This window comes from Pteropus medius, unplaced genomic scaffold, assembly GCF_902729225.1.
Source record: "Pteropus medius unplaced genomic scaffold, Ma_sr-lr_union100, whole genome shotgun sequence".
NCBI classification, from domain to species: Eukaryota; Metazoa; Chordata; class Mammalia; order Chiroptera; family Pteropodidae; genus Pteropus; species Pteropus medius.
In genome coordinates this window covers 5,441,906-5,546,660 of record NW_024349801.1, presented here as the reverse complement: position 1 = coordinate 5,546,660, position 104,755 = coordinate 5,441,906, and the positions used below count along the sequence as shown (strand labels likewise).

Below are 104,755 nucleotides of genomic sequence, written 5' to 3'. Positions count from 1 at the left end.
CATGTGCAGGATCATTCCCTCCACCGGGGTCGGGGCGGGAATGGGGGGGGGGGTCACAAGTCCTTTCTATCTTAGTCTTCCCCAGTTTGCAGCTAATTCCGTTTCAGTTTTCTCGATCACTTCAAGTCTTCTCAAGTTTCATCTTCATTTTCATAGAGACGATATTGCTTTTTATCCTCATGTTCCTACAATTTCTATACTAGTTAATTAAATCAATTAAAGAAAATAAAAAGCACAACTGCCATCCAGTTTGAGCGTAAACAACTGATAGAGGAAGAAGTATACAGGTGAGAGTTCAACAGAAGAAATGGGACAAATCTGTTAATCTAATGAGTCAATTCAGTGGAAGTTGGTCAAGAGAGCATCTTAAAAAATAAGTGTTTAAAAATGAAAATTAGACACTAGAAGTTAAAGGTGTTTTTTGCATTAGCTCATTTTGTTCAGTCATTCATTTATTCTTTAATTCAATAAATATTCCTTCTGTGTCCTCACAATAGTATAGTGCTTCCTGCAGTTGATTGGCAGGGTCAGTATTATTATTCCCATTTTATTGATGCGGGTGACTGAAGCCTGGGCATTTGACCATTGTCATACACACAGAAAGTAAAAATGCCGAGCCCTAAACCTAGGTCTCCTAATGGTAGATCCTCAGGTGCTTTTTACTATGTAATTCTGTGAGTTCAGATTTATCTTTCCCTTAGACTAGAAGTTCAAGTTCTCCACATTGATAGTATAAGGAGAAAGCAGACGACTCTAGAAGCCATTTTGGAAAAATGACAGATAAGTAGATGAAAAGGAAAATTCTCCCACTGTAAGGAGCCAGAGCGCTGTGAGCAAACAGAAGGCACATCAAATGGAATTAAGAAGATCATTTAAATAAGGGATTATTTAGAGAATTGAGTTAGAAGAACCAGCAAGGCCTATGAGGCACCCAAGGGCTAGCAGGAATGGAGCTGTCACCACCCTAGGCCTGAAGAGGCAGAGGCAGGAAAGAGCATTATTGTAGCTTGCGGGGCTGGAACTGGGAGTTGAGGGGGATGCAAACACTCCTCCTTAACCAAGCTTTAGTCAGGCTCCTCTGAGCCCTCTTTTCCTCAAGGCCTCAACTGTGGCCCCATCCTGTCTTTGGTCTGCTGAACCCAGTTTTAGCAAAGAATCATGCTAAGTCAGTTTAGAGAGAATCCCTCTACCCTTGATATCCTTGGCCTGTTTTTAGCAAGAATCCTAATCCAGTTTAGCAACATCCTCCCCACTCTTACTATCTCCTTTTAGTAATTTCCCGTCTACTGACCCAGCTGTTTCTGCTATACTCAGAGATGAGCTCAGATTCTCTCCTCTATTGCAACAGTCTTGAATAAAGTCTTTCTTGCATCTTTAGCAAGTGTCAGAATAATTTCTCTTTAACAGGATCTCCTGGCAGGTGCTATGCCCATGGAAGGAAGCAGCCATTAACAGAATCTCAGCTCAAAGCAGGGAGTGTGCAGGGTAAGAAATGCCCCCCAGCCTCTCTCCTCTCACCTTTCAATCTCTTGCTAGTGCCTTCCATTGGCTGAACCCAACAGGCCGTTATAGGGGAGGGAGCCCAGGTAATGCCATTTATCAAGGTCAGACTTCCAGGACACAGAGAAGGTAGAGAATGAATCTAGGGAGTAAACAAAGAGGGAGTGGCTACACTGCTTGCCAATAGGTGATATAATTGATAGGGTCAGAATCTCTTGACTCTCAGAAGGTGACACCTAGACCAGAAAAGGGACTTTGCAAGAAATTGAAGTATAACAAGGCAAACAAGTAGTGTGGCAGAGGTGACTCTCCAGTTATCCTGATTCAAGAAAGTCCCAGTAAGGGTGAACTGTGGTCTTCAATTTGTCAGTTGAGAAATGATCACTTGGTGAAGTGCATGCCCTTCAGATCCTCTCTCCCCACCTCTTACTCTTGTTGCTGCAGGCCTTGGTAGTCTTGTGCAAAATAAAATCATGGGGACCTCCAACCAGGACCATCCGCATCTCGCCTTTAGCCCCCTGGACTTCTCAGACACGATGCATGCAGTACCACAGAGGCTTCTAGGGACTAATATATGCACAACCCAAAAGGTGTCCATGGGTTAACTCTCATGGGTCACTCTTGACCAGTGGGAACCAATCAATAAACAAATGTCCGCTTTCATCTCCTGGGTGGACAGTTCTGATATGTATTGCATGGGCTCTCCAGAAGGTCCCACAGGATGGACCACACAGTCACCCCAGCATTGAACAACTTGATATATATCCCTGGCTCGGCAACCTCTGATTCCCTATTCCACATCCCTATCCTGCATTCCGACTTCCCGGAATTACATGTATTATGTAACTTTGAAAAGAAAAATATGAAGCTTTCCAGTTAACCTCAGCCTTCCAGGAACCAACAGCATGGGAAAGGCCTGGCCTTGAGTACTCGGACTCATAGTTCAAGATTCTCCGTCGACAAACGTGTCTTCACCCCTGAAATGCTGCCACTTCTGAAACAGATGAGTTAAAATATGAATAGATTCTGCATTAGTTAGGACTCACTTGTTGCAAATGAGAGAAAAAGAAATCACACCAGCTTAAGCAATAGCTTGGGTGATAAAAGATGGAGAATTTACTGGCGCATGTAACCACCCATAGAAAATAGAGGTACATTGGAACCGGGGTTCAATATCATCATCATCCTCTCTCTCCCTTAATCTCTCTCATCTTTCAGTTCTGTTTGTTTGCATATTGGCCACATTCATTTCTATTGCAGATGAATTACTTCCATGCAGAGAACTTTGAGCTTACATTCTGCCCAGTTAGTAAAAAAGAGAGAACTTCTTTCTCCCAGCAACTGTATAAAAATCCCAGGAAATGATTCTGATTGGCCCTGCTTGGATGACACATCATCCCTTGAGCCAATCACTATAGCCAAGGAATTGACTACTATGATTGACTAGACATGAGTCATATGCCCACACTAGTGGGTGGGGCTGTGTGGGCTTCTCAGATTGGCAGCTTTGACAGAAGCTTTTGGAAAGGATTTGAGGAAGAATAGTTCCCTAAAGGAAGGTGCAGTGGATACTGGATGTTGGTGTTCCATCCATGTTCCTCAGGCCTTACTTCTTCAGCTGCCAGTATCTGCAGCTCTGGGACTGAGGGCTTTGCTCCTAGTTCATGGAAGATATTTTGCCCATTCATCTAATAGGTGGGAAGTGTGAGCTGATTAACCCTGTGAAGAGCTGTCAGCCAGAAATGATGTGTTTGTACCCCATCTGCCCTACCCCTTGGGTGGGAAGACTCTAAGGACTGTATTTTCCACTATTTCCCAGAGTTCCCTTTATATAAAACTCCAGCCACCCTCAGAAGTGGCTGGCATCATCTGTGCTGTTAAGACTCCTTCCCTATGCAGTCTGTTTCCTGCACTTTCCAAATTAACTTCTTGAACTTGAATCCTAGCCTCAGGGTTTGCTTCTGGAGGAACACAGATTCAGGGGGAAAAGATTGATAGAGGAAGGGGTTACTGTTTTATAAGAAGGACAAAAACAAGTGTTGTCACCCACAGCCCTGCCCCTTCATTTACTTGTTCATCTGTGGCGTTTTAAGTCAGGCGTCCAAGAAGCAGCCCCTGAGACCTGGATTCTTGGGTTTATTGAAGAGAGCTCTCAGGAGAAATCTATAAGGAGCTGAGGAAACAGGACAGGGCAGGAGAAAGCCCCGCTATGTGTGAGCTCAGCTTAATCCCAGAAGGAGCTCTGGAGCATGAATAGAACCATTAAATTGTTTCCTCTACCTTGAGACAACGGGACCAGACCTTGATACCTTGATACCTTGATATTGGTCAGCCCTTGGCTACAGGCTGCCCTCAGCCAGAGTGGGCTGAAATCTTTCTGGCATTCCAGGGTAAGAGGTTCTGATATTTACAGAGGGTGGGATCTGGCCAGGGCGTGGGCAGCTTATCGATTGCAGGTTATAGGAAAAAGGAGCCTCAAACCTGCTGAAACTTTTGACACAAACAACAAATACTGTATACATTGGGTATGACAGAATTAGAACGAATGAGCTTCGCCGTCCCAAAATTCATGGTGCACTTGTGGAATTAAAAATAAAGCTACCCTGTACCAGACACCCAGCTCAGGGCTGAAGAGTTTCTGCCCTCACAGAGTCCACAGTCTCCCTCGTCAACCCCATTCCCCACTGTTCCCCGCAAGCACCCGTGTTCCAGCCTGCGCTCTTCCTGGACTTAGTCTGCTGCTCTGCCCCTCCGGGCCTTTGCATTCTCTGTTCCCTGTGCCTAGAATCTTCTTTCCTATCTCATCTGCCTGCTGATCTCCCACTTACCCTTTCAAACACAGCTCAAGCACTCCCCCAATAGTTATATGTCATGAGCAGATAAGTTTTATCACAAAGGTGCCAAGAAAGTTTATCGTTTACAAAATATTGTAGTTCATGGGATACCATGCTGACAAAGTAAAAGAGAAAAATCTCTGGGAATCCAAAGATGTGAGTGGGTATGCAACTGACAGCAGCAGTGAGCCAATATCAGGCACTTGTGACAGCAGCTCGGGCACCATGCTAAGCTCTCTCTCTGCAATAACTCACTAAATCCTCCCTGAGACGCTTGACCCTCATGGATAAACTCTGTCGTAAACCACATTTCACAGAGGAGGAAAGCAAGGCACAGAGAGGCTTGGTAATTTGCCCAAGATCACACAGCTAGTAAGTGGCAGAAGCAAGAATTAAACCCTTTACACCACGTGTCATTACTGCACACTGTACTGAATGAATGATTGAATGAATGTGAGCAGCAAAACCAAAATGAAGCAAGATCCGGAGAGAGGACAGCCTTGCTGAGTCAGGTCAGGCCATCCAGGTCAGTCTCTGCAGTGGGGAAGAGAAGGGACTACGGCAGTCAGTGCAAAGGGTCTGGCTGCTGATGGTGGAGAAGACAGTCCAGGATGGGCAACCCCTCCATGAAGCAGACTCCCAAGGACCCAGTGTTCCTTCCTCCCCTGGTTCCTCATAACCAAAGACCAGCCTCCACCCTCCCCCCTTATCTCACCATATTGCAATTGCACGTTCACGTGATTCTCTCTCCCACTTTGGATGCGGGGTCAGGTTTCACTCCACCCTCTTTGGCCAAGACTTGTTGCCCAGCCTTGAAACAATCCATTTTTCTTGAATAAAAGAGAGGGACAGGATTTGAGACCCGAGGAGCCCTAGCGAGAACACGGCCAAACCCCACTCCAGGAGGCATCGAAGCAAGAAGCCAGTTACTGGCGCAAGTCAGAGCAGGACCAGCTGCTCAGCTAAGGTACTGACTTGCTCTTTCCCCTAAACTGGGGCAGAGCTGAGCCTGGAGTCTGAGCTTCCACAGGACCAAGGGATCCCAGCATTCAGGATTGGGGGAGCCAAGCAGCTCATAGGGGAACTTAGAGGTAATGGAGAGGGGTGATTGTGAATTCTGAGGGAGCTTGCTGCCTATGCTCTGTTCCTAGACTCCCATAGGTACTTCTGAGCTCAGGGGGAAAGTATGCTGTGATCAATTAGCAATGTCTATCATAGGTACAAGGTGGGAAGAGGAGACATGCATATTATGTGTTTATCATCCCAGGCAGCTTCTCTCATCCCATGGTAGAAGGGAGTTGGGCAGATTACTAGTAATAATAGCAGCTAACATCTATTAAGCACTCAGAATGTTCCAAGCACCATGTTGAATGCTTTTCCTGCTCTATTTCATTTTATCTTTAGACTTAACTCTAGGAGATAAGTGCTGTTTTTGCCCCTCCTTTAGAAGGTCAGTTGGATGGGGGCCTTGATTTTATTTATCTGCGTGGTTTGGTGCCATATCCCTAGCACCTAAAGGAGTACTTGGCACATGGCAGGCACTCAATTATTTGCTGTTGAGTAGATTAACTCCCATTTTGCAAATGAGGAAACTGAGGCACAGAGAAGTAACTTGCTCAAAGTCACACTGCTAGTAGGTGCTACTCTAAGACAGCGTCTCCTCTAGAGTTTTCTGTGATGATGGAAATGTTTTATAACTTCTGCTGTCTAATATGGCAGCTACTAGAACATATAGCTCAGGTGACGGAAAAACTGAATTTTTAATTTTATGTAATCTCAACTAATTGAAATCGAAATGGCCACATTGCTAGTTGTGACCATTTGGCACAACACAGTTCTAAGAGCCTGAAGGCTCGACTGCCCTGGGCTGACACCAAATGCCAGATTCAGAGAACATGCAGCCCAGGTTCTCCATAGATGCACACGAATACCATAGACGTTTTCAGTTACGATCCCCTTAGGGAGGGCAGGTGTAACCAATGTGTGATTCTATAAGCAATTGCGTTAATGCTCTTCCAGCCGCAACTCTGGTAAGGCTTTTATCCATATTGTCTAGGTTGACACATGAGAAAGTGAAAGATTCCAGAGGAGGACATGGCTCCTCAGGGTTACCTGCTGGCCTTGGACCCAACTGAGGTTTGCAACCCTGAAACCCCAAGCACTTCATTTTAATGGCTGACAAAAGGAGAAGCATGTGGTCAGCCTGGCAGGCCTTGGAGGAGTCAGGCTGTGGTCGATACTAGCTTAGTTAGGGACCTTAGCAGTCAGGGACAAGCAGTTCTGACCCGACAGGCCCCAAGATAGAGTCAGCGCCACGTCAAACTGTGACATACAGGGAACCTCTGTACAACCTAGACCTGGTACCTGCTTCCCCTTCCTCCTTCTCTGTGCCTCTGTCAGGGGACACTAGCCCCCTGATACTAATCTTCCAGAAGCTGATGAACACTGAGCTGTAAATGACTGATAGAAAAGTGTCCATTTCCAAATTATTTCTATTTTAACAGGAAATGAAGGCTTAAGCCAAAAGTCAGCTCTCTAATTGGAACAGTATCAAGCAGTATCAGTGAAAGCTCATATTTGTGGCGCTTTATGTAGCGGGCACTGTCGAAGTGGTTGTCATGTAAATAACTAAGTCATTTAACTCTCTGTGAACACCATGGGAGAGGAACAAGTGCTACACCATTTGAAGATGGAGAAACTGAGGCATGATGAAGCTAAGTAGCTGATCCGGTTCACACAGTTGGGGAGTAGCAGGCCAAGGGCTCAAATCCAGGGGGAGCTGGGGAGAATAATATTGGAGAGAAGAAGGAAGGAGGAAGCAGCAAATGCCAACTGAGGGAGGTGTTTTTTCTTTCACCTAAGATTAGGAACCCAAGGACTGGGTCCAGTTCACACTGTGGCTCTGCCCATTGGCTTGTCTGATACTCCTGAGGCATTTTTGCTTCTTGTCCCCTGCTCTAAACAGTTACGAACCTACAAAGAGTGAGCAGGCCAAGAATTCCACTTGCGGACGTGATACGGGTTGACCCCTAGGCCTGCTCGGTTTTTGCCAGGCTGCGATTTTTTGAGATTACTCAGCCTTTGAGAGGGAAGCTGGGCCAAGGACAACGTTTGATGAGAACAGAGTGTTTAGAGAACAGTCCCCACCTCCTCCTCCCTCCTTTCTCCCCTGAAGACTCAGGATCCAAGAAACTCCCTGGAGGGAGAAGGAAGGGTGCAGCTGCAAGTAGCAGTTATGGTCCTGACCCTGCCAGGCCCTGCTGGTCATGGGAAGCCTAGCTGGCAGTTCGCTGACATCTCTGCCTGCCTCCCCTTAGCACCAGCTGCCACCTCCTGGACATCAGGTCAGAGCCAACTTGGTGGTCTGAAAGAAAAGCAGCATGCGGCCCTTCTAGTGAACCTTCCAGCATACTGGTTAACTGGTTACCTGTTTGGGCATATAATGGCCTGGGTTCCTCATATTGGTTACTACACTTACAAGCTGCGTGGTATTTGATACACAATCCAATCATTCAAAATCTCAGTTTCCTCATCTGTAAAATGGGGATAACAATAGCATGGACCCATAACATTATGGTGAAGATTCCACAGGTGACTGAGAGAGAGTTTGCATAGGGCCTGTGCATTACCCAAGATTAACCTAGGCCTCGCTTGCCTAGGACCCCTCTCCCTCTCTTTTTGGCCATTCTGTGTTTCTGTGTGTCCAGATGACATGCTTCTTTACAAGGGTGTGATATTTGTTTTTGAACTGAGGTATTGAGAATGGATATTTGGTACAGTTCCAATTGCTCATCTAGGGCCGGCAGTTGCACAGGGCCACACACTCAGAAAGACCCCACACCTAGAGTTTAATGCTCTGCGACTGTTGATTTGAAATTCTTAATGATTCTATCTTTTGTATTTGCATTGTGTAGGTGAATGGGACAACAGAGCATGTGCTGGGGGCTTGGAGCATGGGTTCCAACGGGGTTCCCACCTCTCCTCACCCCCTGCGTCCCCAGGATGGTTCTTGGCCACTTGCACCCTCATCCCTGTCCAGTGACACTGTCGCCTAGAGGGGACCTGAACAAAGGTGAGGAAGGCTGGGGGCTGGGCCTCTGGGCCTGCTTGACACAACACAGGGTGGGACTCTAGGTGTCTGTGAGGGTCTGCATGTGTCCCACGGGAGCACGGCATGAAACAGCAAATAAAAAGCACCACGACAGGCTGAGAGTGACTGCAGAAGAAAGAAAAAAGGCTTTTTTCCTGCTTTATGAACAAGGAGCCCTCCATCTGCATTTCTTACTAGACCCTGCAAATTTTGTAGCTGGCCCTGGTTCCATCTGATGGTGCCTGAATCTCAGAAGGCACAGGGTGCTAAGCCACTGTCAGGAGGCACCTACTAGTACAGAGCCTTACAAATATGCATTCCTCTGACCCAGCAACTCTACTTCAACCATCAGACATGAGTGCAAAGGCATGTGTGTAAGAATATTCTCCTGGTGTTATTTCTAATACGAAACCAGCCGGATGCCCAACAATGAGGGTGGGTGAATTCATGACCCAAATCCAGGGATCAGATGAGCCATTAATATGTAGAAGAGAACTTATTGACATTAGAAAAATTCATAATATTTGCAAAAGGGGGTAAAGGGCAGTTACCAAAAGGCCTGTATTGCATGACCTCATCATCATAGATGAGTGGAGCATATATGCACAGAGAAAACAGTGGACCAATTTACACTTAAATACTGATGGCTGTTTTCCTCGGGTGGGTGATTTCTTCCCTTTTGTACGGGTCTGTGTTTTCCAAGTTCTCTGCACGGCGCATGCACCCCTTTTATCATTTCGCAGAGGCATGACGGTGCAGAGGGCAAGCTTAGGCCTGTAGACAGTAAAGCCAATGACCTCGGTTCAAAGGCCAGGACTGCTCTTTACAAGCTCCGTGACCTCAGACAAGTGATTTAATTTCTCTGGACCTCAGTTTCCCCATCTGTAAACAGGGAAAGTAATACTACCTGCTTCAAAGGGTCGAGGAGGTTAAACAAGTTAATATATGTAGGGACCTTAGAGCCATCTAGCACCTAGTAAGCTGTATCTAAGTATTGCTATTACTGTAAAGAAATTATATAAGGGAAAATATGAAGAGAAAACAATATTGACAATATTATTTTTAAATGGTACAGAAGTGAGTGGTTTATTTTTCCTTTTGGACTTTTCTGTATTTCCCAAGTCAAGCATGAATTACTTTATAATTTGAGAGAAAAATGTTAATTAAAGAAAAAAAGTGAAAGGATGGGTCACTAAGTGGCGTGGGGAAAACGGCATGAAGTCAGGTTAGTTAAATCTACACGTTTTTTAGGTCGGGGATTTCTGAGCTTGTCTCAGGCCCTTATAACAGGCCTCCCCCTCAGGTTGTGCATCTTCTCATTCATAAAAAGTCCAACACCTGGGAGGCTCTTAAAATATCTATAGCTAAATCTAGATAGATAGATATAGATATACTGACATTTACATCCATCTATCTGTCTTTATCCATATCCTTAGCTAGCTGGCTAGAGAGAGAATCTTTAACTATAGCTATTAAAAAGAATACGTCCCACCCACAGCACTCTGAATATAACCCTAACACAGGACTGATCATGATACAGTAATTGCTCACTTACAGTAATTGCTCATTCGCCTCTCTCCCTAAGATCCCTGAAAGTGTCTTCTTTTTATCCCTGGCACCTACCACGGTACCTGGCACATGGCAGGAATTCCCTAAAAGTCTGTTGAATGAACTAACGAATAAAAAAGTGCATGAATTGATATAATACTAGAGATCCGAGTGTCAAGATACAGATGTAGAGCAAGACGTGGAGTTTAGCTTTGTTTGGGGTGGAGAGGGGTCAAGGAAGGGTCGAAGATGGGCAAGTAAGGCTTCAGAGTACAGACGATGCCTGAGTAAAGTACTGAAGGGTGAACCTGTATTTGTGCCACAGAAAAGAGGAGAGAGATGGGGGATAATAATCCAGGCAGGTAGTGACAACATCATTTAAAGAATCCCCTAGGTGGTTCTAGGGCTGGTTTTACCCTCGCTCCCTTGAATTAAAAGTTCCATAAATGCAGCACTTTTCAGAGAGATGCAAGATGGGAATGGACAGTGGACTGAACTAGGAATGGGAAGGCCAGGGAGATCAGGGCACGCTGGCTCTCTCTTATTGATTCCATTCACAGATGAGAACGCTGAGGCTCAGAGGCAAAGCTCACACTTGGAAGAAAGCAATGGCACTTACCCTGTGTCGATATGCCCACATACCATAACATTCACCCTTTTAAATTGTAGAATTTAATGGCTTTCAGTATATTTACTGAGTCCTGGGATCCATACTATCTAACTTCATTCAGAACGTTTTCATCTCTCCAAAAAGAAATTTCTTATCCTTTAACAGCCACACACACACACCCGTTTTCCCCCTTATCCCAGCCCTTGGCAACCACTCATCTACTGGATTTGCCTGTTCTGGACAGAAATGTCCATATATATATATATAGAAGCATACAATCAATACGTGTCCTTTTATACCTGGCTTCTTTCACTTACAATAATGTTTTCAAGGCTCTTCAATACTGTAGCATGAGATAAGTTTGCCAATTGATAGATTGACCCGTGATGGTTAAATTCATTCATTCCACAAATATTTACTGAACGCCTACTGTGTGCCAGTAGTGGGGGCGTAGCCAGGGATAAAAGATGACAATAAACCCTGCCCTGAAGAGTTTCTACTAGGGGGAGAGACAATAAGCCAATGAATAAGAAAATGATGTAGAATATAAGATAGCAGGAGCTAAAGTGAGGTGTAAAGCTGAAGTAGCCTAAAGAGAGGATGTGACTTTAAATAGAGGGGACGGCGAAGACCTCACCCTAGGGTGAACGCAGGGGACATTCGAGCTAAGACTAAAAGGAGGTGAAGGAGCAAAGATGCCTTCACAGCGCCCCATCCAGCACTCAACTTCGGGACACCTATCAGTTCCCCAGGGCCCGAACCTCGCCTGTCCCGTCCGCGCCGTATCTCCGCTCCTGGCACAGTGGGTGACACCCAGCGGGCATTTCGCGTGGCGTGACTGCGGCGGCCCCCCGCCCGCGGGCCGAGGGGTGTGGGCCTCGCAGCCCCGCGCGCGCCGCCCGCCCCGGGCGCAGGCCCCGCCTCGGCGCCGCCTGAGCCCACCTCCTCCCGGCCGCCGCCATTGGCCGCGCGCGCCTCCGCCCTCGGCCTCGCACTTCCTGGCGGAGCCATGGCTGCGCACCCGGCCCGCCCCGGGGCTTCGGCGCCCGCGCCCCGCCGCCCCGCCCGGCCGGCCCCGCCGCCGGGGATCCCCGCGCCGCGGCCGTAGCGCGCCCGCCAGGTGGGCCGCCGCGCGCCCGCCTCCGTCCCGGACCGCCCGGGCGCCGCGCGCCGTCGGGGGGCTGGAGGCGGGCCTGCCTGCGGAGGGCCCCCCGGCCTGGCGAGCGCGACCCCCGCCCGGTCCACCCGCGGCTTCCCTTTGTGCTGGGGGTGGTGGCGCAGCGGCGCGGGGGAGGGGCGCCGCCGCCCCCGGAGGGGGCACAGGTGCGGCCTGTGCGGCGGCTCGCGCGGCCCAGGTGAGTGAGTGTCCCGGCGTCCCGCCGCGGGCGCCGGCCCCGGTCGCGTCCCCACTCCGCCTCCGCCTCTGCCGCCGCCGCCGCCGCCGCCTTCGCCTCCGCGCAGCTGGCTCGAGCCTGCCCGAGCGGCCGTTGTGCCGGCGGTTCCGCCAGGGGGTGCCGGGTCCGAACGAGCGACAGCGGCGTCCCGGGAGACCCTGCCGGCGAGACCCGGCGCGGGTGAGTGCTGGCGAGTAGCCGTGTCCGTCTCCACAACGTTGTGTTTCCCCGAGCGCCGAGATCGGGCACGTTCAGGGTCGAAACCCGAAGAAGGAGCTTGAAGAGGAGGCTCCCTGGGGGCCCGCCTGTCCGGACGTGGCCTCTGTTCCCATGTTTAGGAAAAGACCTTTTATGCGTAGCTGGGATCGTCACTACTCATGTGGATGGCCTTGACCCTCTCGTCTGCTTTCAGAAAGCACGGAGGCAGCCAACACCCAGCACTCGTGTAGAAATCAGCTCCAAACCACTTGCCCGGAGACAAAAGGGAACCTACACAAGGGGAAACTCTCTCTAGAAATCTTGGCCTAGAAAAGAAAGCTTTTAGCACTCAGAGCAGACGGAGCTCTGGCTTCATGCCTAGAGTGGTGTCGGGAGGGACCTGATGCTTTCTGTGGAGTGACCTTGGGTGGGCCTCTCCACCACTCAGCCTAGATGTCAGGAATGATGATGGCACCTGCTTCAAAGGGTGAAGGTGAAACCAGGAAGTCACTGGTGTGCGGTTGGCACTGCATGAATGTGGTTTCCTCCACTTCCCTCTCTGAGCCCCCCAGCAGCTGAGGGTCCGTGAAAAAGGACAGGAGTGGGTATAGCTGGTCATTGTCATGAAGTTGCTAATTTGTCAGAAGTCTAGTTGTCCTTTCCTTCCAGGAGGGAGCTGTACAGGATGGACAGCTGGAGCCCCCTTTGTGTATACCTGATTATCTTGAAACAGTGCTGACTTTTTGTTACATTGTTTATGATTAGCAAAGGTGGTTTATTCAATAGGTAACAAATTGACTCTTCTCAGAGGTGGATAGAAGGGAAAAAAATTCCTCCTTAAGGACCCTCAGTCCCAGTATGTGACTTGTGCCCATATTGCTGGCTTAGTTCTTCTTCTGTGTTTCCCCATCCCCTGAGAGCCCCCAGAGCCTGGTTCTGTGCTGTCAGTGAGTTACTTGACATTTCAAACCTAGAAGAAACCTTAATATCACCTGATATACCAGCCCATTTCATAGATGCTACCATGAGGTCTGGAGAGGTTAGCATGCTTGTTCAAGTTTATCCTGGGTGTCCTAGGCAGAGCTTAAGCCCCAGAAAAAGGTTTCCTACCTGTGAGCTTTTTAAATTTAATTTAATTTAATTTTTATGGTGGACTAGCCTAGCCGTTAAGTGCATGGAAACCACCGTGGGTTGGAATCTCAACTCTGCTGGCTTCTTCCTAACTATGTGAATCTGTCAAATTACTTCCCCTTGCTGCTATCAGTTTCCTCCTCCATAAACAGAATAATAATAGTGGTGGCCTCATGGGGTTGTTGTGGAGATTAAATCAGGAAAGCTCTTAAACCAGTACCCGTGTCTAGAGCATACTTTATGTGTAGTAGTCATCACTGCACCACATCCTTAACTTCATGATATTTTAGAAGTACGATACTCTCAAAGACTGTGTGACATTCAGCAGAGCATCACGATGAAGGGCCCAGGTTTGGTTCCCAGCCATTTACTAGCTTTGTGACCTTGAACCCAATATCTCATCTGTAAAATGGGATAAGGGACATCGGCCTGGCCAAGTAGTTGTGGGGTTATATGAGACAGCGTATGTAAATCCCATAGCTTGGTTCCAGGGTCATTGGGCTCTGAAATGGTACCATGTCATTATAACCTTGATCTAGCCAAAAGGCCCAGTTGAGACCAAGCATCAAAAGAAAGGTACTTATAGGAAGTGGGTTAAAAGACATGGTGTTGTCAGATTTCAGATGACAAAGGAACAGTTGTTAAATGTTCTCTCTGATTCTAACAATCCGATTTTTTCAACTCGCAGTGTAAGAGTTCTTCGTAGAACATTGCTTTCTCTTCCTCTGCCCTCCATGTGACTGCTTTCACCCTCATTGCCATTGATATCATCCAGCAGAGCCTTTAATTAACAAATGACCTAGAGCTATTACTATTACTACGTGCTCAGAAATCCTGTTCTTGTTGTAGGTGAGCGACTTCTTTCGTGATGGAGGGAAGCCGGCAGACCCGAGTGTCTCGGCCCTACAAGATCAGCGAATCTTCAAAGGTCTGTGAAAATTGCCTAAGAAGTGTGATGTTTTTCTAATGAGCTCATTCTCAGTGTACACACTGGTTTTCTGTTCTTGGTGGTCGTGGTAATCTTCTTACTGATGAGCAGAGGTAGCCTGGGCTAGGTGTGGAAGAAACATAAAATAGATCTGGCAGTGCAAGGGTCATTAGAGACACAGCTCAACTCATTTATTCTGCACCTCAACCCTAAGAGCTGGGTGGGACAGGATAAAAGTCATGGGACTGCTGTCCCCACTTGGGGGCTCAAAAACTCCAAGGACAAGTCCATTGAGAAGCCAGCATCCAACTTTATGGTGGGGGCAGCACATTGCATTCCTGGTTGTTAAGGGCCCAGGGTCCTCCCCCATCATGACTTTCTGGGACCCTAGGAATGAGTGAGGTTGGTTTCCCAGGGCTGGGCTACCAACCTGTGTCACACTAGCTGCATCAGAATCACCCTGGGAGAAAGTCAGGGGAAGGGTGTCCCATTAGAAATGCATATGCCTGGCCTCGCCCCCAGACCTGCTCAGTTAAAATCTGAGCACAGGACCGGGGCATCTACACCTTCGGAAAACTTCTCTGGGAACTCGGAGCAGCCCCTGTCCCCTCAGCTGCTATAGATAAGAATTGGGGTCCCAACTTGCTGGACTATCCCCACTTTTACCTATCTTTTTATATATATCAGTAACACCCCCTTTAAAAGTGATCCTTTTTGGATATTTAATTTTATGGTTACCCTAGATCAGCATTCTCAGTGAGGCAAATATTACCCCCACAAGGGTAAAATTGGTTCTTGGAGTGTGTGGAAAGAATTTTTACTCTCTTTATGATTACAGCACCACTATACATATAGTACATGCACAGATAAATAGAATATATGTGATATTAACATTTTGTGGACGCTGTTAGAAAAAATACCTTAAAGAACATTGAAAAAAGGTTAAGAAAGTCCATGTCAGCTAAAGGGAGTTGTGAGCAGCCTAGAGATTTGAGGGAAAAAGAAGGAGATTCTGCACATGTGCATCAAAGAAAAACGGGCGTGATTTTCAGGATAGGTTGGTTCTGAGAAACAGTCTCCTATTTCCATTTGCGTTTACTGAGAAGACTCTTGCCAAGCCTGGCTTTATCTGCTGTGAAAACCCAGAAAGGTCTCGCTGCTGACTCAAAGGGGCTTTGTTTCAGAGCTTGGCTACGGAGACAGTATGGCTTTCTAAGTTTCATAGCACTAGAAATCTTTGTCCCTTAAAGCCTGATTCTGAGTTTCTTTCTTTCTTCATTGATGCTTTTAGGAATAGGGTTCTCAATCCGTTGGTTGATTGTATTTATGTTCCTAACTTTTTGTATTTAAAAAGTGCCCAAATTATAACTGATTTTTCTAGACATTAACACACCCCTGTAGCCTGCACCGAGATTAAAAAAAATTACCAAACCCCTGTAGTCCCTACATTGCCACTCTCCCAACTTCCAATGCTGCGATTTTGCCTGCCCTTGAACTCTATGTAAGCGTGCCTGGCTCCTTGCACTCAGGATGGTGCATCCGAGGTTCTCCGCAGTGGCTGCTTATCGTAGTAGGTTGTTCCTTCTCGGTGCGATGGAGTCTTCCACTGAGTGACTACCACTGTTCATTTATCTACTCTAAAATGCGTTCATCTATTTTGATGCTGAGTTCTTTTTTAATATGAAATACCCCATATCTGCTGTATCCATCCAGTATTAGCTCCTGAGTACCCGTGTTTCTTCACCCACTTTGCCTTTTTTCTGATAAAGGCACTAGCATAGGACATGAAGGGAAGAACAGGGTCGATACTATCGGAGAACGTTGGGGGCCAGGGCTTTGAAGTTGTACGAAGTGCTAAGACTCTGTTCCTATTGTTCCTTTAAAATTGGGAAGTCACATTTGTCTGTTGTTTGAAGTTCTCGTCTCCGCAGCTACACTAAAATAATGAGAAACGGGCTGTCGTCAAGAACCAGGTACAGAATTAAAGGCGCCTACTTATCTCGGAGACCCAGTTTTAGAAGCAGCGCTGCCCTTTTCCCTGCTCTGGCTCATGGAGCAGATGGTTCCCTTTGGCAGCTGTCGTCTGGGGCTTTCCCAAGTCCCCACCCCTCGGGGTTGTCCCTTTTTTATCAAGCAGCCTGGGGTCATGTGTACCCCCATTTAAGTGTGGCGCCTCCACATCCCCACCAGCTTGGAGACAACCAGGGGCCCCGGTTGGGCGGACAGCACACCCGATGCCCCTCACTTGCTTCTCTCAGGACACTGAGCCGTTACTATTACGAGATATCCTGCTGCTATAGTGCTTTTTAATTTCCTTCGATCTGCATTTGAGAGGGGCCCCAAGCCAGCATGTGTTGGAGTCGAGACCATTTCTGCTTAATTAGAAGCCAAAACCAGGCCAGCCAGGCTCTCTCTCTGCAAGTAACCAGAATAAATGGAGCTATCTGTGTTTGGGACCTATGAGAAACCATCCTGTAATGTAAGAGCAGTAGAACCTGACTCTCTAGACTTGGATAGGAAGGAAGCTTAAGGCAGTATCTGTTTGGTGTCCTCATCAGAATGTGAGGTGGCTGCCCATACCCATAATATAGACAGCGATCGATGTTGGAACTAGATAAGGAAGGACCAGAGGGAAAAGAAGTCTCTCAATTACAAATCCGTCAGAGGCAGTAAAGAGCAGATTTGGAGGGGAAGAAAGAAATGAAACTCACTACTCTAGGAAGTAACCTACAAGAATTAGGGGACCTGTCAGCCAATCACATAGCAGCTCACACCTACCAATCCCTCAGTCCATCTTCCTTTCTACCACCATTTCCCTTTTTGAGGCTTAGTGCCCAGCCAGCCTCTTCTCAATCACCCTCAAATAGATCAGCTACCTAGTTGATATTCCCGAATGGCCTGTTTTCCCCTATATTGAATTTTCTTGTTGTTTTCATAGTGAATAAATAAGTGTGCGATATCTCGAAAGCCTCGAGCATAATTAGTCCTCCAAGGATTTGAAACTCTTGACAAGGTCTGACATATCTTCATAGCCTCAAAAGCACATGGCAGGCATGTAGCACTCAATAACCGGCTACCAACATAAATTTATGGAATTCATAGTCATTATTCATATTAATTCATTTGTTAATTCTAGCACAGCATGGTGACTTCAGGTTTGGGCTCTGGAATCAAACAGGTTCAAATCTCAGCCCTGCCGTGCAGTCATTGTGGGGCTTTGGGCAGGCTTCTTCTTAGTCTCTGCAAAGTAGAGATTATAGTAGATATATCCTTTGGAGAGTTTTCAAGATGTTTAAATGAGAGATTGCATGTCAGGTACACAGCACAATGCAGGTACATATAAGCCCCCGGGAAAAGACAATGTATCTGAATTTTACGTATATGTCTCTTTTAACCCTGGCATTGGCTAGTGAAGCCATATTTCCAGAAGTAGGATTCCCAGAGCACCTCAGTCTGGAGACATCACTCAGCCTTTGGGACCCACCACATCCCTGCACAGATCAGTAGAAATAGGAGTCTCTATAGCAAGCCCCTGTGCCTTTCTGAGAGGGCAAAAGCTGTCTTCCTCAGCACAGAGCGCTGGTGGGGATGACAATCACAGCAGCTTCCCTCAGGCGGCCTCTTTGCCGTAATCTGTCTCATTAAATGCCCCCTACCCCAGCCCGAGCAGTGAATACCCTCATCTTCACTTTTGAGACAAGGAAATGGAGTCTCAGAGTCTCCTTGTGACTCACCCTAGATCACACAGCTGATAAGTGGCAGAGCTGGAGTCAAACCCCGATTCTGTCTGACTTTTGAGGCTACACTCTGAGCTACTTCTTCATCCTGACAGGACAGCATTTTTCAAACCTGTTTGCTCATGACCCACAGTAAGGAAGGGGGGAAGGAGACAAGGAAGAAAAAAAAACTTTTAGAAATCCTATTTATAAAGAAGGAAAAGAGGGAAGGAAGGAAGGCTGATTTTAGTAGTTTAATTTATAAAGAAGGAGAAAATGGAAGGAAGGATATATACAACACACACACACACACACACACACTCACACACTCCACTCACACTCACCCACTCACCCACTCACACTCACCCACTCACCCCCTCACCCTTGTTCCTGCGATGCACTCTGGTATTCTATTTCCCATTCTCCTTCATTCCACTGTATTTAAAATGCTAGTTGTGTTGCACTAGATTGACTCCAGGCCCCTGCATCTGGGGGAGTGGGGAGGAGGCAGGTTGGTTCACTTCCCCTCCCTGGACCTGGCTGCAAGTAGAGCCCTGACAGGTGATCTCCCATAGGTGTACCGCTGGGCCGAGCACTCGACCACAGTGCTGCAGCGGCTGAATGAGCAGCGTCTCCGTGGCCTCTTCTGCGACATCGTCCTAGTAGCCGACGAGCAGCGCCTGCCGGCCCACCGCAACCTGCTGGCCGTGTGCAGCGACTACTTCAACTCCATGTTCACCCTGGGCATGCGTGAGGCCTTCCAGAAGGAGGTGGAGTTGATTGGTGCCTCCTACATCGGCCTCAAGGCTGTGGTGGACTTCCTGTACGGTGGGGAGCTGGCGCTGGACGGTGGCAACATCGACTACATCCTGGAGACAGCCCACCTGCTGCAGATCTGGACAGTGGTGGACTTCTGCTGTGAGTACCTAGAGCAGGAGGTGAGCGAGGACAACTACCTGTACCTGCAGGAGCTGGCCTCCATCTACAGCCTCAAGCGGTTGGATGCCTTCATCGACGGCTTCATCCTGAGCCACTTTGGCACACTGTCCTTCACGCCTGACTTCCTGCAGAACATCTCCATGCAGAAGCTGTGCGTGTACCTGAGCAGCAGCGAGGTGCAGCGGGAGTGCGAGCATGACCTGCTGCAGGCCGCCCTGCAGTGGCTGACGCAGCAGCCAGAGCGTGAGGCCCACGCCTACCAGGTGCTGGAGCACATCCACTTCCCCCTCATCCCCAAGAACGACCTGCTGCATCGCGTCAAGCCCGCCGTGTGCTCGCTGCTTCCCAGGGAGGCCAACTGCGAGGGCTTCATCGAGGAGGCCGTGCGCTACCACAACAGCCTGGCGGCCCAGCCGGTCATGCAGACCAAGCGCACGGCACTGCGCACCAACGAGGAGCGCCTGCTGTTCGTGGGCGGTGAGGTCTCTGAGCGGTGTCTGGAGCTCAGTGATGACACCTGCTACCTGGACGCCAAGAGCGAGCAGTGGGTCAAGGAGACACCCCTGCCAGCCCGGCGGAGCCACCACTGTGTTGCCGTGTTGGGGGGTTTCATCTTCATCGCCGGCGGCAGCTTCTCGAGGGACAATGGAGGGGATGCAGCGTCCAGTCTTCTTTATAGGTATGACCCCCGCTGTAAACAGTGGATCAAGGTGAGATTAAAGCCAGATTCTTTCTTTACTCTTGAGGACTTTTGATCTCTTTAACCTAGCCTGACTGCCCCTCCCATCTCTTGGGCCTTGACCAGCGTCCTGCTTCTGAACGAGGTGTGATGATAAAGTGATGAGCCACCTAGTTCCCACCCTCCCCTATGCCCGCACCCTGGTTGCGGGGAGTGAGGGCTGACCGGCCTCCTTCTGCAGGGTCAGTCATTTTCCAGGGCAGCGATGTCCAATAGAACTTTCCGTGCCGATAGAAACATTTCACATCTGTGCTGTCCGATATAGTAGCCACCAGCCACGTGTGGCGATCAAGCACTTGAAATTGTGGCCAATGTGACTGGAGGACTGAATTTTCAATTTGATTTAAATGTGTGTAAATGACCACACAAGGCTACTATCTACCATATTGGATAGCGCCAGTCTCAAGATTTGGCCCATAGCTTGAACACTCTTCCCCATGGCTCGGAGTCTTAGCCGAGCTCCTCTTTTGGAAAGTTTTGGAGCTGGTTTAAGGAGGCCACGAAGGCTCGTCTGATAGGACCTGTGGCCACTAATTCTGGGAAGAGCATGGGTCTTGGCATCAGACCTGAGTTTACATCCCAACTTGGCTAAATTATAGCTGGGGATTTCAGACTGGTTTCTTGTCCTCTCCAAATTTCAGCTTCTCCCTCTGGAAATGAGTGGGGGAGACATTGACTTTCCAGGGTCGGAGTTTGTAACCAATGTTGACTGGCAAGTGCCTGGCAGAGGGAAGGTTTTCTTTTCTCCCATGAATGCCTGCCTCCCCAGACTACCATCCACAAAAGTCGGTCTCAGTCTTTATACTCACACCTCTGTGTTTTTACTTAACTTGGTGTTTTTCTGAGCTCAAAACTCAGAATGGACTCTGATGACCTTTTGATTTTATTCTTAAAAATCTAAAACCACCCACCAAGGTATAAGTCTTGCCACTAGAAAGAGGCTCCCAGCTTTGAGCCCATCTTCAAAAGCTTCATAGCGGTGGCAGCCTGAATGGATCGCCCCCTGCAGGACTGTGTTTACTTGTATGTTCTGCTTAGATTTTTTTTTTAAGTTAGGTCTTCTGCTTTTTAATTTCCTGTTGACTGCCGCTTTCTGCCTTTTAAATTAATGGCAATCATTAATTTGAAAAAAAAAAAACTATCTGATGGGGGTAGCAAGAGGAAAGATTAATTTTTATTTCAGGAAACCACTAAATCAGCAATTATGAACTGTGTATCCTACAGAATGCAAGTGCACGAGGCTGGCCACATAGCCAAACAAGTTTGGGGAGCCATGTTCTTCATTTCCCTCTTGGGGATCCCCAATGTCTCAAGGGTCTTTGGGGACTCTGAGCAGCCCCTCCTAAAGAACGCTCCTTTCTTCAAATTTGACTCCCTTCCCCCAAACTCACTTGGTCACTGCCTCACCTTCCCAGGCTGTCTGTTCCATTGAACACCTTTGGGAACTACTGCTAGATATTGCATTGACACTGTCCAGGGTTTGGGGAAGGGAAGGTACAGGTGTCTCGCCTCCACAGGTGGCCTCCATGAACCAGCGCCGTGTGGATTTCTACCTTGCCTCCATTGAAGACATGCTGGTGGCTGTTGGTGGCCGGAATGAGAATGGAGCACTCTCTTCAGTCGAGACGTACAGTCCCAAGACTGACTCCTGGTCCTACGTGGCCGGTTTGCCAAGGTGATTGGGGGTTTCGTGGCAGACTCTTCAGGCATAACAACTTTTAGGTTACAGTTCAGTCCACCTCACTTACTGGATGTTTTGGCCTCCAGAAAAATCTGGCTTGTACATAACAGACCATGAGGGCGGAGGGTGTGGTGGTTGACGAGTCAGGGCTCCTGTTCTTGGCCATCCGAGTGCAAGTGTCAGCTCGATTACTAAGATAAACATTCCTCAGTTTCCGAGTCTGTTCACTTCCTGCATTTCAAGGAGTGAGCGTTGAGTTCGGACAGTGATGGATTTACCTAAAAATCTCTGAGTTTGGGCAAGGAGAGTTCAAATTGCTGGGGGGATATCTGTACCAGATCCGCGACACGAGCAGGTACCGCCGCCCTCTTCGTTTCCTCATCTGTAAAGTGGGCATGATTATAATGCCCTGTAGCATTGTCATAAGAACGAGATTGTCTTAAGATGCTCCTTGGGAGTCTCACACACAGCACACAGCACACGGACAATGCTCCAAGGCTCAGAGCAGTTATTCTCCCTGAATAAAGGTGTGCATTTATTATCGTCATGGGTTTGGCAGAAGGCTCATGCCACTTATTTTACCAATTCCCTGTAGTCTGACCTGCAGGTACACTTCCTGAAGCAGTCTTGCTGTGGAACGCCTCCATGTGTCTTGGGGACTTTGTCCTTGAGAGTTAGAAGGATGCATTGTGTAAGCGTCTGGGTGTGAACCCCATCTCTTCCAGTCCTTAGTTATTACCAGCTTCTTGTAGAGTTCCAAGAAGGCAATAGAGTAACACCTGGACAGCTGTTAACTAAGGCGATTGGACAGTTGTGGTATTAGTGACTGATCGCCCTATGCCAAATTTAGCCAAGTGCTTTCTGTGATAAGTCCTTTGCTGTTCACAATAACCTGGTGGGGTGGAGATAGGCGCCCATACAATTTATCATCCAAACCAGGATGGCAGTGAATGAGGCAGGTCAGCAGTAAATAATGACCCCGCAATAAGCAAAGCAAGACCTCTGGTCTCTTGGTTTAGTTACCTTATCATCCCATTTTACAGATGGAGAAATGAGACTTGATAATAGCGATAAGAACATCTGCTGCTGTCGCTCTCTGGGCCAGCCGGTGTGATTTATATACCCTAAATGCTACAATAACCCTATAATTATTTTTTCTTTCTAAATGGACCGTAGATGTACAATAATCCATGATGCTGTCATCATTATTGCATGCATGCCCCACATTGATGTCATTTATTTACTCATATCTGTTTTTATTTACTGACATGTGATGGGACCTCCATGAACCCACAGCCCAATCCCAGAGCCAAGATGTGGAACAGTAACTGCCGTCTGCCCACAACAATATTGTCCCCTATACTTTTCTCTCCCATCCACCTGCCTCCCACTGTATAACCACTGTTCCGAATTTCATAACATCGTTCCCTTTTGTTTCACCGTTGTTTGTACTTTTTTTTTTTTTTTGTCTTTATATAGACTTCATTTTTTAGAGCAGGAAACTAGGTTTACAGAAATTTAAGCAGACAAGAGAGTTCTCATACGCCTCTCCCTACATTTTTAATATCTCACAAGTGTGTGTTACGTCTGTTCCAATGGATGTACCAATATGGATACATTATCATTAACTAAGGTCCACAGTTTATATTAAGGTTCGCTCTTGGCATGGTACATTCTGTGGGCTTTGACAAATGTATAATGGCAGGTATCCATCATTATAGAACCATACCGAGTAGTTTTTCTGCCCCAAGATCCTGTGTGCCCTACTCCTTCATCCCTGCCCCTTCCAATGAACGAACCGCTGTCAACCGCTGCTGTTTTACTGGCCCTGTAGCCTGGACTTTTGCAGAATGTCATATAGTTAGAATTATACTCTTCCCCATTTCATATGTAATTTGATCGGGTATACATGTGTGCCTCGATAGCATGTTGTTGCTGTTTTCAGCCTTTATGAGAAGGAATCCAGTCTTGTGATTATGCCGACTTCTCAGGGTGGGACATGGAGAGAGGGGCGGAGCTGGGATCCTTGCCCAGGCCGTCTGACTGCCTAGCGGCCCATTTACTCACTCTGTCTTCCACTTTCTGTCCAGTGACAGCTGCCGTCTGTAAAGTGTTCACAAGGTGCCTGCTCCCTGCATCATCCCCTCAAATCCTTACGACCCCCGGAGAGGGCACGTTGTCCCCATTTGCCGAGAAGACAGGCCCCAGCACGTAGACCCCAGGCCAGGGCAGCATGGAGCTCCCTCCTTGTCTCTTTATCCACCTGTCCCTCTCTCCACAGGTTCACGTATGGCCACGCAGGCACCATCTACAAAGACTTCGTGTATATCTCGGGGGGCCATGACTACCAGATCGGCCCCTACCGCAAGAACCTGCTGTGCTACGACCACCGGACGGACGTGTGGGAGGAGCGGCGGCCCATGACCACGGCACGGGGCTGGCACAGCATGTGCAGCCTGGAGGACCGCATCTACTCCATCGGGGGCAGCGACGACAGCGTGGAGTCCATGGAGCGCTTCGACGTGCTGAGCGTCGAGGCCTACAGCCCGCAGTGCAACCAGTGGACCCGCGTGGCCCCGCTGCTGCACGCCAACAGTGAGTCGGGCGTGGCCGTGTGGGAGGGTCGCATCTACATCCTGGGTGGCTACAGCTGGGAGAACACGGCCTTCTCCAAGACAGTCCAGGTGTACGACCTCGAGAAGGACAAGTGGAGCAAAGGCACCGACCTGCCCAAGGCCATCGCCGGCGTGTCCGCCTGCGTCTGCGCCCTGAAGCCGAGGCTGGAGGACAAGAAGAAGAAGGGCAAGGCCAAGAGGCACCAGGACCGGGATCAGTGACCCTGCCCTCGCCTACTGGGACCCCGTCCCCATCGCCACCTCCCAGAGTGTCTGTAGACCAGCAACAACTTCGTAGAACCCTGGAACCATTATGTACCACTTAGCAGCTTTTTTTACTTTTATGACTCTTGGTATTTCTATATCACAGTAAACAATTAAATATTCTATGTAACTTTACTTATTATCTTGCTCGAATAATTAAACCTGGGCCCAGGCAGGAAATATGCCCTTATGTCTGCGCAGAGCTTCTCTCCACAGTACAAATCCTTGGGGGTGCCCCTTAACCATATCCATCAGAGTATCTAGGGCAGGGGTTATGCAAAAATTTTTGTAGTGAAAAAACTAGAGGCTTCAGTGCAACACTTCAGATCATCTAGTCCATGCCTTTCCAAACCTGGCTGAGCTTTAAAAAAAAAAATAGACACCTGGGCCCCATCTCAGAATAATCGAATCTAAAACTACCAGGAATGGGGGTGGGAGTGGCTAGAAACTGTATTTAACCTGTTCCTGGAATGACTAAGCATCAGCTATGTTTGGGAATCACTGGCAAGGTCAAGCGCATTTGTTTCCATAGATGGGGTTGCAGACCCCAAGAGGATGAGTGAGTGACCAAAGGTCACCAACTGGCTGGACAGTCAGGTGAGACCCAAGACTTCTCATCAGGGAAGTGTTCCCACTGGGATTTTCTTATCAGGTGACGATTGTTTCTGAATAATCCCATTTTTCCTGGTTGATAATCTTCCTAAATTCTAAAAGTACATAGGTAACCAAGGAAGAAAGAAAAAAAAAAGCACAAAGCTCCTCATAAACACTATTTTGTAATTTATGCTTTTAAAAAACGTTTTCTTTTTTCTGGAACCCACTTTCTTATATTACGGATGTACTGAGGCGCCCCCCCCGCCCCGCCCCATCTACATTTATTTCTCAGGAAAGAAAAAGGGAGCACCGTAGAATTTGCCATTGTTCTCTGTGACTCCAGCTCTGAGAAGCCTCTGAAAGCTTTTACACGAGTGAGCACATGTCGATTCCTAGAAAGGTGGTCGAGTGTCTCCCCCAAGTCTAGCGACAGACCCCAGCCCACCCAACCGCTGCTAAGTAGTTTTGTGCTGCTGGGCGAATTCTTTAACAAGTCTGGAGCTGTTTCCTCATTCATTAAGCAACGGGGTTAGATGAAATAACCACCAGGCTCCTCCCAGGGGTTAAGCTTTTTCAGTTTATATAAGCTATGAAAACATATTCAGCACCTCCTTTTGAGATGTGCAACCGCCCTGCACTGATTCCTGCAGTTAATAGAACATCAAGAGTGTGCGCCCTTTAAGGAGAGTTTGAGACTATCAGCCAAGTCACTGTGAAACACAAAGTATGGTTGGAGGACGGGAGTGTGATCTGTTTTAATCATGAGCCAAGAGAGGCATTAATGATCTATAACTTGACAAAGATCTGTTTGCAGAGATGAGAAAACTTCACGATATACTGTTAACATTTAGAGTAATAATCTCAGTTAACTTTTATTTTATTTTTGTCTCTTTATTGCACTTTCTTTCTTTCAAGGTTTACCATGATTTTGATTGGTCCTGTTTCTATAGTGATCAGGAGAGCTGAGAGTGACTTGGGCATTTAAAGCTTCAGAACTCAGATCATCGCCCTCTATTGCTAGTTGGGCTGCAGTCTGCATATTGAGCTAGTTCTTTGCATATGGGAGTTGCCAGGGGCTTACAAACTGTTGAGAAGTTCTGTAAGACATACAAACAAACCAAAAAACTACACTCTTGTTGCTTCACAACCCTTCTGTATATATTAAAGGCTCTGAGAAGTCTGCATGAACTATTAACCTTCCATCAACCCAGCATCTCCAAATTTTGTTGAGCCCGAAACCCTTTTTTATCTCATACCTAGTCCCAGCCCTCAACGAAATATATTTAGCAGAACAACTTCTACCAACTTTGGGTTAACTTAGCCCCTTCCTATTCCAGAAAAGGGTTCGTTACTTGACGACCCTTGACAAAGCACGGAACCTGTGGTCTGTTCTCCCCGGCTCAGCCCAGTTTATGAAGAGGTGATCATTCAACCAGAATCCAGGGGCAAGTGAGGAAGAGCTCTGGGGAGCCAGATGGCTTTGACCTTGGGGAGAGGAGCCATCAGTTTTTAGCCTAAGCCAGCTGTTTTGTTTTTGACTACCAGGACGTGTTCCAGGATGCAGGCCCTTCGCCTCTGTTCTGACTTCTTGTGCCTGTGGGTTACTTGCAATGTACTGGTCCCTAACATTTTGTCATGTCTCACCTACCACTATGCATACAGTTTGTAACTTACATGGCTTAGGATCTAAGATTATTGAGGTTGGGGGAGCATTCGCTTAAAGGTCGGCTTGATAAGTAAATTTCCTCTTGTGAACCAACTTCAAATAATTGGTGGTGCCTCCACTTAGACTAAGAAAGTTTCTCAAGCTCATTAAGGTCAAAGGAAAATAACATCATGACCAATGAGCAGTGTCTACCTGGACGTGGGAGAAGAGTGGTGGGACCTGCGGCAGGTTTTTGCTGTTCATGTTTTAAGATGGAAATCACTAAGATTAGAAGGAAAGGTTTTTTAACTCAGATGGGCAGAGCTTGGGGATGTGCTTAGGCAAGTGGCTATTTGAACTGCAAAATCATGATGGTATAGTTTCAAACCAAAGGCCCAGAGTTTTGCAGGCTGCCTTCTTGAGATGAAAACAGCAATATTTGGCATTATGTCATCAAATTGTCAGTGCTCTGAGCCGAACTTTGAGACAATCTGGATCATTTTTTTGATCTTTCAAAATAAGCATTGTGGGCTCTTTATTCAGGTTTTGTTTTTCGCACTTTCAAAGAACTAGAGTTTTAACTTCATATTAGTTGTGGATTTTGAGTTTGATCCTCATCCAAGTCAGAGCCTTGTTTGCTTAAGATATAAATTTAATAATGGAAGGAGATAGAAAAGCTGGAGAAACCTTTGGTTCCTTAGGGTGGTCTTTCTGCTCGTATGGATGGCTCAATCAGCATTTTTAACATTCTCTCATTTTAGATGGACTACTGGGAAGGACTTGTAGATCTTGATCTGAGCAGAAAACTTCGTGTGTGTATTCTGAATGTCCCTCCCCTCCACCCTGACTAATAAAGCGACCTCATGGTGACTTAATAGAAATCTCAGAAGCCAACCCTAAGAGGTGTTTGATTTTGGGTGGGAACCCAAATGCCAAAGGAGGGGTGGAGTCCATCCCCTAAGGTTCAGGGTCCCAATCTTTGAGTTCAGATGAGTTCACCTGTGGTTCAAAGTACTTGGCCCCAAGGCCAAGAGTGACCTTTTGATGATTTGAGCAATGTGGGAAGTGAGAGGACCTCCGCCTATACCCCCTTGTAGAGTTACCAGCCGTCATCTCTACCCTGGTCCTCCATGGCATATGGCTTGACCAGTTCCAGCCTGAGCAGCACCTCACAGGCCTTTTAGCTCTCAGAGCTTTCGGCTAGAATGTCAGACCACTGGTCCCAAACCTGGAGGGGCAGTTTCAGCCATGACCTGGACATTCTCACTGTCTCTGCCAATTCTGAGTGTCTTCAGAGGGGAGGGGCAATGGTCTGGCCTCCAGGACAAACCTTCTGGAGCATAGGGCAGTTCTGCAGATACTTGGGAATCCTGCCTTATGCATCTGCCAAGCCTGGCAGTTTTTAAAGTTTTTTGAAATGTTTTGATACTTTTTGATACCATTTGCTAATAACCATTTTGTAGGTTTCCTGCTGGGGGTTTTCCATCTCACCACCCCCCACCCGCCCCCCCTCCCCCTTTGAGATTGCACTAGATAGCAAATGTCTTGTGGTCAGTGCCAGGATCTCGCCTGCCTCGTGTAGCTTTGTCTTGGATCTTGCTCTCTGTGGCTGTGATCTGATATAACTCTTGAATTGTATAAGATCACACGGGCCCATGAGTATGACCGTCTTAGGCTCCCCTACTGAGCAAGAGGGCACTGATTTGCCAAGAAGACCCTCTCACTTCCCTAAGATGTTCTATATTTCTTCCGAAGCTCCTACCTCAGCAATGTGCAGAGTTGAAAAGATACCTGAGGACTGATCCACAGATCACCTTTCTCATACGGGTCATTTCTCAACCCAGGGCATGGCTAGGGTTCTGATCCACTCCCGTCCACCCCTTCTTTTAAAGAAATTTTAACATGAAATCCACAAAATCTGTTAACAGTGAACCATCTGCACTTTATAGAATTATTGCCCTTAGCATTGGAGGGTGTTAATTTCTTTGTGGGTTGTTTTTTTTTTTTAACATGGATATATTTTGTGACTTCTGAGGATGTTTTGGAGTCTCAAGAAATTGTCTTTTGGTTGCCTTAGTTAAAAGAATTGAAGGAATGTACAAATTGGGGGAGGGGGGCAGAGGGGATAAACCTTTCCATGTCAGTTTTCTTTGAGAAAAGGAACTCCACCCTTTCAAAGTTACTTGAAGCCGTCTTTCCAGGTTTCCTTGCAATTGAAGGGAAAAATAAAGTTTTTTGGATCAATTGAAGTTAATTACAACCGGCTTTCTATCAAAATTAGTGAAATATTTAACGATTAAGTAATTCATTGGGTATGTTCTAGCTATTAATGTTACCGAAATCTGTAATCGCATGTGTTTGTTTTTTAATTTGTTGCTTTTGTATTTGTAACTTTATGACACTCGGAGCTTTTCTGTGTTGTACTTCTTTTTAATTAATTTTCTGCATGTTGATTTTTTTCTTTGTTTTTAATTCCATACAGAGTATTCTATTCTTGAAACACATTAAAATGATTTGCCTGCTAGGGTATGGCTTATTTTATAATTACATTCCTAGTCTTGTGTGGTTATCGTAATGCTCTTCAGTCCTATTTTCTCTGCCTGAATGAAAAAAGAACCCCTTGCATGTTGAGCCCAAATATGATTTGGAAATTAACCAGACTGCCTTTTGGGTTTATGCGATGCTGGGACATTTCAATTGTGCTTTCATTGTGCCTCTAATTACTCTATTTTGCCAGGAATTTCATTCAGATCCTTGATTGCAGTACTAAGTCCTGTGACCTGAAATGAAACTATTTGCTTAAATTTGCATCCGTTGGGGTATTTTCATTAGAAAAGAAAATTAGAAAGCAATTTGTTATCTTTATCAGAAAGAAACAATAATATTTCTATAAGAACAGCTTCTACTTTATTTCCATTAGAGCCCAAAAAGAGAAGGATGGGGCCTCTGCTCTCTTGGGGTTTTACAAGGTCACCAGCAGACAAGCCCAGTCACAGAGGGCACCTTTAGCAACTAAGCATCGGGAGGATGGTTCAAGGTACCTACTGTGCCCATTACACCTAGAAACTGCATTAGAATTTGCTTCCGAGCCAATAAGCTGCCCCAAATGGGACACTGGCTTCCAGATGCTGAATTCACCATTAATCTTTCATTTCAACCTCGGAAGAATCTTAGGTTCAAAATGGTACTCTCTCCATTTTCAGAATGAAGAATCCAAGGCTTGCATTAATCTTACCCGAGTCGAATGAGCTTACCTATCCAACGGGTCAGTGCTGGTCTTGGTTTGGATCCTCTTGAATGCAGAATCTTAGACAAGGACTTGAAGACAGGTGGTTTCTTTGCGGAGGTGGTCCCCAGGAAGCCAGAGTGAGACAAGGAAGGAGGCAAAGCTGATAGGAAGATGCTTTATCTAATGCTGAGTTATAAGACCCTCCAAACGGAGGCTTAGAACCATAATTATTTTTGCTGACAAATCTGAGGGTTGACTGGGTAAGCAGCTCTCACCTGGATCTCACATAGAGTCAGGTGGTGACTCCTGGACACTCACTGCAAGGTGGGGCCTGAGTGGGGACTGAAACAGCTGGGGTTCCTCAGCAGCCCCATCTCTCTCCCTCACTCTCAATCCGTCTTCCTCTGTCTCTCCCTTCCACTTCCTTCCTCTCCTCCTCTAGCCCCTTTGTTCTCTCTCTTCAGTCTTTCCATATGGTAGCCTTACCCAAACTTCTTACAAGACAGCCAAAGGCTCCCAGAGTGAGTGTCTCAAGTGTACTTAACAGTGGCCACATGGCTTTTTCTAACCCCTGATTCTTACCTGACCCAGTCAACCCTCAGATTTGTCAGCAAAAATAATTGATTATGGTTCTAAGCCTCTGTTTGGAGGTCTTGTAACTCAGCATTAGTTAAAGCATCTAGAAAGTTATGGAGAGTCCCTTCTGCATTTCACTCCTTGAGGTCATCACAAAGCCCCTCCTCCCCCCCCACCAAGTTTAGGGTGGGAGAGAGAGAGATGGCATCTCAACACATTGGGGCAGCAGGTATGTTCCTGGGTTATCCGCCTGGAGGAAGGAGAGTGAGAGCATCTACTAGCCTCTGCCCGCCTGGGTCAAGGCTGCTCCCAGAAGCCTGACTGCCGTCCACTCCTGGGCTGCTCTGTGAACAGCTGGCTGTTCTGTGTCTGAGAGGCCTTGGGGAAGAAAGAAACACGGTGTGTGAGAGGGGATGCTGTCAGCCTACTCTCAATGGCCACTGTGGCTGTGGCTAGAATCAGAAGAGGACAGTGGGCCTGTGTCAGACACCAGAGGCACCGGCATGGGGCTGGATTTTAACTCAAGTCTGCCAGCTCAGACTCTTCTCTGTCAACTATTCGAAAACGACCACCATTTAAAGGCCCCATGTAGGGTATATTGCGTCCCCAGAAGCCCCCACCCCCACCCCCACGTTGCAAATATATCCTGACGATTTAGCCAGGGGAGTCCTTGGCTTTCACTCAACCATCAGCCAAGATCGCTGTCCCCTAACTCAGACAGCAGAGAGGCAACAGGTACGAGGCATGTGAGATTGCAGGAAGCTGGGTACGGGACATAGCAAGGACACAAGGCTGTCTCTTCAGAGCCCCACAGAGACAAGGTCCTCAACACATGTCAGCTGAGGCCAGGGCTGATGCACAAGGACCTGCCCACATCCTTGAATTAAGACCGGCTCATATATCACCTTGTCTGTGGAGCTGGACAACTTTGTGTTCATGAAGATGACATATATTTCCTAGGCGTCTGCTCTCTGCCAGGAAGGCACTGCTGTAGATGCTGGGGATCCAGTGGTGAACAAGATGTCTGCCCTGCTGGTCGATATCCTAGTGAGGAGAAACAGACCCGCAAACACAGGGCGGGCAGGGAAAGGTGATACGAGCGTACTGGAACACATCGAACTGTACACTTAAGATGAATACATTTTATATATGTGAATTGTATCTCAACAAAGCTTAAAAAAAAATCTGTGGGAGAAGTTTGCATGGCTTGTGAGAGGAACAAAAGGCATTGGGCAAAAGAGAAAGTGGTGAGAAATGAGAGCTGGGGACAAATCACAGAGGGTTTTGAGCAGAGGAGGGAAGGGACCTGATTCCTATCTGCTGCATAGAGGTGGAGGTGAGGGAAAAGGTAGAAGGAGGGAGACCCTCTTGTCAGGAGGCATACAGAAGTTTCTGCGGTCATCCGTGCCTGGAGGATGCTGGCCAGGGGCAGAGACTTCCCTGATAAATTCCTCTAGGGAACGCACTACAGCTGCACCAGTTACAAACCACACCTAAACTTGGTGTCTTAAAACAACAACGGTTTAATTATATAGATGGGGCCTGGCTAGGAGATTCTACAGCTTTAGCCAGGGTCTCTCGGTGGTATGGCTTCACTCACAAGTCTGCTTTGGTCGTGGGGGCGGGAGGGGGGCAGGAGGGGCGGGGTTGAGAGTGTAGGGTAGAAGGTTGGCCTCAGTAGGGACCATCGACTAGAAACCTGGCCTGGTGGTCTCAGAGAAGTCTGAGGATTTCTCACCTGGTAGCTCAGGGCAACCCAAGAGAATGTTCCAAGAGACAGAGGAGCAGAAGCTGCCTATGTCCTTTTTTTAAAAAATTAACACACAATAAAATGTACTCTGTGTGCGTATAGTTCTATGAATTTTAACATAGCCAATTCATTATTTACTGCATAAATAAAAGCCCAGCAAAGGGCAGAAAGGCAGGCAGCGAGAGAATAAGGAAAGTGGATAGGGAGGCTATGCAAGGAATCGGCAGGTAGCACTACCTGGAGATAGAATGTTTTATATAATATCAGTGTCCTCCAAATGAAAGCATAAATTTGACGATGCAAGATGAAAAAAATAAATTGAAAAAAATAAAAGCCCAACAATGGGTGAATGGATGAAGAAAATGTGGTTCAACCATGCAATAAAATATTACTAAGCCATAAACAGAAACAGAGCACTGACACATGCTACAACATGGAAGAACCTTGAAGACATTACGCTAAGTCAAAGAAGCCAGACAAAAAAGACCACATGTTGTATGATTCCATTTATATGCAACGGCCAGAACAGGCAAATTTATAGAGACACAAAGTAGATTAGTGGTTGTTTAGGGCTGTGGTGGAATGACAGGGGGTGGGGAGCAATAGCTAAAGAGTATGGGGTTTCTCTTTGTGGTGAGGAAAATTTCCTAAACTTGACTGTGGTTATGGTTGCACATATCTGTGACTAAACAAAAAAATCACAGAATTATATACTCTAAATGGGTGAATTGTATGCTATGTGAATTATATCTCAGTAAAGCTGTTTAAAATATTACATAATTCACCCCATTCTCTGAGTTCTGTGTTTTGGTCTCCCAGATAGCAACAGGCTGAAAGCCAGGATCTGCCTAAATTAGGGACAAGATGGTGAGAACAGAGGTAGCCTTCGTTTGGGTCCAGCTAGGAAAACAATTCTGCATGGGCAGACCTCAGGGCATCCTTCAGAGGGTGCTCTAGATAAGTGGTTCTCAAAAGGTGGTCCCTGGACCGGCAGCATCACAGGGAATTTGGTAGACATGCCAGTTCTCAGGCCCCACCCCAGATCTGTCAAATCTGCTGAATCATTCCCAAGCAATGTGTGTTTTCACAAGCCCTCCTGGTGAGTCTAAGGCGTGCTGTGCTCGATTGAGAACCATTGCTCTCTAGAGAGTTCTGTCTCCTTCCTCCATCTACAGGCTTTCCTGGGCTATGAGTCCGCCAAACTGCCAACAGCTATGCCCAGTTCGTGCTGGCCAAAACCGGAACCACAGGGCTTTTCTCCAGCTAAGAACAACCCAGCCTAGGGGGAGATGAATCTTCCAGACTGAAACGGCTAGAAAAGGTCCTGGAGCAAATCTCTGCAGAGACCAAACACCTGCTGCATCCCAGAGACAGTGAACCGTGTCTGTGGACTTCCTGTTGACAGAGCAGGAAACCCTGGGGCGTGGCCCAACCCTTTGACTGGTCTCCAGCTCCGCTGGCTGGGCAACTTCATGCTCCGCTCAATGGAACTATTGCACCAGGCATGCCACAATAGTGATTCATCCTCCGCGGGAGTCAAGGCCCCACCCCTTCAGCCGTTTAAAGGTGCTAAAAAAATATAACTCCTATATGCAGTTCCGAATTTCTAAATATGCTGCTGCTGTGGGCCTTTTTGGTTCCAGGCTGAGATTCAACAGACCTGGATTCCAACTCAATGTTCATAACTAATTAGCCTTGAGCAAGGCTTTGTTCAGTGTCTCCTGTTTTCAGAACTGGGACTAGATCACATGTGGTAATGTGGACAGAGCCTGGACTGTGAGTCAGAAACATGGATTTTGGCTTGGGCTTTGCCACATGCCACCTGAGCCAGGCACCTCATCTCTTAAATCTCAGTTTCTTATGCTGTGGAATGAGATGGTTAGAGATGATTTGGTGTCCCTCAGGGTGTGACCTACAGAACCCTTGTCTTCTAAGCAGCTACCTAAAGAAGTTTGGGAAAAGTTTGGGGAAATCTGGAGGCAACGCTTCTCCTCCTGGAAAAGTGCATGAGGGTACACATTTGTACATTCCAGTCTCTGAAAGTCTCATCAAAGACACCTATCTAACTTTGCTTAAACCTGTGTTGCCCAAGCTTGTTTGGCCCTGGCCCCTCCCCCTTTTCCCTCTATTAATAACTACAGAGAATGTGTGTTGGCACAACACCATTTGACAAATGAGAAACTGAAAGATTTCTGTGTCCCATCAACTCTGACAGTCAAAGATTCAGCGATCGTCCCATCACCCATAGGGAAAGATGCCAAGAAGATATCAAAGAAGATGGTCAGCTGACTTCTTAAGATATATTTCCCATGAAGACAGTGACTTGATGTGGTTACTATGTTTTAAGGACTTGTTTCCAATTTTGCAGGTCAAGAATCTTAATTTGGTTAATGCATCTGTAGTGGTTAATTTTATGTGTCAATTTGGCTGGACCATAGTGCCCAGACATTCAGTCGAACATTCCCCTGGGTGTTGCTGTGAAAGTGCTTTTAACATTTAGATTGGTGGATGTTGAGTAAAGAAGGTTGCCCTCCATCAGGTGGTCGGGCCTCATGTCATCAGGCGAAGGCCTTACTAGAACAAAGACTCAACTTCCCTGAGCAGGAGGGGATTCTCCAGCAGGCGGCCTTCAGACTTAAAGCACAACATTGGCTCTTCCCGGGGTTTCTGGACTTCCCTGCAAACTTTGGACTTGCCAGCCTCCATAATAGGAATTCCTTAAAATCAATCTCTCTCTCTCTCTTTCTTGCTCGCTCTCGCTCTCGCTCTCGTCCTCTCTCTTTTTCTCCTTCCCTCCCTCTCTTCCTCCTGCTCTCTCTCTCTCTCTCTCCCTCCTCCAAACACACACACATGCACACACCCTACTGGTTCTGTTTCTCTAGACAACCCTGAAAAATAGAGTATCCACAAGAGAATAGACGGAGAACTCACTCCATGAGTCATATTCTGAAAGGCAGCAGTGAGGGGAACTCCTCCCAAGAGGTGGACTTTGGCTGATACAGCTGGTCATCCACTTTACGAAGAAGGAGAAGTAGGCTGACATAAGAATATATATGAATTCATGGGCAGTTGGCAACTGGCTTGACTGATTTGTCAGAGACTTGGAAGAAAAAGGTGACCGGAAACAAAGGAGACTAGAGAGATGTACATGGGTGGGTGTGCACAAGTGGGACACGGAGTGTGTAGGTCTTTGTATCACTCATACCATTCGTTAGGGAGCATTCACCATGCAGGAAGCGTCAAGCAACTAAGTAAGCAGAATGACTTTCTAGTAGATGTCAGCCAGCCTGTCTCTGGCCACCCCAGTGCTGGCACATGGGTGCGTGAACAGACTAGTCACAGTGGGAGGAACACACACTGTTCATGGGCTCCATTCACCAAAGCTCATCTAGCTGCTGCCACTGCCAGTGACATGGACCAACGCTGAGCTCCCAATATGGCACCATCCCTCAAAGAGACCCACCTACTCTTTGGTGGCCAGTGGTTACATTGAACTCCTTCTACCCTGGAAGGCTCAGCAATTCACCTTGATGGGAATCAGCAATATTCCAGGTGTAAGTTTGCCTTTTCCTTCCACAGGGTCAGAATATATCTTCGCCATACTGGTCTTATGCTCTTGGACTAGAACTTACATCACAGGCACTCCTAGTTCACAGGCCTTCAGACTTGGCCTGGAACTATGCCATCAGCTTTCCTGAGTCTCTAGCTTGCAGAAGGCAGACAGCAGGACTTATCAGCCACCATAATCACATGAGCCAATTTCTTATAATAGATCATGATATGTTTATATCTATCTATCTCCTATTGGTTCTGTTTATCTGGAGAACCCTGACTAATACAATGAGATGACACGTAGAGAAGACCTAAAGATGTTCATTAATATTCATAATAGTAAACAATTAAAAACAATTTATATAAATGAAACATGCACAGGACAGAATATTGAACAATCACTTAAATAATGTTTATGAGTTATTTTCTTTTTAATAAAGTGGAAAAATACTTGGGTTATTGTCATGGGAAAAGCCAGAATACAAAAACCAGATATCCAGTAATAATAATAATAATAACACTCCCGTTTACTGAGCAGTAACTAAGTGCCAGGCACTGTCTTGAACATTTTATATGCATCATTGAACTAAATGAAATTCTCACTATTATATTAAAAATATGTATATTTTTTAAAGTCTCGGAGATTATATACCAAAAAGCCAGCAGTGTTTGTCTTAGAAGACAAATTAGTTTTTCCTTCTTTCTTCTTTGCTTTACCACAATGAGCTTGTATTGCCTTTATGATTAGAAAGAATGAAAAAAAACTGGATTTTTAAAAGGAGGATGGAGCCTCAGTCTCCTGCATCTGGCTCTTCATCCAATTTGAGATCATGATACTCATGGGGTAGCCCAGGACAGGTAGTGGGGTGCCCCCCTCCCTATCCTGGAAGGCTACCATCCCCAGAATCTGCCGATGATGTTAAATTAAAAAATATCATATAACTAATGTATCAATAGTGCTAACAGCAGCAACATCATCTTATATGCAAATCACTTTTATTTAATTGTAGAGCACACACAGCATAGTAATTACCTATCAAATGGTAATTATGCTTTTATTAATTTTTAAACTTTCATTAAAAGAAAGCGTCTTAAATTGGAAAGAAACAATCCATGTCACAGCCAGTTAGCCCCAGAAATGTTTGTCTGCTTGACAGTCTCAAAATAATTACCATCGCAATCAGTCACCCCTTATGAAACACTTACCATGCACCGGGCATTGTGCAAAGCAAGCTCTTTGCATTGGATGTCTCAATATGTATTCCTCATCGCCACGCTGGAGATTAGTCTTGTCATCACAAGATTACAGATGAAGAAATAGAGACTGAGAAAAATTAAATTTCATGTTGAGTGAGCAAAGCTAGAATTCAAGCCTAGAAGTGTTTAACTCAGAAGTGAGGGGATCTAAGCCACCATGCTGCGTTGCTGGTAGAGGTGTGTTCTTAGCCTCTGCTGTGGCGTTCACAAAGGTGTGTCGATGGAAACAAAGAAAAAGACAATACTGAGCCCTGTCATTGCTTTGGCTTGTGTTTCTTGCTCTCATGTTTAGAACAACCAGAGAGGGTCTATGTGTAGATGGACACCTTCTCTTTCACTGTCCCATCTACCCAATCCAACAAATCAGAAACATGGCATTAAGATAACATTGCCTCTCTCACATCTTTCACATCAGGTGACAAATTCCATTACCTCAAAATCTTTCAGTTCTTTCCCCTGCTGACCAGCTTCTCTGCAGCATCCTATTCAAGATGGCTTGACTGGGGCGGGGGGAGGGTCTATGAATTTTTTCTGGTTTCAGGAGTGGTTGTATCCAGCAGTTCACGAACTGTCTCCAGCCTGGAATTCAATTACAGGCTCTTAACTAGTGACAAGTCCTCCTGTCTCTCTGAGCTCCTCCAGTCTCACCACCTTCCCACCTCCATGCCCACATGCCAATGCATGTAATTATCCCGAACTGGGGACACTGAATGGCCTTCCATGTCATACCAGACTACTACAGCATTACCCTCAAGTGTTCCTGAGGGCCATCTGACTCTCAAAGGCACCAGGAGCCCCTGAGGGGGTGTTATGAGGAAACCAAGGCTTTTGGCACTGGACTTGCCCAGATTCACCTGCTGCTGAGTCGGGGAGCTGGGAGCTGATATCCACTGTGTAGATTCCGACCGCATCCGCGTTAACAACAAGCTTACTGGGAAAAATTCAAACGATCATTATGTTTGTGCCAGAGTGTTGGAGTCATAGATTATTTTTTTCTTTAAAGTCTCTTGATTTTTATTATAATAATCCATTTAAAGTAGAAAAGATACTCATTTCTGTAGGCTAAAGGAGATTGAAAGATGCTTATTTCCCCTGAGCTGTCTGGTGAAAAATAAAAACCTATGTTAGGTAAAAATCAATGAAAAATAAGAAATTCTTGGATGAATGGGGAAAGGAAGGGTTTGTAGGGTGACTGGATCAAGAAAAATGAAAGAGCATTAAATAGTGATGTCGCTACTTAAACTCATTAATGATGTTAATGCATTGCAGTTAATGGATCATTTTACGTGTTTTAAACTGCTGTCACATTCATCATTCCAGTTAGTTTCAGTATCAGCCCTATGAGGCAGGTGGGACACATTGGGTTCTCCTCATTATATAGAAACCAAGTGACAGAAAATCAGTTAATCCTCCAAGGTCTTAGAGTGACTTGGAGTCAGAATTAAGAATGCAATCAAGACCAATGGTACTTCTCAAATCGCCAGTTATAAAAACAGACACAGGATGTAAAGTACAGCATAGGGAATATAGTCAATAATATTGCGATAACTATGTATGGTGTCAGATGGGTACTAGACTTATCAAAGTGATCACTTTGTGAGGTATGTAAATGTCAAATCTCTCTGTTGTATACCTGAAACTAATATAATATTGAATGCCAACTGCAATTGAAAAATAAAATTAAAAAAAATTTTTTTTAAAAGACCAATGGTACTTCTTAGACTTTCTTTACTCCCTTTCTTTAGCAATTTTTCCCCTGGCCAAGATCTGTTAGGATAGCAGTGTCTACATGCTGGTGTATTGTCTGGGGACAGTGCCAGACCCTGGGGAGGGCATAGACAAGGAAATAAGTACAACGTATAAGTGAGGAACTGAGTTATACAGATATTTTACTTAAGAAGAGACTTCAACTATATGAGTTCTGCCACCAAAAATAAAAGAGCAAGCAAGAGAACAAGAAGAAATGAAAGGGTGAGCAAATCCACTCGACATGCCATTCAGCGAGTGGATGGATCTCAGTGAGTGTGAGGGATGGATCTCAGTGAGTCCCTCTGTCAGCTTTCTTCCATCCTAGGGCAGATTGCTGGGCCGAGTTTGATACTGATGTTCATCAAATTTCAGATAACATGCCTACAGAGCGAGCCATAACTTAGGGGCTCGGTGGACAACCTGAGACTTGATTCAGCTCTAGATGAAAAATTCTCTGTGTTGTTATTACTATGTGACACAGAGACAGAGCCACACAGAGAAGAAGTCCATGTGACAATGGAAGCAGAAATCAGAACGATGAAGGTATATGCTGAGAAATGCCTTGGATTGCTAGTGAAACCAGAAGCTGGAGAGAGGCATGGAATAGGTTCTCCCTCAGAGCTTCTGGGGAAGGCGGAGAGTGGCACCTTGATATCAGACCTCTGTCCTCCAGAGCTGTGAGATAATAAATGTCTGTTATTTTAAGCCTCTCAATTTGTGGTCGTTTGTTACAGCAGCCACAAGACACTCATACAGCTATAGGCAGGATCTTTCCTGAGAGATATGGAACTTCTCTGATGGGCAAATTTGGCTCAAGGACATGCTGAAACTTCTAATGACTGCGTTGTAGCTGAAGACTCTTCCTACCCAGCCCCACTTCCTTTCCCTTCATTTCCACAGGGGATAGCCCTACACCCCAGTCTGATGGCTCTCCCGCCTCCATCAGCTCCTTCCCAATCTCCCTTCCAAGCAGTTGGTTACCTCTTGCTTCTCAGAGGACCTGAGCTGACACTCCCATATCTCAGATTCGATGATTATCAAGATCTTGCTACATTTGCTTCATCTTTTCCTTTCCCTTCCTGTTTTTTTTTCCTCAAATATTTTAAAGTAAAAAAAATTGAGGAAAAAATACATACAGCATGTCATTTCACCTCTCTATATTTCAGCATCTCATAAAACAAAAGGCAGTATTTTCTAGAACAACCACAATGCTGCACCTAATGCATTCAAAGGTAAATAATTCCTTGGTATCCTCCAGGCTTGACCTACACTCCCAGATTGTCTCCAAAAAAATGTCTTTTTATGGTACTTGGTTTGACTCAATTTCCAAGATCCCAACTCTGCATTTGGCAAACCTATTTTTAAAATCCCAATCTGCCTTACTTACAAGAAGTGCAATTTTAGGCAAGTCGCGATTTTAGGAGAGCTTCCTTCAGTTTCTCCAGCCCTAAAATGGGGAAACTAACAGTCTCCACCTTACTGGAGTTGTGGGAATTCAATCGGTCATTCATTCATTCAGTCAGTCATTCAACAAATATTTACTGAGCAGCTGCCAAATGTCTGGAACTGTCATAAGTGCTGGAAAAACATCAGTGAATAAAACCAAGGAGCTTGGAATCTGGTAGAGCAGACAGGCAACGCATACATAAAATAACATCATAGACTCAGCTAGTGATATGTGCTTTAGAGAAAAATAAAGCAGGATAACAGGAGGGAATGTGCTGAGTGGTCATTATGGACAGAGTGGTCAGCGAAGTCCATCCAAAGGAAGTGGATATCAGAGACCTAAGTAGGAGAAGGAATAGAAAGTTCCAGGTGGATGGAAGGGCACCTGCAGAATGAGGTGGGAGCCTGCCTGGTGCCTAATAGCTCTCGCTCTCAAACTATTTGGTCTCAGGTCTCTTAACATTCTTCAAAATTATTACTGACTCTCCAAGCTTATGTTTTTGTGAGGTATCTATAGCTATCTACCATTTAGAAAGGAAAACTGAGACATTTAAAATATGTATGACAATTTATTAATCATAAACTCATTGTACGCCAACACATAAAAACATTTTAAAGAAAGATAATTATTTTCCCAAACAAAAAAATGTGGTGAGAAGAGTGGCTTTATTTATTTATTTATGGTAAAGAACTTGAATGTCTGACTTAATAGAAAAACAGCTGATTTCTCCTATCTGCTACTGAATTTGGTCTGTTGCAATGTGTTGTTTTGATTGAAATAAGTGAAGAAAATCCCGTCTCACACAGATAACGTAGTTGGGAAAGGGATAAATTAGTATTTTCCTAGAAAGTGCATTGCTCAAGAGTAATGGCCTTTTTAGATAATTCTGGACATTTTTCTTTGTTGCTCTGCCAAAAGAAGACAAATTTCTTAAAGGAAAATTGCATAGTGGAATGTGAAATCATATCAATGAACTTTTACTACCCTGTTTGATCAAAATCCATTGGTCTATCTTGTACTTTGAACAAATCTTTTACCTATTTATGATTTTATAGCATCCCACATGGGTCATTTGGAAAATATTGATTCGTTGAGTTATGTAGATCTTCCAAATGTTGAAACATTGCGTTATTCATTATTACTTTTTAAATCTCATTTGTTACTATCACCACCAATCTCTCCAGAAAAGTCTTTAAGTGTTGGGAAGCTGCCCAGATCACAATGGTGGAGAAGAGCTTCCTAAAATTCTAATTTTTCTTGCAAGCTTGAATTTTATCATGGGCAATAAATCCTGCCAAATGCCCTGAGTCCTTCCTGTGCAAATATTACCTTTCTTCCCTAAGAGTCTGGGAATATTACTGAGCTCTTGCTGTATGCTGGACATCTTGCTAGGTGATTTGCATATGTTATTTTGCTGTCATATTTATTTACACTACATTTTTGCCAGTTATTATTTCTCTCATTTTACAAATGAGGAAACTGAGGTCTGGAGAGGTAGTGCCTTTTCTAGCTTCTGGAGGCTGCTTGCATTTCTTGGCTCATGGCCCCTCCCTCCATCTTCAAAGCCAGCAGCACAGCATGTTCACATCTCTCTTCCTCTCTCTTCCATCCAATTCTGTTTCCATATCTTCTTATCTGATTGTTTGACTCTCCTGCCACCCTCTTTTTTTTGAGACAAAGTGATTTTTTAAAATTTCTTTTTCTTTTTTTTTGTCATTCATTTATTTCTAATTTTCATTTTTTAATTAGATTTGACATTAATATTATTTTATATTAGTTTCAGCATAGAGGTTACATTTATATAATTTACGAAATGATCCCCCTGATTAGTCTAGTACTCATCTGACACCATACATAGTTGCTACAATATTATTGACTATATTCCTTGTGCTGTACTTCACATCCCCATGACTATTTTGTAACTACCAATTTGTACTTCTTAATCCCTTCACCTTTTTCATTCAGCCCCCCAAACCCACTCCCATCTGGCAATCATCAGTTTGTTCTCTATATCTAAGAGACTGTTTCTGATTTGTTTGTTCATTTATTTTGTTCCTTAGGTTCCACATATGAGATCATATGGTATTTGTCTTTCTCTGTCTGACTTACTTCACTTAGTATGATACCCTATAGATCCATCCATGTTGTCAGAAATGGTATGATTTCGTTTTTTTAACTAATTAATTTATTTTATGGCTGAGTAATATTCCATTGTATAAATGTACCACCTCTTCTTTATCTAATTGTCTATCGATGGACACTTAGCTTGCTTCCACATCTTGGCCACTGTATACAGTGCTGCAGTGAACACAAGGGTGCATATCTATCTTTTCAAACTAGTGTTTTGGTTTTCTTTGGATAAATATCCACAAGTGGAATTGCTGGGTCATAAGGTACTTTTATGCATAATTTTTTGAGGAATCTCCAAACTGTTTTCCATAGTGGCTGCACCAATTTGCAATCCCACCAACAATGCATGAGGTTCCCTTTTCTCTACATCCTCACCAGCACTTGTTGTTTATGATTTATTGATGATAGCCATTCTGACAGATGTGAGGTGATATCTCATTGTGCTTTTAATTTGCATTTCTCTGATGATTAATGACATCAAGCATCTTTTTAAACGTCTATTGGCCATCTATATGTCCTCTTTGGAGAAGTACCTACTCAGGTCCTTTGGCTATTTTTTAATTAGATTGTTTTTTGTTTGTTTGTTTGTTTTGGTATTGAGTTATATGAGTTCTTTATAAGTTTTGGATATTAATCCCTTATCAGATGTATCATTGGTGAATATCTTCTCCCATTTAGTAGGTTGTCTTTTCATTTTCTTGATGGTTTCCTTTGCTATGCAAAAACTTTTTAGTTTGATGTAGTCCCATTTGTTTATTTTTTCTTTTGTTTCCTTTGCCCAAGAAGATGTATCAGAAAAAAATATTACTAAGAGCAGTGTCAGAGTTTACTGCCTATGTTTTCCTCTAGCAGTTTTATGGTTTTGGGTCTTACATTTAAGTCTTTAATCCATTTTGAGTTTATTCTTGTATGTGGTATAAGAAGGTGGTCCAGTTTCATTTTTTACATGTATCTATCCAGTTTTCCCAACACCATTTATTGAAGAAACTGTCTTTACCCCCATTATATATTCTTGCCTTCTTTGTCATAGATTAAATGACCATCCAAGCATGGATTTATTTCTGGGCTGTCTATTCTGTTCCATCGATCTATGCGTCTGTTTTTATGTCAGTACTATGCTGCTTTGATTATTAGAGACTTGTAGGGTAGTTTGATATCAGGTAGCATGATACTTCCAACTTTGTTCTTCTCAAGATTGCCATGGCAATTTGGAATCTTCTATGGTTCCTGCCTCCCTCTTATAAGAACCTCATGCTTACATGGGCCTCTCCCAGATAAATCAAGATAATATCCCCATTTCCAGATCCTTAATTTAATCACACCTTCACAGTCCTTTTTGCCATGTCAGATAACATAACATTTTCACATGTTCCAGGAATTAGGATGTGGACATCTTTAGGATTGGGGGTGGTACCATTATTCTGCTTAGCATACCTCCTTTTATAGAAGATTCGCAGGAAGATTAAATAACCTGCTGAAGTTCAAGTTCATGCAGCCAGTGAGTGGCGGAGTCAGGATTTTGATTCAGGCCTCTACTGACTCTGGGTTCTACCACTACCCCTAGATCCTCTGCAAGTACCAGGGCCTGCGAGGCACTGCAGGACCCACAGTCCCTGTTCATATCTTTCTTTTAACATTTATCTCTTTGTATTAAAATCATGCATTAATATTTCTGTGTTTTGTAAATTAGGAGTCTTATTATAATTATTTTTTGTTCAAGCACCATTATGATAAAAATCAGATATCAAGCACCATAAGTCACCAATGGGTTTTCATGCCCCTCCAGTTTTTTTCTGCAGTTGTAACCATAGCATGGATACAATATTACATTCTGTTCCCCTAGCTTGTTATAAAAATTTCAAACATACAGAAAAGTTACAGTACCACTTAGATCCAACAATTGTTAATATTTTGCATTATTTGCTTTCTCTCTATGCATATTTGTGTTTATATGATTTTAATTTTTGTTGAACTATTAAAAAAATAAATTGTAGGCATTATAACATTCATCTCTAGATTCTACAGATGCATAGCCTGACGATAAGAACATTCTCTTACACGAGCACAATATCATTATTATACTATGAAAATTACCAATAATTCACTAAAATCATCCATATCCCAGCCATATTCAAATTTCTACAATAGTCAAAAAATATTTACTAGCTTAAAAAAAGAACACCGGGATCCATTCAAGATTAATACATTGTATTTGATTATGCCTTTTTAGATAATTTATTTTAGCACAATCCCTCACCCCACTTAAATTTTAATAGCGTCTCATATTTGAAAAGACCAGGGCAGATAGATGTCTATGGAATGTAGGAATATATCTTTCTGTTGGTCTCTGTTGTACAGGATCTGGCAAGAGTAGGCTCTCTGTACATGTTTGTTGATAATAGTTATGAATAATAATTGCAGTAGCTAATTTTCACTGAGGGCTGGTTTTCTTGGCCTGTATGCTCACATTTATCTAATTTGATCCTCACAGAAATATTATCAGACATTTCATTAGCCTCATTTATAGGCGAGGAAACCAAAGGCGTAGGAAAGTGAAATAGCTTGCCTGAGATCACTCAGCTAGAACGGGGACCAAACCAGATGGGAAAACTGCATGGTCAGGTAGGGGGCTCACTGTTTCTTGAACCAATTACCCAAAAGCTGGTCTGTCTGGATACATGCAATATGTTAATAGGAAACACTCATTAAACGTGCTTACTCTTTGCCAGGCCCCAATGTTAAGCGTTTTACAAGTGCATTGGATTGTTTTTAAATATTCTCCAGTGCCTAGCAAAAGGCGCGGCACATATGCTCAATGTTTGTGGAATGAATGAAGAGTGAATAAGTGAATGAATGGATGGAAATGTGATCTCTATAAACCAGGGGACTCCTGCGGATCTTCTGTGCTCACTACCGAGACCCTAGACTTAGGGAGACCCTGCTCCGATCTCAGGCCGCAGTTCTCGTTCTCCGGACGTCCCAAGTCTGCCCAGCTCCTAAGTGGCTTCCCTGCAGGTGAGAGGCCGAGGCCTGCGGGGCGCTTTGGCGTTATCATCTCCGTCCTTTGCCCTTTTCCCTTCCGACATCTCAGCTGGGGGCCAAGAACTCCTCGTCCTCGCCCCGCGGACCCGCATCCGCCGGCAGGGAACGGGTTCAGAGTCCACCCCAGACCGGCTCCCGCCACGCACGCCCACCTGTCGGCCGCGCATGCGCAGCGCGGGCCCGGCGCGTCTGGCCTCCCCGCGCCCCGCGGCGCGCGACCAGTGCGCAGGCGCGGCGGCCGATGCGAGTGTGTATGTGCGGGCGAGAAGATGGCGGCGGCGGGGGTAGCAGCGTGAGGAGTCAGACTAGCGCCGAGGCTCATTGAAACGGGCCGCCATGGCCCTCCGCGGCCCACAGGTAGCCGCCGGCCTGTGCCCTCGGCAGGAAGGGGCCCAGAGCCGCGGGCGGGCGGGCGCCGGGGAGGGCGGCGGGCGAGCGCCCGCACCCTGGCCCGGAGCGAGCGTGTGGGAGTGGGGGAGGGCGCCGGGACATGCTGCCCGGGACTAGGCCCCGAGCCTCTTACGGCCTCCGCGCCTTGGCCGCTCGCAGCCTTGGTTCGACTCGCGCCACAGCCCGCCAGGCCCTTGCCTCGAGGGAGCAGTAGAGAGGGGGCGCCTGGGCCCGCTCGGAGAGGGCGTGGGGGACGCGAAGGGGTTAACCTCCTGGCTGGACCGTGCCGACTGTGGAAATGGGGCCCTTGTCGCCCCGAGAGGTAGCCAGCGTGCTTCGGAGGTTCTCAGGGCGTTAGAGCCATCCACGCACTCCGGTCGTCTCTCTGCTCGGAGCTAGCCATCAAGATTTGGGGGTGCCCCATTTCCCCCACGCCTCCAAAGCTTGCTTTCTCAGCATGCTTGACCACGGGGGACTTGCTGGTTTTCTGTTTTTTGAGAGTCAACTCACTGAGGAGCAGCCTTATGTTACTGTTGCAAAGAAAACTCGAAAGAAGTCGGCAGGACCGTACTTTTACTTGCATTTGAGTGACATCTTTTGCACGAATCGGTCTTAGCCTGGCTGACACTAACGCACCCTGTCACCACAGTGTTTAAAGCTTAGAGGCCTTTTATAATTATCTCATAGTGGAAAGAAAGTAAAACGCATCCTTCGCTTTCAGGGAGATGTATGTGTAGAGTTGAGCTCGTATCTCCCCCACGCCCATTACAATCACTCTGGATAAAAATCGGCATGTAGTAGTATTTGTCAAGCTTGCTGTAGACCGCTGATTTGTTGACATATAATCCTAGAAATTATTGCATATTTTTATACTATCTCAGTATGTTTTGCATTAAATATGGGAAAATGAAACAAAGTAGCTATTCGGAAAACTGGTGGCCGGTAAATCCTAACCCTGTATAAGCTGTTGGTTTTTGTTGCACTTTTGGAAATGAAGGTTTTAATAACAATTGTAATTAATGCGTGTTGTGGAATTTAAAACGCAAAACCCTGTTTTTGAAAAATTAGATCTTAAAGGAAGCTGTAATTTAAATTTTTGATATTTTAGTTTGCTAGAAGTTTCCCTCTTTAACTTGTTCACATGTACATCTACTTTTTAGTATTTAGTATAGTTCTTCTTGAAAAAAGGGACTTAGTTGTTGAATAATCTTTACAAATATGTAATTAAAAGATTTTAAGAGATTGGGTATTTGCCTTTTTCTCAACTTAAATATTGATGCAAATAGTTTGTTAAAATAAGTATGGACAGGTATAAGGTTTATTGTAAACTAATCTGTAATATAATATTCATAGTGATTTTGAAAGCATGTTTAGGCATAATTTACTTCCATTATAAGCACCAATCACAATGCAAAATTGCTTGAAATGTTAATTAGTGGTGATAATATGTAAAATTAATTGTAATTTTATTTGCATTCATTGTCTTAGTATTTGTGTTTCATGCAACAACATAGTCTATACACATCTTTAGAAAATTGAAGTGGCAAAAGTTAGCTGAACATAAATGTTAGCACTTTGGGTTTATTTTAAAGTATACTTTAAATGCTTTTAAGTTCTAGCACAAAGAGGGTAACAAAGGAAATAGTATGATTTCTCATAATTTTTTAAAAGAATAGTAGTGAAAACACATAATGAAATCATATGTGACAGGATTTAATGATTGGATCCTGCTTAAGTCAGGCTGAACATTTTAATAAATTTGTTTTATTCATTTACCTGCTGTCTTAAGGGTCCTGCAGCCTTAATGGCCATTCATTCATTAATTCAGCAGATATTGATTGAGCACTTACCCTGTGCTAAACACCATGATGTGCATTTTGCTTGTTTCCTATTGGGAATGACAACCACAAATTAACAGTAAGGATCATTTTAAAATTTGGTTGTTAAGGTTACAATTTTAAAAATTTATATAGATTATATCTTATTTATATAGATTATATCTTATTACTGTTGACTGAATCCTCTTCCCTGGATTAACATGAAACAGTGCAAAACTTGGAAACATTTCTAATGCCAGTAGCTTTCAACATTTTAGCAAATACAAATGATGAACTTTGACAGTTGAAGTATAAGTACGTTTCTAATTTATGAATATTTGTTGTCACGAGGGAACTGATAAATGATTTGAGGTAATTAATTGCAACTGACTGGTTCTGCCTTAAACCAGAAGAAAATTTTGTGATCACTGAGGTCATTTATAGTGAAATTCCCACAATAATGCTTCCTGCAACACCCTGTTTGGATGTCATGTGGCTGCTTCTGTCCTGGTCCTCTGCAGCATGCTCACCCCAGTCTTTTCATTACCTCAAAATGGTGGGGGCCCCCCACATATTACACTATGGAATTTCTTGGATCCAATTTACAGCATGTAGCAGAGTATTACTGTATCATTGAATAGCTTTATAACTGACAACTGTATTAGTAATTCTCAAAAGATACATTTTTATTGGAGTCCGACAAAGCAGCTGAAGTAAATAAAATTGGATACAGGATAGTTGGAAATACCAGTTTTCCTTTGCATAATGACAGCAAAATATCGAAACACATCCTAAGACTAGATAAGCTATTTAAGGTTTGTGAGTTGATGATCGCCTCAGTGGTTTCTACAGACCAGTAGTGCAGATGAGCCGTACGTATCCAGGGCCTTGCCCTCGTGCTCTGGAGCCCATTTGTTGGGACCACAGTGTACTGACCTTACAGTGAATAATAAGTGGACTTGCTTCATTCTCAGTTCCTCTGAAGAGCAAAAGTTAGGACATATTTTCCAGGGCTTTTTTTTTTTTTTAAATGTGGAAGTGACATGATTTAGTAAGGGTTCACATAGGAAAACTTAAAAGAGAAAATGATTACGAAGCGTAATGATTATTTAATGCCAAACCTAGTGGCACATTTACTTTGTGCTCCGCTCAGAATATTCAGGTAATTGAGAAAAGTTGTATCATCTCTGGTTGAGTTAGTTACATCACGGTTATTTTGTTTGTTTTTGTGTTTTTACAAATTTCAGGCATGTAAGTACTTGCTATTAAAGGATCTGGTTTTTCAAGTGGCACATTAAAGGTGGTTGCTGAGGATACTTCTTGCTGATAATATACTAAAGTATGAAAAAATAGTAGGAAGAACTTTCTTTTGAATTTGTAACGAGGCTGTTACAATTCTATTTACTGCCACACATGCAAGAATCACTGTGGCACAAAACAGATAAATCTGTTTGCAATGGAATTTACTGGCCTTGGGCCATGGGATTACCGTCATTTGTCACTTTAGTGCTACTTCAGCAGTGTAGATGTTCATTTTCAAAGACTTACATGTGCTTGGATTGCAGTTTTCCTGTTTATTGAAGTGATCTCCCAAAAAGTCTTTCTGTGACTATTTCTATCCATAAAGTCTGAACTAGTGTAGGCAAAATAAAGATCTGAGGGCTATGTTCATAGTGTTTGTTTCAAGGGTCAGAATTTGTAGAATCTCATAAAGCTAGATATGGAGTCTTCAGAATGTAGACTTTTCATGAGCTGGCCACTTTCTGACTATTTTATTTGAAAGCTTAGAGGTGACCTTATTTTCAGCAGAAGACCTGAGAAACCAGAAGCTATCAGCTACTTAACTCCATTCTGTCCCCAGTCTTGAAACATGCTCTGCTTTGGTTGCTCTCTCCTGGGAGTAGATAGAGTAGGTGAAGTATAGAAGTAGAAGTGTGGTTTGGGGCTGGGAGTTAATGATAATGCAGAGAGAATTAAAGCATATCTTCCTACAGTTTTTTTTTTTCCTGTCTCGAGAACTGTTAGATAAAATGCATGTAGAGTGTTAGCCCAGTGCCTGCCACCGAGTGTCTACGTCCTCATGATGGCTACTGTTGTGATCCTCATGCCTACCCCATTTGGGCTTTGTCTGTAGCTTTTTTAGTTGTCATTCTTCAGAACAGTTCTCTATTTTCCTGGTATCAGCTCGAAGTCTATCTCCGAAGCTTGCACTCTCATTCAAGAGTCTCACAACTAGTGCATTAGAAATGAAAGTGCTTCCTAATAGGCTGGCGATCCCACTCTTGTGACTTCCTTTGCATCCCCCCCCCCAATATCTGATGGTGGTAGATTTTTGTCTTTGTTTTATAAAAATATGCTCCTTTTCATCTATGTGTACTGGATGCAAAATGGTATGCCCTTGCTCTTTTCTGGCAAACTAGTCTTAAAAGTATCAAAAGATTCATCATGACAGCTCCAAACATATTCTCACTGGTGCTACTGTGGAAAAAAATATATGTTTAAATGTTAATCGAATAATATTAGATGTATCAGGTATGCCATGCTCTAAGAAACAATGTAGGGAAAAACACGCACGCATTAATACTGCACAAAATGGGGGGTTCATGTAACAGACCTGTTATCGTGGATGGCTGGCTGGGATAGAAAGGGAGGAGTCCCATGAATAGTGTAGCCCCCCCACCCCCAGCTGTAGACCTTAGACGAGACCCACTAGTTGGCACTGAAGTGGTGGGAATGGCTTTTTAGACCATTTTCTCAACTTATTCTCCCTGTTGACAAAAATAGAAATTTACCATTATTGTGAATACATGTCAGAAGTACTCATTTTTATGTTTTAATAGTTTGAATAAAACTAGATATCTCTATAAATTACATTTTGCAAGCCAAGGACCTTGTGAGCTAGAAGTGCCCAGGAATATTTAATATATGGTTCTGTGTAGAAATTTTGATTTGCCTTTTGATCTAACAAGTTACAGTCTGCATTAATTGTTCTCACATAAACATGATAGTGTCCTTTGCGCTGGATAAAAGCACCACATTTTAATTTTATTATATTCATTTAAATTTAGTCGGGACCAATTAACTTGTGAATTTATTTGATATTCTGATAACTGTCAAGAGGATTTCTAATGTTCTTTTGCGTTTCTCCTATTTCAGACAGTTTATAACTTTAGAGGAGTGAAGTGATGCCTCTTGAGATACGTTGGTCTTATTGCATTAAAATATGTACTTTCCCTATTTCTGAAAATATCAGTCTTTTTCCTTTTGATAGGGCATGTTGATGCTTTGGAGGAATTAGAAGAGAATTTGAAAATGAAGTTTAATTCTAGAGTTTTTGGACATTCTTGCCTAATGTAGTAAAAAAAAAAGAACTATTGATATTTTGAGTAGAAATTCCCATTAGATGGCTTCCAAGATGTGTATATTTATTTGAGACCTGGGATAGGCCTTCTGGGTAGACTTAATTGGGCAAGGAAGAAAATATTTATTATAATAACACGAAGCACTGCAGTTAATTGACATGTGGAGAATGTTGTGCAACCTATAAACTGCATGGTTTAAAAGTACCATGACTTGTTTGTCACTTAACAGCAACTCTGTGATGTATTGTTATCACCTATTTAAGCATGAGTAAAGTGAGACCCAGGGAGATTGTGACTGAAAGTCACGTGGCTTTTAAGTGAGTGATCAGAGACTTAAAAATTAAAAGCAGGTCTTTGAACTTCTAAATTCTTTACCTTTTCTACTTTGCCAAACTGCTTTTCTAGAAGAGACTGATAAAGGCACAGCATTTTACATTATGATTTCCCTTACCTCAAAGTTTATGAAATGGATGAGTGAATGGAATAAAAATTTTAATGTTTAAAGAATAATATGTTACTAATTACTAAGTTTTACTAATATGTTACTCATTATTTCTAAATTTTGTGTGGAGTGCATTTCAATAAAGTTCTTATTTTAAAATACAAAATAAAGACATGCTATTTCTAAAACATGCCAACAATACAGAAGTATTTGAAGTAAAAGTGTAAGTCATTCTTTTCTCTGATCCTTAATCCTCAGTTTGATATATATTTTTATGCTTGTTTTTGGTTGTGTTCCATTAGATCATAGTACAGTTTGTTCTAACCAGAAAGGCACTGAGCTGAACTTTTTTGGAGCAGCTCTAGTTTTTAAAATTACTAAAGTCATCTATTCAAACAAAGCAAGTTTTCTTATTTTCACCCGATTTTGCTAAGGAATAGAGTCAATATATGGAGGTTAAAGTGGCTCATTAGGACCGTGGAAGTGCCATAGAAATTTCTGAGTAATAAAATGTCCAAACAACTTTTTTTTTTTTAAAAATGATATGTCGAAGACATTTAGCCCCTTAATTACAGCAGGAATACTTTCCAGTTTTTCTGTTGTAAAAGCATGTCTCATTCAAAATGAGATTCTTGTCTGTTAGTTTTCTAGAAAACTACACTAGAAAAAATTAGTTACACTAGAAAAAATTATGAAGGGATGGACCTTTTCTTAGTTGAGAGATTGGTAGGTCACCAGGACGAGTGAGTAGTAGGAGAATCGGGTAATTAACCTGGGTTTTCTCATATCTTCTCTAGAATGAAGTTTTTCCCCCCTTCCCCTTAGTTTTTATCAAAATACTGCAGTGGCAAAAAAAAAAAAAAGTAAAACACTCCTCACCTCAGGTTCATCTCCCCAGAGACAATGACATTCAACCACTTCGACTACTAATAAAATGCAAAATCAGGTCTTCCAAAGGATAGCATTCTATTTCGTTTGGAATTAATTTGTAGGACATCAGACACTTATTCAGAAGCACATATAAAAGACTTTATATCTTTTGTAATTGTTCGAACTGGTTTCTAGTGGCTGACTTTAGCAAGATAGAGCTGAAAAGAGTGTTCCTGTGCTTTAGAAGTACACAGAATAGTGGAGAGAAAAACGGTAATTGATAAATCCTATTTTAGGGTAGTAATTATTGTAAAAGAAGTGTGAACAGCCTAGTCAAGAACTTTGATTAATTCATTCATTCATTCATCAAATAGCTATTGAGTGGCGCCTGTTTACCAGGCATTGAGGATGGATGGAGTGATGAGCAAAAACAGGCATTGTCTCTCACCGGAGAGCTTGCTGTCCTGTGAGAGAGACAGTTGCTAATCAGATAATCACAGTAATGCATGTGTCATTCCAAACTGAGAAATATGTCTGGAAGGGAGGGAACACAGTCCGTTGGCATAGCCTGGGAAAGTCAAGGAAAGGTTCTCCTGGAATTGGTGCCTTAGCTGAGAGCCATGAGACAGTGGGAACAGTGGCCCTGTGACTGAAGGGAGTTTGAAGCAGTTAAGGAACTCATAGAAAGCCATCGTGTCCTGAGCTCAGTGCTAGAGAGAGAGGTAGACAGGGTCTTTTCAACCTTACAGCCATTCTTAGAAGTTATTGTATTTATCCTGAGGAAAAATGTGGAAGAGGGCATGACACAGTGTTTGACCACAGAACCTCATAATCAGATTGTATTTTGGGCACACACTCTGACTGCCTTATGCAGAATAGACTGTAGCAGGGTCACAGTGACCATAAGGAGATTAGGTAGAAGGGTCCTTGAACTTTTGACTAGGGAGGGTGCAGTGGAGAGAAGTGGCACAATTTAAGAGATGTTTAGGTATAAGATAGGTTGAAAAAAAGTATGACAGCGTTGGGAAGCTGGGAAGACACCTCTTCTAGAAAGGTGATAATTAGGCAGAGAAACACAAGGACAACGGCATATAGGAGAGAACATATAGAGGAGCAGTCTCAAAGCCTGTGGCATGTTTGGGAACCCGGGATAGGTTTGTGGCTGATGGATGTGTAGGGCGAAGTGGTGGGACGGGGGTCAGAGGAGAGGTGAAGGACCTTGGTAGTCCAAGCCAGAGACTGCGTTGATTTTGTAAGCAGGTGGGTGTCTGTGGGAAACTACAGGTTTTAGGAAGTGGGTAGTACCACTCTGTTAGCATTGCTAATTGAGATGATTGTACAGGGGGCTTTCGTGAGTTGTCAAGGGTATCACTCTTCGGGCTCTTCTCCAGATCTGGGAATATTCTCTCTGTTCATCTCAGCATCCCAAGCCTCTTAAACCCCAAAACTTTGAGGGGAAAAATGTAGGGTATTCTTTTGGGGACATCTGAGGCAGATTAATGCAGGGCAAATGGCCCTTGAATGTCATCAGCGATAATTGGATAGAGTATTTAGGGAATGTCATTTGGGGACATTATTCCCTTTTTTTTTTTTTAAAGGAGGCACCTTTGAAAATAAGAAAATGTGAAAAATGTATCACCCATGATATTCCACGACTCTGAGATAAACTGCTGTTAATATTTTTAAATGCTTCAGTACTTTTTGTCATAAATTTTAGACATTTGGGATCATTTTATATCATAGTATTTAAGTTGTGATCCTTGGTCATGATCTTGTCGCATCAGAATCACCTAGCACCCTGATCATCATCCAAATGTACTGAGTAGGGATCCCTGTGACCAAGCCCCAAATCTGTGTTTTAGATGACTCTCCCGGGTTATCTGAACCGCACTCAAGTTTCAGAGATTCCGTGTGGTTTTGTTTACAGCTCTTCCCACTTAGCCTGTTGAGCACTTTCTTTTGACTAAGATTAGTTACATCACATTTTGGACAAAAAAATTTTAACTTCTCCAGTCTAAGTTAGGTATGAACATCAACAACCAAAAATACAGGTTAGTACCACTCTGAGAGGTGACATTATCTAATTTTAGCACTGGGTGTGATGAATTGTGGAAACAAGCAGCTAAAAAACCCGTAAGTTTTGCCTCTTTGGAGATCTCCCACATTGGGTCTTCAGAATGAGATTTGTTTTGTTGAACTTTATTAACTGATTAATTCCTTTCAAACATTTATTTATCTTTTGATGTATGCCGGGGCATGTGTTGGGGTTTATAAGTTGTAAAACACAATTACAAAAAAATATATAAGTACAAAAATATTCCCCAAAGCCATGAGACACTCTGCCTGATGACTGCCGTGCTCTGTATTGTGAAATGGCCCTGGTGGATGGTATGGGAGCAGCACTGACTCCACCACAGCTCATTTTAACTGTGAATAATGTCCCAGAGAATTGGAGCTAACTTTCTAATTCATCCTGAAGCCTGATTGTGATCAAAATCTCTTTGGAGATGTGTGCACACAGTCTTAAGCCAATTTAACATCAGAAATTCTTGCTGCCTTTTTCGGTTGCTGGTCATGGATTTATCAGTTTAGGAAATTCTTATCTCCAGTTTTTCACAAACTGGTAAAATAATTACTCTTGGTTTCATCTTGGGTCTTATTGAACTTTTGACTTTTCCATGCCACAACTACACAGTGTGAGTTAAGTGCTAGGATCAGTATCATAAACTTTTTCATCTGTGACTAGAATTCTCTTTAGTGAGAAAAGATACAAGATAGCTTTAAAAAAAAATAAAAGTATGTTCTTCAGTTTTGGCTGGAAACTTAGCTGACTATAACTTGAACTTGACTCACAATGATAGTGTAGCAATATCCTAGCAATGACTAGTCCTGGACACAGTTACCAGAGCTGAGTTTGGAAAGAGTTTGCCTCTCATCCTGACACATGTTGAACGAATGAGTTTCTTTTTAAGGTGAACAAAAAGTACATTGCCATTTTGTTTCTTTGCCATTGACTTCTTGGATGGAAACAGATTTGAGTGAGCTTTGTTAATTAGTCCATCACTTCTCTATGAAAAAGGAAGCTCATGTATATGGTAAGCTTTGAGGGCGCTGTGTACTTTGATTCTGTAGGTGCTCCATCTTTCTTCTTATGGTCAGTTGGCCATTCGAGGAGGCCTGCAGCCTGCCAGGCTTATGTTGGCCTTATGCCCAGAGTGGCTCAAGGAAGACATGGCCCTGTCTGGCGGAGGGAAACACCACACAGATGGTTGTCTAACTAGAGCTCTGGCAGGTGCTCTGAAGTAGGAGTTCAGGGGCCCTAGGAATGATCTCATTGTCTCAGGAAGATTTTCTCGAGTATCATGTGGTCTGGTTCTCCTCCAGCATGCCCCCACTGCCTAGCACAGTGTCTTGCCTTTACCGTGTGTTGAATGGATAAGTTAATTGACAGGAGGGACCAGTTGAAGGAAATAAAGAGAACACGTGATTGTCATTCATTATGTTCAAGACTGAATATGGGTTTGTTTTGGTGTTTCTAGTTCTGGCAGTGAAGAACAGGACCACAGCGTATAGAACCAGCATACAGATTTGCATATACCTTTTTAGAATTAAGAGCTGATTAAAAAGTGATGGGCTGCTCATGAAGTATTCAGATTGATTATAATATCTATTTAGAATGCATGGGTGACCTTTAAGCTTCCTTTAAAGGTTTTTCATGGCTCTCTTTATCTCTTTTGTGCGGTTTCTTGAATCCAGGTGACTGACCTATATATCAGATGATCTGTTTTGTTTCATTCTTTGGGCTTTTCTCAACAAACATAGTCCTGAGATCAGAGGATAGTTACTGGTACAAATAAAACGCTTTCACCACAGCTTTCTTATGTCCAGTTAGTGGGCCATGGCAGTGATCATTTGTTGACCTGGGCAGAGCAGGTGCCTTTATCCCCCAAACTCAAGAGCCATGGAGCTGTCAGCCTTTAGGTAGAGAGCCTGTGTCAGTGATGAGCTTGGAAGCTTTTCAGTTGGCTTGCCTCAATTATTTTTTCTGTTTGCCACCTTTGTTGCGTATGTCAGCCAATGTCATCATTCATCCACTAGTTATTTTTAGAGCTCGTCTATGTGCCAAGCACTGTGCATACAAAAATGAGTGGGAAGAAGGCATCTCTATCGCAGACCCTCTGCTCTAGACACATTCTCTGTCCATGCATCTTGCTCTCTGGCTTTCGCCACTGTGTGGATGACATTTTCTCAGGGAGGCCAGCTTTACAAATCGAACCTTCTCTTGCCACCTTCTTGCCTTGCACTCTTTTCAAAGCACTTAGCACCTTTCAATACTTTGTATAACTAATATTCTTACATAGTTATTTTTGTCTATTTTCTGTCTCCCCTTATCATGATGTAAGTTTAATGTGGGCAAGGATTTGTATGTTCTCTTCACTGATACATTCCCAGTGCCTAGGACATAAGTGCTTAATAAATATTTATTGACCAAATTAATGAAAGATAAAACATAGTTCATATATCCAAAGAAGTCCACAGTCGAGTGTGGGAAAGAGTTAATAACTGTTAAAATCCAAAGTGAGTAACTCACCACATTTTTTAGGAAAATCGTTTGCAAAGGTGAGACTCTGGAACTGAGTTCTGTAGTGTGGAAAGCAGTTGGCCAGGCCAATGGGCCAGAGTGAAGGCACTCGATCCAAGAGATCCCGTGGACAGCGGCGTGGAAGTGCAGAGAGCTGCAGTGCCTGGCTGTTGGGGAACATGGTAGATGAGTCTGGAAAGCTAGAAAGGACCCAAGTCCTGCTTGAGCCTTTTATCCTAAAGGGTCTTGGGAGCCTTGAAAGGCTGTTCTAGGGACCACAATAATTAGATTCACATTTTAGAGAAAGTCCAGTACTGGCCGCATGTGGTTCGGAGGGTGAAGGGTGAGACCGAAAGCAGGAAGACCAGTTGGGCACTTGCAGTGATCCAGTTGAGAAGTGCTGAAGGCCTCAGCTCAGGCAGTGCCAGCGGGTAGAGGAAATGAAGGCTTTGGGATGATCAGTCAGAATGGAAGCAGAGAGCTAGGCAGCTTTGTTATAATGTATTTGTAATAATGAAGTTTAGTTTTTAATAAACAAGATTATACCATGAGTTGTTTAGTAAAGTATTTTCTCCCTTCTTCTAGTATTGTGAATATTCTTTATTATTAAACATTTTTCTTTAATATCATTTTTAAGTTCTGCAGAGTATTCACAAACTAGGTTTTATGCATACTGAAAGCAGTAATGTTTGGCATTTTTTGGATCCATTTTTTAGTTTCTGATTGTGAATTGATTCTCTTATTTCCCAGAGTTAATTAAAGCACAGCATTGTAAACTGAAAGGTGAACGTCTTTAATTCATTGATTATTTTGGGGGAAGAGCAGGAGATATATTTTGCTAATATTAGGAAAATAAGTGCGTATTTAAAACTGCTTGATTCTCCGTGGACATGGCAGATCCTTACCTAGTAGCACCTCTCTTACATTCTTTTATTTTCAGCAGATAGTAATTTTGCAGCTTTTACTGCTTCTGCCAACTCTTCTGGGTAACTTTGGTTTTCATTAACAGCCAAAGCAGCTCATTAAGGGGAACATTTTATACTTCCTCCTTAAAAGTGGAAGGAGAAGGGTGTATGTACCAGCTAACATAAATAATTCTCGTTAGGCAGCTCTAGATTTTCCACAGTGTTTGAAGAGATCCTTGGCAAATTGGAAGAAAATCATTTAAGTAGTCACACTTTTTTCTTGTATGTCTTTTAACATGAAGCTCTGGTTTAGTATGTACTTCCCTTTCTGACAGGTGGCCTTCAGTAGCCAAGCTTTTGTTGGTTTGGTTCCAGCATATTTCATTAAGTGTAAAATCCTGTAGAACAGATGCACTTACAAGTTTCTGCCTGTGTAGCACTCTGTTTAATGAAACGCTAGAGTCTTGATTCAGTGGTGTTGGCAGTAATTGTCAGTGTGTAGTGTAGGATTTGAGTAGGCGGTCAGGGGATCTGGGCAGTTATAGAGGCTGAGCCAGGCACCAGCAATCTGTGGTGGTGATTGAGTGATGACAGCATGGAGGCTTAAAGAAGGGTGGGCACCCTTACGATGACAACAAGGAGCAAAATAAAATACGTGCAGTAGTGGTGTTGTGTACTGCTAGTAAAAGTCTTTGGACCAAGGAACATGAAATCTTTAAAAAAACATAGAACAAAAAACCCAAAGTGTGAATGTTTACAAATATATATTACTTAAGAATTCTACTTATGTAAATGAGAGGTTAATACTATGGTCCTTGGTCTTCAAGAGCTGTTTTTATAGTACAGCTGCCTCATCCTCCTTATTTGTAGATAGATGTGTATCAATTTTGTGCATCAGTTTTTTTAAAAAAAAACATCAACCATATTGTGGTATAATTTAATATAATAAATGTACCCATTTTAAATTTGCAGTCAAGTTTTTACCAGTGTATCCACCAGGATAACTACTGCTGCAGTCAAGTCATAGGATATTTCCATTGCCCGGGAAATTCCTTCATGCCCCTTTGCCAGGAATCCCCTCCCGCGCTCCGGCAATTACTGGTCTGCTTTCTGTCATTGTAGACCGAGTTTCCATTTTCTAGAATTTTGTTTATGTGGAATTACACAGAATATACCCTTCTATCTGTTTTTTTGCACCTTGCATCACATTTTTGACATTCATCCATGTCGCGTATAAGAATTCCTTACTTTTCAGTGTTGAGTAGTAGTCCATTATAGGGCTGTACTACAACTTGTTTATCCCTTCACCTCTTCTTGATGGACATTTGTTGTTCTAGTGTTTGACCACTATGAATGAAGCTGTTGACTACAATCATGTACAAGTCTTTGTGTAGACATGTTTTTTCATTTCTCAGGTAAAATATCTAGAAGTGGAATTGATGGGTCATATGGTAAGTGTATATTATACAAGAAACTGCCAGGCTTTTCCAAAGCGGCTGTATCGTTTTACATCCTCACCAGCAGTGCATGAGAAGTCCCCTTCTTCATCCTCACCAACACTTGGTATTGTCAGTACTTTTTTATTGTGCATCAATTTAAAAGAAAATAATTTTTTATCTGCAGGAACAGGAGTCCATGTCTTTGACAGAAAAGTGAATCTGACTGCAAAAAGTTCTTAGTGGAAAAAAAGAATTTTTTTTTTTTTTTTTAAGAAAGTTTAAGCATAAGAGAGGGGGATAAGAACTAGGAGAATGCCCTCTTCACACTGGACACAGGTAACTCATTTGGTGGTCAGGGATAGTGGGGTGGGGAATAAAAATGACTTTTTAAAAGGTTGACCAGCTCTGATACTTTATCACAATATGGTTTGTTTTGCCCTTTTTTTTCTTTTTGATTTGAAAGTCAATTTTTCTTTAGTTTTGGAGACCATGTGGTGGTAATTCTGAATGATTTTTCTCTAGGTCAAAATAGGCATTCTTTTAAAGTTCACTGTAAAGCTTAATTCAGTTCTCATGTTTAAATGTTGTATTTAAAAATTAAATGTTATATCTTGGTTATATTGAAAATTGAAAATTATGCTCCTGGCTGGAACATCTCTGGTGATAGTTACAAACAGAATAAAACCAGTTAGAGCAATCAAGTTAAAATTTTGTCAGCCCACTGATGTCTAGGTGTTTAAAATATTGTTGTGGAGTATACAGAGGTTATCATTCCCTATTACTAGAACTTTATTTGTTGTGGGTTTTTTTTCCCTGAAGTCATTTGTTCAACAAGGCATTTTAAACACCTACAGTATGCCAAGTACTGCATTAACTGCTGGCGATACAAAGATGAATTTAACTAGGTTCCTTTTTAAAAAATAACTTTATGGAGGCATAATATATGTGCAGTGAATCTCACCCATTTAAAGTATATAGTTTAATAAATTTTAACAGATGTAATATTTGTATAATCACCTCCTCAGTCAAGATACCGTTTTTACCATTTCCATCCCTCTCAAAAGTTCTCAAGTTTCCTATGCCCTCTTGCTACCTCTGCTTTCATTCATCCACGGTCCCAGTAAAGATAGAAATACAGTTGACCCTTGAACAACATGGGGGTTAGAGGTGCCAACTCCTGCACAATCAAAAATCTGAGAATAGCTTTTGATTTCCAAAAGCTTATGTTGTCCCTCGGTGTACAGTCAACCCTTCACATCTGTGGACTCAACAACCGCAGATCGGAAACAGTACAGGTATTTATTGGAAAAAAAAAAAGTCCATGTATAAGTAGAGGTGTGCAGTTTAAACCCATGCTTAAGGGTCAACTGTACTGTTACAGTTACTTTTCTTTTTTTTTTGGCATTCTTTTTTTTTTTTTCATTCCCTTTTTTTCCACTTCCTTCCTAGGTTAGCGCCAAGGTATTTGTAATGGATAGGAAAATAGGTAGAACCTTGAACTTTTACTAGGGCTATACCAGATAACAGCTCTGTTCTATGTGATAAAAATTCTACATAGTAAATTATTGTATATTAAGGGCTGTCTATTATCTTGCCGTTTAGTACTAGTTTAGAGTACATAAAGCAAGTCAAAATTTAACTGCCATCATGTAATATAACTCTAATGCAGACATAAGACTAGAAAGTTGGTAAAAGTTTCCTTCAGTTAAATGAATCATGTTTTCTAATTTAGAGATTCAGTTTGTTGAAATAAGTTTTACCTTAGAATCTCCATGAAAGCACTTAAAGTATACAGCCAGCCTATTAAAATTCCTGCTTTGAAAGGTAGGAGGATATCTTTTGATAGGATTGTAATAGTATAAAACGCAAAGACCACATAAAACTAAACAGTAAGTCGCACTACTTTGACATTTGATTTCGGAGGGAAGCTGTCTGTGGGAGTAGCTTCGTCACGGTTTGTCTATTTTGTTCTCTTCTCAGGGCCCCTCTGCCTCAAGGAAGTAAAGCAGAATTCTGCTACAGCTCAGTTGCACAAGGCTTTCTCTGCCCTCCTCTTTCCTTTGTGTGTTTTTGCCATTTGTAACACTCAGTGTAACTTGCAGTCCACTTGGATTGTGACAAAACTGTAAATGTCACTATGTCCTGAACCCTGTGTTTGTCTTATTCAGAGTTTATTCTCATAATCTAGCACAGTTCACTGTGGAGAGTTGGTGCTCAATACATATTGTTAAATCAACGAAATTCCTGCTGTGCATTGACTGTTTAAACAATGTCATCCCCAGATGTCCCCCAAACAACCCACTCCACTTTCTAAAGTTGAAGGCAGTCCGTGACTGTTTAGTAGATGTCAGCATTCATCAAGTACTGCTCTGTGACTAATAAAATTTAGTAAAGAAATTAAAATATTACTTTCTGTGCAATTACTGGCCTGATTTTTTTACTTCACTTATTTTATTGAGGTAAATTCACATACCATAGAATTCACCCGTTTACATAAGTGTACATTTTAGTGGTTTTTAGTATATTCAGCGTTGTGCAACTATCATCAGTTTAATTTACAATATTTCATATCTCTCAAAACTGCATACCTATTAGTAGTGACCCTGCCTCCTTCTACCCTTCCCCGCCCAGCCCCTGGAAACCACATCTACTTTCTGTCTCTAGGGATTTGCCTCTTCTGGACATTTCATATGAATTTACATGTGGCCATTTGAAGCTGGCATCTTTCACTCAGCATTATGTTTTCAGGATTCGGCCATGTGGTAGCCTATATCAGTCTGAGAACATTTCCAAACCCATGTTTCTTAGTCCTTGTTAGACCCAGGAGATCCTTTTGGAACTGGGAAGCACTGTGGAGGTTGTATAATCCATCCCATTGTAGAGCTGAAATTAAGGCTTTTATTACTTGAAAGTTTATTAGTCCTTAATGTTTTCTCATAACTCCCAAATTCAGTTTCCTTGGGTCGGGAAACCAGGAAGGAGAACTCTTTGTATTTCTCCTCAGCTTCTTTTTAGCTGTGACTTGGTTCTGTCATTTCACCCTGTGATGCTTGGCTTTGGGTCTGTACAAGGGAGTTTTTCCTGGAGCTGGGTGCATAGTTGTCCGACTTGCTTCAGAACCTCTGAAGTACGATGCACACAACTGCAAAGTGTGTATTGATCACTGCCTTTGTATCTCAATTTTTACGTCAGAGACTGATCTCCTACTTCCATGAGTCCTTTTGAAGGCAGAGAACATTGATTTGATGGCACCCTACATATTTGGGTTTGTAGAGGTGAAGTTTTGGAAGCTTGACTGAAGGCTCATCATGCTGTGCTCCAGCGCCCCCTGGTGCCATGCTATAGTGTTAGTCCTCCATTTCCGCTTATTGCAAAGTGGTGTTTCCTGTGTCCATTAGATCTAGAGACCTGTAGGTCATGCTGGGGAACGAGAAACATCTCTCCTCACCTTCTTTGGGCTTCCTTGGGCACCTTTACTTTTCCTTTAGTACAAACACTGGTGTTTTCACTTTTGCCCAGTCCCTTCCCCAGGGCTCACAGACTTAGGCAGGCCCTCTGACACTGGCCTTGGGTCTCTGGACGATGAAACCCAGAGCAGCTGCGCCCAGAATCTGTGCTTCAGAGAAGTGTCTTGTTTCCATCCCGTGTTGGTTTATTCCCCTTTTTCCAGAAGCGTTTCTTATATATATTTTTTCACGTCCTCCCTAGAAAGAATCAGAAAATTACCAAACATGAGAACAGTGGGAGTTCTGGAAACCTGAACTGGGGTCAGTTAGAAATGGAGAAGCTGAGTCTTGTTCCTGGCGGTGGAGAAGAGCTGCTCCACCTCCCAGGCCCCCTTCCTTAAGGGAATGGAAAGGCTGCCAGGCCTTGTGGTGTGTCCCCCTGACTACAAGCCTTTCCTGTGGGCATGGTAGCAGCTGGAAAAGGAGCACTTGCCGTAGCTTTCTTGACTCCATTATTCATCTAACTCTGATGGAGGTTGCCTAAAGCCTCAGGGGAATTTCTAGCTTGACTTGCAGTATTTGATACAGCTATTAAAAGAGTAATTAGCAACAATATAAATGTTTGCATAAGGCAGTTTGGCTGACAGAGGGCCTTTAGGCACCTTCTGTTTTATCCTCACAGCGCCGAGTTTATTGAGCATCTGTATATGCTGGGCCTGCATCAGTCTTTAGAAATACAAAAAAGAATGCCATCGTTCCTACTGTTTAGTCTTCTATGCAGATTTAATTGTCCTAGTTTTATCTCTGCTTCTTCCAGGACATACTAGTTCAATGTGGTCAGTGGCATTTTCTTCCCCACTAGATTATAAATCTTATGAAATCAGGCACAAGGTCATTTTCATCTTTTTTTCCCAAGCATAATATTTTTTTCCCTCAAAATCGACTTTAAAAAATAGTAATCCTTTAAGGGAAGAAGACTGTTTCATGCTTACATAAAGAGAGGGGTAAAGGCTTTCCTCACAACTGAGTGTTTTCAGCTTTAGCTTTAAAAAAAAGTCTATTTTGAAATAATTTCAAATTTACACAAGTTGCAAAAAAAATAACATAAAGAACACCCCCACTCCCCAGTTTTCCCACGAGCACATAGGGAGTACTCACTCTACAGGAGATAAGAATCCTAACCAAAACCCCTCAGGGTGGTGAACACCTTACAGAGATCCTCATAATTGTTGGTACCACCTTCTTAGCAATCTCCTGTGTTATCTCTTGGTCATAAAATTGAAATGACTTTTTTATATTGGTGAAGTACAGCTGCTCCCATTCAGAAACTTGTGCATTAAGGATTATCTGATTATAGCAAGGGAGTGTGTTTCATGTGCATTTTGATAGAGTTGTTTGTTGATAATATGTGAACCAGTTAAGAAAATTACATTGGAGTTCAAAACAGCTTTGGCTAGCCATTCATCAAGTGTTAGATGATATTTTAACCTTGCATAGTTGGTAGTTAGCAGTTGCTTATGGTGTCCTTTTTGGATTAAATGTTTTTGCCAAGTCCTAATCTTTTTATCAGAGAGCTGTTGAAACTAATACAGGAACAAACTTACAACTTTTCTGCAAAACGAGTATATTTGAATAGTACAGTGATTTCTGTTTACATTTTTTGCAACTTTTTGACTAGAAAGGGTTTTATATAATTCAAATCTAAAAACTCTGAAAATTCATATACACACTAAGAAATCATACTGCCTGTTCCATTACCTTCTCTGTTTCCCCACAGCTCCATATAGGTGATGGTTACATTCCCTTCCTGGTTTCCTTTTCAGTATCTCTTTATGCAAACACGAATAGATATTTCTATTTTCCTCACTTTTTTACCCAAAGATATTTTCTTCATTTAAGAGTATCTTGGAGATTTCTCCACATCCATATATGAAGCACTTCCTCATTTTTCTCCCAGTGAATTTTTAATCAAATTAAAGGTGCATATCTGTGGAGTAATTATTGACATGAAGTTGTAATAAAAGCACATTTAAAATCCCTAGCAAACTTTTTCAAATAATACTTTAAAGGATTAAGTAAAAATAGTAAAAATGAAAATAATAGAAAAAAAGTCTTTTCCTAGAAGCTTTCTGAGCATTCTGACTGTTGGCCATGAGGTTGCTCTCAGAAACTAGTGCAGGAAGGCTTGTGTGTCTAACTAGCTTGGAGTTACGTTTCTTCCTCCTCCTCTTTACTGACGACAAGATTTCATTAAAGCATTTGGAATTTTAGTTCTCTTATTAGTTTAACAAGATTACTCTTTTAAAAGACTAAGACTGTATATAAGAAATAAGAAAATGCTTAGAATTGTGATTTAAATGAGCATTTTATTTTTAGTTTTAGTTTTCCAGAAAGAAAATTTGCCTAAAGAAAGTAACCTAACAATCCTGCAGAACATTTCAGTTCTCACCTTTATATACTTCCCCACATTCTGAATTGAAGTGCTCAGGGTTCTTATTCATGAGAGAAGATAAAATGGACGTCTTTTACCACAATATATCTACTAATTATATTAAATAAAATAACGTGATTCCAGTTTAGTGATTCTTAGTTGAGTTTTTAAGTTTAGTAATTTAAATTTAATAATTTTCTGATTTCTGTGAACACTTCTTGTTTTCTAATAGTCCTTTTCCATGGCAGTCCGTGCTTATTTTATCTGTTAGAATCTCTTTAAGGATATAGACTAGAATTTTAAAAAAATTCTCTTGTTTTCTGTGTTTACTCATTTCTCCCTCATTTTTAATAGTGATTCTTTGTTGCTGTTTTCTCCCTCACTTGTCCTGTGATTCTTTGACGTCCATTCACATATGAGGACTGAAATCTTTAGTATTTTAATGGGTGTATGTTTCCTTGGCAATTAGGAAGGTCACTGTTTCTCCTGCAGGCTTCCCCTGCGAATCTTTCCATCGACCCCAAAGTTCCCTTGTGCCTTTCTGTAATCAGCCAGACCTTAACAACCACTGATCTGTTTTCTGTCTATATAGTTTTGCCCTAGAATGTTAAGTAAGTGCAATCATACAAGTTAGAGCCTTTTAAGTCTGGCTGCTTTCACTTAGCATGATGCTTTTGAGAGTCACTGAGTAGTGTTTCTTTGTGTAGATGTACCACATCCACCTCTTGGTGGACATTTGGGTTGTTTCCAGTTTTTGGTGATTATGAATAAAGCTTCTGTAAACATCAGCGTACAGGTGGTTTTTGTGTGTGTGTGTGTGTGTGTGTGGACAGAGGTCTTCATATCTCTGGGGTAAGAACCTACAAGTGGGATTGCTTGGGTCCTGTGGTAAGTGACTTTATAAGAAATTGCTAAACTCTTTTCCAGAGTGACTGTACCATTCTGCATCTGTCTCAGCCATGTAGAGAGTTCCAGTTGCTCCACATCCTTACCAGCATTTGATATTGTCAGGAATATTTCCTCCCATTCTCTGGCTTATGTTTTCATTTTCTCCTGACGAAATTTTGAGGTATATATCTAGACTTAAAGATCTATTTGCAGTGGGACTATAAAGGAATACCAGTCAGCAGTGTCATTTCTTTATATACATCCCACCTCCGCCTTTCTTCTGCTTCCTTTTCACTTAAAGGTACCTTGGTGTATTGTGCCTGAGTGAAATTAACATAAGCTTTTCTCCAGTGTGGAAGATGATAAGGTCAGAGCTCACTAAACTGAGAAAGTATTTCAGAAGACCATTTCTAAATTGTCTTGGGACTCTGCTTATTTTCACCATCATTTTCAATGCACAGGTTTTTTTGTGGACTTTTGCAAGTATATGTAAATATTACATATTTAACAAATATTTCGTTTTTAATATATGTTATACATATATTTAATATATATTGGTAGCTGCTGCAAAAGAGCCTTCCAGAAATGTTTTTCCCCAAAATATTGGTGCATTCTTACCAAAGGGCTGTGAAAGTTAGTTGCTATTTATTCACATTTACAATAATAATGGGTAATATCCATTCATATAATAGTTACTGGTTAATTTTGAATCACTTGTAAGTTCTCCTACAAGTTACTAGACCGTCAGCTCTATTAAAGCAGAGGAACACAACTCTGCCTACTATTTTTATCCCCAGTACCGATCATTGTGCATAGCACTTAGTAGGTGCTCAATAATTATTGATTAAATGAAAATAATGAATGAGCGATTCTCTTTTGTAGAAATCTGGTCATAACTGATTTTTGTCAGTGACTTATTCTTGTAGTTCCAGGGAGAATAGGAATTGCTAGGCATTTGTCAAACTTGCTTCTATGCAGTTTAACCAGTTGTTTTTCCAGAAAGTCACACTCAGAATTCTATGAAATGAAGGTTCACAACTAGGTTTGTGTCTGTCTAATAATATGTTTATGTGTGCATTATGTTTCAATGCATTTTTAAGATAAAAGATTACATATATATTTTTAAAGATCGTTCATCAAGATCATTAACATTTTCCTTTTTTGGATTTCCCTATTTTCCTATTTGAACCACGTTTTCTGCTTTTCTTTAGTATGTATGGCAGAGAAAACTGAAATGGAGGTAGTGACATGAGTCAGCAGAAAGGTAAATGGAACAACTGGAAATGTTTCTGAATCAAAAGAATTCTCCTGCAAGCAGGACTCTGCTTATAAGTTTGGTGTACAAAATTGACCTTTAATAAGCTTTAACAATTTCAGAGTGTTCTTTGACAATGTATAGCAAAGGCTAAGTAGTGTTTGTAATTGGAAAATATTATACCTAGAAATCTCACTTTGCAGACCTTTGATTTGTTTGAGAAAGGGTCTTGGGAATTCTGGCCCAAATATTTCATTGGATTGTTTTAATATATAGCATTTTTTCCTGAAAGTATAAAACTTGTGTATTTTATGTGATCAGTGCTTTTCTTTTTTTCCAGTATATTTTTGGAGATTTTAGCCCTGATGAATTCAATCAATTCTTTGTGACTCCTCGTTCTTCAGTTGAGGTAAGATAAAACTTTTATTACATATATGTGTAGGTATAATTAATGGTCATGTTTTAGTTTTGAATTTTTAATTTAGGCTTTTTGATAAATTCCAATAAATAGCAAAGTGCAGAGACTGATGTGAGAAATTCTTGAACCTACCAATGTTAGATTTTACTAACATTAACATTTTACTATATTATATTTGTAAATAGCAGAACATTACAGATACAGTTGAATCCTCCATCATACCCCTTTCTCATCTTATTCCCCTCCTTCCCTGGAAACAATGACTACTGAAATTGGTTCTGACTGTGGTTTTCACATTTTACTACATATATGTATGTTGTACATTGTATTTAAAATGACATATAAATGATCTCATATTCATCATTTTGTAGTTTATTTTAAGCTAACATTTTCTTTAGATTCATCTACACTGATGCTTTTGGTTCTTGTTCTTTGCTTTTAATTGCTAAATACCATTGATTTAACACACCACAATTTATTGACCTTTTTTCCTGTTGAGGATCATTTAGGTCCTTAGTTCTTTCACTGTTATAAAAACGTTGGAATAAACATATTTGTCATGTCTTCTCATGTTCCTCTGGAGGAATGGAACTGCTGGATTGTGCAAGGAATAAACATTTTTAGTTTTACTAGAGACTACCAGTCTGCTTCCTAAGTGGTTTTAACAGTCTGCATTTCTATCAGCAGTGCATGAAATTTTTCTCTATCTCATTACAAAAGAAACTTGCTACTTCTGAGTATACTTAAAATGTTTGTTAATCTGATGGGTTATAGATTCTCATTGTTTTAATTTACATTTCCCAGATTATAAACAGTTGATCACTGTTTCATTATTTTCATATGTCCATGGGCGATACAGACTTCCAGTTCTGTGAATTACCCAATCTCTATACTTGTCTGTATTTTTTATCAAGTGCCTGTCTCTTTCTATTGATTTATAGGATTAATAATCTTTGGTTTTGCATATTATAGGTATATATCTCTTCCTAGCATGAGGGCTTTCAAACTTTGTATATGATGCACTTTTCATTTTTTACTGGGTAGGGAGAGTACATTTTTCACTTTAATGTGAAATGTATTGACTTTTTTCCTTATGGTTTGTGGATCTTTGGTTTTTTAAAAAATATCTTTAAGAAATTCTTCCCTTTTCTAAGGTGATAAAGACATTATTTTTCTTCTAAAAGTCTTAAGGTTTTGCTCTCTTTTACGTAATGCAACTGAAAATGGGGCATTGATTTTTGTATTTGTATGAGATGGGGATCTCAACGCCTTTGTTATGGCAGAAGTTGTCCCAGCACCATTTACTGAGCACTCGGCCCTTAGGGGTGGCGCCACCCTGGTGGGTGGCACATCCCCATATATGCTTGGTCGATTCTGGGTTCCCTGTTGTAGGCTTTTAGCTTCATCTCTGTGCCAATACCATATGTTTTCATTGCTGCAACTTTATAATTAGTCTTCCAGCAGAGCACACAAACTTCTTACACTTAAAAGTTATTTTGGCTCATCTTCATTCTTAACTTTTAAGAATTTATGATCAGCATGTCAAGTTCCATGAAAAATTCTGTTGAAATTTCAATTGAGATTGCATTAAAATTATGGATTAATTTGTAGAAGAATTAACATCTTTATGAAAGTTTTCCTAAATATGATTGTGGCATATTTTTCCATTCGGGTTTTTTTATGTTCACTCTTTATGTGATTATTGGTTTCTGTTTTAGTTTAATAAAAACTTACCTGGAACATTTTTTCAGATTTATGTTTTAAATATGAATACTGTTGAAATTGCATTGAAAAGGGAAAATGGGAGAAGCATGCAGTATATCAAATAAAATCTTAGTTACCTTTTAATGAAACCCAACTAGCCTTTTAGATCCCTTAATAAATATATACAGTTGTACATTTGCATATTGAATATGTATGGAGTTGTTTTACTTGGTGAAATGGGGCAGAAGGTAATTCCTTAGAATAGGAATCAAAAGGCCAGATTTGAGATCTGACTGGGCCACTTCCATGTGACCTTGGGAAATCCTTTACTTTTTACCTCGGCTTCTTGGATTTTCAAAAGTTTTTAGAGTTATGGAGGTGGAATTAAATGAGAACATATTGAAAGCATTATTTAAGGTGTACAGATGTAAGAAAGATTTGTTATTTGTTTTCTTCTCTTTCACTTTAGAAAAAAGAAAATAAAGGTTATTATCAGATTTTTAGAAAATGAATAAATTCAGTTTAGTGTCATCTCCATATCGTGTTAACAGTTGATGTTAACAGTTAGGATTTTAAAGAATCTAAGGATAGGAACCAGGACATAGTGAAAGCTATATATTGTATTTCCTAAGGCAATAAAATGTATCTATGCATTTTAGAATTCTGTAGAGTAATGACTGAAGTTTAGTGTTTTCTGATAAGAAAACAGTTAATTAGGAAGAACATAATCAGATCCTACATTCCTCAAGTGTTAATGTGAATTGAGATTCTACTCTGTATACCCTACTAATGATTCAATTTCTGTCTTTGAATCACAGTAAAATATGGTGGTACTTGCCAGACCAAAATCTAACAGCGCTCTTTGCGACTAGGTTTTAAGAAATATTAAAGCCCAATTTCTCTATAAAAGCTTTTCTCAGGTGTGTGCATATGTATGGGTTTGTGAGTGCCGGTTTGCAAGTAAGTGTCAGAATAAGAACTTGAATTTTTCTATGTTATGAAGGTGGAAAATGTACCATAATTCAAGTCTGAAGAGCTTGGTTTCTTCCTCACTCTGCCACTTAAACAGGCTCGGAGGCCTTGAGCAATTTTCTCCATCTCATTGTGCTGTTTTTTTTTGTTTGTTGCTTTTGTTTTTAATTGAAAATGGAGAATGTTTATTTACCTCGCAGTAATGTTGGGAAATCATTAATATATGGTGTGATGCCTAGTCTGTAACAAATGTTAGTAGATATGAAGGATGCTGATGGTAAGGTTATATCAGACTTTATTTGCAGAAATAGTGGCTTGTCTCATCAAAATGCGTTAGAAATCTTATTGTGTCTGGGCCTATTTGGGCATGCATTGAGTTTGGGGGGAGGGTATGACATGTGTTGCTGTCTAAATCTCATGCAAGTACCATACCCGCAAAAGGGAAATTCAGGCTAATTAACGTGATTGGGCTGAGTTATCATTCTCAATATATAATTACTATAATTCTGAGGCCTGGATTATAATACTGTAATCATATAGGGCACTGACTGTTTAATGGAGTGATACGTGGTTGGATCAGTGGGTGTGAGAGTGATGTTATCTCATTTCCACTGCATAATCGTTTGTTTGGCTTTCATCTTAAAGGTAAAATAATTGCACCTCCTGCCCGCACTGTTCCTACCATGTGACATAAATTAGAATCCAGCCCTATTTATTCCTCATATACTTTTTGGCTATGAGGAACTTGAGAAAGCATTTTTTTCTCTACTCGGGGCCAAGAAGTGAAAAACCAAAATTTGAGAAATATAGGGTGTTAAAATGTAAAAGCATTCTACAAAAACATAATTCCTCTCAGCTGAGAGTTTTTTGTCGCAGTTTGCTTGTTTGAAAGGGTGCCACTGGCAAGATAGGATGATCAGTAGTTTTAACAGAATCAGAAGAAACATATTCAGCTGGTGTGATCTTAAATGTTAAGATAGGCATACTTTAGAGATATTGCAGGTTCGATTCGGTTCCAGACCACTGCAATAAAGTGAATATTGCAGTAAAGCGAGTCACGAATTTTTTGGTTTCCCAATGCATGTAAAAGTTAGTTTAAGCTAGTCTGTTAAGTGTGTAGTAGTATTATGTCAAAAAAAAGTACATACCTTATTTAAAAAATACTTTATTGCTAAAAAATACTAACCATTATCTGAGCCTTCATTGAGTAGTAATTTTTTTGCAGGTGAAGGGTCTTGGCCTCAATGTCGATGTATTTTCATAATATCTGTGAAGCACAGTAAAGTGAAGTGTAATAAAACAAGACTTGCCTATATAAACTTTTAAAGGTACTGCTATCTTTTCTAAAGCTGTGCTTTAGTTTAGAAGCCAGGGTGATTTAAAAATGCATTTCTCCAACTGGAAAAAATACAGTCAACTTATGAATAACTATGTTTTGAACTCTAGTCATAATCACATTATTGGTGTTCAGAAATAGGGAGAGAATGCTAATCGTTCTTGAAACTTCCTAGATTCTGAACATTGGAGCAACACATATACACCTCAACCGGCTAATGAATAACAAGCCCAGGATAGCATAGTATAGGCTGTAGGTGCATGCACACGCATTTGTGGGGTGATAGAGTTAAGATAGTTCCTAGTGGTGTCTTAATGAGACTTCAGAGGAGAGATTCAGGATGTGCAAGGGTCTCTTAGACTGAGCACAGAACAAATGAGGGCAGTACCAAAAAGATTAACATTACCTTATCAAAGGGCCCAAGTTTTGACATGATTGTTAGCACTATTTCAGACTAAGGCGATTTTACTCTAACATAACTAGATTTCAGTTTTTTACACTGCTCGGTTTACGTTTATATGTGAGGTTTTATGTTTTTGCTTTGGTTTTAAAATTTTGTATTCTTACAAGTAGCTGTAGAAAGAAGGAACTTGGAACAATTCTTAACATTTATTCAGTTGTATATTTATTATACCCAAATATCACAGACTGACGGGCATCTTGTGAGTGGTGGAGGTTTTGTTGAATTAAAAGTGCCATATGCTTCTAGAGTAAAAAGTAAATATATACACATACACACAAACACATATTTCTTTTGGGCCAGAAGTCATTCTAATGTTTAGTAATTCCCATGATTATACTCTTACCAGATTAGTATATCAAAATAAGTGTTTTAAATAGAAAATGGCAGTATTGCCCTGGAGTCTACTGGGTGGTCTGTTTTCAGATCCTGCTTCTACTTAGTAAATTTTGTGTAAATACCAGGAGATTTAAAAAAACAATAAACTTTTAGTGCCTTAAAATTATATAAATTTCCATCACCAGGGCACCACAGTGTCATCGATAAGAAAGGAGAAGGCATTATGTGTGTGGGAGTTTGCTAAACTTCTTTTGTGACTGCAGAGGGACATGAACCTGATTTGTGGCTTCCTCAGATGCACCTTTTTTGCTGATGTTTGTGCCAGTAGTAAACGCAGGAGCATCTGTTGGGAGTCTTTGAACGGTGTGTGGAATGGTCTTTGCGCTTCAGGTGCAACGCCTGGGTATCCCATCTCTGCACACAGAATGCTCTCCTTTTGTGTCGATGTGATAAATACTGGGGTGCCCCCGTGTGGAGGAAATATGTACAGCTCTCAAGTCCTGACAGTGTTCAGTTCCTTTTGAATAGCGCTACGTTTTCTTAGCTTCTTATTTGTCATTAATTCTCTGAGGGAGAGAACTTACTTGGTTTCTTGGAGCTATAAGCTTTTATCTCTGTGATTATAGTATTGACTTGCTAAGAGTTAATTGGAGATATCTGCTGAGGAAGCCACTTAAGCAGTAGTTCTCAACAGTAGTCTGGCATGAGAATCACATGGGTGCCTCTGAATAGTGCAGACTCCGGGACCTCATGCAGGCATCGGAGCCAAACATCTGACTTTGAGAAATGTTGTGTGAGGATGTAATTGTTTTGTTCTTTTTGTTCTGCCTTCAGGTAACAATTATTCATCCACTTACCTTACCTTCCCATCCTAAACTTTCTTATCTCAAACATGTCCATTCTAAACATTTCCAACTCTTAGATATTGTGGAATAGCTAGAAGGGAGGGCATATTCATAATACCTTCCTGCTTTTTACAAAAAGGTCAGACACTTGCCATTTTGCTTGTTCTCTTCCAAACAAAGAATGTGGTTTCTAACCATTAATTCAGTTAAACCACCATGTTAGAAAGGGAGCCATGATTCCCAGAGTTTTTCTTCCCATTGGGCTTTCTCTGATCTCTATCTGTGAGCCCACTCTGAAGGCCGTGCTGACATGTGATACTGAACACGAAGTGCAGATGGTCACTAGGAGTCATCTTTACTAGTGGGCAAAGACAGGTGGCTGTGGTGTTTATGGACAGTCAGTAACATCCTATGAAATGAGAGATGTATTATAAGCATTTTAGTAGCTAATTTACATGTTCATTGGAGTCTGTTTTTATTTTTTGCCTCATTTTTGGATCTGTTCAATAACAAATATTTATAAGCATTCCTATGGCATATTTTCTTAAATGAAAATGATTTAATTTTACTGACCATGTGTGTTAATTGGTAAAAATAAAGAGAAGTTGCATGGATAAAGAGTTTCAATGAAGCATTGCTTTAATGAAATAGCATGTATCAGGTTTTAACATTTTGTTGAATTAAAATTTGTTTTCCGATTCCCCTTGCAGCTTCCTCCATTCAATGGAACAGTTCTGTGTGGCGCACAGGCTACAGATGAACTAACTGATGGTAAGCTACTCCTTTATTTCCCTAAAGTGAATTTTGGCCATATGTGCTGGGTGGGCAGCCCTAGCTGGGAATAGTTTTATCCTGTTTGTTCATACTTTTTGAATAAACATTTTCTTACAGCTTGTTTTTGCTCTGAACTATAGCAGATTTAATTTCCAAACCACTTTGACTAATGAATTAAAGTTTATTCTGTGCTTCAGAGTGTCAGACATTCAAGGTTTAGTTAAAGAAATAGTTCAGTTCTGTTTTTTTCTTAACAGTTCTCAGTGGCACAGGTATGTTCTTCATAGTCGATCCTTTTTGTCAGGGTTCCGAAGTGAACTTTCCATGTGGTTGCAGAGGCTGCTGAGCCCACAGCTGTTGCGTCTCTGAGCATGTGCTCTTGGCACAGCTTAGTGGCAGCTTGAATCTGTTGTTCTTGCAGTTTACTTTTATGTCCCCATCTGTTGCTAATGCTCTTGGGAATTCAGGTAACCTCTTCACTTCCTGGCCTGTTATTTTTTTTTGGTCTCTGTAACATACTGAGCTAATTACTGAAGATAGTGCTTTTTGAGATGCAGTGATTTTGTATTGTTTTTAAATAGCTCCCAGTGTTTAAATAACAGCAGGGTTCTTTAATTATTGCACAGGTCAAATCTGTCTAGACCATTTTTCAGTTTGGATCACATCGGAGGCCCCGGCTAGCCTTGGAGAAGTTGAAAGCTGGGCCTTTTCTTTGAGAGCCAGGGATCTGGTTCCGTTTCACCAGCATGGTCAGACCTGTGAAAGGAGTTTTAATTATAATTTAGGTTTAAATATGAACCTTGAAAAGACTATCCAAACATTTTACCTATAGTAAAACCAGAAAGTGGTTATATCTAAAATTACTCAGTTTTATAAGAAACTGATGTAGGAGGTCATGAGAGAAAGAGCAGTTCTAATGATGGCTTAGGATGAGAATAAAAAAATGAAGCTAGAGGGACCCAAAGGCCTTTGCCCCGTTGCCCAGTCTCTGGAGCAGCTTTCTGATCTGAGTTAGTTGGATTTCTCTGTGTCCATGTACTTTGCACATAGTAATAAGCATGCCACAGATGTTTAGTCAATGCTTAAAAATGTTTCATTATTTTCTCTTTTATATTACACCTTTCTTTCGAGTTCAGTCAATGGCCCCATCATTCTCCCCATGGTATAGGCTAGAGATGGAAGGCTTCACCAACTCCTCTCCATATCGAACCCCTCAGGGTTCTGATTTCTCTCATCACTAAGACATTTTCTCTTTCCCTTTTTCACACCACATACCTTCTTTTCAGGCTCATATCCCTATAGATCTACTGCTTCTTCATTCTTTTTCTTCATTCTTTCCTCTCTTCCTGCTTTCAGTATCATTTTTTTTTCTGCTGAAAACACAGCTGGAATCTTGCCACCTGCTCATACTGTTACTGACAGGTCAGCTTAAATAAAGATTCGTTTTCTCTGAGGCTTTTTCTGTTCTCTTGTGTTTCTGTTTGTTTTCTTACAGTGCATATCCTACTGTGCAAAACACATCCTATAGGGGAGCAAAATTTGCCACCCCAAAATATGCCACTTTGGCATGTTGATTATTTTGAATTAAAGTTACTTGAGAAAAGCCAGTGCAAGAAGGACACTCTGATCCTCCTCTCTGTCTCCCTGAAAGCAGAAAATAAATCTCCCGTGTGAAAGGGACCCTCCCTGCACCAGGAGGTAGAGAGATCCTTATCACCATAGATAGAAAATTCTGGTCTACGGCCATGCCACCCTGAACGTGCCAGATCTTGTCTGATCTTGGAAACTTAACAAGGTTGGGCCTGGTTAGTACTTGGATGGGAGACCACCTAGAAAGACCAGGTGCTGTAGGTATGAAAAAAAGAAAGAAAGAAAATTCTGGGCTGAGAAGGCTGTGAAAACAAACTGCTTGGTTTCTTCACTGATTAGTGAAGCAAAGTGTAAGAGCTACCTGTTTGGGTCATTTCTTTAGGTCCCATGTCTATGAGATCTCTATACATGAGAAATTAAATTTGATTTTTCTCCCTTTAATCTGTCAATTTATTTCTTAAACCAGCCAGAAGAACCTAGGAGGGTAGAAGGAAAATTTTTTCCTCCATGACACTCTTCTTTAGACTGAGTTCAACTGTGGGTGGCAGGGACCATAATTCTTCATTTCTGTGTGTTTAGCAGCTCCAAATATAGTATCTGGAATGTTATAAATGCTCAATACATTTTTGGATTAATGTTGAGTTCCCATGTACCCAGTATATTGATTGAGTTGTTTAAATCAGGAGTCCCCAACCCCTGGGTTGTGGACTGGTACTGGTCTGTGGTCTGTTAGGTACCACGCCACACAGCGGGAGGTAAGTGACTGACTGGCAAGTGAGCGAAGCTTCCTTCATCTGTGTTTGCAGCTGCTCCCCAGCACTAGTAGCATCACTGCCTCAGCTCCACTCAGATCATCAGGTATTAGGTTCTCATAGGAGCACGGACCCCTGGTGCCAGAAAGGCTGGGGACTTCTGGTTTAAAGCATGAGTTTGTAGGACTTTCACCAGTGTTACAGCCTGACAGATTGGGCTTTGTCCTGACCTCTCTGCCTTGCAGTGCAGTGCGCATGTGTGTTCATGATGAGTGTTCCTGTATGAGAAAAGGTACTGTTCTGGGTAGGAATCTGCCTTACAGTGATAATGATCAGATGCTGTACTGGGTAAATATTTTGATAATAGCTGTAGCATATTGTAATGGTTCTATTTATGTCACATCACATTCTAGAATGTTTTATGATATGAAAAGATTAAGAATTGTGATGTAGAAGACACTGTATCTACTGGAAATAATCAAAATCTTGAGCAAGCTGCATGTGACAATGCATACTCATTTTTAATGTGAATTCACAGTGTACAGCACAGTCTCCAAAGGGTAGTAGCCTCCATGTGCAGAGGAAGTGTTCTTCATTCACTTCTCTAGTTGTTTTCATTTGAATCCACATATGAGCATTGCACCTTTGAAACATCATGGAGTAGCTGATGCCTGGAAGCAAAGTGGACAGTTCACTTTTAGGTGTAATAATAGAGAAATTAACTTCTCTTTGGTGATTCTTTTCAAAATAAGTAAACAAAAGATTTGTGCTTGGTGGCCAAAGGATTCAAGTTGTCATATTGGTGGCCTTATATGTAAACTTGCTGTTAGGTATAATTATTATCAGTTTTCCTTTTTCAGGAACCCTTTGTTATTGTGCAGGTGTCTTCACCCCTCCCCCAACTCCAAGCGGGTATTTTTATCAAAACAAATGAAAAATTAGGAGACTAGGCCCCTGCCCATCCCTAACTTGTACATAACTGATCTCTCTGGGGCTGTTTTTTCCTTCTATGAAAAGACTTCCAAGGTAAAATATATTCAGTTCTCTGTAATAGAAAATGATTGTTCTGGTACTATGATTTTTTTTCTTAAAATACATACCTTGAAGAAAGTTGTCTTCTTATGCTAGACTTGGAGAAATCTTCAGTTATGCACTAAAAATGAATTATAATACATGTGTTCTTTTCCTTCAAAATTTATGATTATTTTATCAGATGTAAGATAATATTGATGCTTGGTGTCTCTTCAAAAGACAATTGATTTTAAAATTCAATCTAATTTCAGAGATGTAAACTAAGAAAAAGTATATCTTAGAATGGATGCAATATGTAGATTGTTGTCACTTGAAAGAGGAAGTATTAAAATGTTCCAAAGAGATTTTTAAAAATTAGTGGTCTAGACTTCATCTTTTGGTATTTTTGGAAATACCTTTACTACCCATAGAGTTAATTTAATAAGAATTCATTTAGTGGACAATTATGTGCATTTATGCAAGGCTATTTTCAGACTTCATTTAAGGTTGTCAGTGGAATTCAAGAGATGGATAATTCAAAAGAGTGCCTCTGAAGTATACGTTTATAGAGAGGATTAGTCCTTGGTGTAATTTATACTTTTTTTGAGTTACTAAATTATACTAACTAGATAAGCCATATATATACACGTATATATGTATATACATAGCAATGATTTTAAGTCCCTAAGGTTATTGTGATTTTTTTTAATCGTCTAAAAAACTTATACCCAATTCTCAGACATAAAGTAAGCTAGTAAAGTCTTTTTTAGCTACCATGAGAGTAGAAGATACAGGCCTCTGTTTTTCGTATTCTCAAATTAAATATAATTTTATAGTTATTATTTGTTTTCAGCAACTTAGCACAGAAATAAAATGTCATAGCTTTGTTAATTAGGAGGAGACTTTAAGATTTTGGTTTTCAAAAATAATTATTATTGATACTTTTATAATTTGTATAACTGTGTTCTTAACTAATGGGATATTTACTGATTGTTTTCTTTCTAAACAGGACAAGAATATCAGAGAATCGAGTTTGGTGTTAATGAAGTAATTGAACCCAATGACACTTTGCAGAGAACTCCCAACTACAGTATTTCAAGCACATTGAATCCACAGGCCCCTGAATTTATTCTTAGTTGCACAGCTTCCAAAAAGTCCCCTGATGACATAGATAAAGAAGTGAACTACAGCTCCGTTGACTGTCAGTACCCAGGCTCTGACCTTGCTCTGGATGGCAGCTCTAACACGGAGGTGGAAATTTTGGAAAACGATGGTGTCTCGGGTGGTCTTGGACAAAGGGAGCGTAAAAAGAAGAAAAAACGTCCACCTGGATATTACAGTTACTTGAAAGATGGCAGTGAGGGTAGTATTTCCACGGAAGCCCTGGTCAATGGCCATGGCAATCCAGCAGTCGTGAACAGTGTAGGCACCGAGGATGCAGAGTTGATGAGTGATGTACCCCTGCTGGGGATACCCAGGACTTGTAGCAGCAGCCCTCAGGACTCTACGGACTTCGTCAGTGATGCTCTTCATGGTGGTTCTTTCTCTGGAGTCCTGGACAGCAGTGCCAGGACTGCAGGGCAGCCTGAGGGCTGCCCGGGGCCTGACTTTGAACAGTCCTGCCTCCCTGCAGAGGCTGGCAGGGACAACCTGTTGAGGACAGCTGTGGCTCAGCCTTATGTTGGGACAGATACTACTGAAAATCTTGGAGTTGCTAATGGACAAATACTTGAATCCTCGGGTGAGGGCTCAGCTGCCAACGGGGTGGAGTTGCACGCTGTGGAAAGCACGGACTCGGACCCACCTAAAGCCGAGAACATGTCCCCTCCTGCCGACGCCCCAGCCTATGTGGCGGGTGCCGCTCCCGTCAGTCAACCTAAGTCATGGGCCAGTCTTTTCCATGATTCTAAGCCCTTTTCCTCCTCGCCCATGGCTTCTGTGGAAACTAAGTATTCCCCTCCTGCCACATCTCCCCTGGTCTCTGAAAAGCAGGCTGAAGTCAAGGAAGGGCTTGTTCCAGTTTCAGAGGATCCCGTAGCCATAAAGATTGCAGGTATAGTTCAAAAGATACAGGTGGAAAGTGAAGATGGGAGCAGATCTCATCGCCTGTTGAGTGAGAAGTTTGAGACAGTCTGGGCTTATGAACTGTGGTGATATGATAGATTGTTACCCAGAGCAATAGTAGATTACCTTTGTTTCAATAGGAATATCTGAAGAATGCCTGTGCCTTAAATGTTATCAACAAGTAAAAATAATATATAAGCAAAATGGGAGGGGGTTGTTATACCTTTATGTTAAGTGAAAAATCTATGTCTGTTACCAGTCCTTTTCTATTGACAAACTACATTTTCATTCCTTGCCTTTCGATCAAGTAATTCTGCTCCATTGTGACTGTATAATGGACTTGTCCTATCTGTTGTTACAGCTGTTGTACACCTTTGGTATGATCATCCCTGATTTGGACTGACTTTGCACTGTTTCTTTTCTATATATCTTAAGATACAAGGAAGCATTTGGGGGTTTTCTTCTTAATGCCTGTTTTGGATTAGGTAAATGAATTTTACTCAGTTTTAGCACACCAAGGGTAGCTCTTGACATAGAAAAACTAACAGTTGGCCCTTAGTTAACATTTTATTTTGAGGTGTTAAGGCTCAAAACTAGAACCAATTTAAAATAAAAATATAAAGCTGTGTAATTTGCACTTGTTTTTTAAGTTAAAGTAGGAAGTCAAATACAGAGAAACATGTATGTTTATATGTATCTCAGAAGCCAAAGCTATTTCTTCAGGGTTTATCATACCAAGAATGATAACTCTCATTTTTACCCCATCATCTGAGTTAAAATAAGCTGCCTCATTTAAGCATTCAGTGATATTTTCAGATTTAACATTTGGAACACCTGACAGCATTACCAGGATGAAGATGAATGCAATAGCAACCTGCAGAATGTATACCCTTTCATGAATGGTCAGAATTCCATTAAATACGAAACACGTTCTTTTGATGGCATTTAGCTGACAGCAAGCAATGCTTTTTTTTTTTTTTTTTAAGTGAGAATTTTATTCCTGAGAATTATTTTGAATACTCTTGATGTCTGGAGTTCTCTTAAAATGAGAAAATAATTGCTAGACCAATCATCATTTTTGGCTTCATATACATTTTTAAAAGCCAGCTGATTGTTTTAACTTTTAGAATGTATTCATTGCAAGGAAACGCTGTTACAGGCAGGATAAAACTAAGCCTTTGTATAGATGATTAAGTTAGAGGTTTATGTTGAACCTATAATGAAAAATGCATGGTGGATGCTTTTAAAAGTGTGCATTCTAAATTGAAAGTCAAGAGGCATTGTAATAATACTTTTGTTCCTAAAAATTACTTCACAAAGGAAAACCTCTCATTCCTGGGAAATTTTCTCAATCTTAATTTACAATAATAAAAAAAAAAGCTTTATTTTATGTTTTAAAACATTCTAGTTATATGGCTTAAAATGTGATTTGATATGTAGTTTGTTATGTTCTACATATGTTAAAATCTAATTAACCTACTAAAATCTAATGTTAACATTAACCTGCTTTGTAAAATACTGTGAAACTAGAGGCTTTTAGTTACTTGTGTTAGTGGAGAGCATTGCTACAATCTAAGAAATTAGTTTTGAATTGATACAGTGTGTTTCTCCATGCCCCCCCCATCCCCCAGCCCATTTATTTTCTTAATCCTATTTTGATTAGGTCAGTTACAAAGATGTTGTAATTAAGCAAAAGTTTAGTTCTTTTTAAAATACTTCATTATTCTTTTGAGCCTATTTATTGAACCTTAGAAATGTAGAATGTAGTTTCTGACAGTTTTCAGTATGACTTTCTGTAAAATAATGCAGTGATAATAGTCAAACTAAATAACATTTGGAATCACAAAAAGCTTAGGTAAAGTGTTTGGATTTGTTTCTCTTTGTCATAGTCTCCAACTCAGAGATTTACTTTATAAAGATGATAAAAATATGTTCAGTTTGTTATGTCAGATCCATTAACACAAACTTCTCTTTAATGGGCATGCTTATTTTAAGTGTAGGCCCACTTATTTTAAACAACATTTAACTGTGAAATTCTAGCTCCATTAAAAGATCTGTTGATGTTGGTTATCATAGTTTTTGACTTGCATTAGCATCTAACTGGTTCTACTGAGAGAATAATTTTTATGTTTATCATTATACTTAACTAACTTTGGAGAAAGAAAAAGAAGGGAACAGTTCAGACATCATCAATTGTTTTTTGAATTCTTAGAGTAATATTAATAACCACAGCCAATTTTGACCCTAGGTTCATTTATTTTGGATGTCCACACTTCTGAATCATCTGTCCTGTCACTAAGTCTCTGCTTAATAAATGCCAACTAATATTTGTATAACCACAAGTGAGATACAAATTAGGAAGACAAATCAACTGCAAACCAAAATTAAGAATCACAGAAGACATTTTTAAGTGAAATACAACCAAGTCTTGTAAACTGTTTATTCATCACCTCAATGGGTTCTGCTTTCAACTTCCTGGTGGCAGGGCCAACTTCGCAGTGTAGATTATATGTCAACATTTTGTTCTATTGACTGTTTCTTCATAAGTGTAAACTCTAAGAAGGAGATGGAAGGAAAAGGTACTTAAACTGAAACACTAAATAAATGCCTTCCCCAGCCCCGCAGGAAGTCTGAACTTAAATAAAAGGCCTGCGGAGGCTTGGGGAGGCTTTTGTGTTTCGGTGAGTGGTTTATGTCCATCTTGAGAGGGGATATTTGCCATTTTAATAGGAATAACTGTGCCAGGAGGCAAGAAAAAAAAACTTGAAAATTTTAGCTTTTATTTGAAAGTGGTTGTAAAAAACATTAGACCTACCCATATTCAAGAGTAAGTATGACAAATACAAGTAATGTAGAGATTATCCATGCTGTTGCTCCCTCCATTCACTCACTAATGGAAAGGTAGTATACATGTGATATTTGAAATTAAACATATCCTTTTAATGAACACTTAACTTTTCCTGGGTTTTTAATAAGGAACATTTGTTATATCTCAAACCTAAATTGCATCAAATGCTTTCAAATCCCAGAGCTATTTTGTATTTTATGTTTTGCTTTTAAAATTGTTTATCAGTGTATTTTGTTTTAAAGGAGTGTAAGTAATGGTGGGTAAGGTGAGAGACTAGACCAAGTGCCCAAACAAAATGGGTTAAAATTTAGTGAAAGAGACTAGGTAAGCTACGCTTAGTCTTGGACAGCGCTAAAAAAAAATCTGTGAGGAAATTGAAGTATCTGGTAATATCATTTATCATGAATTTTAGTCAAAACCTGTTTAATAAATGATTTTGCATACTGGTTTTATACTTAAAAATTGTTACTGGAGAGAGCAACAAAATCATTACGAATTGGATCTGCTCAGGAAAACGAATTCCCATGTCCATATTTATTTGAAATGTAAACAAAAATATAGCCGATTATTGGTCTTTGATTTAGTGTTTTATGAATCATAGTTATACTTCTCCTCCTTGAGAAATGATTTCTCAAATATTTTGCATTTTTCTTCAAATTCTCCAAAGTAGCGATGATGCAGCATGTCCTAAGCTTAAAAGAGGTGTAACACCTGTTTGTAGGAATCTGTGCTTGTGGATTGAGAGTTCAGTCCATACCCGATTTGAGATGTATATGTCCTTGCTGATATTCAGGCTATGTCTCTATTTTATAGAACTAAACTGAGACCTTGCCACTTATAAAATATAAGTTGATCCATAGCCAGTGGATAGTGCTACATTTTGGTCACTTTGCTGTCTTCCACCTGATTAGGTAACCAAGGTACACATGTTCTTCTGAAGTGATGTAATGAAGAAAAGAAAAACACTTGGAGAGCGTTCTGGACAGTTAGGAGGATGACAGGAAAGCAGGTCAACATATCAGAATGTCAGTTATGGGCCAGTTATTAAGCATTAAGAATTAATGAAAGTTCTGTACCTTGTGTTTTCATGGATTTTAAATGGTAATATAACCTCTAAATCCTAACTTTAGGAAAACAAAATCTGATACGTAAAGTGTGTTTAAGGGTAATCATAGCTTATATTGATTTTAAGTGTACAATGCTAGTATTGCCATCGAGTTTATAAATCATTTCATTTGAGTGATTTGTGGCAACATGGGAGCTGTGTGTGTCTTGAAATACAAGAAAGGATATATTAACCACTCAGTTTTTCTGTATGTCAACAGATTTCATAAAGTTGAACTTTAATTCAACCATTTAGTGTTTGAGCTGTTACAAAAGTGAAGACATCGGTTTCAATTTCACATCTATTATTTGACATAGAGTCATTATGGCATTTTGTGCCATTCCAACAACATTGTTTTGGGAAGACCCACCAACTCCTTTGTGAAAGATGGATTGGGAAGGCCATCTTCCTAAAGTTGGTATATAATGGATCTGAACAGTAAAGTTGTATCAACAGTGATGAATTGAAAAAAGCCATGTGGGTGACAAGTTTGTTATTACTAAAAGAAGGTAGAATAGATAACCAACGGTGCTGACTTTGTACCACATATCAGATTTAAAGTTTCAACCTCAGGAAATATCCTGCCTTCTCTCCTTCACAGCTGCCCTTTCTAGTTTTGATTCTTTTCACCCTCATACTTATAGTGCTTATTGGACTTTAGGCTAGGAATAAAATAGTAATGGAAATGGTATTGTTATAAAAGGAACTTAATTAAATAGAGCTGAGAATTACACGAAGCGAGTAGTATTCATACTGGCTTGTCTGCAAGTCATGAGTAATTGACTTTTGAATTATAGCAATAAGAGTCATTCATTTTAACAAGATTCAGTAATAGTGGCAGGTGACTATTTACAGAATGGTCTTTGCACCTGTGCTCTTTTACTCTGAGGGAGAAGAGAAGTGCACCGACGAAATTTATTAGGAGTTAATGTGTGGCTCAGTTTGTGGTCATTGAAATTATTGAAGAGGAAAAAGGCTTAATGTACAATATGTTACAAAAGTGAAACTTTAAAATCTTTTCACATTTGGTTTTAAGAAAATCCTAGATAGTAAGGTATTTAATCATAAATTTTTACAATCTTTCCTTTCGAAGTGGAACTTTATATGTATATACACAAAATGTTCAAAACAATTTTAAAGTAACATCTCTTGGAGTGCTGAAAACTGTTGATTCTCTAAAACCTCCATAAATTAATATTAGCTCTTTGTTTTCTAATAAGTATTATGGAGCATCTGTAATGAGCTGACATTCTGGTAGCTGTTTTCTATACATGTGTTATCACATAGCCTCCCCATAGCCATTCATGGTGCAGTCTCTGTTACAGGTGAGGAGTGAAGTCATCTGCGCCAGGGTGCAAAATGAATGAAGTGGCAGAGCCAGGGTGTGAACCCAAGTGTCTGGTTTGTCTTCCTGGAGACTCGCCCTTGTCTGCTTCTGCACAGGGACGTGCCTGGAGGTTTTTTGAAGTATGTGATAGAATGACCTTTAAAGTCCACTGGGTCATTTCTAACAAACTGAAATGGAGTCATTTACCATAACCAGCAACCTTCATCGCCAGATGTTTAATTCATCAGATGTTAGTGTTTAATATGTACTTAGAGTATGCTATCCACTATCTAGGTCAGTGAGTAACCATTGGCCTCAACTTGAGGGTTGTCTGAGGAATAAGATAGGAAAGGAACAGATGGTAGCTCTTATTAGCAGAAAGAGAAGTAATCATTTACAGAGAAGTATGGGGGACGGGGTGAAGAGACTCGATGTAGCCAGTAGGGATGGTACTGTCAGGCTAGGGGCAGAGGGCACCATGAAGTCCTCTTAGCCTGGATGGAGACTCAGCTGAGTGTTAGCAGTATGAGGGCATCATCATCTGTAAGGAGCATCCTATCTAGGGAAAGAGCTACACCTAATACAACGTAGACAGTCATGGTGTCTGTTGCCATGGAGATGCACAGTGTACAATTCTCAGATGCCTTCAGGGAAGAGTTTCCAGTCAATTTTACCTTGAGAGTAGTGTTTAGGATCATTGGAAGATACAACAGAAATGATACTGTATTTGAGCTTATGGCAAACTTCTCACTGTAGAGAAAATTTTTTTTAGAATAACAGAATAATCATTAAGAAAACTAGATTTGTTCAGTGTCTCTGTCTCTTCTAAGTCTGCAAGGATTTATTAATCTACCTTTATGAATATTGTACTGGAAGACTCTTTCAAAGAATGTTAAAGAGTTGAAGCTAGCTTTATATATTCACTAATAAAGGTACTAAGTGTCCTTTTGTTCCACATTATGTTTCAGAGTTTCTGCCTTTTTAATTTTGTAGGTGTATGTCTACTTGGAATGTTTTGTTACTTGCAGTTATTGAATAAACCACTAGGTGATGCTAAGAGACTTGAACTTAATATTGTGGAAGATCAACAGTGAAACTTTTTACTCGCCTGCTCCATAAAATAAGCAGACCAACAGTAATGGCCAGAAGCTGGCATTGATTCAAGGGAAGGTTGATGTAGAAACTAAAGATTTCTACATCATGAACAAATACATACTGTTTCCCAACTGAACGTTGGAAAGAAGTTACCTAATAGCCCATTTGAAGTTGGATTTCTCCTGATTCCATAGGTTTTGAATGTTTTATCCTCGAGGAGTGCAGATTATTCTGGGCAGTTAAGAATGTAAGAGAAGATGCTCTTTCCAGTGGAGCTTAGAGCAGTTCTTGATGTTTTTGTACTTCTCTTTTGAGAGTAGAGTTAGCCTTGTCATAAATGGTTTTTTTCTTTTAGAAGATATTAAAGTACTTTTGACTATTTTTAAACATGTTTTTTTGAGTGTTAAAACAGTTGACGTGGAAGGGAAGTTAGAGAGATCTTGTGTGCCTGACCTTGGTCTTTTTTTTTTTTTTTTTTCATTTTCTTCCAATGTCTGTATTGAACAGAAAGTAATGACATCAAGCTCCTCCCTGCTTCCCCCAGGGGCCTTCACTCCAACCCCCAACCCTAGAAGACTTTGCTTCCCATGCCCTTGAGGCCCTAGAACCTGCTTCTGCCCCCATTACTAATTCAAACTGCCCTATTTTTCTGCATCACTGTTACAGGTTCTTCTTGACCAGTCACTTAGACGTGGTGCTGCTTTGGGTTCTGCTAACCCATTGCTCTTTCTCTGTGTATTGTTGGAATGTACAGTTCTAGCCCTGAGCTGCAGGATCTGTGATAAGCATCGATATGTTACTTGCTGGTCTGTGGGTATGAATATGCTATTTACTGGTGTCATCCGGGTACCTCTTATCAGCATCTCTGGAAGATAAACTCATTGTCTCACCACCACTGCACATAACAAAAAATAACCCACTCATCCTGTTGTATTCTTTGGGTGGAAAGTGCCTTTACCCTAGCCAGAGACCTTCTTCTGGTGTCAGCTGCCATTTGTTGTCATTGGCCCCTGGCCACCCAGGGTTTCTCCAGTCCTTGGATTGGACCGAGCATCCCCTCCACTGACCCCCTTCAGCTTCGCCCGCCCTGTGTTGTCCCTTCACTGCTTCCAAGCTCTCCTGCAGCAGAGCCACCTCTTAGTCATCTCTATGCCTCCAGGAGCTGGTGTCCAGGCAAGGCTCTGCAAATGGCAGCATGTCGTTTAATAGGGGTCCCTGTGTTAGGAAGGCAGTTGATTTTGAGTCTTATGGTTATGTAAAAGTTTAATTGTTTTTAAATATAAAATTGCTTTGGCAAAGATTCACAGGTGTCACGCTGGAGTGTTCATTTAGGATTGATGCTTATTTGAAAATGCACAGGTTTTTAATAGAATAAGTATACTAAATAATTGCCATTCTGTGGGACACATTGGTAATTATGGACTATCATGATAATACAGCTCAAAGACAGATGTAAAAATCTGTTTTAAGTAGAAGATCTTAAGCCTGTGGGGAAAAGTTAGTATCTGAAACCTTAGAGTAAAAAGATTTTAAAGTGGAGCCCATTATCTAATGAGAAGAAACAGTCCAGCCTCTGGAGTCAGAAAGACCCAGGTTCACGTGTCAGCTCAGTTATGTGACTTAAATCAGTTACCTAACCCATCTGGACCTTAATTTTCTCACCTGTGAAATGGGGATGATACTGGTTTCTCTTTGACAGGGTTGCTGGATGATTATGAGTAATACAGCTTACATTCCTAGCATAGTGTCTGCCACATGACCAGTATTGTCTGTGCTGGGTGTAATCACATGGAGGCTGTGGTTCATTTCTGTAACTGACCTGTTACTCATCACAGGCCCAGTACCATACGTACCCTATAGTAAGAGGCAAGGGGAGTTTTGCAAATTTAGTCTAATTGACAGATTCCATTGGATTCTCTGTAATGTTTTACTTTTTATAAATGGGATAAATTATTTCCTGAGTTTCCTCAATTAGAAGAAAGAGGGCATTTACTCTTCTTACAGGTGTGTGTGTGTGTGTGTGTGTTGACATTAGAATTTTGCAAATTAATTCCTTGATGTAATGCTTAAGTCTGGGACTTACCGGTCAACTGTGTTTTAGAAAAGAAAGACATTTGTTTGGTGCCTTGGATGAATGCTAACATCAAATGCATCTTTCTTTCCTAGTACACAATTTACAAGTAAAGGGAAGCTGTGTGGTCGGGCCACAGATGTATTTCAGGCACTGGCTGTGCTACCTTGTTACTGTGTAATCACAGGCAACTAGTTAACCTTTCTGACCTTCAATTTCCTTTTTGGTAAAAGAGGGGTAGTGGTGGGTACTCCTGGATTGCAAAGGATTAAGTGTAGCCAAATAACATGTAACTTGTAAAGCACTTACAGAAATGTAGAATGTGTCCATAAATTGTACCTGTCATTGTTACAAGTTTCATAATGGAATGGGGAGACCTTGTCTTGTTTTAAACTCTTTCTGAAAATAATTATTTAAAACATTTAATTTTTTAAATCAAAGATGGCATTTACAGCTCTTTTAAGACTATGAAGAAGAGTGATATCCAAGGATGAAATCTAAGGATAAGAAGCTTGTTTGTTTCTAAATGGAATAAGGGAATTCCAGTGACAAAACAGTCCCTAAACGCAGCTTCTAATGCAAATTGCAATTTAGTAGGAGGTAGTTGTTCCAAAAAGGAGTATCACTCACTGAACAGTCATCGAGCACCCACTGTGATATGTTGGGTACCGTAGTCGTTGGGGATTCAGACATGAATGAGGCTCTGTACGTGATCACCTTTATAGCTAGGATCTCAGGAACCATGCCATTACCAAGGCATGCCTAGCTGTCAGTTTAAGGAAGAAAGCCTGTATCTTTTAAAACTTAATACTGATACATTGTTTTTTAAGCTTTTTCTGTTTCTTATTAAAATAGCCCTTGTGCTTCTAAGTTATATTCCCACAGAAAGACAAATCTTGCTGTTTTGGGGAAAAATATTTATAAACATTTTTAATCATTAGATAATGTACCTGATGTTGAATGGAATGAAGCTTTAACACTGTGGCTTTTCTTTGGATATGTGGTTTATTGGAGAGGTTTTGAACACTGTCCCAGAGTAGAGCATAAGAATTAACTTCAGTATTATTCACTAGATGTCATTAACTTCTTAAATATGCTTCTTCACTCTTTCAGAGTTACTGGAGAATGTAACCCTAATACATAAACCAGTGTCATTGCAACCCCGTGGGCTGATCAATAAAGGAAACTGGTGCTACATTAATGCTGTATCCTTCTCAGATGCTGTCCCCAAGGCCGGCCAACTACAGTTTTTTCCTCCTCAGGCACATTTGACACTCAGTTAAGCTTCCATGGGGCAGCCGCCCTAAATTTCGAATCCAGAAACTCGAGTCCTTAGTCTGCCTACCTTGCTTATAAACATTGTTATTCCTGACCTCCCACCCCCACCCCAAAAGATTTGTTGACCTGGTAATTACAGAATCAGGCAAGTTTTCTTCTCATTAGAGTGGTCCCAAATAATTGGGCGGAGTTACCATTTACAAATGGCAATTTTCATTGATTTGATTATCTTGGTTGAATCAAGTGCTGTGTGTAAACTACTGATTGCACAGTAAATCCTCATGTGGATATCACAAGGCAGTTATCCCCATGGTTATTTGGTTTATTCCCTTTTATGTTTATATATCTAAGGTGCTTAGTGACCTTGGCTTATTTATTTTTATATGCTCTTATGCTTAATGTGCCTTTTGAAAATTTGAAGTATCTGTTTTATTTCCTTACGCTTCCTTTACTGCCAATATTTAGACACTGCAGGCACTGGTTGCTTGCCCCCCGATGTATCACCTGATGAAGTTCATTCCTCTGTATTCAAAAGTGCAAAGGCCTTGTACGTCAACACCCATGATAGACAGCTTGTAAGTAAGGTGCTTAAAAATGTGTTGGGGGTGGGTTTTTCCCCTCTGATAATTAGAATTCAAACAGTTTAGCAAAGTTCTTGATATCCTGCAAATGAGTCCTATAATTCTTTTTCTTTTTAATTTACTATTTGTGAGTATAAATGGAACTTAACCAGAAATGGAATTGGAAAATTGTTTATCTAAACTGTGTTCTTTAGATTCAGTTGAATATGTTTTAGTGTCACTTAAAATATACCAAAAACTTAAATAGAAAAGATTTAAGAACTCACTAGCTATTAAAGCATTAGTTACCTAAAACTTGCTATCTTCATACTAATTAATATTCTACTTAGCCATTAAGGCTCTTTAGTAAAAGTATGTCTTGTTAAGAAATGTGCTACTAAACTCTTTCCCCCCATGTTTAGTGTTCGGCTGATGAATGAGTTTACTAATATGCCAGTACCCCCAAAACCCAGACAAGGTGAGTAAAAATGAGGTTTTCTGTTGTCATTACATATTGACATCAGATGACTGAATTTAATAAATTCAGTCTTGTTGGATAAAAAAAATGTTCTTTTAAGTATACATTGCTAAACCTATGCTGTTTTCAACGTTGGGTGGGGGTGGGAGGGAGTTTTTCTGATTTTGCTTTAAGACTTCATTTTAAAATCTTGTGAAAATCTCTGTCCTATTTCCTTTGCAGCTCTTGGGGATAAAATTGTGAGGGATATCCGCCCTGGAGCTGCCTTCGAACCCACATATATTTATAGACTCCTGACAGTCATCAAGTCGAGCCTGTCTGAAAAGGTTTGGGACTACTGTAATGTAGCCAGTATGAAGTGTTGCCCTTTGCTCTGTTTTGTACCTTAACTGTTGCTTGTTCAGTGCTTGGCCCTTTCTTTAAATGCTTTGATTTGGTGGGTGTGTTCATTAGATCTAGGCTTGTTGTGGAGTCAGTTGCTTAGCTGAATTTAAAGAGTATGGTGATAATCATAATCAGAGACAACTCTTGTATCATTTACTGTGCACCAAGTACTATTGTAAGTTCCTTCCACGTATTAACTTACTTAAATCTGTAAGTAAAGTATGATGACTTTCTTCTTTCACATTTGAGAAAAGAAGTCACTATTCAAGGTCACACAGCTTATAAACGGCAGAGACTGGCTTTAGAGTCAGCTCCTTGAACCACTGTACTATGCTGCCTTTCAGGTAGAGTGCGGTGGCTGGGCCTGGGGAGATTGAGCAGCCTTCAGAGCAGTTTTTGTTGTCATCATAGTCACATGCTTTAGAACTCCTCGGGTCCTTGACGGGTACATGCAGAGCTGCTAAATTCACAGCTCCCAGTGTGAATGAGAACCCTGGGTTTGTGCAGTGAGGTGGCCTTAGACGACTAGTTCTTGTTCTTCTATTTTGTTGCAACAAAACAACTTTTAAACAACATTTTTATTAATAAAGGTAATATATATTTCTTGTATAAGATTTCAGAATTACAGAAATCATAATAAAATAAACATCCCCATTAGTGTTATCATTTAGAACTAAGTGTTTAATCTTCCCCCCCTTTTCGCCACACCCCCATCTCACCTGTCCAAAGAAAAATTCACATGATTTTGGGGGGAAATACTTTACATTAAAATTTGTTGAAAATTTAAGAGGAGGCATAGTTTGAATAGGTATTACGTTCCCTGCACGTCTCAGATAGCAATCGGTTAAGATTAACGTGATTATATTTGACCTTTTCAGGGTCGACAAGAAGATGCTGAAGAATACTTAGGGTTCATTCTAAATGGACTTCATGAGGAAATGTTAAACCTAAAGAAACTTCTCTCACCAAATAATGAAAGTAGGTCATGCTATATTTGCTACAAAAATGTGCGAGAACATTTTTTTAAGAATTATCTAAAAATAAATGTTTATATATTAAGTTGCATTTCCCCCCATTTGTAATTTGCTCTTCAAAAATTACTTATTTACTCATTAAGATAACTAGTTATTTTTATCTTGCCTATTATATGTACCATTGAGAGTGTTATATTTGGATAAATCAAAATAACTGCTGGATTCTGTAATTGTTAACATGTTGTCATTTATTTTTCTACACACACATAAAGTGTATGTACACAGTTTTCCTGAATGATTCAAAAGTAAGTTGCAGATAACAGTTTAGTTTATCCTTAATTGCTAAAGCGTGCATCTCCTGAGATAAGACTATTTTTCTACGTGACCAGCGTACCTTATCAAATTAAGAAAACTATCTGTAACTAAACAAAAATATCTACTTTCCAGACTGTCTTCAAGTTTCTCTGATTATACCGATAATGTCTTCTACAGCAGTTTATGCAAGCAGGGATCCAGTAGAGTCACACGTTTTGTGTTTGCTCTTAACATACAGCACACCCCGATTTTGGTTTTAAAAAACTGTAATTGACAAATGTGTGTAGGTGATGCATGTAGAACTTAAAAATTTTTTTTTTTTTGCTGTTCTTGTAAATAGTTGCCTAAGCAGATTATCTACTTTTCAGAACTTACTATTTCCAATGGACCCAAAAACCACTCAGTGAATGAGGAAGAGCAGGAAGAACCAGGCGAAGGAAGCGAGGAAGAATGGGAGCAAGTGGGCCCCAGAAATAAGACTTCGGTCACTCGCCAGGCGGACTTTGTTCAGACCCCAATCACTGGCATTTTTGGTGGACACATCAGGTTTATGCTTTTCTGAAATCATTTAGTATTTGCCTTTTTTCAGGGTCTTGCCATTTTGCTAAAGGTATAAGACTTGTCCCAAGAAATTTGGACTTGATGGTATCTGCCTTTACACTGCCGTGCCCTCTCTTTGCCTGGACTTCTAATGATTCTCCTGTCAGAATGCTTTCACGCTACCCATTGTGGCCTTTCTGCAGAGGGCACTGTCCCCTAGGGACTGCCACAGTGAGCTCCTTACTCAGCACCATCAACACTGCAATCCCTCAGCCCAGCTGCTCACAGCTAGGAAGGAAGAGAAAGACTGATTGACATACATGTTTTGTTAAGAGAAGAAATTTGTGTATCTGATTGGAAGAATTTTAGGCCCCGGGACCGAATGAGTTAGAAGTTAAGGGAGTGTGGAGGAAGATACTTTTGTGTAAAGGAGGTCATGTGACCTAGGCTGGAGTACCACGGCACCTCGTTTGCCCCATTCCCCTTAAACCAGCTGCTTTTTGCTCATTCACCAAATCCTTCTAAAAGGTTTTATTTATTTACATGAGAGCCCTTCAGTACCACCGTGATGTAGAATTCAGTAAAACTCATACCATTTCCAGGGAGGTTTACTCACTCACAGCCTGAAAGGACCTCATTACAGAACGATTTCCTCTCTGAAGGCCTCTCAGCAGAACCTACCACGGTGGTGTTTTAGCGAGACTCTTAGCCTTCCGTTGCCCCAAATGCTGTGTATCCAAAAGAAATAAAACCCTTTAAAGGCACTGAGAGTTAGTTCAGTCTCTCTCTGCTCTAAAACAACTTATATTGAGTACCTTTCAACAAGCTAATGAAAACCTCACAAGCTAGTCAGTAGTGCTGTAGGACTGGATTTAGAAGCCATTTGGGCCACCATGTGACCTTGAACGTCATTTCTGTGCCCTTCGCTGTGAGCTGGACTCCGAGGGACCCTTTCCATTCTGGAGACTCTCCGTGCCGGCCTGTGGTCATGCGTGCTCTGCGGAGTGCCCAGCCTCTGACTGCTGCTGCTATGACTTGTTTTTGCCAGATATGGTTTCTTGGTTTGGGCTGTGTCGGGAGAGGGAACTAGGCATCCAGGTCTGAGAACAGCAGCGAGAGGAGGCTGAATGTCCCCATTAGTCCAGCAGTCCGATGTTAGCATTCTTGGGGTACGTGCTTAGGAATGGGCGAGAAGGATGAGGGAACAGCCCACGTGGATGTAAAGAGAGCACCATATTTGTGCATAGGTGGGGAATCAGAGTTGCTTGGCCACTGATGGCCAGCATACTCAGAGATTTCACATTTGTCCAAGAATAACCAGTTAGAACATCTAGAATCCACTTTGGAGAAATTTCTAGCTTGGCCTGAATGGCTCTGCCATAGCCCCTAGCGTCAGCCTCTCTGGGCCCTTTGTGTTGAAATTGGTTGTTGATATTTCTTTTTCAAAAATGGTAAAGGAAAGATGAGGACTTGCTTCTTAAAATTTAGGAACATCTTTTTGTATAGCAGTCATCATTAAGCATGATTCTTTATTCAGACCAGTTGAAAGGTTTTCTTCTAAAATTTACCCTCTTCAAGTGGTTTTCCAGTTTTCCCAGAAAGACCAGCACCTTTCTCTACCTTTTCCCCCCGTAACACTTTTGATAAAATCCAGGCCCTGGGAGTCAAGAGGACAACTTCTTTATTTTATTTTATTTTCTTTACCGACTTTACTTACTGGTTTTCCCACTATTCCTCTTCCGAACCAAGGGAATGGCTGTCATCCCAAGCCTTGACGCTCAAAAGGAGCGTGAAGATACTTCCTAAGACCGTGTCGGGAAAGCAACGTATGAAAATTAAACCCCAAACAGAAAAACTTTTAGCTCGCTCTTTATGCATCTGCTCTGTAAAGTCTGAATACCTATCCACACCCGTTTTATTCCGTTTGTAAACTAGGTCACTCGGGCTACAGAAATAGAATTCCTTGTTGAACTCTTGGAATGTTTTCTTGCTGAGGCTAAGTGAGAGATGGGCCGAACACACAATTTTTACTCAGAAGAACTTAGAAAAAGAAAAACGAAATGAAAAACCAGCTAAGAAAACAAGGTTGAATTGGCGCCCTTCTTCTTGAGGGTGGCAGCACTGCTTCCTGGAATGTTAACTTGTTTTTTATTATACTCACCCTGCTCCTCTTCTTTGCAAATCATTTTTATAGGGGAAAATGCCATTAAAATATTCTGTTTACCTTGAGGTTTCCTCTATTTTATTAGAACAGGCTATGATACTTTGAGAGAATGAAAAGTGTCAGCATTTTGGGGCCATGGCAGGATAGTCGCATTTATGAACTGGTGCATGAAAGGATAGAGTGGAGGTGAAGGAATTTGGAAGATGAAATATATTTGCTTCCAGAGCACTCGAACTGGGAAAATTATCAACTGGTGGATTTGGTTGCTAGAAATACTTAGGAGGTGGTATTCAGCAGAATTATTTTTAAATTTAGTGTATTTTTGGCTTTTCTGTTCTCTCTGGTCTTCTGAAAGTGATATTGAATAATCTTATTTTCAATGTTTATTCCTCTTCTCCTGTTGGATAATCTTAAGAGAAAGTGGGAAGGACTGGTTTCTTAAATTTTTTGTTTTTGTTTTCAATTCTTAGGTCCGTGGTTTACCAGCAGAGTTCAAAAGAGTCTGCCACTTTGCAGCCATTTTTCACACTGCAGTTGGATATCCAGTCCGACAAGATACGTACGGTCCAGGATGCATTGGAAAGCTTGGTGGCAAGAGAATCTGTCCAAGGTTATACCACAAAAACCAAACAAGAGGTATATTCATGGTTGATCTCAAACCTTTCTACGGAGGCACTCTGGTGTGGTGGAAAGAACACAGTTGGGAATGAGGACAAGTGGATTTGAGTTCTGCCTCTTAAATCAGTTGCTTAACTTTTTTGGACTGAAAGTTTCCACAGTTTTAGATGAAATGGTTGAAACAGATGATCCTAACAACCCCTTTTAGCTCTGAATCATGTAGCACAAGGTAATGGCCTTGTGGATTATTATCCTGAGCCACATTTACTTTTCTGGCAATCTAATCATGATACTACAAAATCAGTACTACCCCTAGTGGAGGCTGAATAGCTCATTTACATTCCTGATATCATAGAGCACAATTTCATGAGATTAGTTAGGATCCAAAAGAGATTCATAACACATCTGTTTTGTGTTTGATTGTAGATCTTCAAGGACACTGAAATATAGCAAGTAATTGGGTGCCTGCTGCTCTTTGGTTTGATATGGAAAAGACAAAGCTTTTGGGTCTTCTAGACTTCAGGAGTCAAGAGAAGCCGATTATAGCTATAGTGTAGTGTGCTTGTCCCCTTAGTCAGGAGCGGTGGATGATCTGTTCTTTGAGAGCTTATTAATTCCTCTCTGGCCTGATGTGCCAGCGTGTGCTCGTTTCCTACTCTACAGTTGCTAACATCTTCTCCATTATATATCCTAGATTGCTGCGCTGAATAAAAATGTGTTGGGGATATGAGTGCAGGCTAGTTATGGGCAATACTTTTTTGAACAGTTTATAGTATTTCTATGAGGCTTGATTCAAATAATGTTGTGCAGTGGCTGCAAGGTGAACAAAGAGGCATCCCAGCCTAGAAAAGCTGTCAGCTCCTTGCGTGGCTGAGCAGGCACACCCTCGCCTTGCAGCCCATGCCTCGAGTGAAGGACAACAGAAGCTGGATGTGGAGACCTTCAGTTCATCTGGAGTCTTCTGCTTTGGATTGCTCAAGCCTCCTGGGGGATTTGCAGAAGTTAGGCCTAATCCCCCACATTCTCTGATTGCTTCTCGTGGGCGGTTTTGTTTAAGAAATAAAAGAGGTAGGAGCCAGTGACAGAATCTTGGCAGTTGGCTTTGCGAATAAGCTAAAAAGTGGTGGCAGAACTTAATGGAAGAGAGAGATAATGGACACTTGTTTTAGGGAGGTGGTTTTGTCTGGCCAGGTTGTGAACTGGGCTTTGGGGACTGCCCACTTGGCTCATTCTCTGGCAGCCATGAATCCAGAGGTGTACTCGCTGTTTTGGCCTCTGTGCCGCCCTCCCTCCTCTCTCCTCTGAGCCAGCCTTGCGGCTCTGCCCTCTCGTCCTGCCGCCGAGGCTCTCCCTGGGCCACCGGCAAAGCTCCTTCGTGATGTGTGTCTTCCTCTCTTTCGCTTCTGCTACAGTCAGACTTAGAGTTTAGGGAGGCAGTGGAGATGGGGTTGCGAATCGAGGTAGAGGTAGTCGGCCTGTTACTGGAGAGTATTAAGGAAAGATTTCTTCTAGATATTCACATTTGGAGGAAGGATTTAAGAAAGCAGTGGCATTTTGGTAGAGCCTTGAGAAGCAAAAGAACAATACTGACTGTTCCAGCTCCGTGATCACGGTGGTGTGTGGTTATCAGACAAGAGTGAGAACACTCGAGAAGCAGATGTTTGGGGAAGGAAGATTTTAGACAGCTCGCGGTATCTGTAAAGGGCAAATAACACGTTTTCTGGAATGTGATTTTTTTCTTTTAATTTACTTTTTAAAATACTGAGTTTAATTTTGTTATATTTCTAAGTCAGACTTTTTTTCTGCGGGAACATAGGATAGTTCCCACAGAAAAAAAGTCAAGGGAAATATGGGAAACATGGGAAAATATGATAGTACAAAATATTTACTATATAGAAAAGGTCTGGTTTGTTGGGCAATAAGAAAGTGTGCCTCAGTTTGTCTAGAAACCCAAAACACATTTAAGAATTTCAGATTAGCCACTTACTGAGCCGCTTGGATGCTTAAGGTCAGAATCATAGGTCACTAGCACTGAGAAGCACTCCAGAGACACTTTAGGTTCGTTCTCTCGATTTATAAGTGAGGAAACTATAGAGTCGTCATCCCCAGTTTTAACTGTCGTCACACTTTTCATTCATTCACGATTCATTTTGGATATAGAGACACTAAAATACAGACACAATGGGCATACGGAGAGGTGTGGGGAGGTTTCCACACCTGGGATCTTAGTCTAAGTGGGCACACAGGCACAGAGGGGTCTGTAAACTTAATAAGCCCAAGGAGCGATAACCACTGAGCTTACTTTCCAGAAGCCTGATACCCTTGAGATACCTTTAACCAGATATATATATCATCCTTCAAAAGCTTTCTCAACATTTTACATACTACTGTCTTTTGGATTGTTATTTTAACAAATATTTCTACCAAAAGTATTCCCATGTAAATACAGGAAGCGTCAGAGCGTTTATAAGTATAGAGAACAAATAAAGGGATTAAGTATTGCTTGTGAAGTTGCATTTTAATTAAAAGCATTCATTAGACCCACGAAAGGGCGTATTTAACTGCTAAAACTGAAACTGTTATAAAAATAATGATTAGAATAGTTTTAGGGTTATTTAAAACATCTAATTCAAGAAACACATTGACCTCGGTTTTATCAATACTAGGAGAGTTATTAAAAAAAACAAGTTAAGTATGTGATTCAAGGTACTAAGTTAGCTTTTTTTTTTGTAGTTATGCAATTTGTCATTAATGCCACAGAGCAAAGGTTCTTAACTTGAGTTCACAGATGGACTCAGGGACCCAAGGGATCCAGTGGCTTACGAGTGTATATGCATTTTTCTAAGAGAAATGACAGTGGCTTTCTAAGGATTTCAAAAGATCCTATGACCCAGGAAAGATGGAGAAGCACTGCCACATGCTTTAAGGAGTCAGCTCTCAGAGGAGGTCTCTGAGCGGAAAATTAAGATGGACTCTGCTGCTTGAAGTAAGACGGCCAGTGTGTCCTGGTGTGCTTTGTGTCGTAGGTTGAGATCAGCCGAAGAGTGACTCTGGAAAAACTTCCTCCTGTTCTCGTGCTGCACCTAAAACGATTTGTTTATGAGAAGACCGGTGGATGTCAGAAGCTTATCAAAAATATCGAATATCCTGTGGACTTGGAAATTAGTAAAGGTATTAAATATATAAGTCAGAAACGTTTATGGTGACAATACTCGTGGAAGTCGATGAGCTTGACATGTTAGCACGTCTGTAGAATGTCAAAAATGAAAGCGTTTTTCTTTCACGACTTCGTGTTTTAAATTTCTTGACTTTTAATAGACTTTATGTTAAAATTCTCATTAAAATGACTTTTGAAAAATAAAGGCAAAAATGAATAAACTGCATAATCTTACTAGATTAGAAAAATAGGTTTTGTCCATCAGAATGAGTATCATTTTTCTATAAACATTTTACAGATTAATGGTACAAAATAATTTTCCTCATGCTACATATTAACAATTGTGTGGACCAGCCTGGTTAAAAGGACTTTTTTTTAGTGAATTGAGAATGTTTCCCATAGGCCACTGGGGGTTCCTCTGACCTGGTTGCAGTGACATGAGTGTTAGATTTGTGGCACTCTGTCAGCCACAAGTCTCTGTCAGGTAACCAGGGCTCAGCGGCGTCAGCACATTCTAGTGAAAGTACCAAGTTCAAGTTGTCTTGCTAAAAGCACAGCTTGAAGAAAAACTTTCCTCGAAAGCATCAGAATTTGTGAAAAATTCTGATTTTTGTGCAACCCTGAAGCTTGAGCGGAAGCATAACAAACTAGAGGTGATTCTCAAAATATCAGGGTGTCTGAAAAACGGAAAAGAGGACATGGGACGGCACCCCCAAGTCTTGTAGAGCCCCTGGGTCCTTGTCGTCGTCCTCCTCCCTTCCCCCCTCACAGAGCGGCACTCACACTCCATGCTTTCCAGGCCAGGCGCTCAGAAACTGGTGGGTGGCTGCCTTATGTTTATGGTCGGCCTCACCTACACCCCAGGATGTTCCATTTCCTTCAGCTTAAGATTCAGACTCTGGCTCTGAATTCAGCGCCGTTCTCAGGAGCTGCCGCCTTCGGCCGATAGGCCGACTCCTGTGCTGGTTCATGGTCCGTCCTGCCTCTCACACGTCGAGCTGCTGCATTCGTAGGCAGCGTGTTTTTCTGATCCCATTTGGGGACAGGAGCAGGGGAGAATCTCCCGCGGAGAATCATATGCTGGGTTGTCCGTCCCTTTTCGCAAGGCCGTCGGGGAAGCATGGTGCACAAATGGGGTCCAGCGTCCTTGGTCTCCCCTCTTGCATCTTTGCTCGCCTCTAAATTAACCGCCTAGAAGGACCGACTTGTGTGGTTTTCTACACCGATTTCATTTTCATAACTTTTCTCGTCACGTGTGTTTTTATATCTGCCACCTCAAATACCTTCTAGAAAGAGAAATCACATAAATAAGGACAAGGAGACTTAGCTTAGGTCATGGAGGTGGGGAGTAGAGAAGGAACCATTAACGGCTGCCAAGAACAGTGCATCTCCATGCGACCTAACTCTGTGGCATCTCTGGTGCTTCTGCAGAGCAGAGAGTCCGCGTGCACTAAGGACGAGAGGCTGGTGCCTCTGGGAGAAATTTCACTCACAGAATTGAAGTTTTGCTGTCTGACTCACAGATAAGACATGTTTTCCAGGGCTATTTCGTTGTTTTTTTTTTTCTTTTAAGTAGGTACCTCTCCTCCCTCCCCCCCATTTTGTAGAACATCTGCTTTTAGGGCATTTCTAGCATGAGCTTAATAGGTTGAATATATTCCTCATATTTCTTTAATGGCTTGGTTGCTGGTTATATCTGTCACCGTATATACTGCACAGCTAATTTTCCCCATGGGTCGTTTTTTATGCAAATAAAAAGGTGGAGTTTTGTTTTATTTCCCTGGTCTGCCAGGTGGTTTACCTGAGTGGAGACCACTGTCGCCCCTGTGTGTCTATGCTACTCCGAGCCTTTCTGTAAGTGCTTTTATAGATTAGAGCTGTTGATATTTTGTTTTTCAGAACTGCTTTCTCCAGGGGTGAAAAATAAGAGTTTTAAATGCCACAGAACCTATAGACTATTTGCAGGTAAGTCTATTTGTACATTATTTCCCTATTAAAGCAATGATAGAAAGGTCGGTCCTCGGGCACAGTTTCGCAGTACCACCACTTAACACGCAGAATAGACTTCACTGTTGATGTCGCTGTGGACTGTTTAAGCAGGGAAATCATTTGAAAATGTGTGTTTAACTTAAATTTGGTACTTGGAATTTGACTGACTCTCCCCTTGGCTCTAGGCGGAGCCTAACGTAAGACCTTGTGTGACATGATTGTTTCTGTCTGAGTCAGATGAGTGAGTTTAGGCCACCAGGCTGGCAATTTGAGATTGTGACCCTTTCCCATGGGGTAGTGGTGCCTTGGAGTGGCTGTGACATCGAGTCGCCCAACTGTGTTCCACCATCTCCTCTCCATACAGTGCTGCCAGGTGTGCATGAGATGGTGGCTGCCCCGTCACGGGAACCCCCCATGGGGGTGGGGGGCAGTGGCACACCCCCATCCCAGAACTGGGGGCCCTCAGACCCCTGCTCTCTTGGCCTGGATGTCCCTGCAGTGCCGACTTGTCTTCTACACGCTCTGTGCTCCCTTCCATTCTTCCTTGCCTTTCATAGCCTGAGTCTGTTAATGCCTTTGAGGCTTTATATCTTTTTTGATAGTCGTTGTTTGCAACAATTGTTTTTGCTTTTCTGGCTGTTTTTATTAGATTCTAGCTTCTCCATCACCCTATCGTGTTGCCATTGGTGAGTCTGTTTGTAATTTAAAATAACACTACTGTGTATTGACCCTCACACATGTATTGACCTTTCTACTAGTTACCTTTTCCTTAGTATCTCATTTATTCTTCACAACTGTCCTGAGAGGTAAGCGGTGATATCCCACTTTATAAAAGAATAAACTGAAACTCTTACCCAGGAGGAACAGTCACCACTCTGTGACCTGCAGAGCAGGGCTTCAGGCTCCTCTGCCCTCAGTCCGCTCCCAGGCGTTGAGGATGCTGGATTGGGCCCTGGTCGGTGGTGAGGTCCTGGGCCACGTCAGCAGGTGTCTGGCCCAGTCAGCTCTTTCTTGCCTCTGGGCTCTATTCCTTTTGACTTTCTCTTCTCCCTCAGGGCAGCTGACCATGGCCCCTCCTCAGTTTGTTGGGACCCAGACAGGGTGGCCCTGGGCACCTTGCTGCTGTGGGCGTTGCCATCCTTTCCTTGTCCCGCCTTGCACGGGAGGCTCTGAGGCCTCAGGTGGCACTTAGGCTCTGCAGCCTACCTCTGTGACCAGAGGAGTCCCCAGCGTCTAGCCTGGCTCCCTGGGATTTGGCACCAGGGTCCCACTGGGTGAGAAAATGTTTTTTGCCGTCTCCTCGTGGCTCTCACCCTTGGGGCCCTCGCAGGGGAAGGCTGATGGACAAGGGCAAAGCTTAGGCATTCCTAGTCTCCTGGTCAAGAGGCCGCAGTGAAAATGCATGCTCCCCCCACCCGCCGTGGCCCAGGGTTTGTTACATCGCTGTCGCCTGCAATACAGAATTAGGCTGTGACCTCGTGTTGGTCCTGTTGCTGGTTTCCCACCTGACTGTCCTATAGTCTTGCTTAGACCAGTCATATTTGTCATGTGGCTGGCCAGGGCTATAATGTCCTTTGAGCCACCAGCATAGAGGTTTCTTTGAGTGGACGGAGTCCAGGAGTCTGTCCAGTGACTGAGGTCTTAAGTGCCATCCTCTAACTAGCCACGGTCACTGGCCCAGAGTAGATTCAGACCTCCCTAGAAGTAACAGCCACTGCTAGAACCCGTGACATTCAGGCTTATTTATTGGTGAAATTCCTCACCAGCTAACTATTGTGCCTCTCCAAGTGACTGTCCTTTATGCCGTTGCTGGTCGTGCACAGCTCACGCCACCTTTCCAGAATTTCAGTAGAGACTAATTCTCTCACCCAGGCTCATGTCTCCTGTGGGCTGGGCCTCCTCTCAGCCCCCAGGTCTTCGTAGATGGGGAGGGGTGTGTCCTTTCGCTGTCTTTAATATCTTCACTCATCTTTCAACAATTTTATTTGCCTTTTACTAAGGCTTCTTGATTGAATTACAGGATTTTTAAGAGTCAGTGATTAGTGGTATGTTTTTCTGTTAAAACGTTGTAGAAAAGTTGGAATTTTTTTTTAAAAGAACAAAAGAATGTAATGAGTCATGTCTGCGGGGTCACTCCACAGCTACATACTCAGACAGCCCGGCTAACGGTTCTGGCATCTGTTCTGGAGTGGGCACTGCAGACGTCATAGAAGACAATCTACAGAAAACCTAGGATTCTCTCTCTTTTTTTTTTTTACGTAATATAAGCATATTGGTACATCACGAACAATCCTATGAAAAAAATTATTTTTTGTATATACAATTCAGTAATCATTCCTTCTAGTGGGTATTTAGGTTTTTCCATTTTTTTTTCACTGTTATAAAATCTTTGTCTAATCGCTTTAGAACAGTCTACAAGTGGACTTGTGTAGATCAAGGGCATGAACGTTTGTAGGTCTCTGGGTGCGCATTTCCAGAGGTCGATTTGTCTGTCCTGCCGTCAGCTCATAGGAGTGTGTCTTCCACGTTCTACTCTCCAGCATTCTCTCTCAAGTATTAGATATTAAAGTGGTTGCTAATCCTTGCCAGAAGGGCTGACAAATGGGACGACCCTATTTCATAGGCATTTTTTTTCTTTTATTCTTTATAGGGTATTGAACATTTTAAATATGTCATTGAGATGTATATGTGTAAGTTTTTATTATAAATCGTTTAAAGTTTTTGTGTTTAAATAACAATTGCTTCGTGTAATTACATTTCCCTCGCCCACCTACTTTGGTAAGATGTTTCACCAGAAAGACAGATTTTTGGAGGTAGCCAGGTGGGGGGCTTTAAGCTGTTGGTGTGTAGCGCTCCACTCACCGGGTCCCCTACCGGGCCCTCTCTTCCAGTGGTCTACCATCACGGCAGCAGTGCGACGGGGGGCCATTACACTACAGACGTCTTCCAGATCGGTCTGAACGGCTGGCTGCGCATCGACGACCAGATGGTCAAGGTGATTAACCAGTACCAGGTGGTGAAGCCCACTGCTGACCGCACAGCCTACCTCCTGTATTACCGCCGAGTGGACCTGCTGTAACCGCCCGTGCGCCTGCTGTGTGTGCTCGACACCCGCTTGTAGAACACCAACTCTCACCGACTTCCTTCCTCTCGTTAGTGGCTGTTAGAGAGAAGCTCTTTCTCCCTTTTGCAAAAATGGGCTCAGATGAAAAGGAGATGCCTTGGGGTTTGTGCACAACATAGTTTATGTTGACTTCTAACTTCCAAATCAAAATTATTTGGTGGAAATAGACTGTCGCTTGATTTAAGAAAATACGCAAAAACCCATAATTCTGAAATAATGCTGATTCCTGAGTAAGAAGGGGAAACTTGCGTTTGATTCCCATTCTAATTGCTTAGTAGAATAAATCCTGCACCAGCAACACTTGTAAATTTGTGAAAATGAATTTTATCTTTCCTTAAAAAATGAATTTTTTAATCCATCACACTTTCCTCCCCCCACCCTTTAGTTTTTGATAAATGATAAAAATGAGCCAGTTATCAGAGAAGAAATAGTTCTTCAAAAGAAAAACACAAAAAAGAAGTTGCTGGTTCCTAACAAGAAATATACATTTTAATAATTGTGCGATGAGAAACTGCTTACATACACATTACAGATCAAATATCTGGAGTTAAGACGTTAGTCACATAGATGGGTGATTGTAACTTTATTGCCACTAAAAGATTTCAAATCGCATTCATGCTTCTGTGTACACATAATAAAAAATGGGCAAAATAATGAAGATTGACCTTTCCTTAAGTCTGCTCTGTTTAATTCTGCTGCCTGCTCTTCTCTAATGCTGCGTCTCTAATCGTACACAGTTTAGTGATACCTAGGAGTATAAAGTTGTCGCCCATCAATAAAAATCACAAAGTTGGTTTAATGCTGTGCGTGCTGTTTCTTTGACTGCGAGTGCCTTTTTCAGTACCGAAGTCAGGCGGACGCGACTGCCCCTCCAGAATTGCAGTCAGCCTTTCAGTCAGCTGCCGTGTTTGTGAAAGCTGTACCAAGACTCAGTTTGCGCCTGTTTGGTATTTCCACAGATGTGGGTAAATAGCTTATGGGGTTTTTTGTTTCTTTTGTTTGTTTGTTTTTTGTTTTGTTTTGTTTTTTTGAGTCTTCAGATAGCAGAAAATGGTGAGGTAAACTCTCCCTCTGTTGTTTCCGTCCCCAGCAATTTCAGTATCACTAAAGTGGTGGGTTTAGATGATGGCCTAGCATCTTTTTTAATTGTGTGCCACAGGGGCATCATAGCAGCCCTGGACGCCACGCTCTAGTTGTGGAAAGGAAGCCTTCCTAGACAGAAGAGACGGAGAGGAGAGACAGCAGACACACGCAGGTCAGGACACCCCCGGTGGCTCTTGTGCCTCTGGTGCCCCAGCTTCCGGCCCCATGCAGACAGGTCATGGCAATGTCCCGGGATCGCCAGAGAAGCGGTTGTACATGGTCTGAGCCTGTTTCCGGAGCTCTTCCTCCTACCATCCGTGCCCCTCCTGTGTAGAGAGCTTACTTTTAAGTTACGACCCTGCCACTGACCACTCTGCCTACGCACCCTGTTTTAA

The 104,755-nt window shown here is 41.8% G+C and overlaps 2 protein-coding genes and 1 pseudogene across 3 annotated transcripts; all 3 read left to right on the top strand.

Moving 5' to 3' along the window:
- The first annotated feature begins 12,021 nt into the window (after nucleotides 1–12,021).
- On the top strand, nucleotides 12,022–29,049 carry KLHL36 (kelch like family member 36). Its single transcript, XM_039888759.1, has 5 exons — nucleotides 12,022–12,156; nucleotides 14,155–14,233; nucleotides 18,525–19,598; nucleotides 21,145–21,302; nucleotides 23,590–29,049. The coding sequence occupies exons 2-5, from the start codon at nucleotides 14,174–14,176 to the stop codon at nucleotides 24,143–24,145; spliced, it is 1,848 nt and encodes a 615-aa protein (XP_039744693.1). The 5' UTR covers nucleotides 12,022–12,156; nucleotides 14,155–14,173; the 3' UTR covers nucleotides 24,146–29,049.
- A 16,316-nt stretch (nucleotides 29,050–45,365) lies between these two features.
- On the top strand, nucleotides 45,366–104,076 carry USP10 (ubiquitin specific peptidase 10). Of its 2 annotated transcripts, XM_039888757.1 has the most exons (15): nucleotides 45,392–45,515; nucleotides 59,150–59,301; nucleotides 67,326–67,394; nucleotides 73,770–73,830; nucleotides 78,196–79,239; nucleotides 88,810–88,901; nucleotides 89,440–89,549; nucleotides 89,957–90,012; nucleotides 90,235–90,338; nucleotides 91,275–91,374; nucleotides 92,054–92,231; nucleotides 94,860–95,025; nucleotides 98,034–98,178; nucleotides 100,064–100,129; nucleotides 103,045–104,076. In XM_039888757.1, the coding sequence occupies exons 2-15, from the start codon at nucleotides 59,278–59,280 to the stop codon at nucleotides 103,230–103,232; spliced, it is 2,403 nt and encodes an 800-aa protein (XP_039744691.1). In that variant the 5' UTR covers nucleotides 45,392–45,515; nucleotides 59,150–59,277; the 3' UTR covers nucleotides 103,233–104,076. The 2 variants fall into 2 exon arrangements, with proteins under 2 accessions (XP_039744692.1, XP_039744691.1); XM_039888758.1 differs by lacking the exon at nucleotides 59,150–59,301 and having other exon boundaries at nucleotides 45,366–45,515.
- On the top strand, nucleotides 75,569–75,687 carry LOC120581008 (uncharacterized; annotated as a pseudogene).
- Nucleotides 104,077–104,755: the final 679 nt, after the last annotated feature.

Excerpts from the sequence above, each read along its gene's own strand:
- KLHL36 (XM_039888759.1), top strand. The coding sequence starts at position 14,174 with ATGGAGGGAAGCCGGCAGACCCGAGTGTCTCGGCCCTACAAGATCAGC. Across the intron at positions 14,234-18,524 it reads AGATCAGCGAATCTTCAAAG|GTGTACCGCTGGGCCGAGCA; the intron begins GTCTGTGAAAAT and ends GATCTCCCATAG. Across the intron at positions 19,599-21,144 it reads GCTGTAAACAGTGGATCAAG|GTGGCCTCCATGAACCAGCG; the intron begins GTGAGATTAAAG and ends TCGCCTCCACAG.
- USP10 (XM_039888757.1), top strand. The coding sequence starts at position 59,278 with ATGCCCTCTTCACACTGGACACAG. Across the intron at positions 59,302-67,325 it reads CCTCTTCACACTGGACACAG|TATATTTTTGGAGATTTTAG; the intron begins GTAACTCATTTG and ends CTTTTTTTCCAG. Across the intron at positions 73,831-78,195 it reads TACAGATGAACTAACTGATG|GACAAGAATATCAGAGAATC; the intron begins GTAAGCTACTCC and ends CTTTCTAAACAG.